Source organism: Pongo abelii, chromosome 20 (genome assembly GCF_028885655.2).
Source record: "Pongo abelii isolate AG06213 chromosome 20, NHGRI_mPonAbe1-v2.0_pri, whole genome shotgun sequence".
NCBI classification, from domain to species: Eukaryota; Metazoa; Chordata; class Mammalia; order Primates; family Hominidae; genus Pongo; species Pongo abelii.
Window position 1 is genome coordinate 34,784,976 of NC_072005.2, and position 142,389 is coordinate 34,927,364.

At 51.0% G+C, this 142,389-nt stretch overlaps 2 protein-coding genes and 1 long non-coding RNA gene across 5 annotated transcripts in view; 2 read left to right on the forward strand and 1 right to left on the reverse strand.

The window, feature by feature from the left end:
- The first annotated feature begins 32,470 nt into the window (after positions 1-32,470).
- Positions 32,471-71,035, forward strand: VSTM2B (V-set and transmembrane domain containing 2B). Of its 3 annotated transcripts, XM_024237638.3 has the most exons (6): positions 32,471-32,692; positions 33,098-33,701; positions 34,239-34,423; positions 35,438-35,467; positions 36,822-37,293; positions 70,331-71,035. In XM_024237638.3, the coding sequence occupies exons 2-6, from the start codon at positions 33,620-33,622 to the stop codon at positions 70,417-70,419; spliced, it is 858 nt and encodes a 285-aa protein (XP_024093406.3). In that variant the 5' UTR covers positions 32,471-32,692; positions 33,098-33,619; the 3' UTR covers positions 70,420-71,035. The 3 variants fall into 3 exon arrangements, with proteins under 3 accessions (XP_024093406.3, XP_054394780.2, XP_054394781.2); XM_054538805.2 differs by lacking the exon at positions 35,438-35,467; XM_054538806.2 differs by lacking the exons at positions 32,471-32,692; positions 33,098-33,701; positions 34,239-34,423; positions 35,438-35,467 and adding an exon at positions 35,476-36,103.
- Positions 71,036-111,370: 40,335 nt separating this feature from the next.
- On the forward strand, positions 111,371-122,275 carry POP4 (POP4 homolog, ribonuclease P/MRP subunit). Its single transcript, NM_001132911.1, is given in 7 exon segments — positions 111,371-111,399; positions 113,715-113,767; positions 115,454-115,677; positions 116,893-116,970; positions 117,148-117,209; positions 118,897-118,998; positions 120,280-122,275. Coding segments are annotated over 7 exon segments (663 nt in total). The 5' UTR covers positions 111,371-111,392; the 3' UTR covers positions 120,417-122,275.
- A 12,281-nt stretch (positions 122,276-134,556) lies between these two features.
- LOC129052046 (uncharacterized) overlaps positions 134,557-142,389 on the reverse strand; it is a 10,555-nt gene continuing 2,722 nt past the window's right edge. The window contains exons 3-4 of the long non-coding RNA XR_008516767.2: positions 135,682-135,996; positions 134,557-135,571 (exon numbers count right to left, since the gene is read on the reverse strand). This is a non-coding gene — a long non-coding RNA (uncharacterized LOC129052046). The remainder of the gene's footprint in view (positions 135,572-135,681; positions 135,997-142,389) is intronic.

Sequence of the window (142,389 nt, forward strand, 5' to 3'; positions counted from 1 at the left end):
AGGGAGGGAGGGAAGGAAGGAAGGGGTGGGGAGGGAGGGAAGGAAGGAAGAGGTGGGGAGGGAGGGAGGGAAGGAAGGGGTGGGAAGGGAGGGAGGGAAGGAAGGAAGGGGTGGGAAGGGAGGGAGGGAAGGAAGGAAGGGGTGGGAAGTGAGGGAGGGAAGGAAGGAAGGAAGGATGGAAGGAAGGAAGGAAGAGGTGGGGAGGGAGGGAGGGAAGGAAGGAAGGGGTGGGAAGGGAGGGAGGGAAGGAAGGAAGGGGTGGGAAGGGAGGGAGGGAAGGAAAGAAGGGGTGGAGAGGGAGGGAAGGAAGGAAGGGGTGGAGAGGGAGGGAAGGAAGGGGTGGGGAGGGAGGGAGGGAAGGAAGGGGTGGGGAGGGAGGGAAGGAAGGAAGAGGTGGGGAGGGAGGGAGGGAAGGAACGAAGGGGTGGGGAGGGAGGGAGGGAAGGAAGGAAGGGGTGGGGAGGGAGGAAGGAGGAAAAGTAGGAAGGGGTGGGGAGGGAGAAAGGGAAGGAAGGCAGGGGTAAGGAGGGAAGAAGGGAAGAAGGGAAGGAAAGGGTGGGAAGGGAGGGAGGGAAGGAAGGAAGGGGTGAGGAGGGAGGGAGAAACGGAGGGAAGGAAGGAAGGGGTGGGGAGGGAGGGAGAAACGGAGGGAAGGAAGGAAGGGGTGGGGAGGGAGGGAAGGAAGAAGGAAAGGAAGGAGTGAGGAGGGAGGGAGAGAGGGAAGGAAGGAAGGAAGTGCACCAAAGCTCTTAGGCCTGAGTGTCCGACTCTCTTATCTGCCTTCACAAGGCCCAAGCCCCTCCCATTAGTGGCCGCCTTCCTAGACACCCACATCCCTGCAGCAGTGTGGTGACGCCAGCCAGGGGCTGCTCTGCCTCTGACTCTCTGAGGCTCCTCAGGAGGTGGGGGGATATTTGACAGAACAGACTCCTTATCAGGCTATGATTTTGCCTGAAAAGGTTCAGCTTTTCTCTCCCCTTTTCTTTTCCATAGCCCTGGATTTGCTTCAGAAACCAACACAGGAATTGACAAGAGTCAACGGGCCACCCCTGAGGTTACAGTGGTCAGAGCCCTGGGCTAGGGGTCAGAAAACCAGGCCTTCCCTGGCCTCACTGCACGACCTTGGGCAAGTCTCTCCCGGTCTCTGGGACTCAGTTTTCCCCTATTGAATAAGAGGGCCTGCAGCTCTGAGGTTCCAGCATGCAGTGAACTCTCATCAGCAATGGTAAGTTAAGAATAGGTGTATGGGCCAGGCATGCTGGCTCACATCTATAATCCCAACACTTTGGGAGGCTGAGGCGGGTGGATCACCTGAGGTCAGGAGTTCAAGACCAGCCTGGCCAACATGGTGAAACCCCATCTCTACTAAAAATACAAAAATTATCCGGGCGTGGTGGCACACACCTGTAATCCCAGCTACTTGGGAGTCTGAGGCAGGAGAATCACTTGAACCCAGGAGGTGGAGGTTGTAGTGAGCCGAGATTGTGCTATAGCATTCCAGCCTGGGTGACAGAGCGAGACTCCATCTCAAAAAAAAAAAAAAAAAAAAAATGACACATGGTACTGAGCTGGATGGTAGAGGCGTCCACCCGAGGCCCAGGCATACCCCCCGTGTCAGATCCCATTATTGGCTGCTGGTTGATGATGTGTAGATGAGCTCAGGTGGGTTCAGAAACTTGCCCAAGGGCATCCAGCTAGTAGTCGAGTCAGAGCCAGGATCTGAGCCCCATCCTGTCTTGCCCTAAAGTCTTATTTTCAGTTGCTACTTCCTCAGTCGCCCCTCCCTGCAGCTCCCCTGTCCCTGAGCCGAGTTTGAGCAATGGCATAGGGGTAGGCCTCTGCTGCTGGCCTAGTTCCATGCCCTGGGACAGAGGGGAGAGACGGGCTCAGTGCCTCCCCAGGGCCAAGCAGCTTGCCGCCGCCCAGGAGGTGGCCAATCCAGGGTGCAGGAGGGGAGGGCTGGTGAGGCAAGGCCGGCCTCCTGCTGAAGGCTGGGGCTCTCCTGGAGGGGTGGGCAGGACTGGAGGGCCCAGACGGGGTCAAATGAGAGCAGCGGAGGGACTGGACACAACCTTCTGGGGAAAAGGCAGCTCAGGGCCTCCTCCCCAGAGCTTCTTCAGCACCAGGGTGCCTCTCAGAGCCGAGGAAGGGCTGAAGTGCAAGGTCCGAGCGTGGAACTGGGATGGTGGCAAGTGAGAGGAGCTGCAGCCAGGGCAGTGCCGGGCAGGACCGAGGTGAGGAGAGCCCGGAGAGCTGCCCCGTCACTCACGGGTCCAGGCAGGGCCCGGACACACCCCTGTCCAGGAGGCTGTGGAGGGGATGCCTGCCAGTGGGGAGGGCGGGCTCCATCACTGCTGCAGAGAACACGAGGTCTTTCTACTGCCCAGACCTGCCACCTCCCAAAAGGACACCTTGCTATTCCTTGGGGTCAGCATGCTTCACCACCCTCAAGTCTCTGTGGTTCTGAGAGATGCATGACCCCAATCTGGCCAGTTAGGACACCCCAGTCCCCTGGCCACTGCCAGGGGTTCGGGTATAGAAACATGACTCGACTTGGTTGAGGCCACTCATTCTAAGACTTTTGCCAGAATCACTAGGGAAGGGAGACTCTCTGGATTAAACCCAAACAGCACAATAGACAGACACATAGGGAGAGAGAGAGAGAGACACACACACACACACACACACACAGAGAGAGAGAGAGAGAGAGAGACAGAGAGAGAGAGAGAGAGAGAGAGAGAGAGAGAGAGCCCCTGGATCAAGCCATGCCTGAAGCCTGACCTTTTGTTGACTGAGTCGATAAATTGCCATCTTTGCTTTATCAAGTATATAATATGTTTCTTTTTCAGCTATAACTGCAAGCATCCCAATAAAGCAGGTTCCAGAGGCCCTTCCAGTTGGGATTTGGCAACTCCTCTATCCTATAAATAATTCCCTGCTAGGCGTACTACTGTTTCTGATTGATCTCACCTGCTCAATTCTCAAGGCTAATTGTGAAGTAAAGCAGTCAACCGTGGCAAAAATCCCTGAACCCACACCTGGGGGAACAAAATGCTACCATGTACCGGCTGCACATGACCGAAATACATGCCCCCATCCAGTCACCAGGCTCACCCTTCAGAAAAGTCACCTCTGGCAATGGGACAGAGGCCACCCTGTTTGCCCCTGGGCCTTCTTCTGCTTCAAAAGACCTCGAGGGAAGGGTCTTAACTCTCCCACTAATTGCTAGGAAGGAAAATTCTGGGGTGGAAAGCAGGAGGGGTTGGGCCAAGCAACAGTTTGCAGAGGATGTTGGTCAAGGCCCAGGCTGACTTTCCCAGGGGAGCAGGTGCTGAGGGGCTGCTGTGTGTGGTTGGCACCAAAGCCTGTTGTTTGCAGACAGTGAGTTGGAGGAAGCTTGAGGCTCCCAAAAGCCCAAGCAAATGGGGTGAATGCAAGGGTGAGAGGCACCCACCGGCACCTGCACACATAAGCCTGCTGAGCCCCCACTGGAATTCCCTGCTTCCCGTGCATGTATGTCGTGGGGACCTGGCTCCCCAGCCAATTGCGAGCTCAGGGTGAAGAGCTGAATGTGGCCTATCTCTGAACACCCCCAGCCCAGATCCCCGCCTGGCTGGGTGTTCAAAACCGAATGAACAAATGAATGAGTGAATGAATGAAGCACCTTCCATGTGCCTGGCACCATTCATGGCTCTGGGGCTTACAGGAGCTGAAGGCAGGCAAGGGCTCTGCCTGGGTGCTCACCTTCTCTCAGAGCATACCTCTCAGCGGGAGAAGGTGGCCATCTAGACAGGGGCCGGGCACTGGGTGACAGCAGGCTGCCTGGGGCCACCCCTGCCAGTTAGGACTGGCTGACCTTCTAACTAGCACTAAATGTCTCCTGTCCAAGCTGATTTCTTCAAGTGTCTGCCCCAGGCATGGCATTTCAAACTTCCCTTAGCAGAATGACACAGAAAAGCATGGTGGGGGATGAGAAGCCCGTGGGAGGAGGCAGCCCTTGTGATTCCTGAGTTCATGCAGAGATTGGACCCAATGTGGTCCCCCAGCTGTCCTGTGCTATAATGGGCTTTCCCATAGAGTCCTCATGGGCAGCTCAGTGTCACAAACCATTTTGCTGGAATCTAGAACCTGTTGCTGTGGTCAGGCCTGGGTGTGACCTCAGGGGGCTGAGGACTGGTGGTCCTATGCAAATAAGCTCCCTCTTCCCCAGCTACCAGCCCTGAAGCTCTGTGAGGTCAGAACAGCAGGTCCTGGGGGATCCCTTCTGCAGGGCCATGGCATCCCCTTTGTTTTTATATTTGCATGTAAAGAAGGCCACCCAGGTGCTCAAGGTCAAATAAGTCCAGGTGACTTTCCACGCTAGCCAACTCCTTCCTTACAAAGCAGTTGAGTTCTACATCCAGGCACCAGTGACCCTCCCACCATCTCACTGATCTCAAGATGCAGGGAAGAAATGGATCAAGCTCCCCCTTCACCAATGGAGAAACTGAGGCCCAAAGAGGGGAGATGATCTGCCCAAGGTCATGAAGAGATGGCAGCAGGGCCAGCACCAGAGCTGCCACTCCTGCGGGCTCCTGGCTCAGTGCTTTTCCCACTGTGCCATGATGTGAAGCTTTTCTCTCCTACTGAAGGAACTAAAACACAGCCAAACTGTCAAAAATATCAGGAGCAAGATGACCATACTCCAAAGAAGCAACAGTTTAATGATTCTCCACAACGCCCTAAGTGCTTGAAAGATAGCACATTCTTCAAAACTGCCCCATGCCGAACAGCCTACCAAATAGCTTCCAATGTTGCAGATCAAATCATTGCTGATATTTTGAGGAGCTCCGTGTCAATAGCTGATGTTAATATTTTCTGAGAGACAGGCATTGTGGAACAAATGCAAAATCAATGCCATCTGTCTCCAGGAAACCGCTCGAGATTCCAGACATCGGAGAGGCCTGACACAACCAGGTTCTGGCGCGAGAACTCCCACAGAGGTGGAGCAAGATGGGAAGAAAAGAGATCCATTTCTGGTCCAGAGGAATCCTCCCCTGGTTCTTAGAAGACAAAATCAGTGAGATCTCTGAATGATTCTTCCTCTTTAAAATGCTCAGCCCAAATACATGTTTGTGATATCATCATCACATTTGGCAGCAGGTTGGGGTGTGGTCAGATAGCAGGGGGGACTTCCTCAGTAATAGATACAGAGATCTGCAAGAGACCAGCCACTGAGGCTGGTTACCATGAACACCCATTCTCCCAGGACCAATTGCCTGAATAAGACAGCCTCCAAAGGCGCCTGGGAGGCCGAGGCGAGCATCCTTGGCTACCCAGCACGGAGGCTACTTGTGTACATCTCGTTTCTATGGTAACCCCATTCCCCAAACCCTAAGCAGGACATAAGTTTAGATGAGACAGACACATGTGCATGGGGAGCAAGGAGCAGGTTTTAAGCCTGGAGAACTCAGGTGCCCAGGGTGGCTCTGGCACAGTCTCTCTGCAGTGGACCGTCCCAGTACACCCGGGCAGCTCTGTGCTCCCAGCTGCCCTGAGCATCAGTGTCATGGACTGAACCAACACACAGGGCAGCCCCAGCCCTCCCTGCTCCAACCTCTGCCCAAGTCAGGGCTCTCCAAGACAGTGCTGCTGGGCACCGTGGTGGTGAACGGATGCCAACAGCTCACCGCCACCCTGTTCCCTCAGATGGACCCATGTGCCTCATGCAGTGGAAGGGGCTGGCTCTTGTCCTTTTCATTCTCTCATCAGCCTGGTTCCCTTGAGGACTGCCTCAGTCTCTTGATTGGATTGGGGACTGCCTTAGCATGCTCTGGTGACAAGTGACATTCTTCGAGTGGTGGGACTGGAGTAGATATGCCACAGAACAGGCTGCAGGGCTGCTGCCATCGGTCACCAGGATTACAAGGAGCGGGGGCCTTGGAGGCTGGATGAATCTGTCTTAATGTGGGAATGACAGTCAGGATCCTTGGTGACAAGTGACAGAAACAAAGCCTGAGCCAGATCAGGGAAGAGGGAGGGCTTGTAGGTTTAGAAGCCAAACCTCAGGAAGGGCTGGCATGCTGTGGACAGCTGGGATCACCAGGATAATCTCCATCTCTCATCTGCCTTTCCCAGGGTCAGCACCACGCTTGCAGACCTGTCTCCTCTGAAGAGCTTGGCTGTGGCAGCCACAGGTCCCAGCTCACAAGCTCCCAGCCTCCCTAGGGTGAGGCAAGGCTGGGGCAAGGCCTTTTCTCAGCCCCCAGTTGAAAACTCCTGCTGAGGTGCTAGCTTGGAGCTTGGGGCATGTGCCCTTCCTTGGGTGCCAGCCCCATCCTTGCCCCCAGGACCTAGATGGTGAGTAAGGGAAGATGTCCCCCCAAGAGGAAGGATGCTGCTGGTGCCAACAAGAAGACAGAACTCAGCAAAGTGCATGATGCCCACTTCAAGGCCATGGCCTCAGAGCATCTCCGTGTCGGCTTTTTTTTTTTTTTTTTTTTTTTTGGGACAGAGTCTCGCTCTGTCGCTCGTGCTGGAGTGCAATGGTATGGTCTTGGCTCACTGCAACCTCAGTCTCCTGGGCTCAAGCAATTCTCCTGTCTCAGCCTCCCAAGTAGCTGGGATTACAGGTGCCCACCACCACGCCTGGCTAATTTGTTTATTTTTTAGTAGAGATGGGGTTTCACCATGTTGGCCAGGCTGGTCTCGAACTCCAGGCTTCAGGTGATCCACCTGCCTCGGCCTCCCGAAGTGCTGGGATTACAGGCATAAGCCACCATGCCCAGCCCTGGGCTCTTCTTACTGGCAAGAACAGACCCTGAGTGTGGACCCTGCACAGGCTTTAGCACCTGGACGGGACTGTGAGTCTGTTTTTTGTTGCCAGAGAGGAAGTCTAACGCTGGAGAATTTATGAAGAAAAGAGGTTGATCTGGCTCACGGTTCTGCAGGCTGTCCAGGAAGCATGGCACTGGCATCTGCTTCTGGGGAGGCCTCAAGAAGTTTCCAATCATAGGGAAAGGTGATGGAGGTTCCAGCATGTCATGTGGTGGGAAAGAGGGGGAGGGGCCGGGCTCCTTTAAACAACCAGCTCTCAAGCAAGTTAACAAGGCGAGAACTCCCTCGTTACCTCCAGGATGGCCCAAGCCATTCCTGAGGGATCTGCCCCCGGACCCAACACCTCCCACCAGGCCCCACCTCCAACACTGAGGGTCACATTTCAACATGAGATTTGGCGGGGACGCACACACAAACCATCTCAGGGTGTTTTCCTGGCTTCATCCCAAACTGCAGAGGGACTGATGGGCAGTGGAGATAAAGTGGGGGCAAAGGCGCCCCTCCCCAGAGAGATGTGCCCTGAGCAGGGCCCTCAACACCTCAGCCTCAGAGAAGCATACATTCATCCGCTGAGTGTGCCAGGTGCCCCCATGAGTGGAGTTAGAGGGAGAAGCCGGCAGGTGATGTGCCCTTCAAATCACTGGGCAGTGCCCAGCCCCAGGCACCCTACCATGCCCATAGAGCAGCAGCCAGACCTCCTGACCCCACCAGATGCCCCCCATCCTCTCGGCTTCTCCAACCCCCTACTCAGCTGTAAGCTCAGTCCTTTCATGAATGGAGTAGGAAGTGAGACAGGGGAGAAAGGACATGGGAGGTGGTGGTGAGCAGGTCACTGCTGTGGGCAATGGGGGTTTATGCCTGCAAGACACCCCTGGCAACTGCGCAGGACACATCTCAGAGCTGGCCCACATAAGACGGGAGGAAGCTGCGGCATTTATCCATCCACTCCATTCATCCGTCACTGGCTGGAGCCACCCCTGGGATGCCGATGCTCACAGGTCTCCGTGGCTATAGGGAGCCCACAGGCTGAGTCGCAGGAACCGAGGGTAAGGCGGCTGGTGTGCAGGGTGGCCGTGCGTGTCCAGGAGGTACAGCGGGCATGCCAACAGCATCCACTGTGTCTCCAGGCAGGCACTTCTGCAGGGCTGAGACAAGCCCCAGTGACAGGGAGGGGGCAGGCATCCCAGCAGGGCTCAGTCCCAGGGAGAAACTTGGGCCTCATTCAAAAATGACCAACAGTCAGCAAGGGTATTGGGGTGCTGCATTTCCTGCGGCCACCATGAGCCTGGGAAGCTGCCTGCCCAAGTGGCCTGCCCGGAAGGCGCACTTGCCCCAGAATAGAACTCTCTCCACCCCCACGTCCATAAACACTGCAGGGTGGGGACACAGACACAATCCACCCCGTTAAATCAAGTCAGATAACTCTCTTGTCTGCATCATAATTAACTTTACTTTCTTCAAAGGAACACATTAAGGCAAAATGTTGGGGATCTTTTAAAACAAAGCCATTTTCCTCACTAGGATTATTTTTGATGAGCTAAGTGGTGTTAGTTTTTAAATTGCAATCGAGAGAGAAAGCATGCATGCACAGAGTCATCGACAATTTTCACTTCCAACAATTGCAGTTGTGAATCCTGCTACCAATGCTGCTAATAGCTTCCATGGTGGTTTATACTCATTTGCCTAAGAGCCAAACCCCAGGCTTCTATCTTGAAGAATCAAAGGGTGACTCGGGCCAATTCGTGCACATCTTGAACCACCCCTTCTCTGGAAAGAAAGCATTCTTGGCAATACCCACTTATCAGAATCGTGGGGTGTTCTGGGGCCCCTGATGGGAAATGGAGTGGTTTAGAGGAAGAGGTTAAATTTGACCTGTTGGATCGTGACCTGAGCGGAGCACTGGGGGACCCAGTCATTGACTCTCCACCCTCAAGAATACAAAATGCTCCAACATGGAACGTTCCAGTGGAAGGCAGCAACCGGCATGCTATGGGCTCCTTTGAAAATAAGCCCCATTGTTCCCCAACCGCCTATTAATAGCTTGAAAAGACATCTGTTCCTAATTTGGTCTTCTCAAACCAAGAAATCTTCCCTTCACTTTCCTCCAGGGCCAGGATGAAATCAATCAAGCTACAAAATTTATTAAGCACCAGACACATTCTGTCCCAGACCTCGGAGCCAGCCCTGCAATGTGGCCTAAGCACTCGAAGGCCCTGGTCTGCACGGAGCATGCACCCTTCCTCCAGCTCTGACACACGGAGCATGCACCCTTCCTCCAGCTCTGACAGCCCTCCACACTCAGGCAGCTCAGATGGCACTAAAGAGCCCCCAGGGTCAGCCAGTCCCACCCAGTTCGTGCCCCAACTCCCTCTGCTCCATCCCCTGGGGTCAGCTGTTCCAACAGTTTCTGACTCGAGGCATAGCTCCCTTAGATTCTGCCAGGGACGGGCAGCTCACTGTCTGTCAGATGACCCCTCTCATTCCCAAATATCTGCAGCTGCTGAACACTCCCAAACTCACCTCCCACAATCAGTCCCATCTCTCTGGGGCCACACGCAGCAGGTTGACTCTTCTGATTATGGCAAGCCTTCAGCTACTTGAGTGGAGATGTCTGCCTGTCCCCACGACTCCTCTCCAGCTTTGGTACCCGGGTAGCAGGGGGCTGTTGTGGACCCAATGCCCAGACAGGACAAGCGAGTCCAGGGACGTAAAGCCACATGGACGCCCATTCCTAGCAGCAGCTTCAGCAATCATGTGTCCTCCACGCCCCCCTGCACCCACTCCTGCAGTCCCAGACGCACAGCTCACCATTTTTAGGGTACACGGTGCTCATCGCACCCCGGGGCCTTTGCATGGCTCTCCCCACTTCCCAGTATGCTTTCCTCTGCTTTCTACAAAGCTGTTCCCCAACCTTGTCATCCAGTCCCCAGTAAGTCCCTGACCTTGCTGCTCAAGTGCACCCCCAGTCACACCCAAAGCACACCCTCTTTCAATTGTCTACTGTCTGATTTTTCTCTTTATTCACATTTACCATCTTTCTGCCCCTCTAGAATGTAAGACCATGAATAAGCACAGGGGAAGGACTCAATAATCAGTTGTCATCTGGATAAAGAAAACAACTTTCCAGGCAGAAGAAATGGCAGCTGAAACCAAGACGCCTGGAGCAGCCGTGGAGCAGCGGTGGAGCCCACTGGTCCTGAGCACATGCTTCGGCGTGAAAAGGACCTGTGGCCAGCTGTGGCCCTGGGCAAGCTGCTTGACCTTCCTGAGTCTCGCCTCCGCATCTGCACAGTCAGGACTGGCACAGCACTGGCCTCCTGATGCTGTGTGTGGTGCTGTTTGCAGAGCACTTGATAGAAAGTGGGTTCAAAGCAAACCCTTCCTCTACGGGCGGAGGAGAAAACCTGGTTCAGCGCACAGGCCAGCCCAAGGAGATAGATGAGGCAGGGCTGGCCAGTGGGGATGCAGTGGCCTTGAACAGCATGTCAAGGCTTCTGCCCTGGAGACAGCACAGTGGGAGGAGCTGCCCAGCCTCATGGGCTGAAGTCAAAAGAGCCAGAAATAAACGCTACCCTCAAGGCCCAGATGGGGACCTGCCCCTGACTCTACTGTCTCCCTCTGTTCTTCCCCTGTGCACCTATGGAAAAGCCTCGGGCCCCCTGGGGGACTCAAGCTCAGGGAGGGGGCCTATGTGGGGAGCAAATCTGCAGCTGCTTCTCTCTGTGGCTCACATCCCCTAAGAGTGATGAGGGAGCAGGCCCTGCTCTCCAGCCTCAGCCTCAGCCTCAGTGTCCCTCCCCTCTGACAGTGCCAGCCCCCGGGTGTGAGAGAAAGCAGAGGCCTGAAGAAATGTGCTCCCAGAGGGCCCCGCCTCAACCCCACTGGCCCAAGGCCCCCTGCAGCTCCTGGGCCTGAGCCAAGGCGCTTCTGTCAGTGCCAGGGTCCCCAGGACACAGCCAGGATTGTGCAGCCCGCGGCAGGCTCCCAGCCACAGCTGAGGGGACAAGGCCCAGCTGTTCCTGCAGACAAGTGGGCAGCTTTCTTCCCACATGAAAAGGGAACCTGTGTCTCTGGGGGAGGGACGTGAGGAGGGAAGAGGCCGGGGGAGGCCCAGGGATGACTGCTCAGGGTCCCCTATGCCCTGGGGTAGGCAGGTGGGGCCAGGAAAAGGGAGGCAGCCCTGGTGCTAAGCAAGCCTCCCAGCCACCGGCTCAGCCCATTCTCCACCTCTGACCCCTGTGTGACCCTGGGCCAGCCACTTCCCTAATCTGGCCTCAGGTTTCTCCACCGAAAAAAAGGGGAGGTGAAGAATTTCCCCTTTGTCCTAGCAGAGGGACAGCTTCAAGGAAGATGCTGCCTGTCTCCTTGAATGGCTGGACTCCCAGCCAGGCGCGGTGGTTCACGCCTGTAATCCCAGCACTTTGGGAGGCTAAGGCCGGTGGATCACCTGAGGCCAGGAGTTCGAGACCAGCCTGGCCAACATGGCGAAACCCTGTCTCTATAAAAATACAAAAATTAGCCAGGTGTGGTGGCGGACGCCCGTAATCCCAGCTACCCAGGAGGCTGAAGCAGCAGAATCGCTTGAACCCAGGAGGCGGAGGTCGCACTGAGCTGAGATCACGCCATTGCACTCCAGCCTGGGTGACAGAGTGAGACTCTGTCTCAAAAATAAATAAATAAATAAAGTTTGGACTCCCTAAGTGAGGAGGGTAGCAGGACATGGTGGAACAAGGCCAGACAGAGCCATCAGAACTCTGTCTGATTGGAGGGTAGACCCACGCCCCAGCATGCCCTGCGCAGCCTAGGAAATAGTGTGTGTGGCCACCCACAGTGCAGGTCCCAAGACCCCAGGAAGGCATCCAAGGGGAGGCACTGGAGGTGGAGTTAGGATCAGCTCTGCCCCACTAGAGCCCAGATGCACCATCCCAGGACCCCCGGGGCCGTTCTCTGAAAACTGACAAGACAGAAACTATCTGGAGAGAGTCTCTTTTGAATGATTCCTCTTCCATGGGCTTTATGATTAATCACACACCTTTCTTTGGAGATGAGAAATCCAGGCTGGGCACGGTGGCTCACGCCAGTAATCCCAGCACTTTGGGAGGCCAAGGCAAGAGGATAGCTTGAGCCCAGGAGTTTGAGACCAGCCTGGGCAACACAGTGAGATCCCTGTCTCTGCAAAAAATTAAAAAATTAGCCGGATGTGGTAGGATGCACCTGTAGTCCCAGTTACTCAGGATGCTGAGGCAGGAGGATCACTTGAGCCCAGCAAATCGAGGCTGTAGTGAGCCGTGATCATGCCACTGCACCTCCAGCCTGGGCGACAGAGCAAGACCCCCAACTCTTAAAAATAGAAATTAAATTAAAATTAAAAATCCACCTATGTCTGCGCCAATCTCTACCACACACCCCAGGTCAGCCCAAGGCAGGCCCTCTTCCCACTGACTTCACCCCAGGTTCCAGCAGAAGCTCCCTGCACACCAGGCCCTCCAGGGCTCAGCTGCAGAACACATGGTACCCACCATCCCAGGAAGGTGAAGTCTGGGCCCTCCAAGAAGGGGCAGATGACATGCCAATAGGGTTGGTAGGTGAGGCTGTTTGCAGATCAGTGAGCCCTTCTAGGAGAGATAGGGGATCGTGTAAACTGGGTCTTATTAAATGTAGCAGCAGCTGCTATTTAATGAGTGATTTTTAATTGGAGATAAAGACCTGGACAGAGACTGCCAGGACTCTTTCTGTTTCAGAAAACTGAGCTCCAGTTAGAGTGTGAAATGCAAAAGGAAGGTAGTAAGCTTCACGGAATTGAGGAATGCAGGGTGCACCTCTCTCCCAGCACGGCTGCATGGTGGGAGTCAGCTCTCGGGATCTCTGCTCCAGCTTGTCCCCAAATGGTGCAGAGCCGGCTCTGGCCGTCCTCACAGCCCACCTTGCTGGGGACAAAGGAGTGCCACTTTCCTGGTGACTCTGGCCAAGCTCACCATCATGATGCCCACAGGTCCAGCCGGGACACCGTGCACCCTTGACCCTATTACTGCAGTCAGGGGCCAGAGTGTCCTGATTGGGGAGGCCTGACTCATGGTTCCTTGTCTGAGGCTGTGGGATGGGCCCAGTGAGATAGGCGAGCAGGGGCTTACCTCCACACAGAAAGCCCACGACCCCCCGGCACACAGGTGAGGGGGCAGACTGGCCCCCATTCCACTCTAGGCAAGAATGAGAGCTCAGAAAATTGTCACTGTGCCTTACTTCCTGGGAGACTGCCTTTTGTCGTGTTGATGAAGAGGTGTTTGCGAAGCCTGTTCACGTTGCTAGAGAGCCACCTTTAGGACAGGTGGTGTCCATGCCGCCTCGGGGGACGTCCCTGCTCCAGGGTCACCCCACAGAGCGGTTGATGCCCCCAGCGCCCTCTGATGTGATGGAGAGCCTCCAAAAGCAGAGCAGGCCAAGCCTCAGACATGTTGTAACAGTACATGGAAGTCGTCAGCTTCCATTTTAATTTAACAAGCCCAATTTTATAAATAAGAGCAAATTTTCCCAGGCTATTATTTCTAATTACGCATTTACATCAATTCACATTATGCAGTTGATGAAATGTTAATACCAAAGGCAATTTTCTGCTGATGGGTGGCATGGAGAGGAGTTTCTTCACATTACAAGTCAATATTTTTGGGAATAATTATCCAGTTGCTCACCAGAGTCTGCACTGACTAACCTAATGGCTGTGTCTACACAGTTCCTAACTTGATGCACTAAGAGGGGAAATGCTCCAATGGGGAGAGAAGGTGGAGGAGACCAAGATCACGCTGAGGGGGGGACGCTGGACAGCTCTGATGCGGCCTCTCCTGGCTGGTGGGAGAGGCTCAGAACCAACTGCACTGTGGACCAGCATCACTTCTTTTGATTATTTTACAAAATGGCTCTAGAACTTAGACTTTCATGTAAAAGGTGAGAATGGTAATAATAACTTTCTCATAGGGTAAGTTAATATATGCATGCCTTCATTCACTTGTTAATCTAAGAAACACTTAATTGCACACCTCCTCTCTGTCAGGTACACAGTAGGTACTCAGTAAGTGATAGTGCATGGAATACTATGCAGCCATAAAAAAGAATGAAATTGTGTCCTTTGCAGCAATGTGGATGCAGCTGGACGCTATATCCTAAAGGAATTAACACCAAAACAGAAAGCCAAATACCACATGTTCTCACTTACAAGTGGGAGGTAAACACCAGGTACACGTGGACATGGAGATGGGATCAACAGACACTGGGGTCTACAAGAGGGTGGGCAGTGTGTGTTGAAAAACCACCTATCAGGTACTATGTTCACTGTTTGGGTTAAGGGGTCATTAGAAGCCCAAACCTCAGTATCACTCAATATACCCATGTGACAAACCCGCATGTGTCCCCGGAATCTGAAATAAATTTTAAAAGAATAAAACAAATGGAAGTGATGACTCTGAGGAGGAGGAGGCACAGACACCCTGGCAGAGTGAGGCTGTGGGTACCTCCTGGGTCTGGGTGGCATCTCAGAGTTGAATGGCACCATGGCAACAGAGGCAGAGAAATCAGAGACATCTGTCTGCAGATACAGCCCAAGCCCTGAAGGACACAGCCAGAAGGATGTGTCCTTCAGTGCAGGAGGGCCCCTCCAACTGTTCACAGAGCCTTTTCTATGAGGAAGCGCAGTACTAGGTGTCAGGGCATGGGAGAGGCAACGGGGGCTGGGACAAGGCTGGAGGCTGAGGCGGTGAAGAGAAATAGACAGATCTGAAAGCTGTCCCAAAGGTAACAGCCCAGGTCTCAGCAATGGGCCACAGAGGGTAGGGAGGGAAAGGCATCAGGGATCCCTCATGTTGGGCTATGTGGATGTCAGGCCAATTACCAAGACAAAAAACAAAAGCAACTACCAGGCTCATAGTAGACCAGCCTCAAGCCGCTGCTGAGAGCCTGGCTTGCGAAGGAAAATCACCAGCTTCATATGAACACTGTGAAGTTCCCTTGTGACATCTCCATGGAAGCCCACGAAGATAAAGGACCACCTCTATCTGGAGCTAGAGAAGAGGGCACGGCACCGAGCTGTGGGGAACCCCTACACTCTGAGGTTTGACAAAGGTGGCCACCAGCGAACTTACAGGGAGACGGAGATGTGTGGCCAGAGTCACTAGAGGAAAGCCAAGAGATCTGGTCACAGAAACTCAGTGCTTCAGAAAGCAGAGCTCAGCCTAATGAGCTAGAAAGTCAAGATGAGGACTAACACGTGCACCTCGAATTTGAGAACACACCAGCACTGAGGCATCTCAGCAGGAGCCAATTCTGGGACAGGGTGGCCTGGAAGTCCACGCACAGAAGACATACTTGTCCAGGAGGCAGGGAGGCCTTGCTGTGCAGGGAAGGGAGATGGGTGGTGGCCCCTGTCGGCCTCTGCAGGAAGACCTGGGAATGGGGCAAGCACTCTGTCCTCCCCAGCCTGGGACCCTCAAGCCCAGGAGTGAGGAGCTAAGCAGGCAGTGGCAGGGACCTCAGAGCTGGGGCTCAAGCTACTTCTTCTTGCGTTGAGCTCGGTTTCTTGTGTGTAAAAAGGAGAGGAACTCTAGGCACAGCATTGGCAAGAGGGTGAAAGGAGAGCACAGAACCTGACCTGCAGAGGTGGACAGCCCTCCCAGGCAGAGCAATGCACAAACACCTCCCTGCAGCCAGCACCACCTGCCAGATGCTTCCCTGCGACCAGCACCATCTGCAATTATTCCTGGGCTCAAATGCTCCAGTGCCAGGCACAGGTGAGAGGGTAACTTGGATGCAGGACTAAAAAAAGGCCAAATTCAGGGGTAACATCCTCACCCAAACTTGAAATAGATTAAAAACTCAGGTGAGTTTGCGAACCCATGGGGGACATAGCTCACAGGCACCTCAAGTCTCACAAGAATCCCCACAGCTGGCATGAGGGTCCCCAATTCTCCCTAGTCCTCTATCACTGTCCCCACAGGTATTTTTCTGAGACAGGGTCTCACTCTGTCACCTAGCTGGAATGCAGTGGTGCAATCATAGCTCACTACAGCCTCCATCTCCTAGGCTCAAGTGATCCTCTTGTCTCAGCTTCCTAAGTAGCTGGGACCACAGGCATGCACCACCATACCCAGCTAATGTTCTGTATTTTTTGGTAGAGACAGGGTCTTGCCATGTTGCCCAAACTGGTCTCAACCCCCTGGGCTCATGCAATCTGCCCACCTTAACCTCCCAAAGTGTTGGGATTACAGGCCACTGCACTTGGCCTGTCACCACAGGTTTTAATAAGGCTGGGAGGAGAGCGGGCAAGGACCCACCTCAGGCCCTCTGGTACGATGCCATACCAGAGTATCTTGCCCAAGGAGCCACAGCTGGGGCTGGACAGAGGAGGCCTAGAGCCCCATGCAGGCTGAACAGAGGTAGCAAGCTGGGCCCTCACATCAGCCTGCAGACCCAGCAGGGTTTATTTTTGCAGTAGAACCAACATATAACAATTAGATTTTGCATAAAAGTCTGGGTTTCCAGCTTCATCTGAAACACTGGGGCAGCTGGCCACGCAGGGCTTGCTCTCCACAGGGCAGCCACAGGCCAGAGCCCAGCAGCTCCCACCCCAGGAATGCATGAGGGCCATGTGGCTCCAGGCCCTGCCACTCGCCAGCATCTCAGGCCCGCCCCCTCACACCCCATTCCATGTCTGCCTGTCCCCTGCAGGCCCCTCCACCCATTTCCCTGCCTGTCCTCCTGCCCCTTATGGCCTGCAAATCCACATGCTCGGTCCCTGGCCTCTGAGAGCTCTTGGAGGCCACCTTCCAGGCAGCAGGAGAGGGAAAGAAGCCCTGGGGCTGCACGGGCAGGGGGTCCCCTCTTCTGCAGCTAGGGCAAGTCCTGGGGAGCGGGTCCTTCCGGCCACCCCCAGCCTGCCTGGCATGGAGGGGAAGGGTCACCATCCACTCTGCCCCCAAGAGCAGCCCAGCAGGGGAAAGAGGACTGTTCTGAGAAATGAGGAAGAAAGGGAAGTCGGGCCCCGAATTGTGGTCCCAGGAGGGAAAGTGTGCCCTTAGAAGAAAGCAGGATGGGGCAGGGTGTGGTGGCTAACACCTGTAATCCCAGCACTTTGGGAGGCAGAGGCAGGTGGATCACCTGAGGTCAGGAGTTCGAGACCAGCCTGGCCAACATGGTGAAACCCTGTCGCTACTAAAAATATAAAAATTAGCTGGATATGGTGGTGCATGCCTGTAATCCCAGCTACTCAGGAGGTTGAGTAAGGCAGGAGAATCGCTTGAACTCAGGAGGTGGAGGTTGCAATGAGCCAAGATCATGCCACTGCACGCCTGGGCGACAAAGCAAGACTCCATCTCAAAAAAAAAAAAAAAAGAAAAAGAAAAAAGAAAAGAAAAGAAAGCAGGAAGAGGAGGTGAGAGGAAGGATGGGAGGTGGAGGGAGGAAAAGAGGAGACTGGGAATGAGGAAGAAAGAGAGTGGAGATGAGGAGGAAGGAGAACGGGGATGAGGAGAAAGGAGAGGGGGAATGAGGAGGGAGGAGAGTGGGGATGAGGAGAAAGGAGAGGGAGGATAAGGAGAAAGAAGAGGGGAAATAGGAGGAAGAACAGCGGGGATGAAGAGAAAGGAGGGGGATGAGGAGGAAGAAGAGCGAGGATGAGTTGGAAGGAGAGGGAGGATGAGGAGGAAGGAGAGGAGGATGAGGACCAAGGAGAGGGGGAATTAGGAGGAAAGAGAGGGAGGATGAGGAGGAAGGAGAGGGAGGATGAGGAGGAAGGAGAGGGGTATAAGGAGGAAGGAGAGGAGGATGAGGAGGAAGGAGGGAGTGATGAGGAGCAAAGAGAGTGAGGATGAGGAGGAAGGAGAGGGAGGATGAGGAGGAAGAAAATAGGGAATGAAGAGGAAGGAGAGCAAGGATGAGGAGGAAGGAGGGGAGAAGAGGAGGAAGGAAAGGGGGATGAAGAGGAAGAAGTGGGGATGAGGAGGAAGGAGAGGGAGAGGAAGAGGAAGGAGAGGGAGGGTGAGGAGGAAGGAGAAGGAGGATGAGGAGGAAGGACAGGGAGTATGAGGGTGAAGGAGGGGGGATGAGGAGGACAGAAGAGGGATGAGGAGGAAGGAGACGGGGATGAGGGGGAAGGAGGGGGGATGAGGAGGAAGGGGGGATGAAAAGGAAGGAGAAGGGGGATGAGGAGCAAGGAGAGGGGGGATGAGGAGGAAGGAAAGGAAGGATGAGGAGGAAGGAGAGGGAGTATAAGGAGGAAGGAGAGGGAAGATGAGGAGGAAGGAGAGGGGGATGAGGAGGAAGGAGGGGTGATGAGGAGGAAGGAGAGGGGGATGAGGAGGAAGAAGAGCGGGAATGAGGAGGGAGGAGAACAAGCATGAGGAGGAAGGAGGGGGAATAAGGAGGAAGGAAAGAAGGGATGAGGAGGAAGAAGAGGTGTATAAGGAGAAAGGAGAGAGTGGATGAGGAGGAAGGAGGGGGAATAAGGAGGAAGGAAAGAAGGGATGAGGAGGAAGAAGAGGTGTATAAGGAGAAAGGAGAGAGTGGATGAGGAGGAAGAAGGGGGGATGAGGAGGAGGGAGGAGAGGGGGGATGAGGAGGCAGGAGACAGGAGATGAGGATGAAGAAGACAGGGGATGAGGAGGAAGGAGAGGGGGATGAGGAGGAAGGAAAGGGGGATAAGGAGAAAGGAGGCAGTGGAGGAGGAGGAAGGAGAGGGGGATGATGAGGAAGGAGAGGGAGAGGAAGAGGAAGGAGAGGGAGGATGAGGAGGAAGGAGAGAGGGATGAGGAGAAAGGAGAGGGGGATGAGGAGGAAGTCGAGGAGGGATGAGGAGGAAGGAGAGGGAAGATGAGGAGGAAGGAGGGGGGGATGAGGAGGAGGGAGATGGGGGATGAGGAGGAAAGAGATAGGGATGAGGAGGAAGAACACCAGGGATGAGGGGGAAGGAGAGGGGGATGAGGAGGAAGGATACGGGGGATGAGAAGAAAGGAGACAGGGGATGAGGAAGGAAAGGGGGAATAGGAGGAAGACGAGCAGGGATGAGGAGGAAGAAGAGGGGAGATGAGGAGGAAGGAGAGGGGAGATGAGGAGGAAGGAGAGCGGAGATGAAGAGGAAGAAGAAAGGGTATGAGGAGGAAGAAGAGGGGGGATGAGGAGGAAGGAGAGAGGGATGAGGAGGAAAGAGGGGGGAATGAGGAGGAATAAGAGGGGGGATGAGGAGGAAGAAGAGGTGGTATAAGGAGAAAGGAAAGGGGGGATGAGGAGGAAGAAGACGGGGGATGCGAAGGAAGGAGGGGGGATGAGGAGGAAGGAGAGGGGTATGACGACGAAGGAGAGGGGATGAGGAGGAAGGAGTCAGGAGATGAGGAGGAAGGAGAGGGAGATGAGGAGGAAGGAGGGGGGATGAGGAGGAAGAAGAGGGGGATGAGGAGGAAGGAGAGGGGGAATGAGGAGGACAGAGAGTGACGATGAGAAGGAAGGAGGGGGAATGAGGAGGAAGGAGGGGGAATGAGGAGGAAAGAGGGGGAATGAGGAGGAAGGAGAGGGGGATGAGGAGGAAGGAGAGGGGGGATGAAGAGGAAGGAGAAGGGGATGAGAAGGAAGGAGACAGGCGATGAGGAGGAAGGAGAGGGGGATGAGGAGGAAGGAGAGGGGGATGAGGAGGAAGGAGAGGGGGATGAGGAGGAAGGAGACAGAGAATGAGAAGAAAGGAGAGGAGGGATGAGAAGAAAGGAGGGGAGAATAGGAGGAAGAGCGAGGATGAAAAGAAAGGAGATGGGGGATGAGGAGGAAGGAGAGGGGGAATAGGAGGAAGAAGAGCGGGGATGAGAAGGAAGAAGATGGGAGATGAGGAAGGAGAGAAAAGATGAGGAAGAAGAGGAGGAAGGAGTGGGGATGAGGAGGAAGGAGGAGGGATGAGGAGGAAGGAGGGGGATAAGGAGGAAGGAGAGGGGGAATGAGGAGGAAGAAGAGGGTAGATGAGGAGGAAAAACGAGAGATGAGGAGGAAGAAGAGAGGTATAAGGAGAAAGGAGAGGGGCATGAGGAGGAAGAAGAGGGGGATGAGGAGGAAAGAGGGGGGATGAGGAGGAAGGATAGAGGGAATGAGGAGGAATGAGGGGGGATGAGGAGGAAGGAGAAGGGGATGAGGAGGAAGGAGAGCGCAGATAAGGAGGAAGGAGACCAGGGATGAGAAGGAAGGAGAGGGGAATGAGGAGGAATGAGAGGGGGAATGAGGAGGAAGGAGAGGTGGAATAGGAGGAAGAAGAGCGGGATGAGGAGGACGAAGAGGGGAGATGAGGAAAAGGAAGAGTGGAAATGAGGAGGAAGGGGACAAGGGATGAGGAAGAAGAACAGCGGGGATGAGGAGGAAGGAGGAGGGATGAGGAGGAAGAACAGGGGGATGAGGAGGAAGAAGAGTGGGGATGAGGAGGAAGAAGAATGGGGATGAGGAGGAAGGAGAGGGGGATGAGGAGGACGGAGAGGGGGATGAGGAAGAAGGAGAGGGGGATGAGGAGGAAGGAGAGGGGCATGAGGAGGAAGGAGAGGAGGATGAGGAGGAAGGAGAGGGATGATGAGGAGGAAGGAAAGGGAGGATGAGGAGGAAGGAGAGGGAGATGAAGAGGAAGGAGAGGGGGATGATGGGGAAGGAAATGTGGGATGTAGAGGAAGGAGAGAGGGGATAAGGAGGAAGGAGAGGGGGGATGTGGAGGAAGGACATGGGGATATGGAGGAAGGACATGGGGATGAGGAGGAAGGAGAGGGGGATGAGGAGGAAGGGGGGATGAGGAGGAAGAAGAGGCATATGAATACGAAGGAGAGGGGGGATGAGGAGGAAGGAGAAGGGGATCAGGAGGAAGGATAGGGGGGATTAGGAGGAAGGAGCCCCCTGATTAGGCGATCAGGAGGAAGGATAGGGGGAATCAGAAGGAAGGAGACAGGGGATGAAGAAGAAGGAGAGGAGGGATGCAGAAGAAGGAGAGAGGGATGAGGAGAAAGGAGAGGGGGATGAGGAGGAAGGAGAGGAAAGATGAGGAGGAAGGAGAGGGGGATTAGGAGGAAGGAGGGGGTGATGAGGAGGAAGGAGGGGGGAAGAGGAAGAAGAAGAGGGGGATGAGGATGAAGGAGGGGGGATGACAAGAGGAGGATGAGGAGGAAGGAGAGGGGGATGAGGAGGAAGGAGCTGGAGGATGAGGAGGAAGGAGGAGTGATCAGGAGGAAGGGGGGATCAGGAGGAAGGAGAGAGTGATGAGGAAGGAGGGGGATGAGGAAGAAGGAGAGGGTAGATGAGGAGGAAGGAGGGGGGATGAGGAGGAAGGAGAGGTGAAATTAGGAGAAAGGAGAGGGGGAATGAGGAGGAAGGAGAGGGGGATGAGGAGGAAGGAGGGGGGATGAGGAAGAAGGAGAGGAGTGATTCGGAGGAAGGAGAGAGAGGATGAGGAGGAAGGAGGGGGATGAGGAGGAAGGAGAGTGGTGATGAGGAGGAAGGAGAGGGGGATGAGGAGGAAAAAAAGGGAGGATGCAGAGGAAGGAGATAGGGGATGCGGAGGAAGGAGAGAGGAGATGAGGAGGAAGGAGAGTGGGATGTGGTGGAAGGAGAGGGGATGAGGAGGAAGGAGAGGGGGGATTATAGGAAGGAGAGGAGGGATCAGGAGGAAGAAGACAGGGGATGAGGAAGAAGGAGGGGGATGAGGCGGAAGGAGAGGGGGATGAGGCGGAAGGAGAGGGGTGATGAGGAGGAAGGACAGGGAGGATGAGGAGGAAGGAGAGATGGATGAGGAGGAAGGAGAGGTGTGATGAGGAGGAAGGAGAGGGAAAATGAGGAGGAAGGAGAGGGGGATGAGTAGGAAGGAGATGGGGGGATGAGGAGGAAGGAGGGGGGAATGAGGAGGAAGGAGAGGGGAATTAGGAGGAAGGAGAGGGGGAATCAGAAGGAAGGAGACAGGGTATGAGGAAGAAGGAGAGGGGGACATGAGGAAGACAGAGAGCGAGGATGAGGAGGAAGGAGAGGGTCACTTCCAAGAGCAAGGTCTCCACTTTCCTGTTGCCCCACACGGACTGCCAGCCTCTTGGCTGGAACACGCCTTGCTGCCCTTTCCCCACACACACACATTCTGTATACACACATACCGCCTGCACACACTCTGGGCATGTCATTATACACACCTGTGTCGTCTGCTCACATCAGCTGTCACTCGTCTAGCCAGCAGACATTATTTGTGTGTGTGCACGCACACACACACACACACAGGGGACACCCCATCTGCACACACACTCTCTGTCTGCACACAATAGGCATGCCATCCACACACGGGTATACTGTCCGTATACAAGTGTGTGCACACACATACACATCCTCTCTGCATACCTGCTGTCTGTGTCCTGAGGTCACACGGCTGGGACCCCAGCACCTAGAAGAAAGAGTTAGGGGACATATAGTCATGGGAAAGGGTGGTGCTTGAGGCTGAGACCCAGGGGTGGCCAACCTCTGGGTCCCTCCCCAGGCCCAGAGACAGGGAGGCAGGTGAGGGGGAACTATGCCCCTACCGACCCTCCAGGCGCACTCCAGGTGTGGGGGAACTCTAGCCTCTACCAACCCTCCAGGCGCACTCCAGGTGCGGGGGAACTCTAGCCCCTACCGATCCCCCAGGTGCACTCCAGGTGTGGGGGAACTCTAGCCCCTGCCAACTCTCCAGTTGCACTTGCCGTTCCCTTTCTCACCAGGCCTCCCCCAGCTCTGTCACTCATCCCCTGCTCCTCTGTCCCCTCAGCCTGGTCACCCTAGTATCTGTCTGCCCATCCCCCAGCCAAACAGGCTCTGGAAGCCACGGTGTAGACCGATGGCACCACTGCAATCACACGGGACCAACCCTTCCACAGCAAAGAAGAGAGAGTTCTGAGACCAGCAAGGCCTGGTCCTCCGTCCAGGTGTGCCCCCCACCACCCACCTCCAAACCAGCACTAGGCCGTTCACACAACAAGCACTCCCTAGAGACTCGCCAAGCTGGGTAAAACCTCTAGATACCACTTGTCTAAAGTGGCATGGGACCAGCTCAAAACTTAAAGAATCTTGCACCCATTATCCCCCCTCACCAGCCTCCGGTCCTGGAAGGAGCCGGACAGTGAGTGGCACTTGCTGGTGAGTACAGAGAGCCCAGCCAGAGAGAGAAGGACGGGGGCACAAGCCAGTATGGCCCAGCGCCGGGGCTCTCCCCAGACAGAGAATCTCAATCAATATGGCTTTTTATTTTTATTTTGAAATGGAAAAATGACATTTTGCAACATTACTGTGAAAAATTAAGCTAGATCTGAAGCATCACAGATGTTTTGCAAATAAAACCAGAGCTTTCTGTGGCTGGTAATTGCTGAGTTTAAACCCGGAGGTACCCTGGCCTGGCCAGCAGGCCCCAGGGGGAGCAGTCTGTGTCCACCTGACCCTGTGCTTCTGGGGAAGCGTGGCCTGCCTCCAGAGCCTGGGGGGACAGTAGCCACATGTACACGAGGCCAGGCAGCCTCAGCTCCCCAGGCACGGTGACCTTTTGTCAACTTCGGACAGGAACACAAATCTACCGTCACTCTATACTGGCTTTGATTGGATCAAAATCCCATCGGAAAACAGGGGGAAAGGCAATAAAACCACCAGAATTGATATTAAACCACTGACATTTCACAAACCGCGTAGTGCTGGCAGCTGCCAGTCTATCAGCAGGAGGGACTCGAAGGGGACAAGTCAGGCATGAAGGTCATGGCAGTACCAGAGAGCTCCACTCAGGCCCCACATCAGCACCAAGGGGAGAAGGGGCCTAGACGGCCACAGCCCCCGCAGGACCACCCCATCCCTCTGGACCTGGTCGGTCCATTTGCCACATGTGCTCTCTGCAGTGGGGGAATGAACTGACCTCAAGCCAAAGATGATGTCAAATCCGGAGCTTGTGACTGTCCTCAAACCCCAGTACTGTGCCTAACACAGTCCCACAGTGCAGAGAGGCCACCACCTAGGATGAGACCAGGACAGACCAAGGTTCCTCTGAGAGAACAGCCTGGGCCTGAGGACCCACGAGAAGATGTGAAATGGCCTCAGCTTCCTGCAGCCCAGCACCCACTGACCCCTGCTGTGTGCCAGGCAAGGTGACTAGGCAGGTACAAGGATGACCAGAGCACAGCTCCTGCCCTAGAAGGGCTCAGAGCAGGCATCCTTTTTTCCAGGTAACCCCACCTGGGCAGAAGTTGGGAGTGGGCTGAAAAGAGACCCTGCCAGGGCCCAGCCCCCTCCCCGAGCACACCGCCTCTCACACGGACATCGGGCCTCCCAGAGCCTATCAACTCTGGCACAGACCTGCATGCACATAGAGCCAGCCCTGTGCTGGCCTTCGAGGGGCAGTGCAAGAAAGCGTTAGCTCCCTCCAGTACTCAGGGAGACCCAGAAAGCCACTCTAGAGGTGGTGAATCCTGCCACCTCCCCCAGCCCCCAAGCCCTCAGCAGACATCGCAACACGGTACGCTCTCCTGCTAAGCCCAGGTACAGCCTCAGACTCCAGGAGCTGGCCTGAGATGAAAGCAGGTCTGGGGCCTTCCTGAAATAGGAGCTTAAAGCCAGACACGAAGGCAGTTCTTGGTGTAGAGACAAAAACAAGGGCAGTCCAACATGTTAGGAGGAAGCAAGCAGGAGGAAGGCTTCCTGGAGGAGGAGAGACTGCAGCTGGCCAGAGTGCCAGGAGAGCTGTGTGAACAGGCAGGCGAGCAGGTGCAGGCCCGAGCCAGGCTGGCAATCGGGGGGGTGTGAAGTGGGACGGAGTCCACATCCTGTGCCCTACCATGGAGCCCCAGGTGAGGCCCTAGACCTTCAGGGGCCACTCAGCCCAGGAGAGTGTCAGTGGGATGGAGGATCCTCTGCTTCCCCCACCCTTCAGAGCCACCCCTAGGGCACAAAGGTGAGCCACCAAGAGCCAGGAAACTCCGGTGGCCACAGTGTCACCAGCTGGCCCCAGGACCCATTCTCAGGGATGCTCTGGTCAGAAGCCTCTAGATGGTGGCCCAGGAAGATGGAGAAGGGATGCAGAACCTTGGGGTTTTGGATCAGAAGCCACCCTTTAGTGTGACTGGCATTTCCCGAGCCACTCGGGATCCGGAAATTCAGGGGACACAGAAACATGAACATTGACCTGAGTGAACCCCATGACAATTTGCAAAGCTACTTCCTGGGCATCTGCTGGTGGACCTCACACCAGCCCTGGGAGCAGGGAAGGAACCCAGTGCCCTCTGAGCAGAGGGTCCAAGGCTTGGTGTGGTGGAGAGACTCAGCACAGATCCGACAGTGGCAGTGTCTGCATCCAGGCTTTGACTACCCCTTCACTGCCTCCATTGCACCGTGCTCCCTGCCGTGTGCTCCAGCTTCCCTGACGACATCAGACCAACCCTGCAGGAGGCTAGTCAGTCACAGGGGACCAAGGCTGGCAGGACCCAGCACTGGGAGGCCGCCACAAATGCCCCAGGCCCCCATAGCATCTCCACTGGAACCATTAAACGGCATCCTGCCAGCAGGGATCCTTCTCCATGGGTCTGGAGAGCACAAGAGAGCCAGAGCCCTGACCCTCCGGCCGACCCTTGGTCATGATGAGCCGGCTCCATGATTTCTAATCACCAGCCTTGCCATTAAGGTGAAGGAAGCGCACGGGGAAATAGCAGAGTTTATCTCCAACAGATCGATCTGCTGAGATCCGTCTGGCCCCAGCCTCTTAATTCTCCACAATGTCAAAGCAATTTTTGGTTAAGTATACAGTCTGTCCTCTACCAAATTAAACCAATAGATCTAGTGGGAGATAAAACCCCAAGTGTATTGAGAATATTAAAAATAAAAAAATAAACTCTCCATGGGTCTTGGCAAATGATTAAATAATACACACACACACACACACACACACACACAGAGGCTGTAATAAAATCAATTTGGGGGTGCTCAGCTCTACCAGTCACCTCCAAGTTTTGGCCATTCCTCTCCTCTTAGTAACACCACCCCTCCTAAGCACCTGGGTTCAAGAGTGGCTGGGCAATGCCCTCAAATACCCCATGCTGCATCCTCACAACACCAAAGCTAGCAATGCTTATGCATCAACATGTGGACTGTTGTTGTTAGGGCCACACCCCAGGTGCTCAGTGACTGGCTCTCAAAACCAATCCTCCCATTCACCCACTGCAGGCAGCAATGCCAGTACACCCATTTTACAGATGACAAAAAAGAGGCTCTGCAAGGCCAAGGCAAGGCCAGGATCTGAGCCAACGTCCATCAGACTCCATAGCCCTGGACCCCACTCTGCTTCGTTCTGCTTTGCTTTGTTTTGCTTTTTACTTAATTGTCCATTTGGCCATACATGGCCCAGGCCGTGAGGCAGGATCTTGCTTTGATGACACTCATCAGAGACAGCGTCTGGGCTTTCCCTGTAGAATACAGAGGCTGGCACCCCAGGGAGGGCAGAGGAACCAGGAAGGGTGGGGCAAGGCAGGCTGGCCCCAGGACTTGGGCACGGGGGCCCGCTCTGAAACCCTCCCACCTTCACTGCACCAGATGCACTGCTATTTGCTGGGGCCAGCTGTGCAGGCAAAGGGGGTGGCCAGCAGAGGAAGGTGGGAGGTAAGGACACATTGAGTGATCTCTCCTCAGAGCCAGGACCCAATAAGGAGGGGTCTGTGGCAACCACCTGGCTTCTGCCCTCATCTCCCAGCCACCGCACCTCTAGGGGATGGCAGTTTCCCAGCTCCCATCGCCCCCTATGCTGCCATCAGGGTCAGAACTCCTCCTTGTCACCAAGCCCAAAGCCTTACCCTGTCCTGTCCCCCAACACCACTGCTGCTGATCCTGTTATCTTGGAATTTTCTCTTTGTCCCAGCGAAGTCCCCAGATCTCCTGCCTCCACCCCCTTGCATAGGCAGCTACTTGTCTGGGATGCCGATGTACCCTAACCCCTTCCCACCTATCTCGGCCAGATTCTACTCTGCACTTAGGCGGAGCTCAGGAAGCCTCCCCAGGCAGGACCCACTGCTCACCTCTTCAGGTGGCCCCTGCTAGGGCTGAGATCACTATGTGCTTAGCTTGATTCCCCATGAGGCTCTGAGCCTCATAGCCAGGGCCACGTCTTGTTTAGCTCTGAGACCCGCTCTTCTAGGTACAGGAATCCTTGATGTGGCTGCAAAGCCCCAGCGTCCCTTGCCCTGCCTCCTATCCCACCGAGCCCCCCTCGCTCACACGCCATGCTCTACCCCCACGTCTCCTCCCATGGGCTTGGCGCTCATGTGTCCTCTGCCAAAAGCACTCTTCCTTCCCCAGGTCTGCTTGGCTGACGGCCCCAGACCTTCCCCCACCACCAAAATTCCCACTACGTGCAGGTGTGCACCGAGCACTGGGTGAAATATCATACTTAGTTTTTGTTTCTTCTCTGGGGGTCTGTCCCCACCCACTCCTGGGTGCAAATATGAATTCCCTGCGGGCAGGAAGCCCGTCTGTCTTGCTTATGGCAGCATCCCCTGCACCAGCATATCGTGGGACACGTGCTAGATAAATGATCAGTCTTCAGGACATGTTGGCTAGAAAAATGTCTGGGGTGAAACAGGCCCTGCCTGGAGTTTCTCCCATTGGGTTCCCCTTCTCTAGACCATCCCCAAACCCAACTGATCCTGCCTGTGACAAGGAAGCAAACAGCCCAAGGCTCTGAAGATGCAGTGTGATGGCACTGATGCAGCGATGTCAGGCCAGACGCTGGGGCCTGGCAGCTGTGAGTCCTCTTGCTGCTGCTGGCCAACCCCTGGCTGACCACGAGCAGGCCTGCTTTGCCGAGTGTGAGTGCACATGGGAAAGGGCAGGCTGCCTCCCTGATGGCCGTGGTGACAGCAGGGGGCCCTCTCTTGTCTCTGTGCAATGCAAGGGCTGGCACCTGCTACCCTCCTCCTGGAACTCAGCACTCCAAGTTGCTGAGGACGTGGGGCAGGCAAGGGCCACAGGAACCCAAAATGTGAGCCATTTTACTTGCTCCTCCTTCCGTCTTAGGGGCATCAATCACTGCTTCCCTCTCCAGCAGTACCCAGCAGTCCCCGTCAGGGTCCAGGCAGGGCCAGGCCTCCACCCCTCGATGACCTGATGTGTGCCCTTGGAGGGGCGTCTTCCTGGGACCGGACTTCAGGCCATTATCCCTGACACTGGTGGCGTGTGAATGACTAAACTGGCCAAAAATAAAAGCCCCCATAAATCTCCTATTTTCCTATAAGCTGTCGGGTACACAGAGTATGCTAGGATTATTGATTGAAAAGTTTATGGATGGGCTGCATCTTAAAATACATTACCCAAAATCAATGTTGCCGTACATGGTACAGGGAGGACAAGAAAGGTCAGCCGAGACAAGAATACTGAAACCCCAACTCCAAGAGGACCTGAGCATTAAAATTAATAAATTTGGAAAGTGAGTTCCAGGAAAAACACTCACTTAGGGCTGTAATTTAAGGGTGCTTTCACAAGAGGCTGGGCTGTCTTTTTAAATAGCGCTTTTTAAAGTGCCTCTGAGAGTCCAGTGAATCCATCCACAAAATGGTATTGACAAGCACCCCAGCTCACAGCCCTATAATAACAGCTCATAATAGGTAATGAGTGAGAGCCCCGAGGCTGGGCACACAGTAGCCAGGCCCTGGCAGACACAAGCCCCCCGGGCACAGCCAACTGGGCAGGGCAGCCAACCCATGGCCCCATCAACCACATTACAAAAGGATCTGCCTCCAGGTCCCTGTGCACAGCAACCCCACAGGCATTTTATAGCTGTGGATGGAGGGAGGGGAAAACCGTGTTAATTCCCATTGATGACTAATCAGGACTAGAAACAAAGTGATCATGAAATACTCTCAAGTCCATCGCTTCACATAACCACAATTCACTGCAAACAGGTCATCTTTGTAGGAGCCGGAGAGATACCACAGTAGGTAGAGCTGAATGGCTGTGTCCGCAGAGCTTAGTGTCCCTTTGGGAGAAGTGACACGCATGTTCCATCCCAGCCACCTTCTTTAGAGTCTCCAACTGAGAGACCACATCCCACCAGGACATAGTGAGAAGGAACTGGCTCCCCTGCAGGGAGCGGGAAGCCAGGCTTGGCAGAGACTGGCAGAGAAGGAACCCAGTGCCCTCTGACTGGCAGGAGCCGCAGTCTGTTCTTAGCTCACTAATCCTCCAACTAGCCAAAGGGCTAGTCGAAGAGACAAAATCCCTGCCCTGCCCACAGAAAACCCACAGCAAAAGGGAGGCAAAGTGCCCCTTCCCCAATGCTCCTAGCAGGGTTCCCAGTCCGAACATTTACTAGGCTCTAACTATGGGCAGGCCCAGCTGGGAGTTAAAGACACAGAGAAAGCCAGTGTAGTGGCTCACTCCTATAATCCCTGTGCTTTGGGAGGCAGAGGCAGGAGGACTGTTTGAGGCCAGGAGTTTCAGACCAGCCTGCACAACAGAGCAAGACCCCATCTCTACAAAAAATATTAAAAATAAAACATTAGCTGGGTATGGTGGTGCATGCCTGTAGTCCTAGCTACTTAGAAGGCTGAGACAGGAAGATGGCTTGAGCCCAGGGGTTCAAGACCAACCTGGGAAACACAGCAAGACCTCACTTCTACAAAAAAATTTAAACAAAATTAGCCAGGTGTAGTGGGGCATGGCTATAGTCCTAGCCACTTGGAAGGCTGAGGCAGAAGGATCGCTTGAGCCCAGGCATTCAAGACCAGCCTGGGCAACAGCAAGACCCCATCTCTACAAAAAAACATTTAAAAAATTAGCTGGGTATGGTTGTGCATGCCTGTAGTCTCAGCTACTTAGAAGGCTGAAACAGGAAGATGGCTTGAGCCCAGGGGTTCAAGACCAACCTGGGCAACAGAGCAAGACCTCACCTCTACAAAAATTTTAAACACAAAATTAGCCAAGTGTGGTGGTGCATGCCTGTAGTCCTAGCTACTTGGAAGGCTGAGACAGAAGGATCGCTTGAGCCCAGGGGTTCAAGACCAGCCTAGGCAACATAGCAACACCCCATCTCTACAAAAAAAATATATATTAGCAACGCATGGTGGGCTAATCCTCCTGGTGTCAGCATGATAACTCTGGAGGCTGAGGTGCTTGAGCTCAGGATGTTGAGGTGCAGTGAGCTAAGATCATGCCACTGCACTCCAGCCTGGACAACAGAACAAGACCCTGTCAAAAAAAAAAAGCCACAGTGAAGATGGGTCAGCTGCTGTCATCACAGTCTACAAGGCAGGGCAGAAAACAGATAGACCAAGCTGAACAGACAGGAAAGAGACTACAAGTCTAGCTCAGGCTGCTCCTTTCTACCATCAGTCAGGGGCAGGGCCTTGCTTGCTCTCCACACCAACTCGAGGCATCAGGACCAGAGGCTCACCTGGAGTAGGGAAGAGCTTAGTGTTTTGGTTAAGATCCAGGACCCCAGAGTAAGACAGGCTTTGGGTTGATGCGTCACTCGGCTACTTACTAACTATGTGACCTTGGGCAAGTTCCATAAGCTTCTGAGCTTCATCCATAAAATGGGGTGAAATCACAATGTCTACCCCTGGAGTTGTGATTGAGATAAAATGAGCTCATTCATTCATTCCACAAGTATTTACTGAGCTCCTACTCTGTGCCCGACCCTGTTCTAGGCGCTAGAGATACATCAGTGAACAAGGCAGGCAGAGTCTTAGACACCTGCAACAAGACACTCAATAAATAAGGATGTGGTCCCATGTGTTGGAAGATGGCTGGTGAAATGGAAAAAATAAAGGAAGCAGAGTGAGGGCCTGGGAGTGCTGGGTGGTGGGAGGAGAGGCAGTGTAGACTGCAGTGTTAAATATGGTGGTCCAGGTGAGCCTCATGGAGAAGGTGACTGCTTGACAAAAACCAGAGCACACGGAGTTAGCCAAGCAGGTATCTGTGGGAGAAGCGTGTCAACCAGATGGCACGACTGGTGCAAGGGCCCTGGGGTAGAAGCATGCCCAGTGTCCTGCATTGTAGGAAGGAGAACAGTGCGGCTAGGGGAGTGTGAGCTATGCAGAAGACAGAAAAGATGAGGAGATGAAGGAAAAGGGTGAGCAGGAAGCAGAAAGGCAGATGGCTTGACCTTGGCAGCCACTGCAAGGCCACTGGTGTTTATGCCCAGTGAAATGGAAGCCACTGCGGGGTTTTTCAGCAGTGGAAGAGGGATCTGATTTCCCTGAGAAGGATCTCTTTGTCATGTTGAGAACTGATGCCTGGAAAGTGTCTAGTACATGGAAAGCATGTGAAAACATGTATCTGTCACTCTTAGAGCAATACCAACTCATGCAGTGGGCAAGAAACACCCAACCCCACAAGGCGGTACAGGGATAAATTACTTCCAGATAATTCCCTCTAGCTACAGGGATTCTCCCACGGGCATCGCTGGTCTCTAGCATTAGCCTCTGCTTGTATCTGGCATCAGGAAAGAAGACTGCTGCCTCTCCAGGTGGGCCACTCTGCAGTGGGCTAGCTCTTTCTTCAGAACCCTGCTTGGAATCAGTCCCCAAATGAGCCTGCTTTCCTGGAACGCCACCGTGGTCCTGAATCTGCATAGAGCGGTGCAAGTCTGCCCTCTCCCTTCAGAAGCTGAGGACAGCAATGGGGCCTGGCAGGGTCTTACATTCGGGGGTCCAAAGTGATTTCTAAGGGCACATGGGATTTCCTAGGAAAAGCTCCTGCCATGACAGAAGGAGCTGGCAACTGCCTCTGTGGAGCCCCTAGGGAGGAACTTGAGGGAAAGGAGGGAAGTCCTACAGGACCCCCTTCTTCCCTCTGCCCCCAGCAGGAGACCTTAGAAAGCAACGGCTTGATAGATGAGCCACAGTGAGCCAGGGGGTGGGAGTGACTCCTGGGCCATAGACGAGGAAACTGAAAGGCAGGCACTGGAGGCACGAAGGGCTGGCCCGGGGCACCCGCTGGCGAGGACAGCCTTGGAGAGGGCCTGCAGCTCCTCCCCTCTGAGCTGTGCTGCGCTGGCCGCCTGGACCAGGGTGGCTGCTGGAAAGTGTTTTCCCTCTGGGTTTCCTTCTCCTTGGCTCCCAGGGAATCCTCTGGTGGTGCCTCCGGGAGGCTGGTAGCCGGGGACGCAGGCACGTGAATCCACCGGGCTGCCCCACCCCAACCTGAGGTCAGAGCTGAGGCGTAGGGGCCGGGGTAAGGGCAGAGGTGCCGAAATGCACTAGTTGGGGACTCCCGGGGGAAGGAGAGAGGAGAGACCCAAGGCGAGCCTTAGGACTCGCCCCTATGACTATGACTACGCGCTGCGTCCGAACCACATGTCCACCCCGCATTTGCCTTCGGGGACCAGACCGCGCTCCCTCAGATGGCTGGGGAGGGGGCAGGCTCCGGGTGAAGGCTGGGGGAGGTACCGGGATGCCGAGTACGCCAGAGCAGGCGGGGGATGGGTTCCGGCCTCCTGCCGCCTCGGCATCTCGCTTTGCACCGGGAAAAGAAGGGGCCACGACCCGCGAAGAGCGCGTGGAGACGCAGGGACCCGCGATCCAGGGGCAGGAACCCCGCCCCCTCCCGGAAACCTCCCGGGCCCTGAGTCGTGCCCGGCGCTCCCCACCCCACCCCCGCCGCCCCTGCCGTCACTCACGGCCGCTGCCGGCTGGCAAGCGTGTGCGCTCTCCGCGCCACAGGCACTTGCTCGCTGGGCGCTGTGCGCTCACTTCTCCCTCGCGCACTGCAGACTCCCGGCGCTGCCGACGCCACCCAGCCTAGTCTCCGGCTGGGCACAGCGTTCTGCCCTTCTCGCGGCCCCGGGCGCCCACCCACACGTCATGGCCCAGGCCTGGGCCAAACAGCGGGGCAGCTGGTTGCCCAAACTGGGGTAAGGAATTGAGGGCTGGGAGCTGCAGAGAGGACCGCGGGACACACGGGGAGCAGGGATGAGCGGCCGTCTCGAGCAGTGGAGACTGGGAAGAAGCCAGGGAGAGTTTGGGTGGGAGGACTCCCAACCCAAGCGGGTGCGGGGCGGGGCTGTACTCCAACCAGAAAGACAGTGGTCCCTCCGAGCGACCCCCGAGGAGAGAGGGGGCGCGCTCTGGGGAGGGGGCGGGGCGGGCTGTGGCAGGAGAGGGGAGGGCGGGGGCGATGCAGCAGTGGAGGCGGCTTGGCGCCCAGCCACTGACCGCCCCCTCCCTTCCCCTCCCCTCCCCCTCTCCCCGCCTCTCTCCGGCTCCGGGTCCGCCACGCCGGACCCGCTCTCCCCGCGCTGCGCTGGGTCGGACGCCAGGTCTGCGCGCCGCGGCTGAGCGCCCACTCGCCCTGAGGAAAGAGCCGCGGAGGAACCGGCGGGGGCGGCGGCGGGAGCCGAAGGAGGTGGCAGTCGGGAGCAGAACCAGAAGGAGACAGGGAGGCAGAAGCTCGCGGCTCCGTGGCGCGCACTCCCTCGGCCAGGGATGGGTCCCGGCGCGGCCCAGCCCCTGCCCGGCTCGCCGGGCAGAGACTGAACCGCGGATCCCCACCGTCCTGTGGACGACCGGACAGAGAGAGGCACTGGACCGATCGCCAGCAGCCTCCCGGTGGGACCGCGTCTCCCGCACACCCCGCGCAGCGCCCCCCGCCGGAGCCGCACCGGGCAAGCCGGCGAGGGAGCGGGGCTGATTGGCGGCCGCCGGCGGCCAGGGGAGGGGGCGCCGCGCGGGGCCATGGCAGGCTCGGAGGCGTCCTAGCCCAAGCCGGAGCCGATCCGAGCCCACGCGGCCGCCGCCTCTCAGCTCCCGGGCCCCCGCCGCCACCGCGCCCCCCGCGGGAGATGGAACAGCGGAACCGGCTCGGTGCCCTCGGATACCTGCCGCCTCTGCTGCTGCATGCCCTGCTGCTCTTCGTGGCCGACGGTGAGCGCGGGAACTTTGCTGCCGCGGTGGGCTCGGGGGGGTCTTTGCTGGGGCCGCCACCGAGAAGAAGAAAGAGAACGAACCGGGAAGCTTCGCGGTCTCCTGCAATCCCGCTGTGCAGCCCGGGCCCGGAGGGGTAGGGGGAAACGAACGGCGAAGGGTCGCCGCAGCAGCAGCGCCGCGCCCGAGTCGTTCCCAGTCCCGCCGGGGCCCCGGCTGCGGAAAGGATGCCTGCGGGGAGCGGGAGTTGGCGCGCCCCAGCCAGGCTCTGGCGGTGCGGCCAGGCGCCGGGGAGAAGCACGAGTCGCCCCTGCCGCCCTGCCCCATCCGGAGGGAAGCAGCAGGCAGCCGATGGCCGGTCCCTGCCTCGGCCCTGCAGCCGTTTCCCCTAACTTTGCTAGCCCCTCCGGCCGTGCGCCACGGAGCAGCTGCGGGGTGGGGGGCACAAGGCCAGCGAGCCAGAGACTGACTCGCTTTTGGGTTGCCCCAGGCCCCCGCCCTACAGCTGGTCACGCCTCTCTCTCTCCCCACCCCCAGCTACATTCACAGAAGTCCCCAAAGATGTGACAGTACGGGAGGGAGACGACATCGAAATGCCCTGCGCGTTCCGGGCCAGCGGAGCCACCTCGTATTCGCTGGAGATTCAGTGGTGGTACCTCAAGGAGCCACCCCGGGAGCTGCTGCACGAGCTGGCGCTCAGCGTGCCGGGCGCCCGGAGCAAGGTAACCCGCCGCCCACGCGGTCCCGGCGCGCGCCCGGCTCGCGCCCGGGGCGGCGAGGGCTAACCCGGGGAGGGAAGCAGCCGGCTTCACTCGCGCAGGGCGCCGCCCTGTGGCGCAGCCCATCTTCCGCCTTCGCATCCCAAAGCATCTTCAAAGTCAGCAGTGGTTACCCCCAAACCTGTCAATTATTTTGACAGCATCGCTGTTCCCGCCACCTCCCAGAACTCCATTCACGCCCAGCCCCTAAAGAGCCACACCTCAGCCAGGTCGCTTGCTTGTGCTTGCTGGCTGCGGCCCTCTGATGGGTGCTGGGTAGTGAAGGAAGCCCCCTTGGTCCCATCAGGCTCTCCCCGCCCTCTGCCACTTTGAGGACCCCAGGGCTCCCACGGCTGCGTTCCAGAGGCCAGCAGAAAACCGAGTACCAGAAGCCGGCAGGACCTCCAGCCCTCAGGGGCACAGAGGGGCCACTTCTCTGTAGCCGAAAACAGGCCCACGCTGCCTGTCTGCCTCAAAACCCACACTCTCTTACACACTCTAGTGTGCATGCGTGCACACACACACCTACATTCTCCCAGGGTCCCACCCAGAGTTACTGCCACTGAGCTTCCCGCTGGGTCCTGTCCAGACACAGCGCCCCTCCCTCCAGTTCTTCACGGTTCCCAGTGAGCTGGGGGAGGATTTTGAGCCACGCGGCAGGGCCTAAGGATGCCCAGAGGGAAGGAGAGGGGCTTTCCTTCCCACCCTGGTGTCCATCCAGTCTCCCCAGTTCAGCCGGCAGGTGTGCACCAGGGCAGCCACCCGTTGGTCAGGCACCATGCTAGCTTCAAAGCCCGCTTCCTCCTGGGAAACTCCTGGAAAGCCGGACGTCCTTCGTGCCCTCAACCCCCACCCCCCGGGCGGTTTCGGTCCTAGCCTGCCGGAAGAGGGTGCCCTTGCCTAAAGGCGGATCCGAGTTCCCCCAGCCAGCAGGCCGCGAGCCTCATGTCTCTCTCTCTCTCCCTCTTTGCGTTTTAGGTAACAAATAAGGATGCAACGAAAATCAGCGTAAGTGTGGAGCCCAGCGAGGGCCGCGGGAGACCCCTTCTGGCCGCCTCGCGTTCCGCAGCTCCCTCCCCTTAGCAAGCTGCGGCGGCCGCGCATGTGGGGCCGCGCAAGTAGGGCCGCGATCGCAGCCTTGCATTGGTGGCTGCTCGGCGTGTCCGGGCGCCATCTGTCGCCAGTTGCAGGGTCTGGTTCTCTTTTGTGTAAATCAAGGGTCCAAGGCTTGAGTCCCCTTATTCGGCTCGGCGCTGACCTGTAAAACTCCCCTTGGTCCGGTCTGCGCACTTAGGCCCTCTCGCGCCTGCCAGCCTCAGCTCTGCGGGCATTCCTCCCAACACCGGGAGCGCGCGGCTGCTCGCCCTCGCCGCGACCGTGGCGCCAGCTTCCCGCCCCCTCTGCCCCGCCCTGAACATCCGCTCTGCGCCCTCCGCTGCAACCGTTTATCCTCCGCCTGGATTGCGGGTCTGGGTGCGGGGTGTTGCAGGCTTGCAGGGGACGGGGTAGGGGGTGGTTGTGCCGGGCTGCGAGGGGCCCGGGTCATGGGGTTGGTAACTCTGGGAGGAGATGCGCCCAAGCTTCCCAGCTGGAGCGTAGAAAGGCCTGGAGATGACGAAGCCTCCTCGTGGGCTGGGTTCAGAGGTGAGGGCTCCCTGGGTGTTTGTTGAGAGCCATAGAGCAGTACTTCCCCAAGTCCCCACTGGGGCGCAGGGGAAGAGCACTTCGGTGGGGGGCTTCTGGAGATCCCGCGGAAAGGCGGTTTGGTAGCAGGTGGCCAGGGAGCCGGGCAGCAGCCTCAGCGTTGCTTGCCTTCTTGGGAAAGCGGAGTGTTAGCTGTAAAGGGCGGGGTCCGGTGACAGGGTAGCTTTCCTTAGGACGCGATTCAGGCAGGCCCTCCGTGCTCCGGGAGGTGTGGAGGGCCTGCTGGGGCGGGACTGTCGGTTGGAGCGCGTCGGGGCGGGAAAGACGTGGGGCAGTTAGGGAACAAGGTATCCAGCCTGGGGTTTCCTGAAGGTGCGGGAGGAAGGAGAGGTGGGCTCTGCCCTTCTAAAGCGCCAGCTACGGGAAGACAAACAGTGTTCGTTTGTATGGGCGGGGCAGATGCAAGGCGGGCGTTTGGTTAACATGATGGGGACGTGGGGACACAGTCCAAAGAGCTGGCTGCCCGGCGTCCACGCAGAGTTGGAAGCCCTATGCCACGGGGTAGACGCGGGTGAAAGGGAAGCCGGATCGTGGTGGTGGGCAAACCAGGATCCGGGAAGTGTTGGGGTGCGCGGACGAGGGGGCGCGACGGCCAGGGCGGCCAGAAGAGCAAGTTTGGGAGCTGCCCAGCCCGGCCTCTAACCCTGCTCTCTTGCAGACCGTGCGCGTCCAGGGCAATGACATCTCACACCGGCTTCGGCTGTCTGCCGTGCGGCTGCAGGACGAGGGCGTGTACGAGTGCCGCGTGTCGGACTACAGCGACGACGACACGCAGGAGCACAAGGCCCAGGCACTGCTGCGTGTGCTCTCGCGCTTCGCGCCGCCCAACATGCAGGCCGCCGAGGCAGTGTCCCACATCCAGAGCAGCGGCCCGCGTCGCCACGGCCCAGCCAGCTCCGCCAACGCCAACAACGCGGGCGCCGCTAGCCGCACCACCTCCGAGCCCGGCCGCGGCGACAAGAGCCCGCCGCCCGGGAATCCTCCCGCCGCCATCGATCCCGCAGTCCCCGAGGCCGCGGCAACCTCCGCGGCCCACACGCCCACCACCACAATCGCGGCAGCTGCTGCTGCCTCGTCAGCGTCGCCGCCATCGGGACAGGCGGTCCTGCTGCGCCAGAGGCACGGCTCGGGTAAGGGCGCGCGGAGAGGGGGCGCACGCGCGGGGATGGCGCAGGGCTAGGGCTGCGCAGGGACGACCCGGGGGTCTCCGGACCCGGGACCCGCGCCCTCGGCGCATTTGCATATGCATACTCCTTCCTACTAAGGTCGGGAGCGCACTCCCCTAGGGCTCTCTTCCCGCGGTTTCTGTCTTTACTCCTGGCCTCTGGAAGCGTTTATGATGTCCATTTATGAATGGGGGAGGGGGCTGCCCTGCCAGCGACCTCAGGGTACGCTGGAGGCTGTAGTGTGGGGAGGCGACCTCTTTTGGGTTTGGAGAACTGGACCCTGAGGGCTGAGCTCCGATGGCGGCAAGGGGCCAGTACTCTGCCAGCACCGGTGGTGGAAATGAGCTATCGCCAGATGGGGGCACTGGCACCTGGTGGAGAGCGGGAGGCGGTTAAAACTTGAGTTGCGTTGGTTTCTATTTTGTGTGCTCGATTGAACAGACTTTGTCCAAGGGCGTGGAGGGGCCTGGCTGTGTAACCTACGCTCTCTTTGGCTAAATGCAAGATGGCCCTAGGCACCAGCTCTGCACTCTGCTGTAAATCACAGATCCCCTCTCTTTGGCTTTGGGTGGGGGCAGTAAGGACTGAGCCCTAAGCCACTGTTAGGAAGGCACCCAGAGGGGAAGGCTTGCTTTCTTAGGGAGCTGAGAGGCTGGGAGAAGGGATTGGGGGTGGGGGCAGGATGTGGGAAGGCAGAAGGAGGAGAAAATGATGGCTTGACTACCCCCTGGTAGGCAGCTCTGGGGCGGTAGGAGCCATTGGCAGAGGCAGGGGTGGGGGCGGTGGGGGGCGGTTATGGAGGGTAGAAAGGCTTGCCCAGTGTGCCCCTCCTCCCAAGGCATCCCCCACTCTCTCCCCCTGCTCCAAGCTGGGCCTCAGAGCCCACAGGGAGCATCTCTCCTGGCCACATGGCCCTGCGAGCCTGGCTTTGGGTACAGGTGCATGTGAAACCTCCCAGATGTGACAGAGCACATTGTCACACTCCTACGGTGGTAGTTCTCAAAGAGTGGTCTGCCTGCAGGCTCCTGGACTACCTGCAGAATCCGCGGGGGCAGGTCTTCATGTCCTTAGTGTCACCATCTCATCCTGCCTCCCTGGCTAACTCTCCAGCCCTCCGACAGTTGAGCCTGCAGTCTGCCTGCCACATCAGTTCGGTTCTGCTTCTCATTCAGCTCTATCCACTGTAGCAGCCTCCTCAGTGCGCCTCAGGCTATTGGCTTGATCCGAAGGCCTCATCCCTCTTGGATGCCACACAGGGCCTCACAAGACTGTCCCTCAGGCTATTGGGGAAGGTAGGGACCTGCAGAGGGCCTCCACAGCCCAGCTGGGAACTTTCCACCCTCTGCACTAAGATATCACTAGGTGCTGTGACAAATAAACCCCAAAAGGCCAGTGGCTTGACACAATTCAAATTTAATATTCCTCGTTCATATCTAGTCCTGCCCTGGAGTGCCCCGGGGCATGTGGTGGCTCTGTTCCATGCAGTCATCCAGGGACCCAGGCTGAGAGTACCAGCCTCAGCAGGAGGCTTCCAAAGTCACTCTGGGCATGACATAGAGCCAGAAGACCAGGGAGGAGAGACAGAAGCAGTCCTTGTCAGCTCACTGCCCTAAGAGAATGAAGCCCTAATGCTCTCAGGCGTGCATTGTGTGTAATGAATCAACTTGTTTCATATGCATTTAGGACGGCCCTGAGTATGTATCATTCTTGGGAGACTGAGAAAATAGCCACTCAGATCATTCTGGCAGCGCTTAACTCTCTCAGAGAAAAGCTGGTTTAGAAAAATGGCAAGGTGTTTTTTAAGGGCTAGGTCTAGAAGTGGTAAATATTACTTCTACTCTCTTCCATAGGCCAGAACTCAGTCACATGGTCCAACATGGACGTAGGGCCCACTGGGAAATGTAGTCCTTGGCATGGCGGCTGCTTTCGGGCCTCATCTCTTCACAGTGCAAGGGGAGCGTGACTCTTCGAGGAGTTAGCCATCTCTGTTCAGCATACAGGCAGTGCTCAGGGAGAGTTCCTATTGACTTACAGAGCCATTGGCTTAACTGATGCTTGTTGGTGAAGAGAACATCCTTCTTCCCCCTCCCCTTGGGCCCCAGCAAGGAAAGGTGTGCATTACAGGCTGGGACGTACCTCTAGGATATTCCTGGAGAATTTGAAAGGCAGAAGTCCAGAAGTAGGTTGTGCCTCCACCACTTACTGGCTGTGTGATTTTAGGCAAGTGACTTACCATCTCTGAGTCATCTGTAAAATGAACAGGATAATCTCTCTGACCTCAGAGGGAGCTTGGTATGGAAATTGCTGCACATATATGTTCATTATTATCACCCTGGTCATTAGTTGCACTAGCTGGAGAGGAGGGGATGGGCAGATAAAGCTAAAAGGTTGGCAGTTGGAAGCCAGGTTATGGAGGGCCTTGAATGCCAAGTAGAACCAGTAGTTGGTTAAAGACTTTGGTCAAGACCGTGTGAAAGAGAACTTTGAGAGTGAACTTGGTTGTGCTCACAAAATGATAATGAGACCAAGGTCATGAGCGCACACCTGCTTGAATCTCCCTCTTCCCTTGGCCTTCAGCCTGAGTCCCAGGCCCAGCCACAGATGACCTGACTGTCTGCCATAGCCAGTCCGATCTCCAGTCTCTGTGCTGGCCATGGAGGCTGAATGAGAGAGTGAAGATGCTCCAGGACATCTCATCCAGGGAAGGTGAGCCAGACAGTGCCCTTCTTCCCAGAAGATATGGAGGTCCTCAGGTCAGCTCAATGCTGATGGAACAGTGCCCAGTGCCATCCCAGCAGATAGGACCTTGGGCACCCACCAGCCATGGGGCCATATGTTAATGCCCATGTGGGTCACTCTGCCTTCCCTGGAGGGGTTGATGTCCACTTCCATCTAGAAAGCACAGCTTGCCTGGATCCCAGCAGGGCTGACAGCAGCACCCCTGGGATAGAAGTACAGTGGCCTCTGAGGTCTCTGTCACCCCCTAACCCTTGCCAGCTCCTGAACAGGCCAGGAACTGTGTAGACACATCTCAGAAAGAACCTCCAGTCTCTCTCCAAGTCTCCTTTGGGGTGCCCAGAAGGTGGGCCTTCAGCTGGGAGGTCAGAAAACCTGTGTCCCTCACTCTCCAGGTGAAGCTCTTATGAGAGTGGTTCTGCTCCAGGCACTCTATGTCCCACTCTGGGCACGGAAAATGGATGGCAGACCTGTCATTCACAAACACATCCAAACAGCCTTGATGCCAAGGAGGGAGCCATGCTCAGTCTTGTGTCCCACCTCACCCCGGTCACCCAAGGCCACCCAGGCTGTGTGCTGTCAATGTGAAGCCTGTAGATGGTGTTTTGGAGGATAGGCATTAGTAAACTTTCTGTAGGTCTGCATCACCAGCCAGTGCCCCGAGCTCGGCTGCTGGCACCAGGTCCTGCTGAGCGCCCTGAGAGGCAGCAAGCCAGCCGCTTTGCTCAGAACCACAACAGCCTGAGCTGCAGAGGGAGCTCGGGACAGACGACCTTGGGCCTGGCCTCCCAGCCATGCAATTCTAGGCAGCTTGATGGGGAGGGGTCCAGAAAGGACCGCTGCCTCTTGGTTAATAGTCAAGAGTGTTTGCAGAGGATATCAACCAGGGTGCTGGCAGAGGCACATGGAACATTCAAACAGGGTCACCGGGGGGATGGAAAGAGCATATGTATCAAGGTGTGGACAGGGTTAGGGCAGCCAACAAAGGATGGGTGCAGGTCCCCGGGGCTGGCATCAGTGGGAGCCATCAGCAGACCTAGCCTAAAGGAGCCAAGACGGGGGCAGCTGGTAGCACCCAGATAGTAGGAGGGGAGGCACACTGCCAACCCACAGTCACCCAGCAAGGATCTCACTCTCCTCCCACCCTCCATTCCCTGTCCGGGCCTCCCATTGGCCAAACCCTCCTGGAACCTGAAGGCAGGGGCACCCAGGTGGTGCAGGCTATAGAAGTCAGCCCTCAGGGGCTCACAGCAGAGTGGAGAAGGGTGGGCTGAGGACCTGGGGGCACTGAAGAGGCTCAGTGCCAGGCACAGTGGCTCACGTGCTGGGCGCAGTGGCTCACACCTGTAATCCCAGCACTTTGGAAGGCCGAGGTGGGTGGATCACCTGAGGACAGAAGTTTGAGACCAGCCTGGCCAACATGACGAGATCCTGTCTCTACTAAAAACACAAAAAATTAGCTGGATGTGATGGCAGGCACCTGTAATCCCAGATACTTGGGAGGCTGAGGCAGGATAATGACTTGAACCTGGGAGGCGGAGTTTGAAGTGAGCCGAGATCACGCCATTGCACTCCAGCCTGGGCAACAAGAGTGAAACTCTGTCTCAAAAAAAAAAAAAAAGAAAGAAAGAAAAGAAAAGAAAGAGGCTCAGGACACTGGCCATTTCAGATTGGCGACTGCAAGGGCAGTCCCAGCACATCTCCCCAAATAGTCCCCCATTAAGTGATCTTTCCTGGAAGGAAGTCAGAAAAAAAGTCCCTATTTTTTAAGTGAGCCACTTTGGTAATGCCACGAAGGAGAGAGAAGGGACTTCCTCTAGCCCTCATCCGTTAGCTACTGCACAGCCGGGCAAGAAAGCCCTTCCCGTGCCGCATGTGTACCTAATACAGCCAAATACATATTTGCATTAAAAGTTGATGTGCGAAAACTCATTCATTTCACGTCTCATTTGTCAAGAGACATTTTGGTATTTGTGCTTAAAAATAAACATGGACTGGATTAGCAGAGCAGAGCAGGCACAGGAGGCCGGGCCCCGTCTTAGCTGTGTTCATAAATCTGGCTCCTAATTAATCTGAATGCTGACCCATTTTTCGTGAACACTTTGTTGCTGGTTGCCATTTCTAGAAAAAAGAGAGAGAGACCAAACAGAGTATCTTCCAGACAAACACTTCTAAATGGAAAAGGCACCGCAGTGAAGTCTAGTGCAGCCTCAAAAGAATCCAGTTTGCAACTGAATGGCTGGTGTGTTGGCCAGAGGTTCCCCTCTGCAGGGACCTTGGGATCAGAGCAGTGGCATGTGAACCTGTAATTAGCCTCAGGGCTCTGGCTCCAAGGGAAGGCACCATGGCCCCCACAGAGAGCCGGCTGGATGTGGCAAGCTGCTGCTGGGTGCCCACACGGAGAACTGGCTCTCAATATTTCAATTAATAATGAGAGAAAGATAGCCAAGGCCATGGGTATGACGGCTGTAGAGAGGCTGTGGCTGCTGGGAGCCGTCAAGGGGGAGCATCCTTGGATGTCGCCATGGCAACCGTAAACCGTGACCAAAGGGGGCCGTGGGCAAGGTGGAGACAGTCACTACATCTCGACCCATGCCCCGGTGATGATAGAGCGAAGGAATGGCACACACGTGGCCCAGGAGAATCGCAATGCAGCAGAGTCACCAGCAGTACCAGCAGGCCCAGGACCTATGGGCCCTGAGCAAGCCATGGAGGCAGCCACCTGGTTTTCCCATCTCCCCGGACCCAAGAGGACCCAAAGGCCCTCACCTTAAATGAACAGTCCACTCTTCCCCCAAGGTCTGATGTGACATGAGAATTATAATTAAGAAGAAAACAAATCTGGCAAGGGATGTCCCAGAGAAGAGAGGGCGAGGCTCTCTGAGCATCCTGAAAGAGAAAATTAAAGGATTTCATAAAGGAAATGGCTGAGCCTTACAGCTGGCAAGCAATGCCTGTTTCATCCCTAACAGCAGCAATCTTACACCATTATCAGCGACATGGCATCCTCTCCCCCAGCAGCCAGTCACTGGGAGCCTGCTGGGCCCAGCCCCACGCTTACCATGAGGGAGAACCAGAGATGGCAGCATGGTCCCAAACTTAGAGGAGCCAGGGCACCCAAGTAATTCCAGGACAAAGCAGTCTGTGCTGTGCCAGCATTAATCCAGCTGAGGCAATCAGGAGAGGCTTCCTGTAGGTGGTATGTGACTTACAGCTTGAAAGAAGCACCTGGGGCTGAAGTCCTCCCAATTAGGTCAGACCTTGGAAAGCTTTCAGTTGCGCCCTCTCTCCTTCCCAAGGTTGGAGAAGTCCACACCAAATGGAATGGCCTTTGTGTATCAGTCAGCTCACTGGGCAACCATCCTCTCAGCATCAGCAAGACCCTAAATTCAGGATAAAACAGCTGCTCTTGGATTATAATAATGATAAATAATAACATTTGCCTTTTACTGAGCACTTACTATATGCCACGCTCTCCTCTCACCGGCTTTCCTCCTTCCCTCAGTTCTCTCTAATGCCTCCTGCTTCAGGCCATTCCCAAGAAGACACAGCGCTCTCTCTGTGCTCATAGCCAGAGCCCAGACTCTCTCCCCAGCTGGAGTGGCAGCCCCCAAGAAAAGAGCTGGGAGCCAGCCTTGTTAAATGTCGCCGGGAACTAACCCCCACAACAAGGAACTGCTCATTAAACACGCCAGGTGCATATCCTTAAGGCTCTGAATATTAAGGATTCCCCAAGCATCCGTGGGGATAAATGAGGTCAAGTGCTTTTGTAATATGATATTGATTAGTTCTGCTGTGTGGACAGAGCAAGGCCCTGGCTGTGGTCTAAACCCCTGAGCTTTCTGGGAGACGCCAGCATGGTTTTAAGATATTTTTGCAGCACAGGAGAAAAATAAAAGCATTATCTTTTTTATTCCCCCATGCTTTGCTGACTATCACCAGGCATCTCTTGGAAACTTGTATCCAGAGTGGTGAGAAGGTTTCGCTTTGCCTTACGTAAGGGCTGCAGGGAAGTTTGAGATGAGAAGTCAACAGGCTCAGCCCCTGTAACTCTTGATTCCTGACTATTCCTGATGAAGAATGACACACCCCCTTCCCCGGGGTGGTTCTTCTAGGGAAATTAGCCTGCTTGTCAGTGGCTTTGGTGCTCTCAGAGAAGATGTGCTATAAATACCAAGATGGAGGATCCAATCTGGCCTCCTATGGGTTAGGGTGTAGCTGCTGTTAAGCAGCCAGCGGTGGAGGTGGCTGGGGGGGGCTGCTTGCAGACAGCAGCGCCCTCAGTGACCGCAAAGTGTGAGCATAGCCCAGGCCCCTTCTCCTGCCTTCATCCTCCACAGGACGGCCCTTGAGAGATAGACCTTGTGCGAAGCCTGTCCCTGCCAGCAATCCTGTTTCTGGAAGTTATTGGTTGTTCTGTTCTGTCGTTACTGCTCTCCGGGCTAAAATATCAAAGCTACTTTGGACAGGCTTTAGTTGGCTCTGGTTCTTGCAGTTCAAGAGGAACGTTGAGGGGTCCTGGTGTTGGCATGAAATAAGGAGCCAAAGTGGACATTTCGGAAGCTTTTCCCCGCACCCACCCGCCCCCCCACACCCACCTACTCTCCCGCACCCATGGGCCCTACTCCATCCAGCTCAGAAGTAACCAGCTTGCCAGAAGGGCCACTGAGAGGGACAGGGCACCCCCTAAAAGTCCCAGCTGAGCACCCGATGACTGTTAGAGACCGAGGCCAGGAAAATTACCTAGGCAGATCAGTCCTCCACGCAGCTGCCCAGGCTGGTGGGAGAAACAAAGCATCACCCGAGGGAGACCGAATATGGTTCCAGAGGAAGTTACACTCACCACCGCTTCCAACCATTGCATTCTCTCCTGACATTTCAAATGTTCCTCACTGTTCAGCCTGCTGGCTCACAGGTAAGCCAGGATTTCAATGCCAACAAATTTGCCCCATTTCTGGGACTTTACAGGGCTCTGGCCCTGCAAAAGTCACAGCATGTGCTTCTCACTCCTGCCCTTCATACCCTAAGTATTATAGTTGTTTTCCAGATACATCCAACCATTTGATTGGAATCTTGAGTCCGTCACTTCCCACTCTCTGTGTGCGAGTTCCGTCATCTGTTATCATCAGCACGACACCAATTCCTATGCCAGAGAGTGGTTGGCAGGATCGGGGGGGATAATCCATGGAAAGATGTTAGCTTAGCACAGGGCCTGGCACCTAGAATACACTCAGTGGATGTTGGCTTTGGTAACCAGCGTTATTCATGGGAATGGTGTTAACCATCCAGGATCACTTACTAAGCTGGACAGGGTGCTCCGATCTGAGACTTCCTTCATGAGACCGCCCTCCCTCCTGCACATGCTGTGAGCATGATGGAGATAATGGTGATTGTATTCGTCCATTTTGCATTGCTATCAGGGAATACCTGAGTCTGGTCATTTATAGAGAAAAGAGGTTTATTTGGCTCACAGTTCCGCAGGCTGTGCGAGCAAGGCACCAGCATCTACTTGGCTTCTGGTGAGGCTTCAAGGAGCTTTAACTCAAGGTGGGGGAGTAGACGTGTCACATGGTGAGAGAGGAAGCAGGGGAGAGAGAGGGAGGATGTGCCAGGCTCTTTAAACAACCAGCTCTCATGTGAAGTAACAGAGTAGGAACTCACCCATTACCTCATTACCATGAGGAGGACACCAGGCCATTTGTGGGGGATCCACCCCATGACCCAGTTGCCTCCCACCGGGACCCACCTCCAACACTGGGGATCACATTTCAACATAAAGTTGGAGGGGACGAACATCCAAACCATCTCAATGATGGGGCTGATGGAGCTCAGAAACAGAAAGGGCCATCAGATTGCAAATGGCTCGGAGAGTTGCTGTTTTTGTATGTTCTCTGGCTGCGCCATTTCAAGGGGGGAAGGTAGAAAGATGGGGATGGTGCCACATCCTCATCCTAGTCTGGTTGGGGCTGTTTGTCGTGAGTCAGGAGCTCCTTGGTGAACAAGGACAGCTTCATCATGGTTTCGTGTGGTCCATCAGCAAATTAAACCCCCAGGTTTGCCCACATGCTGAGTCCTGGCTGTGCTAACAGGGCTCCTGGGGAAAGCTGCTCCATGTCATGCCTGGTCTTGCTTCTTTGTCATATAGGCTGCTGCCAGTGGCGCGGGCACTGTGATGGGAGGGGGTAGGGCCTTTCAGGTGGCAAGGAGAAGCTCAGAGGAGAGGCTGGTGTTTGCAGCACCGGACAGCTGTGTCTCCATGGGAGAAGTGGGGAGAAGGTAGAAAGCTCTCTCACCATGTCATATAGCCAGAGAGCCTCCTGGGGTAGGTCTAGACTGAGAGGAGGTGCCCGGAGTCCCCGTCACTGGGGCCTTTACAGAGATAGAGTGAGAGAGAGAGTGAGAGCCATCTGTGTCAGGGAGTGCCCCACAGGGATGGGCCTTCTGGGGACTCAGGCCACCGTTACAGGCTCAGGACGTGTGCTGGTTCTTCTGCTTGTGTTCCTGCATTTTGCTTTTCATGTTCACATCCACCCCAGCTTCCCTTTCTGTGGCTCACTGTGCCCAGAGATTGCTAATGAAGGTGCCACTTGGCACCAAGGCTAGTGAGAAGAATGCAGGACAGAGATACCGCCTCTGGGATGTGCTGGGAGTATGAGCAGGCTGCAGGCTGGGCCAGGAAGCCAGGACCCCTCCTGCCTGTCTCCACCCCTCATGCCCATGTGAGCCTGCCTCCCTCCCAGCAGAGACAGCCCACTGCAGACTCCTGCTGGAGGCCCACCCACCTGTAATCAGATAGCTCTAGAGACAGAGAGCCCTCCCTCTGCTGACCCTGGCCTGCTGCCCATCAGCTGCCCTCAGGGAGGAAGGCACAGTTTTCTTTAAGCCAGGAAAGCCCAGCTGCAATGTCAGTCCCCTTAGAGTGACTTTTATTACAACTGATTCTCATACAACTGCCGCTTGGCCCAGAGGAAGGATCTTTAATAAACCCATGGAAGGGGGAGCTGACATCACATCAGGCTCAGTCTGAGTGGGGGGGTGGGGATTCCTGGTCTGCTGTATCTGGTCTGGCCAAGGGGCAGGGAGCTACCCAGAGCATCAGGCAGACCCAGCCCCTGCCCCAGGAAGGAGCTCATGGTCTAGTTATGGTGGCCATGCAGGAGGATGAACCCAGGGCTCAGCTCAGGCACAAGAGGGGCTCAGAAATGGTGGGCTACCAGGATGGACTAGTAGTTGGGAAGAACTAAGAAAGGCCAGGGTGGGCTGGTAGTTGGGAGAAGACTTCCTGACCCTGAAGCCAAAGGAGTTTCTTTCATTCTGAGCACCTAGATGTGCCTTGCTGCTGCCTCGGGGCTCCCGGCAGTTCTTTCCCTGTCCCGCAGTCAACACCTGGCTGAGTGCCCCATCCAGACTGATGCCCATGGACAACAGGCCTGGTTCATTTTCACTGCTGTTTCCCCACTGTCCTATATTCATCGGACTTAGTACATTCAATCATTCATCCAGCAAATATCCATGGAGCATTTTTTTATGTGCAGGAACTTTTCTAGTCACTGAGGGCACAATGTGATTAAGACTAATGAGGTCCTGAGAAAGTGACAGAGGAAGAGACAGACATTGATCTAATAGTCACATAGCAAGTGGAAATTAGCAGCCATGGCTGGTACTGTAAAGGAGAGGCCCATGGGCTATGGGAGCTAAAATAAGGAGATTTGAACCAGTCAAGGAAGAGCCACCAAGAAAGTGACATTTGAGCCATAATCAGGAAAACAATTAAGAGTTGGCCAGGTAAAGACAGAAGGTAGAGCTTTCCAGGAAGAGGGACTCACATGTGCAAAAGTCCTGTGGCAAAAGGGATCTGGGGAAATGCAAAAGCCTCACAGAAGCTTACTGTGGTGGGTGCAGAGAAAGCAAGGTGGGGAAGCAAAGGAGAAATTAAGTCAAGAGTCAGAGTTTACTGGTCAAACAGGGTCAAACTGTAAGGCCTTTTGAAGAGATCAGGAAGCTTTGGCTTTATCCTAAGGGCAGTGGGATGGGGTTTGAGTGGCTAGGGCATGATGCTTTCAGAAATGGTCACTCTAGTTGCAATGTGGAGATTGGAGAGGTGGGATGAATTTGATAGATGGGGGAGACCACTTTGGAGGCAGTGATCCAGTCAAGAGATGATGGAGTTTGGACTCATTGGATGGATGGGTGATGGATGTCTGAATGGGGTGATAAAAACAAGTAGCTGGTGGGTGAGTGAAAGGAAGGATGTGTGAATGGATGGGGGATGAATGGGAGGAAGGATGAATAGATGGGTGGATGATGGAAGAATGAATGGATGGGTAGAAGGAAGAATGAGTGGATGAGTGGATGAATTGGAGAATTAATAGATGGGCGGAAGGAAGGATGAATGGATGGGATAATAAATGGATGGGTAGATGGAAAATGAGTGGATGGGTAGATGGGTAGATAGAAGGGAAAATAAATGGGTGGGTAGATGGGTGGATGGGTAGAAGGGTGGATGGGTAGATGGGTGGATGGGTAGAAGGAAGGATGAGTGAATAGGTAGATAGGTGGATGGAGGGAGAATTATTGGATGGGTGGAAGGAAGGATAAGGGAATGGGTGAATGAGTGGGAGAATGAATGGATGGGTAGAAGGAGAATGAGTGGATGGGTAGATGGGTGGGCAGATGGGAGAATGAATGGATGGATTCAAGAATGACGAGTGGATGGGTAGATGGGTGGGTGGATGGGAGAATGAATGGATAGATACAAGGATGATGAGTGGATGGGTAGATGGGTTGATGGATGGGAGAATGAATGGGTAGGTAGAAGGATGGTGAGTAGATGGTAGATGGGTGAATGGATGGGAGAATCAATGGGTGAGCAGAAGGATGATGAGTAGATGGGTAGATGGGTGGATGGATTGAAGAATGAGTGGATGGGTAGAAGAATGATAAGTAGATGGGTAGATGGGTGAATGGATGGGAGAATGAATGCATAGATACAAGGATGATGAGTGGATGGGTAGATGGGTGGATGGATGAGAGAATGAATAGGTGGGTAAGAAGAAGGATGAATTAATGTGTGAATGGGTGGATGGATGGGAGAACAAATGGATGGGTAAGAAGAAGGGTGAATCAATGTGTGAATGGGTGGATGGATGGGAGAATGAATGGATGGATAGAAGAATGATGCGTAGATGGGTAGATGGGTTGATGGCTGGGAGAATGAATGGGTGGGTAGAAGGAAGATGAGTGGATGGGTAGATAGGTAGATGGATGGGAGAATGAATGGGTGGGTGGAGGGATGATGAGTGGATGGATAGATGGGTGAATGGATGGGAGAATAAATGGATGGATGGATGGATTGATGGATGAGTAGATTGGGAATGAGTGGAAAAATAAATAGCTGATGGATAGGTGGAAAGAAGATATGAGTGGGTGGATGGGTGAATGGAGAGTAGAAAGTAGGAGAAATGGGTAAGTAGGTAAAACGTGGATGGAGAGATGGGTAGATTTGGGATACAAGTTGAGGCTTGCAGGATGGGTGGGACTGGGATTGCAGGCATGCCTAAGGTTGGAGTTTCCAGCAACTGAACACTGCACACTCATGTCTTCCAGGAAGGAGGCCATAGGAAAAAAGTCTCCAGGTGGTCGTAGGGCCCAGAATTCCATGCCATTCCATGCTTCCGCCTGCAGTCCCTAGGCCACTGAACATAGACAGAAGGGAAGGGCGGAGTGAGTGGACACAGCCAATCCCAGCCTGCTTCCGGCTCCCCTAACCCCTCAGCCTTCAGGGACAGGAGCAGCGGACCTCCTCCCTCTGCTGGGTACTGGGTACTCTGGTGGATGCAGCCTGGCCCAGATTTGCTGATTCTTGTCCATGTACAAATTAATGTAGATATGTTTTTTCAGGCATTTAAGAAATCCCATCTCCAGGTGGGCAGATAAATAACTGTATTCACATTAAAGACTAATGTAACAAAAAAACACCAGGCAATAATTCATAATGCCTTCTATTCTACAGAGTCATATTTTAATGTGTGACATATCCCAGGCAGCTCCTCTGTGCTAATTTCATTTAATGAGCACATGTAATAGAATTTTCAGAGCACTATCCCTGGGCAATTAAAGTATGTAAACCTTTTTGGTTAAATTGTTTCTAAAGAAAAGTCCTCACTGTGAAACAGAAAGAAATATCCAGGTGTCACTGAGGTGGAACCCAAAGGTGAGTTGTAATGGGAAAGGACTGCTGTTAGGTCCTGCATGTGCTGGCTGGAGGGACCTACAGCCTCCTCCCGGACCTCAGGCCATGCTGCACCATCCCTGCCCTTGCATGGCCAGGCCCAGTTCCACTGTGCAGGACAAGGAGCTGAAGCCTAGACCCATACAGTGAGCAGCCTTCCTTGAGCAGGCATTAATTGACTACCCACTATTTGCCTGACCCAGGAGATCCAAGGTACACCCTGGCTCCAAGGTTGGGAAGATTGTAGTGGGGAGGTTAGGTACCCCTAGACAATTGGGGTTTAAATGAAGCTAGTATAGGAGACTTCAAGGAGGGGCAGGCTCCACTCATTCAAAATACGGACAAGTCCCAGAGTTTCAGATCTGGAAGGGGCTCTTAGAGAGCCTAGGGTGAATGATTCCCAAACTGTGCTCCTTGGAACCCCAGGAGCCCCACCAACTTCAACCAGAGCCATTCTGCTTCTAATGGTTTTACATATTGGGGTCCCATGCAGCCATTAGTTGAAAATAGGGTTCTACTGCTTTAAAAGATTTAAAAGCAGCTTATATAGTTCTTATGTGTGTATATATATATACATATATATGCACATTATATTAAATATATATGCACTTTATATTAAATATACAAATAATTTTCATATATATGCTACCTTCTAAGGGAAGAATTTGAAATGGCTTATAAAACTGAATGCGGCATAATTGAAGGAAAAGTTTTTAATGAACAAATTGGAATAAAAGGAAAATGAAGGTGAATTTGTGAAATTATCTTGAGAAAAAGTTAGACAAAGACGTGTGCTGGCAGTGCTGGGAAGCTGGAAGGTGAGGTCAAGGTCACTGTTGCAGCCCTGGGCTCCCCAGAGGGAACTCGAGACAGGCCTCTCAGCCCCAGCTTTTATCTGAAGGTTAAAAATGCGAGGCCACCTTTGAAGGACCTGGCCCATGTCTGGTGCATTATGGATGGTTAGACCAGCTGGGATGTCTAAGAAAGACTTTCATTCATTCATTCAACAAACATTTTGTGAGCCTCTCAGGGTTTGGGCAGTGTGCTGGGTGATGAGGACATATGCAGCTGAGACAGCCGTGGTCTCCACTCTCTCAGGCACACCCTCTAGCAGAGAAGACAGGGGTCAGACGGTAACACACTACGGCCATCCACATACAGCCCCGAAGAAACGGAACTTGCCTTGGAGCCTGTAGGACAAAGGGAGCCTCCAGACTGGGTCAGGGAGGGCCCAATGTCTGAAGGAGACCCATGGTCTGAGGAGGACGGAAATGAGTGAATGGGAGGTCTCTGGGGGTTAGCAAGGTGGATTCATGATGGCACTGGGAGGCAGGCAGGGGTGCGGGGAGAGGGGTAGCCAGGCGAGAGGAGTTAGGTCTTCAACCTGAGACAGAGACTCCTGGGAACTTGGGGAGCAGGAGGAAATTGTGCTTTGCATGTGAAAAGAGTACTCTGGGTTGGGCACAGTGGCTCACACCTGCAATCCCAGCACTTTGGGAGGCCGAGGCGGTTAGATCACCTGAGGTCAGGAGTTTGAGACCAGCCTGGCCAACATGGTGAAACCCCGTCTCTACTAAAAATACAAAAAGTAGCTGGGCATGTTGGCGCATGCCTGTAACCCCAGCTACTCAGGAGGCTGAGGCAGGAGAATGACTTGAACCCAGGAGGTGGAGGTTGCAGTGAGCCCAAATCATGCCATTGCATGCCAGCCTGGGCGACAAGAGTGAAACTCTATCTCAAAAAAAGAAAACAGCACTCTGTTTCTGCAAAGGACATGGTTTGGTTCTTTTTTATGGCTGCATAGTATTCCAGGGTATGTATGCACCACATTTTCTTTATCCAACCCACCGTTGATGGGCATCTGGGTTGGTTCCATGTGTTTGCTATTGTGAATAGTGAGTGCTGTGATGAACATACAGTTGCAGGTGTCTTTTTGGTAGAACCAACCTGCACATGTACCCCCTGATTCTAAAATAAAAGTTGAAAAAAGAAAGAAAAGAAAAGAAAAACGGCACTCCGGGCAGCCATGTTAGAGTGCTGGGCTATCGGTGACTGGCTTGCGGGGGCTCGGTGGATGCAGGGAAGCCAGTCAGGAGCTGCTGCCCCCGCCCAGGTGAGAGCTGATGCAGTGAAGGCGAGGGTTGGAGGGCCAGGACAGGGTGGGTGTGGGGTAATGGCAGGGGCAGGAAGTAGATGGATTCAGAGCTGTGTTAGAGTCAATTTGTGAGGGCCTCTGGGATGGGCCAGAGAGGATGATGGGTGAGCTCGACAGAGCCAGAGAGGAACAGGAAGGGAATCTAGCAAAGGGAACAGACTGAGCAAAGGCCTGAAGGCAGGAGAGCCTGGGTGCATGCAGCCCCCAGTGCAGGAGCCCCATTTACCTGGAGCTCAAGGCACTCAAAGGAGTGTGGAGACAGGCAAGGCGGCACTGTCCACTGGGTGAAAGGGCTTCCAGCTGGCTAAGGAACTTGGACTCATTCACAGGTACCAGGGAGTCACTGGAGATAACCTTCTACCACCTACCCACTGTGTGACTTTAGTCAGGTCACTCAACCTCTCTGGACCTCACCTATGAAAGTGGAAAGTGGTTTCTACCTCCTAAGGCTGCTGAGAGGGATAAAGGGGAAAATTCTCTTGCAGGGGCCGAGTGCAGCTGCTGGCACTGAGAATTGTGTGCCTTTTAGCAGCCCACAGCCTCGAAGGTTAGCAATCCAGATGGGGCAGGGGCCCCCCAGGTGAGGAATGGGCCCCACGCTGAGGGAGGCAGCCTTGCCATCCCCGCTGGGGAGCCCTCCCCCCCACCCCGGTGCTCACTGCAGTCGGGCCACCAGTGGCCCCCCCGACAGCAGCTGCCCGACCACAGAGAAAAGGCCTGTTTGCCATTCACATTAAGTGACATCATTAAAGGGCCATTGGGGGCAAGATGTTATCTCAAAAGAGATGGAAAACTGGAAAGGAGGTGGCGGCAAAGTTGGCCACATTAAAAAGCCACCATGAATGTTAACATTCAGGGAAAAATCTCATCCCCCATTCTCCTTCCCTTGCAAGTAGCCAGGGGCCGGGGTCAGGCTGAGGCATTCGTGGGGAAGGAGAGTTCCAACTCTTTGGGCCCGAGAGGTGGTGTGTGTGGCGGTGGTTAGGTGTGCACAGGGGCCAGACTGCCTGGGTGCAAGTCCCAGCCCTGCTGTTTATCTCAGTGTGGCCTTGGTTGGGCTGCCAGATTTAGCAAATAAAAATATAGGACACCCCGTTAAATTTGAATTTCAGACAAACCACCAGTAACATCTTACGAATGTAAGTATGTTCCATGCAATATTTGGGACATACTTGTACTAAAAAGTATCTATTGTTTTTCTGAAATTCAAATTCAATGGAGTGTCCTGTTTTTTATCTGGCAACCCCAGGCCTGGGGCAAATCACTTCATCTCCCTGGACCTCAGTTTCCCCAACTATAAAATAGGGGTAAAAGTAACTCCTGCCGTTACAAGGATTGAATTTAACGTAGGTCACGTACTTGCTGCAGTACCTGGCCCTAATAAGTGCTGGCAACCTTTGCCTCATTATCCTAAAGGTGCTGGGTTCTGTCTGCTTGACTGGTCTGGTCCCTGCCATCTGCTCTTGGCTAGAGGTCGTCAGTTGCAACACCAGGCAATTGCCATGTCCTGGCTGTGGGTGGGACTGCTTGCTGAGGGCTGAGGAGAGAGGGAGGCCGTAGGCCAGCCCTCTGACGCATGGGCTTCCTCCATGACCAGAGAGGTAGGACATGTGAGGAAGACACTTAGGGGGTAGCAAAAGACAAGAAGTCGGAGGCAAGGGGCACCTAAACAAACAGCATAGACATTTGTACCAAGCCCTCTGTGTCTGGGTGCTCAGGGAGGGCTGCCTGGAGGAGGCAGTATCTAGACAAAGGAAAAGTAGGGGACTAGTCATTCTTCGGGGTCAGCCTGGAGATGCTTGCAGGGAACCAGAGCACATGGCTGCAGCAGGGGACTGGCCAGAGTGAAGTGGGGGGATAGGGGATTATGGAGAAACCCCAACTGTGGCACTCAGGCAGTGGCTCTTTCTCCTGTGGGCAGAGGGCAGTCATCAAAGGTTCTGCATCTCAGGGAGAGTGTCCAGATGCGTCTGAAGGATGGAGTGGATATGAAGGCAGGAGAATGCTTTAGGGGCCACTGCTGTCATTGGGCATGGTGGAGGTCTGAACTGGGGCCGCGGCAGGGGAGAGAGGGCACAGCAGGGAATGGCCAAAACAGGCGGGGAACAGGCAGCCCAGCCACATTCACCCAGGAGTGCTCAGGCTCCTTCCACTTCCTGGACACGGAGGCAGCCATCTGGGCATCATCCCCAAGGGATATGACGTCACCCCCAGGAGGACAGCTTGTCTGCAAACACAGGAGCTGACTACCCAGGGCCTGGAAGCGAGGGACGGGGCAGGAGGACCTGTGCACACCTCGTCTGCTCTCACAGGTCCGCAGCCCACACTGGACTTTTCTTTAAAATATCTCGATTTCCTTTAAAGCCCAACTGCATCAGTGGCCCCTCGCTTCTGCCCCAGTTACAGTACACATTAATTTTATGGCAGAAACTAATTCTACCCGAACTCTGTTAGTGTTCAATTATTCCTCGCTGACTGCCTTTGAATAAATATCCATGAAGAGGCTTTCAATAAAACATCAACAAGGGAGGCAACCTCCTTGCAAGGTGGCAGAGGTTCTCACCCTGCAGCGGGCTGGACCAGTGCTGCGTCCAGAGGAGAGCTGGGAGCCAGGTTCTCAGCATGGCCTGGGAGATCACGCCAGATGCTCCCAGGGTGGGGCAGGCTCAGGAGCCCCATCAGGAAGCCAGGAATGTGGGAGCTAGGAGAGCCAGCCCCCCGCATGAAGGAAGGGGCGTGTCTGGCCACACAACTGCATAGGGACAAAGATAGGATGCATGCCAGGCCTCCTGGGTCCTGCGCCAGGCCTGGCACATAGAGTGCAAATTCAGGCAGCCACAAAGGGCCAGGTTGACTGAGCAAAAGGGACCAAACTGTGCAGGAGGCGGGGGCGGGACTGGCAGCTCACCCTGGGCCCAGGCTGGGGGCTAGCAGGGAGGGATGAGGAGAAGGATTTCTGCTGGGAAGAGCAGCCAGCCCCCACCCACCCCAGCGTCCTGCAGCTTGGTGGAAAAGCAGGCCTGGGGTTGCTGATTCTGGGGCCTTTCTAGGAAATACCTGAATCTCTGCTTTTATGTAGAAGTCTCCCAATTTTTACATGCCGGATTATAATTTACAATTTGTAAGACTCTGTGTGCACCAAACTAGACCCTTCTGCAAACCAGACAGCCCTCAGGTGGCCACTTTGTGCCTTTACCTTGTCCCTGGGCTCTGTAGAAGACAGCAGTTTGTAACCAGGAAATCAGGGAGTGGGGCAGGCAGGGAAATAAGAAGAGTGAAAGGCCAGTCTCCAGGGGAGCCCTGACGCTGTCCCCAGTGCTGCGCCCATGCTGCCCCAGGGGAGCTCTGGCACTGGCCCCAGTGCTGCCCGAGGACAGCCTGATACTTCCCCCAGTGCTGCCCCAACACTGCCCCAGGAGAGCCCCAATGCTGCCCCCAATGCTGCCCCAGGAGACCCCCGACTCTGGCCCCAGTGCTGCCCCAGGAGGCCCCTGACACTTGCCCCAGTGCTGTCCCAGGAGACCCCTGATGCTGGCTCCAGTGCTGTCCCAGGAGAACCCTGATGCTGGCCCCAAGGCTGCCCTAGGAGACCCCAGACGCTGGCCCCAGTGCTGCCCCAGGAGACCTCTGATGCTGGCCTCAGTGCTGGCCCTGACCCTGGCCTTGGCATCTGGACCATATATGTCTCCCCACAGGGAAAATGATGGGGTTTGACTGTAGCCAGGATGGCTACTAGATGCCCTCTCCTACTGTCACTCCACAAGCCCCTGCAAACCCAGAGAAACTCGTTGTACACTGGCCCCAGGAAGCTCGGAGACGGATTGGAGACAGAGCATCCTCCTTCAGCTGGGGCATGGCCTTCTGCTGCACTCCGGAGCAGGCCCCAGGGAAGATGATGGGGAATCGGGAAGAGCAGGTCTTCTCCCAGCTGCCCCAGGCAGACAGCCATCCCCATGGCTAAATGGATGTTCAAGTCCAGCCCATCAAGGCCATGGTTGCCCCTTGGGGGCAGCCCTCTTGTTTCATTCTCAGATGACAGCAAAAGAGACTAGAAATAGGCTTGAACATCAGAGCTGAGGGGCCCCTATCCAGGACCCTCAGCTTGGTTCTCTAACCTTTCTAGCCAAGAAGCCCTTGTTCTGACTAAAGATCTGTTATAAGCCAGGGGTGGTGGTTCTCACCTATAATCCCAACAGTTTGGGAGGCCAAGGCAGGAGGATCACTTGAGGCCAGGAGTTGAAGAGCAGCCTGGGCAACATAGCAAGACTCTATTATTACCAAAAAATTTTTAAATTATCTGGGCATGGTGGCAGCCTCCTACTCAGGAGGCTGAGGCAGGAGAATCACTTGAGCCTGGGAGTTGGAGGCTGAAGTGAGCTATGATTGCACCACTGTACTCCAGCCTGGGTGACAGAATGAGACCCTGTCAGTCAATCAGTCAATCAATCAATGTGCTATGACAGCACAAAATGCAGAACGGACGCAAGAGGGCTTGATCTGCTTGACACAGAAGAGGGACCTGTCTGTGAGACCTCCATGGTTGTCCTCATGGTAGAATATCCAAGCTTGCTGTTGGAATGGCTTTGTCTGAAGATGACAATGTCTTCCCTTGAACTAGCTCTTCTCTAGTGGCTGCCTGTACTCAGTGTGTGAATATTCTGTGCAATACTGGACAAAGCAAGTGAAAGACAGGAGAAGTATTACAGCGTCGGCCTACGAAATGAGTCTCCACTTAGCCAGGCTGCAAGAGCCAGACCAGCCTGTTGTCCATTTTTGTGTGTAGAGCCAGGCCTCAAATGTGTCTTCATTTTACTTACTCTTCTCAAACCTGAAAAAAAAAAAAAACAAACAAAAGGAAAAAAACAGCACTGTTTGCAAACCCCTGACCCCAGGTGCAGCTCCCAGGCCACCAGCAGGTTTGCAGGGGCAAGGGACCTGGCCAGGCCCAGAGGCTCTCAGCCCCAGTGGAGAGGGCTGCAGCTCTCTTCTAAGCCACAGCCAGAGGACAAGGGCCACAGACTACAGCCGGGGCCCAGAGTACCCCAAAGGCAGAGGGAAGACATCCATACTTCTAGAAACATGGGCAGCAGTGGCTGACCTGGCTAGCTGTGCAGGCTGGTAAGCTGGGAGCCCCCTACTGTGATCCCAATGCCCACAGGGTAGGAGTGGCCCATCTGCACTCCGTTCCACAGCATAGAAACAGATACTCCATGCCTATGGAAGTCCCAGCCCATATGGGGCTTCCCAGCCCTTCTCCCCACTCTCCAGGAAGCTAACTCACAGGCTTGGGCAGAGCTTGGGTCAGACGATGGCCTGGAGGAACCTTCACCTTTACTTTTAGCACAAGGCGTCAAATGGCTTGAGAGCTGCCATATTGCTTTCTGGCAGGGATGTGGAATTCCGCTTTTGCTTGATAAATTGAAATGAGGAATTTCCCAGACAAGCTGCTGGGCTGGCACCTTTAGTGCTTATGGTGGGGTGGGAGGCAGGGGGAAGTAGAGATGCCCATTGTGTTCTTTGAGGGTCTCTTTCAAATGGCTCCAGCGTCTCTCTTATTCTGCTCACTATCTGAATGATAAAAATTAATATCTTAATTGATATCTTAATCTTGAGCCAAAGAAGCTTTGATTCCTTTAAGAAGAGTGATTAGCAAAATGATGATACTTGCTTAATATAAGGAATGAATCAGCTACTGTTCCATCAGAGGGCTTCCCTCACCTCTCAAGCAGCCTGATTTTGCAGCTTAATCATGACAAATAAACTTCCGCGTGCTCCAGCGCTATTCCTGGTACTCCTTAGGACAGGAGGGAATAGATAAAGAAACCATTAGCATCCAATCAACGCATCAGCCTGCGTGCCAGCCAGCCCCCTCAGCACACAGCCCCCAGGAACACAGATGTCTCCACACCATGTAAAAAAAGAGGCTACAGGGATGGGAATGAGATCCTACCTCAGCTGAGCAGAATGCACCCTCTGGGCCTTGCCTTGTAGGGTCAATTTGGGCCTAGGACCTGTCATTCTGGAGAGCAATGGACAGCAGAGGCCAGGTGCTAGACAGTGGAACAGACAATGTGATCCTGAGCAACATCCTTCACCTCTGTGGGTCTTGTGTCACATTTGGAAAAGGAGGCAATGCCTGGGGAGCAGGTGGACACACGGCTGCAAGCCTCCTGAGCTCTGAACCATTGCTGATGAACAGACCCCACTTACTCAGGGCCAGCCTGGAAGCCAGTCTTCCTTGGTCTGCCCAGATTCATTTGGGAAACCTAGATTGTTTATATGTCTGATGAATCAGGTAGTAAAAGGTTGCAAATCCTAAGTCCTTCTTTTGCCGAAGATCCAGGGATGTCTCAAAATAAGTGGTTGAGGAATCCTGCACCGGCAACTGGGGTATCCAGGTTCTCTTACTGGGATTGACTGGGTCATTGGCAAGACCCATGGAGAGCGAGGAAAAGCAGGGTGGTGCGGTGGCCCACCTGAGAGCCGCATGGGGCAAGGGGAGCACCTACCACCAGCCAAGGGAGGCAGTGAGTGATCATGCTACCTTACCCAGGAAACCATGCTATTTCCACAGATCTGTGCAACCCGTGGGTCAGGGGATCTCCCTCATGAGCCCATGCCACCAGGGCCTTGGGTCCCAAGCACGCCACTCGGCTAGAGACTGCCTAAGACTACTGAGTTCCGGGGAGAGGGGCAGCTGTCATCACTGAGGCTGCCTGCTGCCTAAGATGGCTGAGCTCCCAGGGGGAAGGGCGGCAGCCATCACTGCAGTTCCAGTCTGCTGCTTTTCCCCTGCCAGTACTGGGGAGACTAGGTGGTTTGGACCCAGGAGGAATTCCCCACAATGCAGCACAGCAGCTGTGGCAGATCATGGTCAGACTGCCCCTTTAGGCCCGACCCTGACCCATCCCTCCTCACCTGGTGGGGCCTCCCTGCAGGAATTTCAGCAACTACAGCCAGAGGTATAGGGACAGAGCTCTGATCTCCCTGGGACTGAGCCCCTAGGGGGAGGGGCGGCCGCGGTCTTCACAGATCAGCAGACTTAGTCTTTTCCCCTGCTGGCTCTGAGGAATCTGGGCAGTCTGGACAAGTGGGATCCCCCCCAGCATAGTACACCCCCTCTGCCAAGGGGTAGCCAAAGTGTTTCATTAAGCAGTACCAGATCCCATGCCAGCCAACCAAGACCCCCCCCACAACAGGGGTCACCATACACTTCATACAGGAGTATTCATGCTGGCATCAGGTTGGTGCCTCTCCAGGATGGAGATCCCAGAGGAAGGAGCAGGCAGCCATCTTTGCTATTTTGCAGCCTCCACTGATGACACCTCCAGGTGTGGGAGAAACCCAGGTGAATAGGGTCTGGAGTGGACCCCCAGCAAACCACGGAAGCCCTACAGAAGTGGGGCCTGACTGTTAAAACAAAAACAAACAAACAGAAAGCAACAACAACAGCATCAACAAAAAAAGTCCCTGCAAGAAAACCCCATCCAAAGGCCAGCAGCCTCAAAGGTTGAAGCTACATAAACTCACAAAGATGAGAATCAATGAAAAAACACTGAAAACTCAGAATGCCAGAGTGACTTTTCTCCTCCAAATGATTGCAACACCTCTCCAACAAGAGCACAGAATGGGGCAGAGGCTGAGATGGATGAATTGACAGAAGTAGGCTTCAGAAAGTGGATAATAACAAACTTTGCTGCACTAAAAAACATGAGAAAACATTACAGGAGCTGTTAACCAGAATAACCAGTTTAGAGAGGAACCAAACTGACCTGATGGAGCTGAGAAACACAAGAACTTGACAATACAATCACAATAGCTGAATTGACCAAGCGGGGGAAAGAATTTCAGAGCTTGAAGACTATCTCACTGAAATAAGACAGGCAGACCAGATTAGAGGAAAAAAGAATGAAAAGGAATGAACAAAACCTCCAAGAACTAGGGGATTATGTAGAAAGACCAAACGTACAACTGATTGAAGTGCCTGAAAGAGGTGGGGAGAACAGAACCAAGTTGGAAAACACACTTCACGATATCATCCAGGAGAACTTCCCCAACCTAGAAAAACAGGCCAACATTCAAATTCAGTAAACCCAGAGAACCCCAGAAAGATACTCCATGAGAAGATCAACCCCAAGACACATAATCATCAGATTCTCCAAGGTTGAAATGAAGGAAAAAAATGTTAAGGGCAGCCAGAGAGATAGGCCAGATCACCTACAAAGGGAAGCCCATTATACTAATGGTGGACCTCTCAGCAGAAACCCTACAAGCCAGAAGAAATTGGGGGCCAATATTCAACATTCTTAAAAGAATTTCCAACACAGAATATCATATCCAGCCAAACTAAAATTTATAAGCGAAGAAGAAATAAAATCCTTTTCAGACAAGCAAATGCTAAGGGAATTTGTCACCACCAGGCCTGCCTTGCAAGAGCTCCTGAAGGAAGCACTAAATATGGAAAGGAAAAACTGTTGCCAACCACTGCAAAAACACACTGAAGTACAAAGACCAATGACACTATGAAGCAACTATGTCAACAAGTCTGCAAAATAACCAACTAGCATCATGATGACAGGATCAAATGCACACATAACAAAATTAACCTTAAATGTAAAAGCTCTAAATGCCCCCAATTAAAAGACACAGAATGGCAAACTGATAAAGAGTCAGGACCCATTAGTGTGCTGTACTCAAGAGACCCATCTCACATGCGAAGACACACAGAAGCTCAAAATAAAGGGATGGAGGAAAATTTACCAAGAAAATGGAAAGCAGAAAAAAGCAAGGGTTGCAATTCTAGTTTCTGACAAAACAGACTTTAAGCCAACAAAGATCAAAAAAGACAAAGAAGGGCATTACATAACGATGAAAAGGATCGATTCCACAAGAAGAGCTAAATATCCTAAATATACATGCACCCAATACAGGAGTACCCAGATTCATAAAACAAGTTCTTAGAGACCTACAAGGAGACTTAGACTCCCACACAATAATAGTGGGAGACTTTAACACCCCATTGTCAATATTAGATCATTGAGACTGAAAATTAACAAGGATATTTAGGACTTGAACTCAGCTCTGGATTAAGTGGACCTGATATATAGCTACAGAAGTCTCCACCCAAAAACAATGGAATATACATTCTTCTTGGTGACACATGGCACTTACTCTAAAATCGATCACAAAATTGGAAGTAAAACACTCCTCAGCAAATGCAAAAGAACTGAGATCATAACATTCTCTCAGACCACAGAGCAATCAAATTAGAACTCAAAATTAAGAAACTCACTCAAAACCACACAACTATATGGAAATTGAACAACTAGCTCCTGAATGACTCCTGAGTAGATAATGAAATTAAGGCAGAAATCAAGCAGTTATTTGAAATCGATGAGAACAGGGACAATGTACCAAAATTTCTGGAACACAACTGAAGCAGTGTCAAGAGGGAAAATTATAGTACTAAATGCCCACATCAAAAAGCTAGAAAGATCTCAAATTGACACCCTAGCATCACAACTAAAAGAACTAGAGAACCAAGAGAAAACAAACTCCAAAACTAGTAAAAGAAAAGAAATAGTTAACCAAGATCAGAGTAGAACTAAAGGAAATAGAGACATGAAAAATCCTTCAAAAAATTAATGAATCCAGGAGCTAGTTTTTTGAAAAAATTAATAAAATAGATAGACTGCTAGCTAGACTAATAAAGATGAAGAGAAAGAAGAATCAAATAGAAAATAAAAAATGATAAAGGGGATATCACTACTGACCCCACAGAAATACAAACAACCATCAGAGAATACTATAAACTCCTCTATGCAAATAAACTAAAAACTCTAGAAGAAACGAAAAAATTCCTGGATACATATAACCTCCCAAGACTGAACCAGGGAAGAAGTTGAATCCCTGAATAGACCAGTAATAAGTTTTGAAATTGAGGCAGTAATAAATAGCCTACCAACCAACAAAAGTCTGGGACCAGATGGATTTACAGCTGAATTCTACCAGAGGTACAAAGAGGAGCTGTTACCATTTCTTCCTAAACTATTCGAAACAATTGAAAAGGAAGGACTTCTCCCTAACTCATTTTATGAGGCCAGCATCATCCTGATACCAAAATCAGGCAGAGATACAAAAAAAAAAAAAAGAAAACTTTAAGCCAATATCCCTGATGAACATCGATGCAAAAATACTCAATAAAATACTGGCACACCAAATCTAGAGGCACATCAAAAAGCTTATTCACCACAATCAAGTCAGCTTCATCCCTGGGATGCACAAAACATAATTCTAAACAGAACAAAAGACCAAAACCACATGATTATCTCAATAGATATAGAAAAGGCCTTTGATAAAATTCAACATCCCTTCATGTTAAAAACTCTCAATTAACTAGGTATTGATGGAACAGACCTCAAAATAATGAAAGCCATTTATGACAAACCTACAGCCAATATCTACAGAATGGGCAAAAGCTGAAAGTATTCCCCTTGAAAACCAGCACAGGAAAAGAATGCCCTCTCTCACCACTCCTATTCACCATAGTATTGGAAGTTCTGGCCAGGACAATCAGGCAAGAGAAAGAAATAAAGGGTATTCAAATAGGAAGACAGGAAGTTGAACTGTCTCTGTTTGCAGATGACATGATCCTATATCTAGAAAACCCCATTGTCTCAGCCAAACAGCGACTTAAGCTGATAAGCAACTTCAACAGTCTCAGGATACAAAATCATTGTGCAAAAATCACGAGTATTCCTGTGATAGACAAGCAACAACAGACAAAAAGAGAGCCAAATCTCAAATGAACTCCCATTCACAATTGCTTCAAAAGGAATCAAATATCTAGGAATACAGCTGACAAGGGAAGTGAAGGATCTCTTCAAAGAGAACTACAAACCACTGCTCAAGGAAATCAGAGAGGACACAAACAAATGGAAAAACATTCCATGCTCTTGGATAGGAAGAATCAATGTTGTGAAAATGGCCATACTACCCAAAGCTATTTATAGATTCAATGTCATTCCCATTAAACTACCATTGACATGCTTCACAGAATTATAAAAAAAACTATTTTAAAATTCATATGGAGCCCAAAAAGAGTCCATATAGCCAAGAAAATCCTAAGCAAAAAGAACAAAGCTGGAGGCATCATGCTACCTGACTTCAAACTATACTACAGGGCTACAGTAACCAAACAGCATGGTACAAAAACTGCTACAAAAACAGCCACATAGACCAATGGGACAGAATGGAGAACTCAGAAATAAATAAGATGCACATCTGCAACCATCTGATCTTTGACAAACCTGACAAAAACAAGCAATGGGAAAAGGATTCCCTATTTAATAAATGGTGCTGGGGAAACTGTCTAGCCATATGCAGAAAATTGAAACTGGACCTCTTCCTTACACCTTATACAATAATTAACTCAAGATGGATTAAAGACTTAAATGTAAGCTGGGCGCGGTGGCTTATGCCTGTAATCCAGCACTTTAGGAGACTGAGGTGGGTGGATCACCTGAGGTCAGGAGTTCAAGACCAGCCTGACCAACATGGTGAAACCCCATCTCCACTGAAAATACAAAAAATCAGCTGGGTGTGGTGGTGGATGCCTGTAATTCCAGCTACTCAGGGCACTGAGGCAGGAGAATTGCTTGAACCCAGGAGGTAGAGGTTGTAGTGAACAGAGATGGTGCCATTGCACTCCAGCCTGGGCAACAAGAGCAAAACACTATCTCAAAAAAACAAAAAAGACTTAAATGCAAAACCCAAAACTATAAAAACCCTAGAAGAAAATCTAGGCAATACCATTTGGGACAGAGGCACAGGCAAAGATTTCATGATGAAAACATCAAAAGCAATTGCAACAAAAGCAAAAATTGACAAATGGGATCTAATTAAACTAAAGAGCTTCTGTGCAGCAAAAGAAACTATCATCAGAGTGAACAGACAACCTATAGAATGGGAGAAAATTTTTGCAATCTATCCATCTGACAAAGGTCTGATATCCAGAAACTACAAGGAACTTAAACAAATTTACAAGAAAAAAACAACCTCATTAAAGACTGGGCAAAGGACATGAACAGACACTTCTCAAAAGAAAACATTTATGCAGCCAACAAACGTATATGTATATATATATATAAAGCTCAACATCACTGGTCATTAGAGAATGCAAATCAAAACCTCAATGAGATACTATCTCATGCCAGTCAGAATGGTGATTATTAAAAAGTCAAGAAACAACAGATGCTGGAAAGGCTGTGGGGAAATAGGAGTGTTTTTACAGTATTGGTGGGAATGTAAATTAGTTCAACCATTTTGGAAAACAGTGTGGTGATTCCTCAAAGACCTAGAACAAGAAATATCATTTGACCCAGCAATCCCATTACTGGGTATTTACCCAAAGGAATATAAATCATTCTATTATAAAGATACATGCACACATGTGTTCACTGCAGCACTATTCACAATAGCAAAGACATGGAATCAACCCAAACACCCCTCAATCATAGACTGGATAAAGAAAACGTGGTGTGTATACACCATAGAATACTAGGCACCCATAAAAAGGAATGAGATCATGTCCTTTACAGGGACATGGATGGAGCTGGAAGCCATTATCCTCAGGAAACTAATGCAAGAACAGAAAACCAAACACCACATGTTCTCATTAATAAGTAGCAGCTGAACAATGAGAACACATGGACACAGGGAGAGGAATGACACACACTGGGGCCTGTCAGTGGGGAGGTTAGGAGGGAGAGCATCAGGATAAATAGCTAATGCATGTGGGGCTTAATACCTAGGTGATGAGTTGATAGGTGCAGCAAACCACCATGGCACATGTTTACCTATGTAACAAACCTGCACGTCATGCACAAGTGTCCCAGTACTTGAAATAAAATAAAAAAAATTTTTTAAAGAAACATAAAAATAAAACTACAATGAGATACCATCTCACACCAGTTAGAATGGCAATCATTAAAAAGTCAGGAAACAACAGATGCTGGAGAGGATGTGGAGAAATAGGAATGCTTTTACACTGTTGGTGGGAGTGTAAATTAGCTCAACCATTGTGGAAGACAATGTGGCTATTCCTCAAGGATCTAGAACCAGAAATACGATTTGACCCAGCAATCTTATTACTGGGTATACACCCAAAGGATTATAAATCATTCTACTATAAAGACACATGCACACATATGTTTATTGCAGCACTGTTCACAATAGCAAAGACTTGGAACCAACCCAAATCCCCATCAATGATGGACTGGATAAAGAAAATGTGGCACATATACACCATGGAATACTATGCAGGCGTAAAAAAGATGAGTTCATGTCCTTTGCAGGGACATGGATGAAGCTGGAAATCACCATTCTCAGCAAACTAACACAGGAACAGAAAACCAAACACCACATGTTCTCATTCATAAGTGGGAGTTGAACAATGAGAACACATGGACACAGGAAGGGGAACATCACACACTAGGGCCTGTTGGAGGTTGAGAGGCTAGGGGAGGGATAGCATTAGGAGAAATACTTAATGTAGGTGACCGGTTGATGGGTGCAGCAAACCACCATGGTACGTGTATACCTATGTAACAAAGCTGCACATTCTGCACATGTATCCCAGAACCTAAAGTATAATAATATTTTAAATAAATAAGTAGGTGGTTGAAGAGATAGTTTGCCCTGCTGGTTCTAGCTTGGAAAATTTTCCTCTTGAGAGAAGGAAATCCACAACCTGAGAAAGATTATTCTCCAGCCCTTTTAGAGAAGAAGCTGTGTCACCCTTTTCTGTAACATCTATTTGCATGGCACTTGATTCTGTTTGAGGCGCTGTTGTTTACATGTTTGTATTGTTAGCTTTTGATACATAATGAAGGACCCCAAAACTCAATGGCTTTGGCAGAACACCACAGCCGTTTTTGACTCAGGATTCTGTGGCTCAGCAATTTGGGCTGGGCTTAGTTGGGCGATTCTTCTGCTGGTCTGTTGGGCTCATTCATGTGTCTATGATCGGCTGCTAATTCAATTGAGGCCAGGTTGGTCTAGAGGGATGTCCACTAGGACATCTCATGGCTCTTATCCTGCAGCAGGCTGGCCCAGGCTTGTTCATGTGACAATGGGTTCTAGGAGGCACGAGAGAGGGCAAACCTCAGTGCACAAGCACCTTTCAGGCCTTTGCTCACTTCACACTCAATAATGTTCCATCAGCAAAAGCAAGTCATGTGGCCAAGCCCAGAGTCAGTGTGGGAGGGCACTATGATAGGGATGCTGGGATGGGGAAGGGGGACTTGTAGCCATTTTTGCAATCAACCACTATGATATTGCTTAATCTGGACCCCTGCCCAGTGAGACATGCCATGCACATATTAATTTTATGGAGCCATGCACATCCCATTTTATGAGGTGAAGAATGTTGCCCCGGGTCACATAGCAAGCTGGAAACAGGACTAGGCTTGGAAGCCCATCTCTCTAGTGCCAGCCCACTGCACCATCCCACTTCTCTTGGTTCCCTCCCACCCCAACATCAGTGCCAGGCCAGGGAGAGAATGAAGTGTCATCCAGGAGCCAAACCCTGGCCACCCATATAGACATCCACCAGCAGAGACACAGCAGACCCTGGGTGAACCCTCCCCAGGCATCAGCCTCCAGGAGCCAATGCTGCAGCCCCACTGCCACCGTAGCCCCCACCCTGGCCCAGCACAGAGTGGCAGGCTGGTTATTTCAATCAACGGTGTTTTGAAAATCTTGCAATTTAAAACCTTTTAAACATGAGTAGGTGAGGCTGTGATAGTGCCAATGACTAGTTGGGAGTACTTAGAGGCAATTTTAAATGTCTCCTGAAATCTCCATGCCAATGGTCCCATGGGGCACCAGGCAAGGTTCATGTTGCCAGGCTCACCCTCCTGTTAGCCATTTCCCCTGCTGCTGCATACCCTGAGGGCCTGGAGTTCCATGCACAAGTGCATCCACCTTTAAACACCTCATGCAGATTATTTCTGTCTCACCTGCACCTGCCTTCGTGTCAGGATTTGCAGAAGCCTAAAGATCAGAGCCAGGGGCCAGGCACGATGGCTCATACCTGTAATCCCAGCACTTTGGGAGGTCGAGGTGGGCAGATCACTTGAGGTCAGAAGTTTGAGACCAGCCTGGGCAACATGATGAAATTCCATCTCTACTAAAAATACAAAAATTAGCCAAGCATGGTGGCCAGCACCTGTAATCCCAGCTGCTCGAGAGGCTGAGGCAGGAGAATCACTTGAACCTGGGAGGCGGAGGTTGCAGTGAGCTGAGGTCACGCCACTGCACTCCAACTTGGGTGACAGAGTGAGACTCCATCTCAAAAAAATAAAAATTAAAAAACAAATTAAAAAGGCCAGGCGTGGTGGCTCACGCCTGTAATCCCAGCACTTTGGGAGGCCGAGGCAGGTGGATCACCTGAGGTCAGGAGTTCGAGACAAGCCTGGCCAACATGGTGAAACCCCATAAAATACAAAAAATTAGCTGGGTGTGGTGTGGGGCACCTGTAATCCCAGCTACCTGGGAGGCTGAGGCAGGAGAATCGCTTGAACCCAGGAGATGGAGGTTGCAGTGAGCTGAGATTGCACCATTGCACTCCAGCCTGGGCAACAAGGGCGAAACTCCATCTCAATTAATTAATTAAATAAATCAGAGCCAGGAGATCTTTGAGGCCCATGGGACCAGTCTGGCTGTGGGTGAAGTACCCAGGAGGCAGTACCCTGCTCTCCTGGCTGGATCCCCACTTTTCACACACCCGAGCCTCAGTGAACTCCACCCAGGCACCTGGGCATCCATCAGCTTGTCCATCACATCCGCCCACCGTCCTTCCCAGTAATGCCCGACAGCAAGCAATGAGAGCAGATTGGAGTCTTCGCAGTGACAACCGCAGGACGATTCTTCCCACAAAAGGGGCCCAGAGGCAGAGCACCAGCCTGAGCTGTACTGCAGGAGGGCCAGGAGGGACGACTGCCTGAAGCATAAAGATCTGGAGAGGAAGGTCTGCACACCTGGAGTTTTGCTGTCCTAACGCTTCTCAGCCGGGGCCCAGAACTGTGTGCAGAAGCGATGGTCTATGGACAATTCACCTGCCCCTCGGATAGCACCACCCACTTTGCATTCGGATGTTTGAACACAGCCTGTGTTTCCCACAGTGGTCAGGGGGAATCCTGGACTTTCAGGCCAGAAGATTTGTACAACCTCCTCCTTCTACAAAAAGAGGATGATGGGGACCAGGACATGAACTCCATGACACAGACAGCTATGGCCAGAGCAGGGAGAATTAAGGAGCAGGAGACGCCTTGGATAGGAAGGATTAAGTGTGCTGCTACCTGGAGAGAGGAGAGCTGTGCATTCAGGCCCAGCTTTGTCAGGGAAGCCTCAAGTGTCTGTTTATTAAGGCTGGAGGGAACCAGCCGTCCTGGCTGCAGTGGCGGAGTGAAAGCAGTCGAGCCCTCTGCACTACTGAAAATTGACACAGCGTGGGGTCTCCCACACCCCTCCTCACAGGCATGGGGCTGCAGCCCAGCTGGTGGGGTCAAGAGAAGGGAAGAGAGAGGCCTCCGGATGGTGCAGGTGAGCAGGGCGGGGCTGGAAACAGCATCCACTCATGCTGCTGACTAAGCAAGTAGCAGTGATGTCCCCCAGGGGTTTTGGCAGCACCAAGGATTGTGCAGGGCGCTTCCACACTTGCTCCTCTCATAACCCTGGAGGGAGCATCCCACTTTCCAGGTGAGAAGCCCAGGGTTTATGGATGGGCTTTCCCCAGTTGCATGGGAGGCCTTAAAACAGATGAAGACCCTAAGGACCAACGGGGAGCCAGGCAGGGGACCAAGGTGAAGCAGGGTGAGGCACAGGTGTTACGGCATCCATGGCAGGCCAGGGGCCAGGTTATGATCACATTGGAGAGACAGGTGGGAGTGACCCAGACGTTGCTGGGGTCATTCCTCAAAGACCCCAGCCCACTCATCTCCACCAACGTGCAATTTCTCAGCTCCACACTGCAACCCAAAGGGTGGACAGACAAGGTTGCTGTGGAAAAAAGACTTACACACAGCAACATCAGGATGCCTGAGACAGGGTGTGTGGGAGTGCGAAGCTGTGCAGTTTAGGCAGGGTCATGGAGGGGATGCCGGGAGGCACAAGGGACAGAATTGTGTGCGATCATGTAGCCTTCATGGAAGAAGAGGACAAGCAGGGCCAGAAATGATGAGGACATTTTGCAGCATGTATCTGGGGAGAAGGAAGCATATTATCTTTTTTTTTTCTTTTTTTGAGACAGAGTGTTACTCTGTCTCCCAGGCTGGAGTGCAGTGGTGCGATCACAGCTCTCTGTAGTCTCCAACTCTCGGTCTCAAGCGATCCAGCCTTCTGAGCAGCTGGGAATACAGGTGCATGCCACCACACACAGCTAATTTTTTATTTTTTGTTGTGATGGGGTCTCACTATGTTGCCCAGGCTGGTCTCAAGCTCCTGGGCTCAAATGATCCTCCAGCCTCAGCCTCCCAAAGTGTTGGGATTACAGGCATAATCCACCACGCCCAGCTTATATCATCTTTTTATTAAAATAAGGTAATGACTTGGACATTAGAGCTGTCACTCCCCACTTCAGGCCAGGCGCTTGTGTCTGATCTCACTAGGATCCTAAAGTGTATGGTCTGTAAATTACAAACTGCAGCAACAAAATGCTTTATCATTAAACCAAGGCAGCCACCATGCACCAGCCTCCAGCTGGGTGCTAAGCGTGAGTGGCCCCAGCCTGGGGAAGACTCACTATTCCTGGTCTGCTGTGAGCTCCTAGGTTCTAGTGACTCAGGTGTTAACCTTGCCTGTTTTCTCATCCCCTGCAGGCACCGGCCGTAGCTACACCACAGACCCGCTCTTGTCCCTGCTTCTGTTAGCTCTGCATAAGTTCCTGCGTCTGCTCGTGGGACATTGACAGACAAGGCCAACCCGAGCATATCAGAGGCCGCACATGACCTGCCCAGGGCCCTTGGTGAGGACCACATCGCTGGATGGACACAGAGAGACTGAGAGACGCATGAAAAAGTCCACATGGAAAATAAATAAATCATATTTTTGGGGAAGTTACACAAATGTAGAACACCTAAAATAATGCATCTAGTTTCCAAATAATTTGGAGTTTGGCCCATGCAGTCTGCATGGGAATCAATGATTTCTCTACTTCAATGTAGTTTTCTTTTCTACACTTTCCCTCCAAGTCTTCATTTTGCACGAACTGTTGAGCAGTTATCTTTAGGATAATATGTACAAATGTTGGGGTCAAAGCCTTTTGACAAAGCAAAATATTTTTAGTAGATTATTGTGTTTAGGATTTTTTTTTAATTTACTTTTTTTCTTTGGGGGCTTTTCTTTTTATTAAATTATTTCTTTTAAGGCATTTTGATTAAAAAAGACACATCTTATCATAATTAAAATTCACTGTCAATAATATTTATTTTTAAATAAAGATTGGAAACAAGGTCAGACACTTGTTTATAAACTGTATTGTATATTGCTGAAGAACAGTTGAATAAAAAACAACTTTGAAATAACCTTTCTACAGCCATGTATGAATGTCAAGCGTTGGTACCCACTGCAGCCTGGCTGCCTGCCGTCCCCTCCTGTGCTCTGACGCCAGCTGCACTTTTGGCTGGGTGTCACCCGGCGTGGAGGACAGCCCAGGGCACCTGGCTGAGACCACGCTGAACAGATGGGAGCACCTGCCCAGCCTCCCCTAGGGACAGGGCACCTCATGGAGGTGGCAGTGAGACGAGCCCCCAGCCTGGGTCCTGAAGGAAAGGAGATCGCTAGGAGGAGTTGTGAAATAAGTCAAGAACCACTCCTCCCCCACTTCGTTTCAATGAATCATGCAATTCATTCGCCCACTTGGAGATTGTATGTCAAGGTGTATTTACTGTGGTTAGCTTTGCTGCTAGTTTGAAGGGGAAATTTGGAGAGAAAGTAGGGCTTGCCACACTCCTTCCCGTGCATCCGAAGATTGCTTTGAGCCTCTGAAACTCATAGGTTTGGGGCAGGTTACACATGTCCTAAGGAAACGGTCATGCCCTGGGTGGGGGCTACTATTTATACTTCATTCTAAGACAGCATCTCATTAGATAGCTGGAGCCCATGGATTTGTTTAAAACCCAGCCAGATTTTAACACCTGCAGTTTCAATAAGTGTGGTTGTCATTGATGTTGCTCACCAAATACTTCCGTTCTCCGCTGGCCAGGCCCGCGGCAGGATAGCGCTTCCTGGCCTCCTGTGGCGGGTGGGGCCACAGCTCTGGCGCATGAGCTGGGAACAGAAGGGATCCGCATTGCTTCTAGTCCAAGGCACAGGATTGCTAGTGCGACGCCCTCCGAAGCACTTGTCCTCTAACGTGACGACTCGCAGCGTTCACATTAGCAAGTGTTCTTCCAGCCTAGGTCCCTGAGTGACTGCGATGAACACAGCCTTCCCTGTGGCCAGCGCTGGATCCTGCGGCCCCATGACGAGTCCGCCATTGCCGCTTCACCCACTCATCTTCGGGCGTTATCGCAGCATAACCCAGCCTGTCCTGATTGGCTCAGTGTGTAGTTGATCGACTGTATTTAGCTCAGGGGAGGAGTAGTTGTGCATTTGGACAGTCCCACGTGTACAGAGACCCCCAGGATGGAGCTGATGTCGGGGACCCCCAGGATGGAGCTGATGTCGGGGGAGGCCTGTGTGGAGAGAACGTCGGGACAGCTGTTTTTGATGGGTACATTAACTTGTTTCACATTTCCTTTATATTGATCAGCACCAATCGAGCTGTAAGTTTAATCACTCTGTCTGGTGGATAGTGATTCTGTCCAGAAGGATCATCTCCTTTTATAGTTAACTCAATACTGCAGCAGCTAATGTCACGTTAAATACTGGCCCAGTGTGCTGGAGAGCAAACCGTACTTCCCGGATACCAGTGGAACGGGGACAGTGTGTCAGTAAGGGTGACGTTGTACCAGATCGTTCCAGGGGATGGAGGGCTGGGGAGTCATTCCCCATCACCAAAACCAGATGCCTCTGTACAAACACAGGTGGTCAGGTCCCAGCCTGGAAGCTCCTAACCTTTAGCATGATATGCACAGGGGAGGGGCTGGTGTGATGGGCACAGGGGAGGGGCTGGTGTGATGGGCACAGGGGAGAATCTGGTGTGATGGGCACAGGGGAGGGGCTGGTGTGATGGGCACAGGGGAGGGGCTGGTGTGATGGGCACAGGGGAGGGGCTGGTGTGATGGGCACAGGGGAGAATCTGGTGTGATGAGCACAGAGGAGAATCTGGTGTGATGGGCACAGGGGAGGGGCAGGTGTGATGGGCACAGGGGAGGGGCTGGTGTGATGGGCACAGGGGAGGGGCTGGTGTGATGGGCACAGGGGAGGGGCAGGTGTGATGGGCCTTGGTGAGAGGAACAGGTATGCTTTGGAGAAACCAGCTTTTTCAGCACTAAGAGGATTCACCTCAAACACAGAAAATTATTCCTCATATCTGCCTCCTGGGCACAGAGCACTTCCAGGTGGGAAGCCGAGCATGAGGCTGAGCAAGTTCCCTGAAGGGGAGGCTGAACCCGGCCTCCAGCAGAAGTTAATGGAACTGAGATGGGCTGTCGCGGGGCTGGAAGCCAAGGCAAATCTCTGGACCCAGGCTCCCATGGAGAGGCTGCCAGCATTCCCGCTGGTCCAGGGCCCCGGACACAAAGAAAGGAGAAGTTAAGTGCACCCCTAAGTGTCCGCAGTGCCGATCCATGGGGTCTGGGCTCGTGCTTTCTGGGGTCTCGTGCACTCCAAGAATGAGGACAAAGAACGCTCAGCCTGCACTGTGTTTTATGGAATGCATACAAACCAGAAGAGAGAAGCGCTCTCCAGAAACGAAAACTGTGGCGTGGTGCTCACTCCCAAAACTGCCTTTCCCTTTGGAGTCTGCTTTCAGCCTTGGCAGACATGGGCTGGGGTTGGAGAACAAGACAATTGATTTCGGTTTGGGAAGAATGCACTGTGGGCGGCCTCGGGAGCTCGGGTGCAGGCTGAGAGGACCCCCGCCTGCTTGAAGGGACTGTGGAGCTGTGGGTCTGTGTAGCAACTATCTCCAAAGCGAGGGACAGGAGTGCAGAGGGAGTGCAAACTCCACCCCAGCCCGGGGCTAAGTGACAGCAGGGAAGAGAAGGAGGGCAGCCAGGGTGGGGGCAGGGGGAGACCGAGCCAAGCCCAGACCCCCGTGGAGGAGCCCTGCTCTGCCTGGTGATGAGGATTGTCCCTGATTCTAGCACCTCATGTGGTGCTGACCCACCTGCACCCTCCAGGCAGCGGCCAACATTTAGGGGCATAGCCTGGAAGGAAGGACAGGAATTCCCAGAATTTGATGGGAGGTGGTATGAGCAGAGCTGCAGCATCCTGAGTTTCAGTTCTGTTTCAACCCCACATTCCTGGTTACAGCTCTGGCTCAGAAAACAACAGCTCTGTCAGATCCAAGCCTGCCGTTGGTTGGAATACAGCAAACAGCCATTTGTGAGCTGCTGAGCTCATGGCTAAAGGGACTTCTGCCCCTGCCAGCCAAGGCAACAGTTCTTGCTTTTTTTTTTTTTTTCTATTTGAGATGGAGTCTCACTCTGTCGCCCAGGTTGGAGTACAGTGGCGTGATCTCGGCTCACTGCAACCTCTGCGTCTGGGTTCAAGCAATTCTCTTGCCTGGGCCTCCCAAGTAACTGGGACTACAGGCACCCGCCAACACACCCAGCTAAATTTTTTTGTATTTTTAGTAGAGACAGTGTTTCACCATGTTGGCCAGGCTGGTCTCAAACTCCTGACCTCAGGTCATCCACCCACGTCGGCCTCCCAGAGTTGGGATTACAGGTGTGAGGCACTGCACCCGGCGAGTTCTTGCCTATTTTTGCACTGCTTCTTCCAGTGGGCGCATCCCCACTTTGGGTGACACTGGGCATTCATTTTGCCTGCATTTCAGAGGATGCAACTCCTGCTTTTCCTGGGGGACAGGTGGCCAGAGGCTTTGGTGCATTTGCCCCTACATGCATGCACACACCTGTATGTAGCAGCCTGCTGCTTTAGAACACCATTTCTTTCCTTCTCACTAAGGCTGCGGCAGCAGGAATAGTGCAGCACTGGTGAAACCTCAGCCAACTGGGGCGCCCGGTCTCCCAAGAATGGAGCTGCTGCCCCTCGGGGCTCGCTGCCTTCATCAGCCAAGAAGAGCCTGCACACCCTACCACAGCATAAATGCACCTTTTACCTCATGCCAGGGGCCCTAGAAACACGTGGAAAACCCACGACTTTATGAGGGACCTGCCCCACTTTGTGGCTTCAGACACAACATGAGGCAGAGACTGGAAACACCACCAGGGGTGACCCCTTCTAAATGACAAAGACCCAAGGAGCACCAAAAATATATTTCAAGTCATAGAAAACATGTCTTCACACCAAGCCTAACTTGCCACCAACTAGCAAAGACCCAACAAAGATCACATGTGTTCCCTGCACCTGATTGTTTAAAAGGGAGAAATGGTAAGTGGACTTTTAGTAGAAAGCATATGTGGTCTCGTTTAGATTTTGAAGTTAGAAATGACTTTTTAAATGAGACCGAAAAAGCGGTAATTATAAAAGAAAATATGGACTGGGCACGGTGGCTCATGCCTGTAATCCTAGCACTTTGGGAGGCCGAGGTGGGTGGATCATGAGGTCAGGAGTTCAAGACCAGCCTGGCCAACATGGTAAAACCCCATCTCTACTGAAAATACAAAAATTAGCCCAGTGTGGTGGTGTGCACCTGTAGTCCTAGCTACTCCAGAGGCTGAGGCAGGAGAATTGCTTGAACCCGGGAGCCAGAGGTTGCAGTGAGCTGAGACTGTGCCACTGCACTCCAGCCTGGGTGACAGAGCAAGACTCTGTCTCAAAAAAAAAAAAAAAAGAAAGAAAGAAAGAAAATATGGACAATTTTGACTACATTATAACAAAGAGCATTTGTTTATCAAAAACCATCACAAAGAAAGTGAAAAGAGACTTACAAAATACACCCAAGAAAGGATTACTATCAAACATGTACAAAGAATTCCTAGAAATCAATAAGAAAAGCAAAAACAGGCTGGGCATGGTGGTTCACACAGGCGAGGCAGGCGGATCACCTGAGGTCAGGAGTTCGAGACCATCCTGGCAAAGATGGTGAAACCCCATCTCTACTAAAAATACAAAAATTAGCCAGGCTTGGTGGCACATGCCTGTAATCCCAGCTACTCGGGAGGTGGAGGCAGGAGAATCACTTGAACCCAGGAGACAGAGGTTGCAGTGAGCTGAGATCGTGCCACTGCACTCCAGCCTGGGCTACAGAGCAAGCTGACTCCATCTCAAAAAAAAAAAAAAAAAAAGAAATGCACAAAAAGTACAATAGGAAGATGGACAAAGGATGTGAACCACCATATCATGGGAGAGAAAATATGGCCAGAAAAAAATATAAAAGGTTTTCAGCCTCAATAGTTATGAGAGAAATGCAAATCAAGGCCACAATGATTATGCCCACTTAATTATCAAAAATTTAAGTCTGACAAAAGCTGGGTGCCGTGGTTCATGCCTGTGATCTCAGCACTGTGGGAGACCAAGGCAGGAGGATCACGTGAAGCCAGGAGTTCCAGGCCCTGTCTTGGCATGATAGCAAGACCTCATCTGTGTTAGTCCATTGTTACTGCATTGCTGTAAAGAAATACCTGAGACTGGGTAAATTATAAAGCAAAGAGGTTTATTTGGCTCATGGTTCTGCAAGCTTTACAGGAAGCATGATTCTGGCATCTGCTTGGCTTCTGGTGAGGTCTCAGGAAGATTTCACTTGTGGTGGAAGGTGAAGTGACAGCCAAGGAGGGGAGAGCCGTGAGGAGAGAGACAAGGAGGGGATGGGTGCCACACTCTTAAAACAACCAGATCTCAAGCGAAGTAACTGAAAGAGAGCTCACTCATCACCAAAGGGATGGCACAAAACCATTCATGAGGGATCCGCCCCATGACCCAAACACCTCCCACCGGGCCCCAACTCTAACACTGGGGATCACATTTCAACATGAGATTTGGAGATTCGGAGGGGACCAACATCCAAACCATATTACTGTCTTTGCAAAAAAAAAATTAAAGATAGCCATGCATGATGGCAAGCCTGTAGTCCCAGCTACTCAGGAAGGTGAGACAGGAGGATCGCTTGAGCCCAGGAGTTCAAGTTAGCAGTGAGCTATGGTCACGCCACTGCACTCCAGCCTGAGTGACAGAGTTAGACCGTATCTCTAAAAAAGTGAAAATAAATAATAGTCTGACATACCAAATGTTAGAGAAGTTGTCCATCTCCAAGATCACCTAAGCATTGACTGTGGTTGACTGTGGGAGTGTAAATTGATACAACCTCACTGGAAAACACTTTGGCACTAACTGTTAAAAGTGAACATTCACGTACTGTGACCCAGAGATTCCAATCCTTAGTGGCAAAATCTCTTTCTCTTGTGCTCTGGGGAACATTAAAAAAAAAAAAAAAAAAAAAAAAAAACCTTCAAGGCAGCCCCATTCAATACCCTGGAAACAGATGAGTTCCCATCTACAGGAGAGAGGCTGCAGATGCTGTAGAAAGTTCTCACGATGATATGAACACAACACCAGCTACTCCATCAAGGGTCAATGTGAATGAACTGCAAGGAACATGCAACGAAACACTGAGTCTTAGCATCTATTAGTGGGGAAAACCCCCAAAAAGGGCAGGGTTCTCACATCTGTAATCCCAGCACTTTGGGAGGCTGAGGTGGGAGGATCGCTTGAGCCCAGGAGTTCAAGACCAGCCTGGGCAACATAGCGAGACTCTGTCTCTATTAAAAATTTTTAAAATGTAGCCAGATGTGGTAGCACATGGGAGGCTGAAGTGGGAGGATCACTTAAGCCAGGGAAGTCAAGGCTGCCGTGAGCTTTGACTTGATAGCACCACTGCACTCCAGCCTGAGTGACCTAGTGAGACCATGTCTCAAAAAAAAAAAGAAAAGAAAAAAGAAAAAAGCCTTGAAGATTACATACAGTATAATACCTTTGTCATAAAGTTAAATCCAAACTAAAACCAACAGATACAGGGAGGATGGATGGATGGATGGATGGATGGATGGATGGATGGATGGATGGACAGATAGACTTCTTAAGAAAACACGTAGCTAAGATAAAACTGTCTTCAAAGGAAAGCAATGGAAAGGTGAAGATGGATACAGGACTGTGGTTACCTTGGTGTGGGGAAGCAGAGGTGTAAGGAGCCCACAAGTGGATGAAGGTCGTCATCAAACTCTTAGTTTTCAAACTGAGTGATGGGTTAGGGTACATCTCGTGTTATCAAAAATGAATGAATGGCCAGGTGCGGTGGCTCATTCCTGTAATCCCAGCACTTTGAGAGGCCAAGGTGGGTGGATCACTTGAGGCCAGGAGTTCAAGACCAGCTTAGCCAACATGTTGAAACCCTGTCTCTACCAAAAATACAAAAATTAGCTGGATGTGGTGGTGGGTGCCTGTAATCCCAGCTACTCGGAAGGCTGAGGCAGGAGAATCACTTGAACCCAGGAGGCGGAGGTTACAGTGAGCCAAGATCACATCATTGCACTCCAGCCAGGGGTCTAAGAGCGAAACTCGGTCTCAAAAAAAAAAAGGGGGGGGGAGAGGAAAAAATGATACAGTCCTATCCAGGACTTATATTGAAACAAAAACAAAGTACCAACTTTTCCTTTCCACAGTCCCCAAGACAAATTCACATCTAACTCCATCTCCCACCCAGAGGTTGCAAACTGGCACTTCTCAAGCTGCATCTGGCTGCAGACATGCTATGTTTGACGTTCACAGGGATGTTTCTTGTTATTTTACAACATCAGAAAGTCTCATGTAAACATCCAAATTTCTCCTGTCCTTTGCAGCAACATGGATGGAGCTAGGGACCATTACTCTAACTGAACTAATTCAGAAACAGAAAATACTGATTAGAGAGCTAAACAGTGGGTACATACATATGGACATGATGAGAATGACAGACACTGGGGACTCCAAAAGTTAGGAGAGTGGGAGGCAAGTGAGGGTTGAAAAATTACCTATCAGGTAGAGTGTTCACTGTTTGGGAGGTGGGTTTGCTAGAAGCTCAATCCCAATCATTACGCTATGTGCCTATGTAACAAACACACATATATACTTAAAATTCGTTTTAAAAACCCAAATTTCTGGCTTCTCCTGAAAAAAATATAATATGCAGCCACACGGGGCCCATATTCCTATGTGGTGACAATTGGTGGGTGCCAAGTAACAGCTGCCCCCATGATACTCCAGGAGGTCCTTCCCCTGGCTCTACCCTGCCTTCACCCTCTGCAGCCTCGGCCAGCTGTGGTCACTGTACTGGCCTCACAGGGCCAGAGAACATTGTCGCCATTCAGAGTGTTTCTCAAAGAGCGCTGAAGCAAAAGAAGTTTTAGGGTTAACCAGAATCCCATTCCTGAAGCAGGTAATTGATGTTTTCGAATAACATGTATCCAGTTTTTTATTTAAGAACACAGCAAAGAAGTTAAATTAGATTGCAGATAACCTGCGCTTTCTTTTTCTGTGCAATACTTTTCTGTGCTTTTTTATTTTGGTAAATTATAGTATACAAAACGTTCTGGTTTTGCTTTGAAAGAAGGTCTGCTGTGTGTCTAAAACACAGTCTACTAACATACTCTTATCTGCATAACCGATTAACTCCCTGTTTGCGACCAGACATCTTTCTGCTCCCTAAATACCAAAAGACGCGGCCATTATTGTTTAAGCCTTCTTCACGGACTCATTTCTAAGACTTTGATGGTAAAATTTTGCTCCCTGCCCCCCCACCTCCACCTGCCATGGATTCTCCAAACTGTGCCCTAATGAATTAGTGCTTTTAACTAAGACAGACAATGGTCACTTTTCAAAACGTTAATTCCCATAAAATGGGATGTCAGTTTTACAAGGAAGGCTCTCCTTTATCAGCAAAAACTGATTCCATTTGACTGATTAATTGTCCTTAGAACTGTCAAAGGCTTCCAGACTAGGGATGACGGCTTGGGAGGAGGCAGCCATGCAGCCTTGCGATGTGGGGCACTCCTGGGCTGGGGAAACCAGGAGATTACAAATGCACAAATAATTCAAATCAATACAGTGAGGGGTTCAGGCTGAGAGACATTCAATTACGTTGCTCAAAGAGAAGATGCTGATCTTCAGCTAGTCCACTCCATGCTGCAAATAATAGAGCATTTTTAATTTGTGCAGCAGGGATGTTAATCTTTTGCCGTGTAATCCAGTCTTTGGGGAATGCCATAAATATGTGGCGCTGCACATGTGAGGCTCCCTGTGGAGGGCACTCAATCAACCCAGCCCTGGCTTTCCTGCCTGTCTGTATGTCAATCTCTCAACACTCAATTAGGAAATATATGATAGGCTAATAGAGGATGGATGAATGGATGGATGGATGGATGGATGGATGGATGAATGGATGGACGGATAAATGGATATAGAGGCAGAGACAGACAAATGTTCAAAGATTATCAGACATCCCTTACCTCCCCACCCATAAACACTTTATGACTTCTGGATTTTGCCTGAACCAACAGCACAAATAAATCCCAAAGAATTATTCACATTTCAAAAGCATTCACTTCAGAATGCCTTTAAATAGCAAGCTCCTGTAGCATGTTTAAAATAGGATCTGAATCCCAATTTTATTATACAGAGAAAGAGAAGCACACACATACATACGAATAACGATTTAGAAGGTTAGACATCAAGGTGTTAAAAGTTTATGTTTCTATGTAAGTGGGATTGTAGATACTTTAATGCCTGACTGAGGTCTGGCTTCTCTGTAATGAACATTTATTACTTCCATAATAAGATAAAAGCAGTAAAATATTTTTAATTTAACAAAAGACAATTCCACCCCCCAAAAATGTAAGATTCAATTTATAAAGATGTAACTCTCCACCTGTTTTCAGAAGAACATTTGCTGTGTAAAAAGAGGCTCTCCAGGAACATGCTATTTAGTCCTCATTCTTTGATAACTGAGCACGGACACTCTGAGCACATTACTTGGGTGGGGAGCTTGAGGCACCTCTGGGTGGGTGGTCCCCTACCACACCCACTACACCAAGAGATGGCTCACCAAGAGTTGTCCTGGTGGCAACCAGGACTCAGGGGAAGGAGAGGCTGGAAATGTGGGGTGCCTCTGGGACCATGGACCCCCAAAGCTCTGCAGCACCTGGACATTAACTACGTTTATTCATTCAGCAAACACACATTGATCACTACTCCATAAACAGCCCTGTACAGGAGAAACAGATAAAGTATGCAAGGATCACCCCCTAACCCCCCGGTAAGGGAGCTGGTGGTCTGGTAAGAAGAATCAACACCTCCACAGCTATGTGGAATTCAAGCTGGACTGTGAGACCCACAGTAGGGAGCTTAGCAAGGGACTCAGGAAGGGAAACAATTCATTGTGCTGGGTGGCGGTGGGGGAGATAGCAGGGACTTATCAAATGTTTGTGGAAATGAGCTCAAGTAGCATTTGAGCTGGGTCTTAAGAGGCCTCCTCGTCTCTCCCTGAGGCTTGGAGAGTCTTATTGGACACAGACAGCTGGATCTCCCCTACAACCAGAGCCACTGTCATTTGGGCAAAAGTCAATCCTTTCTCACCAGCGGCTGTCACCAGAAGTGGCAGCCTCATTGCATCTCTTTCTGAGGCGTGTTGAGATGTGGAAACAAGAGTCAGTGAGTCTTGGGGTATCTGAGCCACAGGCAGCCCGTGTGGGAGTCTCAGAACCCACTCAAGAGCGTGGATAAATCTCGGGACAGGATTGTGACAGGCAGCATATGCAGAAGGTTGAGTCAGCCCTGGAGAGTGGTGCATCCTGAGCAGCTCCAGCAGGCGGTGCCTGGGAGAGATGGGCTGCACCCCGTGAATCAGAGGGCACCTGTCTTGATGGAGACAGATGTGTGGGGTAAGCCAGCCACACCACAAATCAAAAATAACAAGGAAAACTCTGGGCAAATGAAACTAGAGAAACGTCAGCTCTTAGCCTTGCCAAAGCCGGGCTGCTCTGTGCACAGAGACTCACCGGAGACAACAGAAACAGGGCTGGGTGGACGTTTTGCAAATGAATAGTCAGAGACAGCCATGGGATGTATTTGTTGACGGTGTCGGAAAACTAAAATCAGTCAAATAAATGAGAAATTTGCCATTTCTCCCCTAAATTTTATGAGGTGGGGACTAAGAAAATGATCCATCAAGCAGGAAATATTTTAGCTATTGGTTTTTATGTATTAGAGAGGTGTACAGAGTCTGGCATGCTATAGTGTACATTTTCTGCAAAATAGAAATCCATAAAAACCAGAGAGAAAGTTGAGATTTTGTCCCTGCTTGTTGCTATGAAGTTCTTCGTTTCCCAATGTATGTCACTGGTAAAGATGAAAAGGGGAATTTTCGCTGTAAGATCATATGCAAATGACCCTCGAGATGATTCAGCCATTCCAATGTGGGGGCGCCTACTATCTTCCCACAGCCTGGCTTACTCAGGCACTCAGGGCTAGAGATGTGACCTTTAGCTGTATCCTGACTATAGCAGAATCTTTTTGTGCCATGCATGACATTCTCTCAGCCCTCTCCGACTTCAGCCCCAGCTGGGGTGGAAGCTTCCAGGACAGACCCAGGCTCCTGTAGAGGAGAAAGAGGTTACTCAGGGGGGAACCCCGAGCCTCTCTGATTTTCTCTCCTGGGCTTCCTCTAAGCCATATAGCCTGTTTGGCTCAAGATCAGGCTCTGCAGAAGCACACTGCAGTTGGATGGCTCCTGGAGGGTCCCACAGGTGAATGTCTGCATCTCCCTGTCCGCAGGCAGGTCCTTCCGAAAGGCATTGTGCCTGCTCCTCAGTGTACAGCCACACCCCTGTTGCCCAAGCAGCGAGCTCCATAGCACATCTTTTCTTGGCTTTTTCTTCTTCCAGACTCACACTCTCTGCTTCTTCTCTCCCACTTGCTAGACTGACCCCCAAATAAATGACTTCCCCCTCTGTCCTTGCCCCAGGCTCTAATGAGAACACAGACTGTGCAGCTGTGTGATACCAGCATCCATTTCCCTCACTGGGGCATAGACTGGGTGTTTCCTTGGGGAATTACCATGCTCTTGGTGTGCACAGATTTGAGGGAGGCAGATCCAGGAGGGAACCAAAGTGGCCAGATGCTCGCTTCCCCATCCCCGAGGCCACCTTTGGGACAAGCACTGACTCATGCCTGAGCCACCAGATTCCCCTGGAGGGGAGCAAGGATGAGGGGAGCAGCTCGCCGCCGGTCCCCAGGGGCAGGGGCTTAGTTTGCTGAACTGTCTCTGCTCTATGGCCCTGGCTGTGGCTTCTCCTGCCTGGCCCACCCAGCTCCCTTGGTACCACCCAGCTCCCTTGGTACCACCCAGCTCCCTTGGTGCCACCTACCTCCCCTGAGCTCCTGACACCCCTTTCCACTACCACCACCAAGAGATTCTCCCCAGTGGAAGGGAACGGGGTAGGTTCTGTGGGTGCCACCCAGATCCCCAGCTTACATGGTTAGCTGCAGTGACAGAGCCAGCCCAAGCCAGCCTAGGCTAGCCAGGGTAGTATATCAGGATATGAGGGAGCTTCATGGAACCCAAGTATGGAATTTCACCTGCGCGTCAGGGTGGGGTTATGATCTGAATGTTTATGTCCTCCCAATATTCATATGTTGAAATCCTAACCCTCAAAATGATGGTACAAGAAGGTGAGGGCCTTTGGGAGGTCATTACGTCATGAAGTCTCTATGGGATTAGTGTCCTTATAAAAGAGACCCCAGAGGGACCCTCACTCTTTCCACCAAGGACACGAAATGCACTGTCCATGAACCAGGAAGCCCTCACCAGACATCAAATCTGCTGGTGCCTCCATCTTGGACTTCCCAGCCTCCAGAATGGTGAGAAATAAATTTCTGTTGTTTTTAAGCCATCCAGCCTATGGGATTTTGTTATAGCAGCCTGGATGGACTAAGACACCATCACTACCCAGTGTCCAACACATCTGCTTCATGCCCCTCTCTCTGCCTACTGGCTTCCTTCACTCAGGGCCTTGCAGCTGGTGAAAAATGACCCACTCCCAAATATTCGTGATACATGCAGCTACCCAAAGAAAGGGTGTTCACCACTTTCTCCCACTTTTTCTCTCTCTCTCTCTCGTCCTCCCTCCCTCTCTCCCTCCCTTCCTTTCCTCCCTCCATTTCTCTCTCTCTCTCTCTCTCTCTCTCTCTCTCATGCATACACACACACACACAGAGAGAGAGAGAGAGAGTCCTAATTCAAATTCCCAGAGAAGCACTCAGATTGGCACAGCTTGGGTCAGACAACCAACCCTAATTCATTCAGCCAACGATGACAAGGCATGAGGAGTTATCCAGTAGGACTGCCAGCTCCACACCCCTAGGACTGTCAGCCCCAACCCCTAGGATGACCAACCTCACCCCTGCTGCTGGAGGGAACAGAGAGCCACCGGGATCTGAGAAGATGCTCTAAAGGATGTTCACCACAGCAACACTTTTCAACAGTCTCCATGCATACGAATCATAGGAAGACCTTATTAAAAAGCAGGTCTTGCTTCACTGGGCCTAGGGTAAGGCCTGAGGGTCTGCATTTCTAGCAAACTGTCGGAGGCTGCTGATGTGGCTGTACAGGACCCATACGTTGAGTAGCAGAGCATTCCAGATTGGGTAAGGAGGACATACTCACCCCTCTTCATCTCACCAAGGAAGCCACCCACCCCTCCTTCCTTCCAATGAGAGAAATCTGTTTGCTTAACTGCAAAGATTAAAAGGAAGCATTCTTGCTTGTTGAGATATGATAAGGGGTGAGCTGTCACTGACATTTTGATGAGGCTTTTTTTACACAGGGACATTTAACAAAGCCTACAAACCAAACCATTAAATGTTCAGCCAAGCAATTACTTTCACCAAGTAGTGAGCAAATCAGATCAAATCAGACCCCAGCCCTAAGCCTCACCCCATCATCTGCCAGGGATGGTGATGGGAATATCACTGATAAATTATAAATGGCAATTCTACATCTGGACACAGCACTTTTGTCTGGACCACATCAACTGGCCACGTCAAAGTGGTCTGTCATCTGTCCCACTTGCCCAGTCCCCAGAGTCCTCAGCTGTTTACCTGGGCCCCCAGCCTCCTGTAAATCTCACCCCCTGCGGTCGTGGTGTCTCCTGCCTTCTTTCAAGATGGATCCTGATCTGCAGAGACCCTGATCTGCACCCATCATAATGTGCCTTCCCCTCCCTGGTCTTCATCTGCTCTTGTCCTGTCGTGTTTGTGATCTCGATTGCCACAGGTACTAGCCTTCCCTATTCCAACTGCTTTTTGTGGCTGTAGCCAGTGTGGCCCTTCAGAGACCTTCCCTTCTTGCTATCAGTCTGCAGGTGACCAAGGTCTCTGCACAAGGCAACCCAGGTATGGGTCAGGGACCATTTAGGGCAGCAGCACCATCTTACCAGTGACCCTACAAACTGAATGCTACAGTGCCTGCCATGAGGCTGCCAGATGGTGGAGGTCCATATGTCCCTTTACTCAGAGCCTCAGAAACAGGCATATGGGGGCTCTGGGGGGCCACATGGCACTGTGTTCCAGGGACTGCCTTCCAAGGGGAATCCCACCGATGCGGAAGCAACACAGCCATGCATCAGGTACTCAGCACTTCACACAGCCACCGTACCCTATGTTTTGGCCCACCCTCTGCACAGCTGCCTTCTGGAAAAGCAAGTTTCCCAACACTATCCAGAGCCAGAATTGGGACCCAGAATGTGCCTGTGGTCTTCATGGAGGTTAATCTTGGATGTAGGCCTGGCCCCAGAGCCAAGAGTCTTTTTCCGGGCATCCATGCTCGCAAAGTAGCTTGCAACCCTCATTAGGGAAGCAACTTCTGAGAAGAGAATTCTGCATCCCTGACCCCCACCCAGAGAACCCCCCTCCTCAGTTCAGCAGCATGGTCAGGACTGGTTCAATCGCGAGTAACAGAAAAACAACTCACGTGACTGCAAAGTGCAGGCATGGCTGGATCCAGGGTGCAAGCATTATCAGGACCAATTCTCCCTCCGTCTCTTGGTTCTGCCTTCCTTGGGCTGACCTGGCTGCAAGGCAGGCTCCTCTCCATGTCTTGACTCCAAGGGCTCCTGCCTCACATCTTCCTAATTTAGCAGCTAGTGGAATGGGCCCATTGGTCTGGCTTGGGTTGTGTCCCACACAGAGCCATTCACGGTGGTCAGGGAGACATGGTGCTCTTCTTGGCCAGGCATGAGTCATAAGCCTAACACTAGAGCTAAGGACTGAGGGTGGGAGGTGGGGCTCCCCAGAGAGAAGTTGAGGAGCTGCTAGCAAAAGAAGGCAAGCAAATCACAATTTGGCTAAAATAACTAAATCTTTGGAAACAACACATAGCACTTTGACTTGCAATTACTACAAATAATATTACATTAAGCAGTTAACCAACAGACTCAAGAAATAGCATGTCCTGGATAATTCCATATTTCCACACACACCATACTCTTAGATTGCTGAAATTCTTAATTTGGGTTGGCCCAGATGCAGATCCTGAGATTAGGATTTGAGCAAAAGTAGTCTCTTTGGGAAGTCATGAAATACCTGCAGGGTAGAGGGAAAGTGAGACAGGGAAGGGAAGACACCCTAAACAGGGTGTGCTATCAGGCTAGTTACCACTATGGGAGATTAGAACTAATCCAACAGGGGAACTAATACCATTGGGGAACTGTATTCACCTGTTCCCATGCTGCTAATGAAGACATACCAGAGACTGGGTAATTTATAAAGGAAAGAGGTTTAATGGACTCATGGTTCCACATGGCTCAGGAGGCCTCACAATCATGGGGGAAGACAAGGAGAAGAAAAGTTATCTCTTACATGGTGGCAGTCAAGAGAGTGTGTGCAGGGGAACTCCTATTTATGTAACCATCAGATATTGTGAGACTTATTCACTACCACAAGAACAGTATGGGGGATCGCCCCCATGATTCAATTATCTCCACCTGGCCTGCCCTTGACATGTGGGGATTATTACAATTCAAGGGGATATTTGAGGGGGGACACAGCCAAACCATATCAGGAACACTGGGGAGACTGGAACTAATCCTACTGGGGAATCCCGCTGGGGAACTCCAATCCTGGGGGAGATTGAAAAACACACCTCAGAGCTATCCCACCCAAGGGATGAGGGAGGTGGGGTATTGATACTCCCACTGCTGTCTGTCATTACTGAAAGCTGTTCTTGGGGCTGCTGACTTCCTGGCACTTCTGGCTTGCTGCTCCCATTGATGAAGGAGCCCTAGGCAAAGAGATGCAGGTTCTGGCCATTGGAAGTGGGATTGACATGCACAAAAGTGGGAAGGGTGAGAGGATACAGACAGGGAGCCAACCACATCTGCTACACCAATTTCCAAAGAATAACTATGCTGAATTACATTGCCATGGAGGCCCAACAGTCACTGGAGAATCATGTAACTCCTCTAGGGCTATCACAGGAATATCATTGTCTGCTGTGTCAAGCCCTTTACAAAAATATAGTTAATAGAGATTTTTGATAGACCATTGAGTGAAGTCTCTTTATGGTGTTTAAATGTTAGAAATGTCTGCTTGGAGAGTGATACTTTATTTCACTTTGGTATTATTCTCACTAAGAATTTCAAAACATTTTATAAATAACATGGTCTCTAAGTCATCCTGAGAAAAGAAAACTGAATTTCAAGTGGGTTTTTTTTTTTTTAGAGTCAATTTCTTTTTTAAAAAGATCCAAACCAGTTGCATAACCTTCTGGAGACAAAGTCACTGACAGATTGATTTTTGCACATTTCACTCAATTCTTCTGACTTTTGACTAGAAACCGCCACAGCAAATGCAAACACCAGCCTCTGGTGGGTTACTGTGGCCAGTCCACAGAGCTTGTCCCCACTTGTTTTCATCCCAAAGAAATAAAAACAGAGGTTAAAGAAGGAACACTTTGCTCTGGGAGAGCCCAAGCTGAAGATTTGATCATTACACATAAGAGTCATCCCAACTGCAGGCCATAAACCTGACGTTCACAGGGCACTTTACCATTTAAGAGGCAATTTAATGTCCATCATTTCATGTGACCCTGTAAGATGGGAAGGACGTGGGTTATGAGTTCCACTCCACAGATGAGGGAACCAGGCCTCACCAGGCGGGGAGTTCCTGAGGTTGTTGGAAGAGGTAGAAGCCAAACAAATCTCTAAACTCACCACGTTCTATGGTAAAGGTCTTTCTGCTACACTGTTGGTCCCAGATGTTAGGTTTCTCATGAATTAGTAAAAGTATTAGATTGAACCATCTGACATTGCCATTTTTATGGGTCACAATGATCAAATACAGCAAATTTGCCATTTTATGGGTCAAAAACAGTCAAATGTTAGCAATTTCACATGGTCTGACCTAATATGAAACAATTGGAAAGCTGGTTTTGGTGAGCAAGAACACTGAGAAAAACTTCATTATTAATGCCATTTCAGACGGGAAGGACATTTTAACCAAAAAGATAGGAAGTTTGCATCTTGGCACACAGGACCTTGTGCTTTTGTGCTTGCTGTGCTGTCCACGTTGTGCTCATTGGACCAGGTTTGGGAGCCAGAGAGCCACGTCACTCTGGAGTCTTCCGGGCTTTCTGCCTCACGAAAAGAAAATGCCAGAGGAGCCCCTCTTGGGGCGACTGTCTTGGAAACTCTGCGCTCCAGGGATAGGGCTCTGATTCCGGCCCCCTCCTTCATCCCATTGACCTGCCAGCCAGCCCCACTGGCCCCAAGAAAGGAAAGAGGGTGGCAGGTAGGAGGCAGCTGTCATCTGATCCTCAGGTAAGGCATGGCAAAGCATAGGAGGGCTGCAAAAGTGGCAAGCAATGTCATCTGCCTGCGGAACCACCCCCACCAAATAGTAAAGATTAGATACACAAGGGAGCAACTCCTCCGATGGCATCTCACAGCAGAAAGCTGCAGGCTGAGTAAGCATGATGACTCATAATGCACAACTGTTTTAAAACAATACCTGTTTATGTTTTTTAAAAAAAAAATTGTGTGTTTAGTCTTCCCCTGCACCAAGCTGAATATTCAAGTCAAGCATTTTCAAGAATGGGCCCCACAGATCATCATCTTCACTGCATTATTTCTAATTGTATTATTGCTTAATTGCAGAGCAATAGAGTGTGTAATTTGAGAGTTGTGATGCCTGGGGGGGCCAGGGATGATTTAACTTTCCATGCAAAGCCCAGAGCTGGGGAAAACTGGCCTGAAGACAGCAGCAGGGGTACAGCTTCCTTTTCCAGCTGACTTATTGAATATCTCACCTCTGCCACCTCAGAGAGGCAGCAGAGAGCAAAGACCCCTTGCTTGGATCACACCTCATGCTACCCTTGCAGCAGAACAGCCTCATGAAGAGACTTGAAGTTCAGAAATGATGCATCCAACAGTCATTCTTTGCCTGCCACTGGGCTGCATGAGCACCAGGAATGCAAAGAAAAATAGAGCTTGGTTCCTGGCAACTGGAGAGCCAGAGTCTAGCAAAGGGGCAACAGAGCTGACAACAGAGCCACTCGATGATGGAGACAAGCTGAGGAGGCTTCCTTGAGAAGGGGAGCCTAGACCTAGTCTCTATTTAAAAAAAAAAAAAGAAAGAAAGAAAGAAAGAAAAAAGTTAGGTAAATAAGGGACTGTGAGACTAGGTGCCAACCAGACCTGCTTCTCTTGGATGCCATCGATTGGTTGAGTGCTGCCAGAAGGAGCCAGTAAGTGGGGCGGGGTCGGTGGGGGGGGTGCAGATATAGAGAAGGGGAGAAGGAAAACAAGGGTGTGATTTTGGATGAAGTCCCAGACCCAGCCTAACCCCGTGGGAATCTCTGGAGTATAATTGCACCTCAGAGTTTGACCTGCACCAAGGCAATGATGCTGGGCTTTTTTTTTTTTTTTTTTTTTGGAGACGGAGTTTCACTCTTGTCACCCAGTCTGGAGTGCAATGGCGCTATCTCGGCTCATTGCAACCACCGCCTCCCAGGTTCAAGCGATTCTCTTGCCTCAGCCCCCCGAGTAGCTGGGATTACAGGCACCCACCACCACTCTCGGCTAATTTTTGTATCATTAGTAGAGACAGGGTTTCATCATGTTGGCCAGGCTGGTCTCAAACGATGCTGGGCTCTTCTTCTCCCAACCAGTCATTGACTATGGGCTGCTCTGAGATACACAGGTACTTCTCTGCATGCGTGGGAGGAGGCTCTAGTGCCCAAGAGCAGCCTACAGGAGGTTGCAGGTTGCAGGTGCAGTCTATTAGCAGAAAGCACACAGATGCTTGGGGTTAGCTGCATGGAGTTGATAAAAGTGATCCAAGAGGATCAAGGTGGATACAGCCTCCAATCTGTAAATGCCATGTGACTTGACCCTGACCATAAGATGTGGATGGAACGAGATTTGCCAAATTCAGGTCTGCACATATAAACCCCAGCACAATTAGCCACTTGACCTGCTCTCTTTCCAGTTAGTGTAAGTCCTCTTAGTTCTTCCTTTTCAAAATCATTTTAGCTATTCTAGATTATTTTACTGCACATAAAATTTTTAATTAGCTATTTTCAATTCTTTTAGTTCCACATAAATTTTTAAACTAGCAGATCAGTTTCTACAGAAAAAAAACTTTTTGAATTTTGATTGGGATCATGTTGAATCTGTAGATCAAGTTGGAGACAATTGACATCTTAATAAAACTGAGTCTTCTGATCCATGAACATGGTATATTTCTCCCCATTTTTTTAGATCTGTTTAATTTCTCTCAACAATGTTTTGTAGGTTTTAGTCCACAAGTCAGGTATATCTTTTGCCAAATTTATCTCTAGGTATTTCAAATATCTGATGCTATTTCATTATTCTAAATTTAAATTTCTTATTGTTGATCATATATAGAAAGATAATGTACTTGTTCATATTAATCTTTTTCTTACAACATTACTGAAATTATTTATAAGTTCCATAGGTTTTTTTAGATTAATTCCTTAGGATTTTTTCCATAGGTGAAGATGCTATCAGCACTATCAGCAAACAAAAATGGTTTTTCTTCTTCCTTTTTTAACTGTATGCTTGTTTTTTTTTTTTTCTTTTCATGCCTTATTCCACTAACTAGAGACTCTGGAATAATGTTGAACAGATGTGCTAAGAGTGAACATCTTGTCTTGTTACTGGTCTTATGGGAAAAGCATTTTGTTTTTACTGTTAAGTATGATGTTAGCAGACTTTTCATAGAAACGTTTTATCAGCCTAAGAAAATTTCTCTCTATTGCTAGTTTGCTTAGGATTTTTTTCATGATTGGATATTGGATTTTGTCAAGTGATTTTTCTGTATCTGTTGAGATAAGCATATGATTTTCCTTTTTAGCCTGGTAAAAGTGAATCACACTGATTTATCATCAAGTCTCTCCTTGGTCATGATTTTTTAAGTTCTGTTGGAACCAACTTGCTAAAATTTTGCTAAGAATTTTTTCATCTGTGTTTATGAGGAATCTCTGTAGTTTTCTTTTCTTATAGTGCCTTTTTCTGGTTTTGAGATTAGTGGTAATGCTGACCTCATAGAATGAATTAGGAAGTATTGCCTCATCTTCAATATTCTGGAAGAGTTTGGGTAGAATTGGCATTATTTCTTTCTCAAATGACTCAAGCCACCTGGGCCTGGAATTTTCTTTGGAGGAAGATTTCTAACTCTAAATTTAATGTCATTAATAGATACAGGGCTATTTGGGTTATCTATCTTTTTTTTAATAAGCTTTAGTCATTTGTGTCTTTCAACAACTTTGCCCACTTCATCTAAATCGTGGGGTGCTGAGTGTTTTTCCTGATTACCTGTGTATTACAAGGTCTCTCCATTCCTACTATGGGGAATATGACCCAGCCCAGCCCTTGTGATTTCCAGAAATTGTTCTACCTTTTTCTTTCCAGCGTTTTTTCACTGGCCTCAAGCAGCTTCCTCATATGCGGGCATTGATGGGTACTCAGCAGAAGACCTGAGTGGGACCAGCAGATCTCTGAGCACTCTCCACACCACACTGTGTCTGCAACTCAAAGAAACCACTAGACTCTGTCTGGACACCCAGGCACACTCCCATCCCTGTCTTGGAATCTCGCTCCAGACAGTGAGCTCAGGCAATCCAGGCCTCATCCCATTTGTTTCGTTTCTCTCATGAGTCACTGCCTTATGCTGCCTTTTGATCAATGTCTAAAAACAGTTGTTTCAAATACTGTATCTGCTTTTTTAGTTGTTTATGATGGGCAGGTAAATCCAATGCCTGTTACCTTATCACAGCCAGAAGCAGAAGGCTACTCTGGACATTTTGAATTTGAGGTTCCTGCAGAATACCAAACTGCAGATATCTAGCAAACAGTTGTAAGTAATGAGAGAGGTTGTGACCAGAGATAAATTTTGGAAGCAAATGCATAAAGCTGTTAGCTAAAACACAGCTGGAGGGAGCTTCTAGTAGAGGAATGATGGTGTCTTAAAGACAAAACCCACTGGAGCAGGGTAGACACGAAGGAGACCGTGATGTGGAAAAGCAGAAGAAAGCAAGAAATACATGAGAACTCACTGAAGAAGGAGGTCATGGAAACCAGGGCTTGGAGAGTTTCAAGAAGCTGAAAGTATCCACAGTGCCTAATGCCCCAGAGACTATGGGCATGATGTTGGGAGGGCAGGCTCCAGGCACGACGCCATCATGCTGTGAGTGCACCTGTGCTGTTGCTTCATGTGTGCTGGCCCCACTGGTTTTGCTAATGTGGCAAAATGGTCCCCTCTGCCAGAGAAGATTGAGGTGGGGTGAGCTAATTAGATGGGAAGAATGGCACAGACCATACTTTCACAAAGCTTGGCTGAGAAGGGAGGGAGAGTAGTAGCTAGCAGTAGTACCAGAAGACCAGGGCAGGCAGCAGCACAATTTCTTAGTTTCAAAGTCTTAAGCCTGTGAACAGTCTAAGGAAGAAAAGGGAATCGGCAGATAGAGCCTGGGATAGGGAAGGAAGAGAGTTGATGGGGCAAGATACCATGAGATGGGAAGGGGGAAGAGTTTTGCCCTGGGCAGGAGAAAAGAAAATGAGTGCCGAAGTAGAAAAGGTTTCAGATGAGATAACAAGTCTGTGATCCAACTACCACTCTCCCTATTTACCAAGACAGGTTGACAACACACAGGCAGGTCACATGCTAGCCTGAGGGCAGCCTAGCCACAGCCTCAGATTGGTTCCCACTAGCTCAAGCCTGCAATGCTGAGAACTGTTTTCATAGCTGGTGGCAGGAAGTTCCATAAATGCACTGAGGTCACAGGCATCTGTGCACAGTGCTCAAGACCACAATTTAGGGCTGCCTTGAGTCACCCAAGTGTTGTGACTCATACAAGACACTAAAGAAATCCATCTTCCATAGCATCTGTACCTGAAGCATTAGGTTTCACATAGCAGAGGGGGAAACATCTCGTTTCTTTTTCTTTTTTTTTTTTAACTTTTATTTTAGATTCAGGGCGTACACGTGCAGGTTTGGTACATGGGCATATTGTATGATGCTGAGGTTTGGGATGTGATTGATCCCATCACCCAGGTAATGAGCATAATACTCAATAGGTGGTTTTTCAGCCCTTGCCCCCCTCCCTCCCTGCTCTAGGAGTCCCCAGTGTCTATGTTTACCATCGTTACGTCCATGAGTGCCCAATATTTAGCTCCCACTCATCAGTGAAAACTTGCAGTATTTTGTTTCCTGTTTCTGAGATAATTCACTTAGGATAATGGCCTCCAGCTGCATCCAGCTGGAGAGGACCTAATTTTGTTCTTTTTCATGGCTGCATAGTATTCCATGGTGTATATGTATCATATTTTTCTTTATCCAATACACTTTTGGTGGGCACCTGGGTTGATTCCGTGTCTTTGCTATTGTGAATAGTGCTGCAGTGAACACACGAGTGTATGTGTCTTTTTGGTAGAATGATTTATATTCCTTTGGGTAGATACCCAGTAATGGGATTGCTGGTTTGAATGGTAGTTCTGTTTTAAGTTCTTTGAGAAATCTCCAAACTGCTTTACACAGTGCCTGAACTAATTTACATTCCCACCAACAGTGTATACGCATTCAGTTTTCTCTACAGCATCATCAACATCTGTTGTTTTTTGACTTTTTAGTAGTGGCCATTCTGACTGGTGTGAAATGGTATCTCATTGTGAGAACCACATGATTTCTACAAAGTGTATCTACTAGATCTCTCACTGTTGACAGAATTTGGCAATCTGAACTGCCTTAAGCCAAAGGGGGATTTATAGGGCTGGATTCAGCTGCAGCTGTATCTGGAACTCAGAAGTGTCAAGTCCTGGCCTCTCCCTCCATCTCTCAGGTCTGCCTGATGCACAGGTGGCTACATATAGTGGCACATCCCCCAGCTTTACAACAGTTTCAGAGTTGGCTAGGCATGGTGGCTCACATCTGTAATCGTAGCACTTTGGGAGGCTGAGGTGGAAGGATTGCTTGAGGCCAGGAGTTCAAGACCAGCCTGGACAACATAGCAAGTCCCCATCTCTACTAAAAATAAAGAGGTTAGCCAGGTGTGGTGGCGCCTACCTGTGGTCCTAGCTACTTGAGAGTCTGAGGTGGGAGGATCACTTTAGCCCAGGAGATTAAGGCTGTAGTGAGCCATTGATTGTACCACCACACTCCAACGTGGGTGATAGAGTGAGACCCATCTCTAGAAAAGAAAAGTTCCAGAGTTGATCCATCCTGGTTCTGTGTACCAGGGGATACAAGGTACAGGTACAGATGCCCTGCATGGATCATCCTGAACCAATCACCAGAGTGAGAGAGACTTAGTGTGCTGACTTGGTGAGCCCAGGATGGAATAAGCCTCACCGGATGCATCCGGGCTGAGAGTGGAACGGGCAGATCCTCCCGCAAAAATCAGACAAGCTATTATTGGAGAGGAAGCAGATGCCAGGAGGCTAAACTGATGTCCCCTGCAAGAAATCTGCAGGGGCCCACCCCAAGGCAACAGCTGTGGGAGGACTGCCCCAGGATTGGAACACACAGACCCAAGGAAACTTGGCCCAAATGTGCTTTTGTCTTGGAATTTCATCTTCACAGGGTATGTGTGTGAAGGAGAGACATGGCAAGGCTCAAGCTTGGAAGACGTACATGTCATTCTGGAAACACTGGTGCATCATTATATTAGTCTGTTCTAACGCTGCTGTAAAGAACTGCCTGAGACTGGGTAATTTATAAAGGAAAGAGGTTTAATTGACTCACAGTTCCACATGGCTTGGGAGGCCTCAGGAAACTTACAATCATGGTGGAAGAGGAAGCAAACATGTCCTTCTTCGCATGGCAGCAGGAGAGAGAAAAATGAGAGCTGAGCGAAGGGGGAAGCCCCTTATAAAACCATCAGACCTTGTGAGAACTCACTCAGTATCACAAGAATAGCATGGGGGAAACCGGCCCCTTGATTAAATTACCTCCCACCGGGTCCCTCCCACGACATGTGGGGATTATGGGAACTACAACTCAAGATGAGATTTGGGTGGGGACACAGCCAAACCATATCAATCATGTATGCTGAGAAAAACCATTTTCATTAGCTTCCCCTAGACCTTCCATGTTGCTGCAAATGAACCCACAGTTCCATCTCGAAAATTCAACTGGAACTATTCCCTTTGTTAAATAAATTTCATTTAAGGGCTGACTGCCTTGGGCCCTGGGAGAAAATGCATCTTCGCTTTTGCTGAGACCAATCTAGGTCAGCAAAGCAAAAGCTTTGTATTTTTTTAGAGACATGAACTGCAGCTTAGATGAAGGCCAGGGGAAGCATCCACTCTGAAGGTGCAAAGTGGAGAACCGCAAGTAGTCACAGCGGGAGCAGGCTCCAGAGGCCTCCTACCGCCTCCCTTGCCCCTCGGCCGGGAAAGCCCTTTGAAACAGAGCATCCTGCATTTGCAAGCCGCACCAGCAGTGTCTTCAGGGCAGTCTCAGAGCGCTCCCTGCTGCCTGGGGCCTGAAGCAGCGCTTTCCAAAGTAGTTTTGGCAGAGGCTGCTAGTTTGTTCAGGAGGGAGAACAGACGTGGGGGAATTGAGGTCTCTGTTCTCCACCCCTGTATCCTTTTGCTAGCAGGAGACAGCCATGCAGTAGCCACCTCCAAAATGGTCCCCAGTGACCCCTGCCTCTTGGTATTGTGGTCCTCTCCCACAACAAGTAGGACTGGCTCATGCAACAATAGAACATTGCAGAAATGGTGGTGTCTTTGGAGAGTCGTTCATGAAAAACACTGCAGCTCCTGCCTTGCTAGCTCTTGGATCATCCACTCTGGAGAGGCCAGCTGAAGATATACTCAAAACTCTCCTCAAATCATGGCAAGGAACTTAGGACCCCTACCCACATCCCTGTGTAGGGGCCATCCTGGGACCGGATGCTGCACCCACAGCCAAGCCTACAGATGAACAAAGCTCTGGCTGACATGTGGACTGCAAGTTGGAAAACCCTGAGGCAGGACTACTCAGTTAAGCCATTCCCAAGTTCCTGACCTGCAGAAACTGAGATAGGAAGTGTCCTTTTAAGCCACTACATTTTGGGGTAATTTGTTGTGCAGTAATAAATGGTAACACTCCACTTCCAGATGCAGGCAAACAAGTCTTGTCTCCTCGTTATCCCCCGGTACTTGAAAGACTTGCTCTCACTCAGTGCCCTGATCTCACCCTGCTGGGCGGAAGCTTCCTGAAGGCAGGGACCAGGTTGTAATTAATCATTCTTCCTATGTCTATGTCCCTAATATCCCCACACACTGTAAATGCTGCATGAACACTTAACAGATTCACTTGAATTTCTGTCTTTCTGGATGAGAGAAATCCTGGGAGCACAGCTGTGTTTCCTTCTCCCAGAAATTTCCTTCCTCAACTCAAGATGAGAAATACAGCTTTTTAGTTAACAGAAGCCATCTCAACCCAGATCTCAAGTCATTTGATGTCATTCGGGGACTGCTTCTTGCAGAGACAACAGTTACTTGCAAAAAAAAGCTCACAAGTCAATGCAATTGATTTCAGGAAATTGGGTCCAGCAAGCAGCCTCCACATCCAGGAGGGACCTCACTGCAGCACGGATGGGCGGCACGTGTCTGCTCAGCCAGCTCACTGTCCCTGCTGAGCCACAGGCTTCCAGCCACCTGCTGATCAGTGAGGACTTCACATGTGTCTTCTACCTGCCTGCCACTCTGCCGAGGTGTTCAACACAGAGCCCCGGTCCCCAAGAGGCTTTCATTCAGCTAAGCGAGATGTTCATGCAGAAAGATCAGCTACACTCAAATCTGAATTCACCCAGGATTGGTTAGTGTCTCATTGACTCTAAATGGTCTTGGAGAACTAAGAAAGGGATCTTTGTTCAGGGAAAATATACCACAACCTCCCCTCAGGGCACAGGAACCTCAAGGAGCTTATGGTCTAATGGGGAAAGCTTTCCACAGAGGGAATTTCAAAGGGTGTGCAGGGAGTGGCTGGAAAGGAGAAAAGGATAACCCAAGTTGTTGAGTCTTCATGAACAAATAGCCCAGAAAGACAGGGGTGACAAGGAGTCTGTCATGAACCAGCATGAAGTGTAAGATGGAGTGACGAGACATAAGGTTGGGGCACAAGCCATGGGGATATTGGTAGATAATTCATAAGTGTCTCACATTTCTGCACATCTCGTGAGCAGAGACACTGTTGGTCCTTGTGGTAGACTATCTTTTCAAGGCTATTTATACAGTGAACAGCTTTGGAAGATAGAGACAGATTTGCAAAGAGCAGGCACGCTGACAGCCCACTATTTAAAAAGTAAGGGACACTAAGAGTTCCTTGCCTGGAACAAAACCCACTGCATGGGCGGTTTCTCTCAGCCCTCTGCATTGCCCTGGGGAACTGGAACTCAGAGAATTGGTACACAAAAATGCTGGTACTCTACTGCTTTTGCTGTGAGAATAAAGCCCTTTGTTTCTGACCCAGGAATCTTGTGTCTTCCGTCAGCATCCATGAAACTGTGGCAGATTCACCTGTCAGCTAGCAAGAAGGGTATAATCACAGACCTGTCTCAGTTCCTGATAGGAGAACCCTGAATTCCAGGTTTTATCCCGCTGGTCCTTGAGTGGAGAAATTACATTTGCCTTTAGCTGTAGAAGGGTGTCATTGGCGCCTGTGATCCCAGCACTTTGGGAGGCTGAGGCAGGAGGCTTACTTGAGGGCAGGAGTTCAGGTGAAACCCCATATCTACCAAAAATACAAAAATTAGCCAGGCGTGGTGGCAGGTGCCTGTAATCCCAGCTACTCACGAGGCTGAGGCAGGAGAATTGCTTCAACCCAGCAGGAGGAGGTTACAGTGAGCCGAGATCACACCATTGTACTCCAGCCTGGGCGACAGAGTGAGACTCCATTGGAGGGACATTTGTTGGAATTTTTTTTTTTTTTTCAAAATGTGCAGAAATCTGTTAAGGATAAAGTTAAATTTCTCTGACCTTTTTTTCTGAGCAGGAATTGAGTGAGGAGTCTACAGGGTAGAAAGAGGAGAAACCTGGTGTGCCTAAGGGAAACTAGAGAAGGAGAGCCCGAGACTCAGGGCCCAGGGCCCTGGAGGGCTTGGCCAAACTTGCCTCTCAGCTATAGCTGACAGCCTCCTAGCCTAGATCATCACCTTCCTCTGTGGACATGGGGGTCTGAACCTCCCTGGAAAATGTCTTAGGAAGCTCAGGAGGCCACAATAAAATACCACAGACAGGGGGCTTAAGCAACAGAAGTTTATTTTCTCACAGTCCTGGAGGCTGGAAGTTCGAGATCAGGGAGCTGGTGTCCATTGTGTCCTCCACGGCAGAGAGAGCAAGCACACACTTTGCTGTCTCTTTTGTTGTTGTTGTTGTTGTTGAGATGGAGCCTCACTCTGTCGCCCAGGCTAGAGTGCAGTGGCACGATCTTGGCTCACTGCAGCCTCTGCCTCCTGGGTTCAAGTGATTCTCCTGCCTCAGACTCTCACATAGCTGGGACTACAGGTGCCCGCCACCACGCCCAGCTAATTTTTGCATTTTTAGTAGAGACAGGGTTTCACCATGTTGGCCAAGCTGATCTCGAACTCCTGACCTCAAGTGATCCGCCTGCCTCAGCCTCCCAAAGTGCTGGGATTACAGGCATGAGCCATCACACTGGCCCTGCTGTCTCTTCTTAAAAGGACACTACTCTCATCATGAGGGTCCCACCCTCATGGCCTCATCTCAACCTAATCATCTCCCGAAGACCCCATTTCCAAACACCACCACATTAAGGACTAGGGCTTCAACATAGGAATTTGGGGAAGGGGCACAATTCAGCCCACGGTGGGCTGTCCTAACGCCTAAAAGCTCCCAGGACACTCACACCTACTGACTTATCCCACAGCCCCAAGGGACCCCTTACGTCCTCAAGCCAAGGGGAACCTTCAGCACCGGTTGGCTCAGCCTCCTGCCACTGGGTGGGGAATGGCAGCATTATTGAGAGTGCATGAGAAATCGCAAGGAGGCAGAAACCCGCCTCACCTCTTCCCTCAACCACCCAGTGCACCCTGAGGGTCAAATTGGTGACATCATCTGAACACATTCCCTTTTGAGCTCATCTAAACCTAATGTCTTACATTTTTGGTCCCACTACAAATAACACCTGGTTATTACAACAATAATTTCGGCTGGAAAATCCCCTACCCTGTTGCAGTCAAACAGGCAATTGGAAAATGAAAATATTAGGGTGCCCTAGACCCAGGAGTCATAAGATATTCTTCCAAGACAATCAACATCAGACAAATGTGGTAAAGAGGTGAGTTGTCACGGGTACGGGATCTCCCCAACTTAGTGTCTGATAATCTAGAAGTTTCAGCAAAAACCTGCACCTAGAAAAGCTGCCAGAGCAATGGCCAGGCTGGACTAGAGTCCGTGATTCCAGCTGGACCCACTGTCTGTGGCGGCCACTCCTAGTCTGAAGGGCATTGTCTCGGGTCCATGCGGCAAACTCCACAGCAGAGGCGCTGACACCTGAGAATCCTACAGCCCAGCGAGCGAGGCTGTTCTGATCCACTCTTCCTGGCCAGCTGTCAAAACACTCTGCACCTGCTCTCAGACCATAACAAGTATTACTCATGAAGGTGACAGTTCCTCAGGCCCACAGTAATAAAGACACAAACACACACACACACACACACACAGGCATTTTTTAAAAAATGCAATAGGTCAACAACACTCAACCTAAAACCCTAGGGGCTGGGCGCGGTAGCTCACGCCTCTAATCCCAACACTTTGGGAGGCTGAGGTGAGTGGATCACTTGAGGTCATGAGTTCAAGATTAGCCTGGCCAACATGGCTAAACCCCGCCTCTACTAAAAATACAAAATTAGCCACACATGGTGGTTCATGCCTGTAGTCGCAGCTACCCAGGAGGCTAAGGCATGAGAATTGCTTGAACCCAGGAGGGGGAGGTTGCAGTGAGCCGAGATCACACCACTGCACACCAGACTGGATAACAAAGCAAGACTCCATCTCAAAAGTAAATAAATAAATACAAATAAAAAATAAAACCCTGGAAGCCTTTGCCGTTGGATTATTTCTGACTCTCTCTATATTTGATATAGTCAATTTCCATCTTTCAATTTAAAGTTTACTCACAGTGGTGATAAAATATTGGGTTTGGGAAAGAAAATGCCTGCTGCAGGGGAAGAAGGAGGAGGCTGTTCTCTGGAGCACAAGGAGCCAAGGCTGCTCAAAGTTCTGCTGTGTCATTTTTCCTCCTCATTGCCGCCCAGTAAGCATCAAGCATCACTGGTATTAGGGGATAGGAACGGCTTTTAAACCTCTGTCTTCAGGGCCCCTCTGCCAGGTGCAGTTTCCGGCTTCATCTGTTGAGTAGGTTGGTCAAATCAAATCTCCTGGACCCCCTCTGAGGATGTGGTTGCCCTGGGCCCTACGCAGTGATACATCACACAGCTTCATCCCTTCCAATTAGTGCCCGGTACGCGAATTGATGTACTGAGAATTAACATCATTGATCTTCATCCAAGAATATGGCCAACAAGGCATAATTTTTTTCTGATCAATGTTGCTGATCAATGACCTAATATAAAAAAAGGAAAAGAGGAAGGGCCTCCCTGGGCATCAGGGTGGATTGATGTGCCTCTATGCATGCAGTTCCCATAGACCTCAGGGCCTGTTCTCTGCTGGGGATTCACATTAATAACAGACAGTCTTTCGAGCACAATGAGAAACTTGTGCTCCATGCTTCCAAGGAAATCCCATGTGTCTCCAAGAGAGAGGGGAAATCAGGCACCTCCTATAGCAACCAGCCTCGGGGCAGACAGAACTCAGTGCCTGCCATGGCTAGGTAAGGCCCAGTGGCCCACTTTATAGAAGTGGCAGGAACCAGTGGGCTCCCCACGTCCATCCCCTCTAGGCCACTGTCTTTGTGCCACAGTTTATTGGGATCCTCTGTGGGAGGTGGACCAGGGAATAATAAGGAAAGAAAACAATTTACTTCTCCCCAATTATATCCAACCAAGGTAAGTCAAGCTCTCTGGGAGTCTGTCCCCGGCAGAGGAAATTCTATTTCCAGGTTTCCAGTGTGAAGGCAAAAGGGTGAAATCGTCCACGTGTTACCAATCCCAAGTCTCCCTGCTTTTTATCTCCTCCCAGGGCTCCTACTGCCCCCACCCCCAGCCCCCAGCCCGACTCCATTAGTCATGCCTCAGCTGTCCAGCAAGAGGCTCACCTTGTCACACTGCAGGGTTTATTTATTACCCACGCTGGGGGTATTTGCATTTCAAAATAAAACCCTGCAGAAAGCAATGCTCCATCTAAAAGAATGACTCTCCATTGTTTGAATGTCAAGCACTGTGGTTCACTGGAGCAGGGGCTCCCAGCTTGGTACACTGTTGGGGTTGGGGGACCAGCATTTATGATACCCTGGAAAGACACTGCTTAGGAAGCCACCTTTTTGGTGCCTTTCAGTTGATTTCAGGCAGTCATTCATGCACTCTTTCTCGAACACTGTCTGTGCATCTGCCCGGCACCCACACTACGGACGCATGATGGTGACAGGCAGCACTGTGACAACAGCGTGGCAGAGTTTACCATTCCTGCCGTCCCCTCTGCTTTTGGCCTCTCCTCCACAATTACTTGCTTTTCCTTGATAAGGAGGAGGGAAAATTGTAATCTAGTCTTCTAACCCAGATGTCACCAACAAATATCACCAGATAGTCACTAACCTCAAAAAATAAGGCTTAACTGGTGGCAATTTTGCAAAGTAACTTCAGTTCCTTTTGTCTCAGTTTCTACCTTTATATGGAAAAGGACACTTGTCACATGAAATTCATGAGCTCATGTCTATACCTCACTGCCCAGTGTTGTATTATTTACTCTGCGGTATGAGTGTCTCTTTCCATTGTAATAACAAGGTCACTGGGCAGAAAACCACTTCATAGAAAAAGGGGTAAAGGACACCTCCAAAAGAAAAAAAAACAGACAGGAGTGGAAATCAATCCCTCACCTTCCTCAAAGCAGCCCTGTCTCGTAACAGCCACAATCTAGCCGTGAATCCTGCCATCTGGAAGCACCCCCTCCTCTCCTTCCGCCTCACTGATGCACCATCAATTTCCAGATGTCATCGACAATCCCGCCTCTTCCCCAGGGTCTCGTAATTTCTCTCTCCTTTTGCCCTCTATCTTACTTAAACCACTTGACTCTGTCCTGTCTATTCTGGAGGTGTTGATCAAAAACCAGTTACATTGTTTATAGAGAAATGCCCTCAGCTTCTGGATGTCTGCAGTTTCTAGTCACAACGGCTGTGATTCTTTGAAGTGGCCAGTAAACCGGATTTTTGACAGGTGTGGAGGGAAATAATTCCCAGACTGAGGAAAGAAGCTGCAAGCCATCGTCTCATTCCTTGTGTTAGAATGCCATCAAGTGACAGACCAGAGAACACCGCTGCAAACCTTGGGCACCTTTTATGTCTAATATTCCAAGACCTCCCCGGGGGAGAAAATATGTAAATCAATAAATATAAATGCCGAAATAACGTGTCATGGTCCAAATGGCCAAATTAATATTAAAGGCAGTTCTTATCCAGGTGTCAAGAAGCCTTATTTATTTATTTATTTATTTATTTATTTATATCAAGTCTCACTCTGTTGCCCAGGCTGGAGTGCAGTGGCACAATCTCAGCTCAATGCAACTTCTGCCTCCCAGGGTCAAGCAATTCTCATGCCTCAGTCTCCCGAGTAGCTGGAATTACAGGCAAGCCACTACCACACCCGGCTAATTTTTGTATTTCTAATAGAAACGGGGTTTTGCCATATTGGCCAGGCTGGTCTCAAACTCCTGGTCTCAAGTGATCTGCCCGCCTCGGCCTCCAAAGTGCTGAGATTACAGGCATGAGCCACTACACCCGGTCAGAGTTCCCTACATTCTTGAATAAAATATAAGATGGTAGAAACCTAACAATCTGAAAATTATAACCCAATTTTCAGCATTGCAATGCTGGGTCATGTTTTACTATTTGGCTCCCGATGGAAAGAAGCCAGGGGCAACCCTCAAAGCCACCAGTGCTCCAAAAGGAAAGGCCAACAGGGGCCGCCAGGTGTGGTGCTAAAGCTGTATCCTCCATCCAGAGGCTCATGGCTTCTGGGGATCCTCAAGAAGCCTAAAGACCCAAGAGAAACAGGGGAACTTCCTCAAGCTCACAAAGAGAGCAACTGCACCCCAGCCCCGGCCCCTGCTGCTCTGTAGATAAGCGCCAGGTATGAAATGAGGGCCGGTCCTCGGAATTGTGCATTGACAGGCAGGGTTGAAGCCTCAGGAATGAGGTGATGGTAAACGCCTGCACATACAGATTTAACATTTTTCATTTTTTTCCCCTCTTAGAGACAAGGCTCACTCTGTCATCCAGGCTAGAGTGCAGTGGCTTAATCATAGCTCAATGCAGCCTCGAACTCCTGGGCTCAAGCGATCCTCCCATCTCAGCCTTCTGAGTGGCTGAGACCACAGGACTAGTGATAGCATGGAGAAGATGGAAATGACACTGAGTCCAGACCAGAAGGGGGACATTCTACAAGCTGACAATCTCCACGTCCCAGCACTTCAGACAGCTGAAGCCCCTGAAGCCTCAGACAGCTGAGGGCTCCTGGCAGTGAAGCAGCCTTCAGGCCCCAGAGCACCCAGAGAGCTTCTCCTAGGGTCCCTCTCTCTCTAGCACCGGTGGTACCTGGGCTGCAGGGAGGTTGGTAGGGGTCCCCAGGGATTCCTTCATGTGATAAGCTAGACATGAGGCCCCAAAGAGGCTTCAGGGCTTGAGGAAGATAAATATTTATCAGATGATTACAAAGGAAGAGTGTGGCTGGGCAAGGTGGCTCACGCCTGTAATCCCAACACTTTGGGAGGCCCAGGCAGGCAGGTCACTTGAGGTCAAGAGTTTGAGACCAGCCGGGACAACATAGTGAAGCCCCATCTCTACTAAAAGTACAAAAATTAGCAGAGTGTGATGGCGCATGCCTGTAGTCCCAGCTACTCGGGAGGCTGAGGCAGAAGAATTGCTAGAACACGGGAGGCAGAGGTTGCAGTGAGCTGAGATGGCACCACTGCACTCCAAGCTGGGTGATGGAGCGAGACTCTGTCTCAAAAAAAAAAAAAAAAAAGCCAAAAAAAAAAAAAAAAAGGAAGAGGGTGTATGGTCTGGGGAAGTATTCTCAGTAGTTATAAAAGTGTTAAGTCTGCCTGGGTGCAGTGGCTCATGCCTATAATCCCAGCACTTTGGGAAGCCAAGGTGGGAGGACTGCTTGAGGCCAGGAGTTCAAGACCAGCCTGGGCAACATAGTGAGACCCCCATTTTTACAAAAATGTTTTTAATTACCCAGGCATGATGACATGCGCTTATGGTCCCAGCCACTCAGGAGGCTGAGGCGGGAGGATTGCTTGAGCCCAGGAGTTCAAGGCTGTTGTGAGCTATGATCAAGCCACTGCACTCTAGCCTAGGAAACAGAGCAAGACCCTGTCTCTAAGGGGAAAAAAAAATTGTTAAATTGGAACATGAAGATATTTACCATCACAGGGAACACTGAAAGTATTTTTTAGCTTTGAATTTCCATGCCTCTGCTGAAAATTCCTCATCTGCTCACCTATTTGACCCATCTTTCCCTCTAAGTTTATTAATCTATTTATAATAGTATTTTAAAGGCCTCGTCTTCCAGTTCAGCATCTGGGTCACCTACGCTTCTGCTCTAGTGACTTTCTTTCCACGATTGTGGGTCACAGTGTCCTATTTCTGTGGGTGTCGTATACACTATTTTTTACATTTCAAGCTGGGTGTTGTATATTAAAGAACAGCAGAGACTGGAGAAGACCAAAGGGTCTTTCCACCTCCCAGAAAGGGCACCCCTTTTCCTTTCAGGAAGCTTTGCTGAGGGGTTGACCTCTGCACTGAATCAGGTTTAAATAGCTTCAGATCCCCTCTGGCTTCAAATCATTTTCGTTTTTTGAGACAGGGTCACACTCTGTTGCCCAGGCTGGAGTGCAGTTGCAATCATAGCTCACTGTAGCCTTGACCTTGACCTCCTGGGCTCAAGCAGTACTCCCACCTCAGCCTCCAGAGCAACTGGGACTACAAGTGTGTGCAACTACGCCTGGCTAATTTTTAATTTTGTTAATTTTTTTGTAGAGATGGAGTCTCACATGTTGCCCAGGCTGGTCTCAAACTCCTGGCCTCAAGTGACCCTCCCACCTCAGCCTCCAGAAGTGCTGGGATTACAATCGTGAGCCACTGCTCCCAGCCTGGCTTCAAGTATCTTGAAGGGGAGGTGTGTCCCCTGCCTGCAGCATGGCTTTGGGATTCAGGCACCACAAAGCCAGATCTCTGTGCTTCCCAGCTGTGCCCCAATTCCAGTTTGGGTGATTTTATATAAGGTCCTTTCTCTCTCTTACTTTCCCATATTTTGACCTAAACAGACTCATACAAATATAAACACATAGCCCCGAGGTCTGGAGCCAATGGGTGCTTTCCCAGAGTTGAGCACAGGTCAAAATAGGTGGCGGGAGGTGCGAGCTACATGCACACAGTCCCATGCAGCCTACAGTGACTTTCCTGCAAACCCTTCAAGTGTCTCAGCAAACCTGAGAAATGCAGTGAAGAAGCTCTCTTAGGACCCAGAGAGCCCTATGTTTATCCAGACACTCCATTAGCCGAAACTACGCTTTCCTCAGTGCAACCAGCTCACAGAGTAACACTGGGCCAGGGAGCTGGAAGAAATCTATAGTTGCATTTTATACATTTGGGATCAAGCTAGCCTTAAAGAGTGACTTTTGGAGGTTGAAAGACTGGAAAACTTGGATTTCAGAAACTGATATGTGACCAGACACACGAAGTGTTAAGAGTTCCCGCTGTCAGAATTCCAAATGGTTAGTCTTAAACTGACTTAGGGCGCGGCGCTGCCTCTTTACAAACAGCTGATACGCTGTCCTCCGGCAAGCACCAGTTCTTTGATTCTTGTAGACAAACTGCCTGTTACCCAGCAGGAGAGGGTTTGACCAGCAGAAGTGTCCAGTGTTAGCACTGGCACCTTACTGCCTAGTCTCTGTGGCACTATTAGGCCTGAGGAATTATTGAGGGCTGATGTCGCTGTGCCCAGGCTCTCCACCACCACCCTCACCAGCCCTCCTCGTCAATACACGACGCCTGGATCAAGGGCATAGCAGGGCCAGGGGAACATGTAATCTTGAGCCTCAGGGACTGTTCTGTCCTTGTGAGGACACAGATAATGATGGCTACCATCTCTCAAGCTGTATTACCTGTGCCAGGCCCTGTTTAAACATGCATCATCTTGCTGAGTGCTCCAGGCCACCCTGGGAAGAAGGTGCTGTTATAGCAACCCACGTTATAGACAAGGCCTTCCTGTAGAAAAAGCATACAGGCCTCATCCCTCTCAAATGTACCTGATATAGACACTCAAAAAGCAAGAAAAAAACTGTGTATATTTATATACACACACAAATACACACAAACAGATGTACATATATGAATATATGCATATACGTACATATATATACTGACTTCATTGACTTGGTGGATTACAATTTTCACTGACAATAAAGGCTTCCATGTTCTTATTGCAGGTTTGCTGGTATTCAGGATCATGACCTTTGAGCAGTAAAAAATACTACTAGAGGCCAGGTACGGTGGCTCAGGCCTGTAATCCCAGCACTTTGGGAGGCCGAGACGGGTGGATCACTTGAGGTCAGGAGTTCGAGACCAGCCTAGCCAACACGGTGAAACCCTGTCTCTACTAATAGCAAAATTACAGCCGGGCGTGGTGGCAAGCGCCTGTAATCCCAGCTACTCAGGAGGCTGAAGCAGAAGAATCCCTTGAACCCGGGAGGCAGAGGTTGCAATGAGCCAAGATTGCACCACTGCACTCCAGCCTCGGCGACAGAGCAAGACTCCATCTCAAAAAAAAAAAAAAAAAAAAAAGATACTTGAATTGTTTTTCTTTAATCCAAAAGTGGAGGAGAGGGGATACAGGAAAAAATACTTCTCCACTATATTGTCAGAGGCTATTAGATAAATGGTTTCTGTAAATTTAGTTGTGTTTATTTACAAAAGTCCTAATTTTCGTGGATACCCACTTATTTAATAGTTGAAGCTTAATCTTTTTGAGCTTACATATGAGATTTTTCTTGAATACTCAGAATAGCAGCCTGAATGTCTCAGAGCAACAATCAAAAGAAACCTGTACAAATACAACAAAGTGTGAATTGCAGAATCAAAGAGCATATGGGCGTTCACTGTTGAAGTGTTTCCATTTTTCTGTATATTTGAAGTTTTTCATAATAAATTGCTGGAGGTGGGAGGGGAGTCACCTGCAATGATTCCATCAAACCTTGACTTCTTGTGGAACTTTCACAAAGCCACTATTGGGAAAACACATGTGTATCCATGTTTGAAAGTTTATCATTTATAGCTATAAAAAAGAAAAAAATTAAAAGTCTTTTCACCAAATGCAATTTAGAAAAGAGAAACAAAAGGAAAAATCTCCCATAACTTCACTTACCCGGTTATACAATCTTTTAGTATATTCATGTAACTATTGTGTATATATTTGGCTTTATTAGTTTGTAACCTTTTTAAAAATTGTAGGTAATTTGTTTAATGGCTGCATGGTATTCCATCATGTTATAGAAATGTGTTAGCAGTGGCAAAGAACCGAGTTACCCCAAGTAACTGGAGACAAATCCGTACGCGTTCGCAGCAACTTCAATTTTTGCCTTGTCAAAAGAAAGAATTCGACTGAGGGGCATAAAGCAGAAAAAGAGACCAAGGCAAGTTTCAGAGCAGGAGAGGAAGTTTATTAAAAAGCTTTAGGCCAGGCATGGTGGCTCGCACCTGTAATCCCAGCACTTTGGGAGGCCGAGGTGGGCGGATCACAAGGTCAGGAATTCGAGACCAGCCTGACCAACATGGTGAAACCCCATCTCTACTAAAAATACAAAAATTAGCTGGGTATGGTGGCGCGTGTCTGTAATCCCAGCTACTTGGGAGGCTGAGGCAGGAGAATCGCTTGAACCTGGCAGGTGGATGTCGCAGTGAGCCAAGATCGTGCCACTGCACTCCAGCCTGGGAGATAGAGCAAGACTCTGTCTCAAAAAAAAAAAGAAAGAAAAAAAGCTTTAGAACAGTAAGGAAAGGAAAGAAAAGGAAAGTATTATACAACTTGGAAGGACAAGCAGGCAACTTGAGAAACCAAGAGCGCAGCCTGACCCCTTGACTTGGGGTTTTACACGTTGGCCTACTTCCGGGATCTACTTCCAGGATCTTACATTACTTCTCCCCACTCCTGAGATCTTACAGGGAAGCTGCTGATCAATTTCAGGTGCTTTCTACCTGTTAGGAGCCCGCCTGTTCCCTAGCGCCAGCTGTGGCCAATTACTTGAAAGAAACAGTTAACAACCACCTGACCAACACCTGATGGTGGCCCAACACTCCTGGTGTGTGTAGCGGGGAGCCTTCTCCTGCCCTGCTCATACCTGACTACCTACCTACTGTAACAAATGTACCATACCTAGGAACACTTTATAAAAACAGATTATTGGGACCCACCTTATAAAAACAGATTATTGAGACCCACCTGATAAAAATGAATCTCCAGGTATGATACCAAGAAATTTGAAATGAAAGCTTACCCTGTGATTGTGATCCTGTATTTGATCTGTGGATCAAGCAAATTAAGTGTGTGCTAACTAATCAGGTAAATTAATGCATTTAATAATGCATTAATTAGCATACCTAATTACCCAATTAGCACACAGTTAATTTGCTTGATCCACTATGATCAAATATAGCATTGTTCTTAAGTTTTTGCTATTATAAACAACAATCACAAACATCCTCACAGGTATCTCTATGCATACAGAAACAATTATCTTCTGAGAATAATCAAGTGGTTTGTTTGCTTTTTATTTATTTTGTTTGTTTGTTTGCTTTTCAAAAAATATTTTAGGCTGGGTGCAGTGGCTCACCCCTGTAATCCCAGCACTTTGGGAGGCCGAGGCGGGTGGATCATGAGATCAGGAGTTCGAGACCAACGTGACCAACAAGGTAAAACCCTGTCTCTACTAAAAATACAAAAATTAGCTGGGCATGGTGGTGTGTGCCTGTAATCCCAGCTACTCAGGAGGCTGAGGCAGGAGAATCACTTCAACCCGGGAGGCGGAGGTTGCAGTGAGCCGAGATCACACCATTGCACTCCAGCCTGGACAACAGAGCAAGACTCCGTCTCAAAAAAAAAAAAAATATTTTAGTGAAGGAACTATGGAGTAATTGCAACTCAAGGACGACCCACCCCACCACCATCAGGGAATTCGAGGGGAGACTGGCAGTTACCCAGGGATCCCAGAAGGAGTCAACTGAGAGTTAAGAGTCCTAACAACCCTAGAAAAAAACTTTCAAAGACAGAGGTCTTCTCATTAATCTCCATAATCACAGAGGTCTTGCCTAAAAGGGCCCCCCTTGAGTATACAGTTCTGAAATTGGCTAACATCTTCTGCTGTCTCATTCGATTTTAAAGTTCACATTTGTGAAGGGCTCTATTGTACAATATGGTGACTATAGTTAATAACAGTGAATTTCAGTTAATAACCTGAATTTCACTGAGAATAGGTTTGAAGTGTTCTCATCACAAAATGTGTATTAGTATCACTCATAGCTCATTTAGCCGTTACACAATGTATACACATTTCAAAACATATTGTATACCATAAATACATACAATTCTTATTTGTTAATTTTAAAAATAATAAAAGTTCTCTATCAGTCCCATAAATTACAATTTTCAGGCATCTGCAAAGGTAGCATGTTTTGGTTTAAATGTTGTCTTTCCAAAGTTTATACGTATAAAATAAATGCATAAGTGTATTACATATGCAAAAACTAATACATACATTTCATATATATAAAGTCAACGCACTCGGGGTCACTGGGATGAACCAATTTCAGTGCCTGCAATCTAATGTTTAAAATCAAAATGGTACAAGGTCACCACCAAAGAAATTGTAAGCCAATGTTTCTCAAACTAAACCCTTGGACATACTCCCAGAATCCCCTGTAAAGAAATGTACACCGTACCCAAAGTTGAGAACCACTGACTTAGCATACAGAGATTGTATTTCTTTTCTCTCCCACCCAGCACAGGCCCAGTCCTCAGCAGAAATTGGGGCTTCACAGTTCTGCCCAACACTGGGTCATTCCTGAGAAGTCTGCACCAGGCCTTCCTGCACCTTTCCACTAAGCAATAGAGTATCTTATTTATTTACTTATTTATTTATTTATTTATTTATTTTGGAGACAGGGTCTCACTCTGTCACCCAGGCTGGAGTGCAGTAGTGCAACCCAGGTTCACTGCAGCCCTAGACTCCTTGGGCTCAAGTGATCCTCCCACCTCAGATACCCGAGTAGTTGGGACTACAGGCACGCATCACCACGACTGGATAATTTTTTTTTAATGTTTTGTAGAAATGGGGTCTCCCGATGTTGCCCAGGCCGGTCTCGAACCCCTGGGCTCAAGAGATCCTCCCGCCTGCGCCTCCCACGGTGTGAGCCACCTTTGATCTTATTGCTATGATTTTTTTTATTGATAAAAACTAATATTCTGAGTCTCAAGAAAGCTTTCTGAAACTATCAAAGGGACCCAGGCGGCGCATCACTACCTGTGAGGCCGACCCCACTCACAGCACAGACTGCAAGTGAGGTTTAGAGATGGGAAGTGCCCTAAGCGAGGTTAAACAGCTAGTTAGCAGCAGACACGGAACTAGAACCTAAGCCTGCTGTCCCAGCTTTGGTGCCCGTGCTCACAGCGGAAGCTGCCTCGGCTCATCCGTAAGGGCGCTGATTAGGGACGACAAAGACCTCATCCCACCGTCCCCGTCCCATTTCCGCCCTCCCAGATCCCCAACCTCCTTCGAGTCCTCTCTAAGTCGCCTCGCCTCGCTCCACTCCAGGCCTTAGCAAGCATTCCACATGCCTTTACGCCAACCCTACTGCCTGTCCCCCAAAAGATGCAGGCGGAAAAGGCCCCAGGAAGCGAGCCCACTCCTCCCCACTGCTCAGTAACACCCCCAACGACGCTCTCAGTAGCCGAATCCTTTTCCAGGCGCATGCGCCCCCGAGGTGGGCGAGCGTCCGTGATGTCAGCATAGCGTCATCTCCGAGCTCCGAGAGTCTGCAACAGCAGCTGCCAGTGCGTCATCAGCGAGCGCCGGAAGCGGTCCGAGAATGAAGAGTAAGCGGGGCCACGAAGCTGGAGAGGGTTGGGGACGTTAAGGGTCGGGGTCTTGGTACTGGTGGGTGAAATGGGTCTGGGCTACCTGTTGCTGCGGAGTCCTAACAGAACCGCTACAGGAATGGGCCCACCCTACCTAAGAAAAACTGAGGGCTGGAGCGCGGGTTAGCCTGGCTCGACCTCTGAGCTAGGGAGGGATGTCAGGGCTGGAGGCAGGTTCTCCCGGAGGCTGCTCAGTGGTGTGCGATGCTAGAGGAGGGTTCCAGGCCTTGGCCCAACTTGGCCACTACCTCCCGGGGTTACCGCGGTCAAGACCCTGCTCCTTTCTGCGAGCTGGTTTCACACTCTTACCTGATGCAAAGCGCCGAGAGCTGCTGGGGAATGATATCACTAACCCAAAGCTTTGGTCCTTAGGGGTGGAAGACGTGTGCCAAGGAGGGGCGTGTAGACACCGTTAAGACTGGGCCTTCAATCAGAATTTTTATTTTTCACCTCTGCCACTTTCTACCTATATGATCAAGTAGATTGTCTCAGCATGTCTGAACTTCAGTTTGCTCATGCACATAAGTGTAATGAGAAAAAAATATGTGTACCTTGTAATGAGGTTTCTGGCAAGTAATGAGTGTTCAGTAATTGTTAGATGTGTATTGTTGCAGAAAGACTTCCAAGTCTGTTACTAAGCACCTGTAACAGATGAAGCAAAGTTATCAGGCCCCGCAAGTTGCTCTCTACAGTTTATAATCCCCATCTTCCATTTGAGGGAGAACTAGATGCTATATATAAAACTTGCAACTACATTGGTTTGCTTGATCAAACAAACATACCTGGCTGGGTGTGGTGGGACACGCCTATGGTCCCAGCACTTTGGGAGGCTGAGGCAGGGGGATCACTTGAGGCCAAGAGTTGAAGACCAGCTTGGGCAACAACATAGCGAGACCCTGTCTCTACAAAAACTAGAAAAAAAAAAAAAAAAAGAATTAGCCAGGTGTGGTGGCACACACCTGTAGTCCCAGCTACTCAGGAGACTGAGGTGGGAGGATCACTTGAAACCAGGAGGTTGAAGTTGCAGTGGGCTATGATTGTGCCACTGCACTCCAGCCTGGGCAACAGAGCAAAACCCAGTATCAAAAAAACAAACAACAACAACAAAAAAAAACTTGTAACCACCTTGCATCAAACATTCTCAGGGAAGTACAAGAAAGCTGGAATTAAATTTACAGAGTATAGTGTAAATTACATTTTCTAGCTATTTAGCTCATAAACCAGGCCTTAGTAGTCCCATTCTTATTCCATTCACACCTGTACTGTGTCCCCAGTGCCATGGTTTTCTTCTTTCAAAAAATTAAGAAACAGAAGTGTGGAATTTATTTTAGAGGTTGAAACTTTATTGACCAATGTATATTTTGAGTTTAAAGGAAGAACTGTTGTATTTTATCAGTTCAGGACACCATTGATTATATGATACATTATAATTTCATATTAAAATGTGAAGAATCTTTTTAAACATCTTACAGTTAACAAAACCTATTTCTAACCATCTACATCCTAGACAGCTATATCATATAACTTTCAATGAGTTACCTTGTTAGCAAGTGCTCAAGCTTCTAACTTGGGGTATTTTAAACCAGTGCAACTCAAAATGTGAACCACTGACCTGCAGTAGTATCTGGGAATATGTTAAACACTCAGAATCTAGGGTAGGAGACCAATAATCTGCATTTTAATAAGATCTCAGAGATTTTTACACACGTTAAATTTTGAGAAGCATTCTTTTTAAACCACATGCTTGGAACTTCTAGCATAGATGTGGCCAGAGTGTGGGATAAGAGGCATCCAAGAAAGCTTTGCTCTTCATACCAACCTCATCTTCTCCTATCTCTGAATAAGCAGTTGTTCTGCTATAAGTGTAGTTCTGTTCTTTTCTTTTTTTTTTTTTTTTTTTTTTGAGACAGAGTCTCACTCTGTCACCCAGGCTGGAGTGCAATGGCACGATCTTGGCGCATTGCAGCCTCTGCCTCCCAGGTTCCAGTGATTCTCCTGCCTCAATCTCCCATGTAGCTGGGAATACAAGTGCAAGCCACCATCCCCGGCTAATTTTTGTATTTTTAGTAGAGACAGGGTTTCATCATGTTGGCCAGGCTGGTCTCGAACTCCTGACCTTGGGTGATCCGCCCACCTTGGCCTCCCAAAGTGCTAGGACTACAGGTGTGAGCCACCGCGCCTAGTGCCGTAGTTATTTTCATAGTTAGAAAAGTCTTGGGTCTTACAGCCATACCCAATAAGAATTGATCATTTCTTTTTTTTTAATCCCCCAGGTGTGATCTACCATGCATTGTCTCAGAAAGAGGCGAACGACTCCGATGTCCAGGTCAGTTCTTGGCAGGAGGTCCAGGAGCAACAGAGGTGATGGCAAAGATGGCTCGTAGCTTCTGAGCCCCCAGCACTGATTGAAATGTCCTTTCCCACATCATACTCCTCATTTTTCTGGCAGACATCTAAGGCTGGATCAAAGTCTGTAGTTCTCATGACCTGTTCCCACATGCCAGCCTCCTTTTCTGTTGTGCCAAAGTCAAGTTTTGTAAAATGAGTCTTTTCTTAACCTTTTATCATCTCCCACTGTGTTGGGGACACCAGGCTGTGCCCATGTGGTGGGCAGCATCATTCAACCTTGTCACTGTGCCCTCTGCACTTCTGCAGAAGGTGTGCAATCACATATCATAAGTGAAATTTACAGATTATATCTGGATGCCTCGGCCTGCTTTGTCAGTTTCGCAAAAGTTCCTCTTGTGGCTCATAATGAGAGCATTACCTTGAAAGCAAGATTTTGAAAGACCAGTATACCTTTATTTTGCTTCTCCATGAAAGACGAGCCACTCAGGTATTTAAGAGAATCAGATCATTGTCCTATTATAGTCACAATGACAAGAGTGAATTAATTTTTAGTTAGCATCTACAGGTGCAAAGCTGAAGCAGAGTTCCCACCATCATACTGTGAGCTCCCTCGAAGGCTATGTGTACCCTATCTTCCCATCCCCATTGCTCTCCCACAGAGGGAGAGCTGCGTTACTAATGACAGATCAGCATCAGTCTGTCAGCCTCAGTCTTAGCCTTTAGCACCTGGCTAGTGCAAAAAGAGCTCAGGAAACAGCCCAGCCAGGAGACAGGCCCTCAGGAGAGAGAACTGCCCAAGGCTGTGGCAGGTGCGAGGGCAGTGGCATTGCCACCAAATGAGGGAATCCATTATTGGAACTCCAACTTGAGAGGTAGTGAGCTTGGAGGGTTTTTTGTTTGTTTGTTTGTTTGTTTGAGAACTGCACACAATTATGACAGTCATTTTTCCCAGAAGTCCCCTCTAAGAGCCTGTGCTCATTCATGGTAAGTTGACGCCCTGCTCTCAGTGACGCCCTTCGGAGAGAGAGAGCCTGGGGCCTGAGATGCTCTTGACCGTACTTTCCTCCAAGTGATGGTACTGCCTCCAAGTGATGGTGGGAGCAGACCTCTTGGAGAGTGGCCACACCGTGTCCACAGAGCTGGAAACCCAGTTAAGGAGTATTGTCCTAAGGGCACAGTGTCAGGGTCCCTGCGCCCTGAGGCTTGGCCGACCCTGGAGCCCTAGTAGTGTTAGGATCACTTCCTCCATAGCTTAGTGCTACTCTGAGCTCACTTTCATCTGGTCATGCCTGGTTGAATATCTTTGTTATACATTTCTCAAGCTTTCTCTTCTGCCAAGGATGAGAGAAGTCTTCTTCAAGATAGAAAGGTTTTGGTCTTCATCAGAATAACCTCAGAAAAGCAGGGCCAGAGCAGGAAGTGAGCATTTGACATGCTGTTGTGTGGGACAAACGGTCATGAATTGGTGTGTGAGTGTGACTTACACCTCGGCAGCTGTGGGTAGCAGACACATGGCAGATGAGCAGGTTGTGAGCCTCAGTGGGTAAAGGGATGGGCCCCATTTGCTCTTACAGTAGCTGCCGGGAATGGCGGGCGGGATGCCTGGGATCCTGGGCTGCCCAGACCGGAGCAGTGAGCGCCGCACCCCCTTGTCCGCCTGCAGCCTTCAGGAGCACAGCGGGCCGAGGCCTTCGTGAGGGTCTTCCTGAAGCGCAGCACGCCCCGCATGAGCCCACAGGCCCGCGAGGACCAGCTGCAGCGCAAGGCGGTGGTCCTGGAGTACTTCACCCGCCACAAGCGCAAGGAGAAGAAGAAGAAAGCCAAAGGCCTCTCTGCCAGGCAAAGGAGGGAGCTGCGACTCTTTGACATTAAACCAGAGCAGCAGAGGTAACCCGAGCTCCCCACGTCTTTCTGCCCGCGGTGCTTACCCTTCTTGGTGTGCGAACTTGGCTGAGTGTCTGGGGAGGCAGCCGGGCTCCACCTAAGCTAAGGGCGCCTCTCTGTTGTCTGCCACAAGAGGGCTGCCTTCCTTTACCAATCTGGGCTGTGTTCAGCCAGGCGGGTGAGACAGGACTCATTGTCTGGCCTCTCTCCTCACCTTCACGAGTAACACCCGTGCAAGTACATCTGTTGCCTGTGGCAACAGGCTGTTTGTCCTTCGGCTTTGTTAGACAGAGGAACTGATATGTTTTTAGTGTGTATCACTTTATAGCTTTTAATAGAGCCAGACAGTCACCCACTCGGGTTTCATTGCCAAAGCAAGATGTTGCCCACACGTTTCAGAAGTTTCCAAAAGGAATGCATCACTGTCCTGTCCTGTGGGAGGATGTCTTCCTCCAGCCGACCCTCCATCCCTCCTTGGTGACAGGTTGGAGTGTGGGTGTCTTGGGGCTGTCTGTAGGCTTTTGCTTGGAGATCAACGGCCAAATAGCTTCCCACACTCCAGAAGACGCTTAAAGTATGCCAAGCTGTTCCTGGCCCCACTCAGGAGATCAGCTGGTTCTCAGGTGGAGAAGGGGCTGCTGCCTCCCAGGGTTTGCCTCCCGGGTGGAGCCCAGGTTGGGTTTGAGCTTAAGGTCCTCATTTCTCTAACCTAAGTCTTCGTGGTAACGGATTCCCCACAAGGTATCAAGACTGGAGATAATGGCCCAGAGGAAAGCTGTTGGGGTCCTTGCCCCTGCTCCCCCCTTCTTCTCCCCACCACTTGCTTGCCCACCTTCCAGACCAGCCTGCTGCCTCACATGAGGACCTGTGTGACAACCAGCAACCCCTGCTTTATTGGGGGCTTACTAGGTTCAATTTCACGTAACAGAAAACCTCAAAATAACAGTAGCTTCAACAAGACTCACGTTTATTTCTCTCTCATGAAAAGAAGCCCAGGTGGACACCGCCCTGGGCTGGTGTGGTCCTACCAATGAGGAAACTGAGGTTAGAGAGGTGAAGGTTCTTGGTCTCAGTTACCAGCTCAATTGCTCATCGTAGGATTTGCACGTAGTTCCTAATGATCCCAGGTTGCAGTTGTTGGCATCAAGTCAAGCTCTGTGCTATTGGACATTGTCATCCCAAGCTCATGTTGTCTAACTTTTTCCCTGTTTGCTGCAGATACAGCCTTTTCCTCCCTCTCCATGAACTCTGGAAACAGTACATCAGGGACCTGTGCAATGGGCTCAAGCCAGACACGTAAGTTGCATTCCTGAAGCTTCACTCTTTGGGGTGGATCTCAAGTCTCTGATCATTGTAAATGCAGCTTCAGGAAGCAGCGTTGGTATTGCCTGGCTGCAGATGGTTAAAGACTTAGTTGCTTCTTTTGGAACTTTTTATCATGATGTACACCCAGGGCTTCTGTTTACCTTGCAGGCAGCCACAGATGATTCAGGCCAAGCTGTTAAAGGCAGATCTTCACGGGGCTATTATTTCAGGTAACTTACCTAAGAGCATGTAGCACGTGGCCATCCACAGGTTCACACTGTCACTCTGTGGAGACCCGGGGCGTGTGTTCTGTTGGACACACTCCTTACCGCGTGGATTCCCTGAGATGGCCCCCGGTCACCATCATCCCCGCGCTAAGGGTGGGAGATGCTTCTCACTGGCTGTCTTAGCCAGTCCAGCCATTTGCTGGACACACCCTAAGTGGTCTCTGTGTACCTTCTCCACACAGGGACCCCTGTTGGTACCCTAAAGGGCACAGTGGCTGTGAGCACTCACCCACGGCCTGGAATCTTGAACACAGAATCCCTTTCGTCCAATGCTGTGGTTTCAATTGTCAGCTACACCTGACAGCCCCCAAGGTGACATCTCCAGCATAGGCCTGTCCCCTGAACTCCAGGCTCAGGCATCCAGCTGCCCACTTGACACAGCCACCTGGATGTTCAGGGGGCATCTCAGACTTTACACAGCCAAAGCTGCCCTCGATTCTCCTCACAGCAACCCCTCCTGGTCTTTTCCATTTCAGTTAATTACTCAGTTATTTACACTGGTTGTTCAGGCCAAAAACCTAAACAGTGTCTATGTTTCTTCTTTCCTAATCTCCTCTAATCCTTTGGAACATCCTACTACCTAAATTCAGCCACTGTCATTCCCCAGATTACCTCAGACACAGCTCCTCACCGCACCAGGCAGCCAGAGTGCCAGTTATATAGAAATCAGAGCGCGTTCCTTCCCTGCTTCAAGTCTGACAGCATCCCATCGTATGGGAGTAAACCTGCCTCCTTGCTGTGGTCAAAGGCCTCCCCGCTCCCTGGGGCAGTAGGCCTCCCACACTGCCTTCCTCCTGCCCTGCCTCAGGGCTTCGCCTCTGCTCCTTACCTCTACCCGGGAGTTCTCCTGTGTGTGCACGGACCGGCTTCTCATTGTTCAGCCCTGCTCCAATGCCACTCCCCTGAGGGTCTACCATTGCAAACCGTGACCCTCCACACATTGCCCTGTCCTTACTCTTCGTAGCACTCATTGCTGTCAGAAAGTAGAATGGTGTGGTTCACCATGCATCACCCTGCCTTGCTAGAACCTAGGCTCCGTGAGAGTAAGGTCCAGGACTGCCTCTTTCCGTGCTGTATCCCTGGCATCTCCCGAGGATGGTGCAGGCATTCCGCAGCTGCTTGGTGACTCTGTCAGCTACGCTGAGGCTCGGGTCAGGACGAGGGAGGGGCTGCTGCTTGTGATGATGGCTCATCTCGCAGTGCTGGCTGCTGGGCAGCTCTGCAGCCAGACTCATGTTCCAGCCAGCATCTTGGGCAGTGCATGGTGGTGTTTGTGCAGATCCTGCAAGGGAGACCTGGCTCCATCAGAGCAGCCAGCCCGTGGGCCCCGATGGTGCCGGGCACGTATGTGACCTTTGATTCCAGAATCCTGCCCAAGACCCCTGTGGCCACAGACCCTCCGAAGGACACCTCATGGGAACAGTCCAGAGGCTACAAAGCCCCGGGGAAGCCTGGGTTTTCGTCGGTTACGTCAATGCCCAGCTGTTGAGCCCCCACCCCCTGGGTGCTCTCTTCTTTCGTCTGCTAGCTCAGAGGGTGGGACCAGCACCCCCAACCCCTGAGGCCTGCTTGTCTGTGGTTCCCCCAGCACCACAGAGGCCTGAGCCTGGAACTATTCTTTTTTTTGCAGTGACAAAATCCAAATGCCCCTCTTATGTGGGTATTACAGGAATCCTTCTACAGGAAACAAAGCACATTTTCAAAATTATCACCAAAGAAGACCGCCTGAAAGGTATGTAGGTGTTTCTGAGGGCATTGCTTGTGGGCTGTGGCTCCCAGCTACTGCGTTAGCCTTTTCCTGGAGGCTCCAAGAGTTTGGTTTGACCCCTCAAGTCAGCGCAGATTGCAGATACTTGCTGAACCTGCATTAAAGCCTGCAGAGACCATCCCTTGTGCCCGTGGCTCCCCCAAGAGGTGTGTGTCAGTGCAGCCAGCAACCCCGGCCAGAAATGGCCAAGGGGAAGGAAGACCTGCTTGGCCGTGCCTCAGGGGACCTGGGTCTGTTTGGGCCCCAGGAGAGGGCCTCCACCTACCCCAAGCGTGCTGCTCCCAGAGGAATGTAGCCAAACAGGCAGCAGGGTAAAAACAGGAGCGGCGCCTGTCGCTGGAGTTCTGAGCTGTGTCCTTGGCAATAACACTTGGGTTCCATCGGTGGCCAGCATTGCTCTAGCAGATACTTTGGGTCTGCCAGGATTTCTATACCCCGCCTTGCCCACAAATCCAGAGATATCAAACCATAGTTAGAGGGTTTTGTTCCTTTAATTTTTTGTTTTTGTTTTTGTTTTGGAGACTGTCTCGCTCTTTCACCCAAGCTGGAGTGCAGTGGCACAATCTTGACTCACTGCAGCCTCCACTCCCGGATTCAAGGGATTCTCCTGCCTCAGCCTCCCTAGTAGCTGGGATTACAGGCACGCACCACCACGCCCGGCTAATTTTTGTATTTCTAGTAGAGGCGGGGTTTCACCATGTTGGACAGGCTGGTCTCAAACTTCTGAACTCAGGTGATCCACCTGCCTCAGCCTCCTAAAGTGCTGGGATTATAGGCGTGAGCCACTGCGCCCAGCCTTCTTCCTTTAATTTTTGAGCTTGGTTTTTCTTGTTGCTTCCTTTATTTTCCTACATATCCCTCTACCTCATATTGTAAACCTCGGAAAGTAGTGTAAGAGTTTCCCCACAGGGCATAAGGCCAGGAGCCCATCTGAAAGTTAATGTGGGAAAACCAGTTTCTGGCAGATGTTCTGGGACTTTCTGGTTCTGGGAGTTTGGTGTATAGCCTTTGACCCTGAAGATTAGGTGCCAAGTTACATTTAGCATGTGACTAGATTGACTTGTGGCAGAATAACCACATGCAAGCCTAATGCCCCTCCCCTTGTGGGTTTCCTGTTTCCTATTAGCTTATTTTTTTCATTCAATGTGTTCTGAATAATATTCTACCTAAAAGTAAAATATTAATAAGTAAATAAATATTTTTCCTCATCTTTTTTTCTCCTGCCTTTTTTTTTTTTTTTTTCAGTTATCCCCAAGCTAAACTGCGTGTTCACTGTGGAAATCGATGGCTTTATTTCCTACATTTATGGGAGCAAATTCCAGCTTCGGTCAAGTGAACGGTCTGCGAAGAAGTTCAAAGCGAAGGGAACGATTGACCTGTGAATTCTTTGCCATCTAAGGCAGTTGTTTATGACAGCTGGAAACTGGACACTCCCTAAATGTCCACCTTTCAGTGAAGAGATGGTTAAGCCAATTCCATTTATAGACCACCTCCAGCCAGTGACGTTCCAAGTTGAGGATGTTGAACAACATGGGAAGGTCACAGTGTACTAAGTAAAGAAGTCAGAGGACAGAGGAATTTCTCTTTCTAGGAGAGCTTCATTTTGTGTGACTCCCATGGAGAGGAACAGACTGGCAGGAAGCACACCGGGTTTAACACCGGTTGACTTGAATAGGATTATTCGATTTTTAAAAATACTTTTCCATGTTTTCTGAGTGCTCTATGATAAATCAGTTGCATCTGTGATAATACAGTACACATGTGGACATAAACAGGGATCAAATAAAGGAGGTATTGCTGCAGTCCAGCCAGGTTGAAAGGGAAGGGGGGGTCCCCAAAGGTCCATTGGATGGCAGGTGTCTACAGAGGCGCACCTTTGGGTGGAACTCTGACCCACCTAAGGTTTACTTTGCTATTTCAGGAAGGTTGAAGAGGATTGAAGGGTGAGTTGCTAAGTGACTTAGGGCTTATTCAGTTCAGGAATCGTAGCTGGGGTGGACCCCAGGAGCAGAGCACTGCTTGCAGCTGTGCCCATGCATGGTTGCTCCTGTGTAGTGAGATGGGACCTGCCGCAGCATGCCCACTCCTGAGCTGCCAGGCTGAGCCAGGGAGGACTGAAAGGAGGTACCCGGCATCACCTCCCAAGGTGAGACCTGCTGCAAAAGCCAAGCCAGCAGCTTTGACACCCTTTGATATCTTTGCCACTTTTGCTGCTGAAAGACTTGGCTTTTCAGTCTGACCCTGGCCCTCTGTGACGATGTGTCTGTAAAGCCAGTGGATCAGGCCCTTCCATGCAGGGCCAGAGGAAAAGCGGGCCCAGGGCTGCAGTGAGAGCGGGGCAGGGGACCAGCCTACCAGATGGGTTGGAAACATGGCTCAGAAGGACCAACTACCCATTCCCTTTGAGGAGCAAGTCTCTGCCGATCAGCAAGGCAAGGCCAGGAGCCCTCCTGGCAAAAGGCAGGCCACAAATCTGTTCTACACCAGGAGAAGCAGTAGTGCCGGGGCTTTGCGTTTCTGGTAACTTCCACCCAAACCACACCAGAGAGAAACACCGTGGTGGAGAAGGGAAGTGGGAACGCTGACTGCTGTGTGCCAGGAGAGTAGAAAGGCCCAGGTCTGTGCCACCGCCCCTCCCCAAGGCTCATTAGTGCACCCAGAGTCTCACAGGGACCAACCCGGTGCCTCGGTCCTGCTTCCATCTGTGCAAGTGTCCTCTGCTCACCAGGGTGTTCTGAGGCAGCTCAAGTGCTCTCCCCCAAGCAGCATGCAGTCACCGCTGCCAGTGATGCACACACGCACGGGCTAGGCACATGGAGCCCAAGCGCACTGCCACCTCGGACACGGGGCCCGGCCCAGCGACTGCCTTGTGGTGTGGCCATCCTCGTCTGCCACAGAAGACAGACTTCGAGGGACCCCTTGCCTAAGGCCTCCCTGACTCAAGGGTAGAATTGAGATTTGGACCTAATAGTCAGGCTCCAGAACTGTGCTTTGAGCTACAGGGTGGCTGCAGGATGAGACGGATACAGTTCAAAGCGCAGGATGTGCTGCCTTTATTACCTGCTTTCCCGCTGAGCAAATCCCTGTCTTGAGTGGGAAGTGGCATCTATTCCCCCAGCCATCTGAAAGTGCTGTGTTCGTAACCGAATAGGTGCTGTAGCTTCCTAGCCATCCCGCTCTTACCCACCCCTCTGCAATGTAAAAGGCGTCCACTGTTGTGTAAATACACAGTTGCTTTCCAGAAAAGTTGTTGGTACCACTTGCCATGTGAAAGCTGTTTTTCATTTGGCGCAGACTCAAGTTTCTGTCTGAGTGGCGGTTTAATTTGTAGATACCTCTCCCTCTCCCCCAAGAAGACATGGTGAGGGTGCTCGCCGGCCACGAAGCTGCCGCCATGCCTACCTGTTTCTAGGATACGCTGTTGCCCCCATGGCCCACCCAGGGGTCATGTCATCTCCCAGGTAGAGGAGGGAAAGGGGAGGGCCCAGCTGGGCAGGACGTGGTTCCTGATGAGGAACAGCTGCAGAAAGCATGACCTGAGGCCCAGGGGCAGGGGCCAGGGCTGCCACGTGTCCACAGGCTGCGGCACAGCTTGTCATGGAGGGTAATGTGGTGCTTTTTGGCCCGATCTCTCCCATGTCCACTGTCCAAGGAGCAGGACCCTGGCAGAGCTGAGGCCTTAGCCATGTGGTCCCATGGGAGACAGAGCCACATTTGCCTTGTGTAAGCCTCCGTGCACCAGAGAAAGTGCCAAAGAGGAGAGAGAGTGGTTAGCAACTCAGGACAGGACCCAGAGGCTGCAGGACTGGGAGATATCAGCCCAGCGACCCACTGTTCAAAGTGTGGGGCCCAGGGTCCCTTTACATCTTCCCAGTGCCCAGCTGCCACACACGGTCTGCAGAGGATAGGCCAGGGCCTCGGGGGGAAGGATGAGGTTCTTGGAGGAGAAAGGACAGCGTGGGCCATGGCTGATGTATCCGTCTGCTCTAATCTTCATAACAAAATGCCACACACTGGGGCTGCAGCATTTTCTCACAGCTCTTGAGGCTGGAAGCCAAAGATCAAGGTGCTGGCGGGGCTGGTTTCTGGAGAAGCCTCTCCCTTCTTGTCCTCACACGGCCTTTCCTCCCTGTGTGCAAGGAGAGTAATCCCTGGGGTCTTTTCCTTGTAGAAGGACGCCGGTCCTATTGGATCAGGCCCTATTCTTATGACCTTCTGAAAGTCTCTCTCCAGACAGTCACAATGGGGGCAAGGGCTTTATCATATGAATTTGGAGACAAGTCAGTCCACAGCCACCCCGAAGCCTTCCCAGCCAGGACAGACTGGTTGTGCCTCCCAGAAAGGCTCCAACAGCCACCTGGCTCCCACCCTCAGACACTGGCCTGGCCTTCTCGTCCCCCCATATGGGCTGCTTGGACCACTAGCCAGTCCAGCCAGCCCCACTGCTGGCCCCTGAGCTGCCATCACCACTGGATTCTGTGACATGCTCATACAGGAACTTGGGTCCAGGGCTGCTCCCTCCAGTACCCGGGGGCCCTGAGCTGCCCAGTTCCCCTTCACTTTTGCAAACAGCCAAACTCCTCCTCCCGCTGGGGCCAGGCACAGTCTGGATGGGGGAGGAAATGCGTGCACAAGTGGGCAGGATGGGCAGAGAAGTCTCCCTGGAGCAGGGGCTCCGGCTCTAGGCAGCTGTGGGTGTGAAGAGTGTATTCACACCAAGGCTCAGGGTGGGAGCCCGCAGAAGCATCGTGAAGGACCCAGGAAGGCAGGGGAAGCCTGCGAGTGTCTGCCTCCTGGGCTCAGGCAGGCAGGAGGAGAGGCTGGAAGGGGTATATGGCTGCCAGGAGTGGAGAGATGGCAGAGATGCTGGAAAAGCCCTAATCCATGGGGTAGGAGGTGGAGTTCTGCTGATCCATTCACGCAATTCTGAAGTCTTGGGGACCTTGGTGACGCCATCTGTCAAGTGGGGCCATTAGACTAGACCCAGCGTTCCTGGAATGGCATCCTGGAACTTCCCACACCAGAGTTAGTGGGTGCACATTCAGAGCAGCCAGATCCTGGGCTGCACCTCAGACCTACTGAATCAGCCTCTGGAGGCGGGACCCAGATAGCTGTGTGTTTACCTAAGACCCCAGTTGATCGCTGATGTTTGAGGACGCTGGGCTCCAGATGGTGTCTAAAGTCTCTTCCAGCTCTGAGGTCTAGACTGTGATTTCAGACTTGGGACTCTCAGGCCGACGTTTTCTGGAGGCTGGGAAAGATCATCAAATGACTGATCTCCCAGGTTCCAAAGAGTAAACAGGAACATCCCTCCACAAAGCCGTAAATTCTGTTAAAAAACTTGCTTTCTGGACAATGGCTTTAGCTTTAACTTAGTTTGCATTTCTTAGCTATAATGTCTAATTAAGACATCTGTTAAATGTCTATAATATTAATTTAATAGAAGGGGTTCTAATAGAACTGTATTGGAATTGTCCATTTAATTAACCTCGTGGGCCTTTAATGGATGTCTTAAATAGACATCATTAACAAGAGTGCTAGACAAATTAAAATTAGAGTCAATAACATTCTTGGTAATTTTTCCTGAGCTGTGAAGGACAAGCCTTGCTAACTAGACAGGCGCAGAGATAGGCTGTGTTCACAGGAGGGCGGGCGCTGCTGTCCTAGAGGGCATCTGAAATGGACAGGCCCCAAGTGGGATTCAGCTATTCTGTGTCTTGGTCCACTTTGCCCATAAAAGATAACCTCCAGCCATAGGAGGCAGGTCTCAGGAGCAAAGATCTGCCCTTACCTATGCCTTTTACAGAAAACGTTTGCTGGGCCAGGTGTGGTGGCTCACGCCTATAATCCCAGCACTTTGGGAGGCTGAGGCAAGAGGATTGCTTGAGCCTGGGAGTTTGAGACCAGCCTGGGCAACATAGCAAGACCCCATGTCTACAAAAAACATTTAAAAATTGAGCTACGCATGGTGGCATATGCCTATAATCCCAGCTACTCAGGAGGCTGAGGTGGGAAGATCACTTGAGCCCAAGAGGTTGAGGTTGCAGTAAGCCATGATTGTGCCACTGCACTCCAGCCTGGGGTGACAGATGAGACCCTATCTCTAAAAAAAAAACAAGAAAGAAAGAAAGAAAAAGAAAAAGTGGCCTATCCATCAGAGCTCCTGGAGGAGGGACTGGCTTAGGAGGGAGATGGAGGAGGATATAAGACTTCACCCAGAGACTCACGCAACGCCGGATAGATGCACGGACTGGGTGAGATGCAACAGACTGGGATAGGGAAGGATTGGCTGGGACAGGCCGGGGAGCAGGATGAAATGGAAAACATTCCATTCTTTTGCCTCCACCACCCCACGAAGCCACTCTTACTCAAGTGACTGTGTCTCTCCAGAGCCAGTGGTCAGTTCTCCGCCTCTGCCTTGCCTGGCCTCTCATTGGCATTTAACAGGTCACCCCTTCCTTCCTCCTGAAACACCTCTTATCCCCACACTCCTGACTTCCTCCTGCCTGCCTGGCTACTCCCTCTCAGTGTCCTTTGGGAGCTCCTCTGCAGAACTTCTCAGTGTTAGAATGCCCTGAGCTCTGCCTTTGGACTTCTTTCCCCATTCCCTCCATAGCTGTCTCGTCCACCACTTCAGATCCACCAGACCCACATGTGTAACTTGGTTTACCGTCTGCCTCCTGCCAGCTAGAACAGAAGTTCCTAAGGACAGTACTCCGTTTTCCTCACTGCCATACCCTCACTCATCCAGAGCGTATCTGACTGTATTCAGTGTTCTGTGACTGTTGAGGAAATGAGAAAGCTGCCCACCAGGCTCCACCTGGAGGTCTGGCAGGCAGCCCAGCACGGTGGGCTGCACAGAGCATGATGGACTTCCCTTCTCTTCCCTTCCCTCCACCCTCGCCTCTGCGGAGGCCCCTTGCATCTGGGATGCTCAGGTGGGAAACCAAGGAGCCATCCTGATTCCTCCCTTGCTTTCACGCCCCCGCCAACCTTTCCTCATGACCTGGTGGCCCTCCTTGCAACTCTCCCACCACCTGCTGCTCCAGCCCCTTTCCACCCACCTGCCAGCACCCAGCCACAGCCACAGCCCCCCGCTGGCATCCCCGCATCCACGCCTGGCCCCACTGTAGCCCGGGTGACCTTTGTGAAACATGACTCAGGGGGTGCCTCTCCCGCTGAAAACCCACAAGCGACTTCCTGCTGCACGCACGAGGAGAACCAGCCCCTGACCGGCATCATCAAGGCCCTTCCAGATCAGACCCCAGCCCACCCCTGCTATCGTGGTCCACCTCCCCGCTGCACCCTGTGCCTCTCTACACCCTCAAGCATGCGATTGTTCCCGTGCACATCTGTGCCTGCCATTCCTTCCTCTCGGGCTTTCTCCTGACCCCTCAATCTGCAGGCAGCCTCCCTGCGTTCAGCTCTGCACACAGGGAAGGCCCCATCACCCTAGCTCTGCAGCCCCCACCCCAACCAGTCACTCTATCACATTACTCTGATATTTTCTTTTCCTTGTTTTGAGACAGGGTCTCACTCCGTCACCCAGGCTGGAGTGCAGTGGTGTGATCATAGCTCACTTCAGCCTCAACCTCCCTGGCTTAAGCGATCCTCGCACCTCAGCCCCTCAAGTAGATGGGACCACAGGCGCATGCCACCATGCCTGGCTAATTTTTGTTTGCTTGTTTTTTTGAAGAGCTGGGGGTCTTGCTATGTTGCCCAGGCTGGTCTCAAACCCCTGGCCTTAAACAATCCTCTCCTGCCTCAGCCTCCCGAAGCGCTGGAATTACAAGCGCGAGCCACTGCATCCAGCAGTCTTATGTTTTCTGTACCACCTCTCAGTCCCCAGTGCAACCATATCTGCCTGTTTCATATCGTTTTCTTCCACTGGAATGTGAGCTGCTCGGACACCGGGACACTGCCCATGGTGTTCGCCGCCATAACCATTGTAAGCCCCCTGCAGGGGAGAACACTGCCTTGCATATAATAAGTGCTCAGTAAATATTTGTTTTCTGACCCAAAAAGAAAAAATGAGCCCAGGATGTGCCTCTAATAATGTTGAATAAGGGTTGGCACACAGCAACTGCAAGTGATGCTGGTCAGTGACCCCCGTCTGGGCCAGATGAGCCCGTGTGGCTTGCCCGGGGCAGGGCAGCAGCACATCCTGAGTCCAACGTGCCACCCACCTTCCATGTCGGTGGGCACCCCTGGCAGCAGGAGCCCCGGTTGAGAAGGCAGCCCTGTGCCACTGGGCCCTGGCACCCCAGCTATGCAGACCGAGGAGGTTATGCTCCATCAACAGCTGCGACGTGCAGCGCATGTGGCCCGGGCTTCTCTGCCCCTTTCAGTTTCCCCCATGAAGCCCCAGTGGCGGGAGCACCTATGGCTGGCGCTGCGTAGCCGGGCCTGGAGAGGCTGAGTGCAGCAGGAAACCCGAGTCAGGAAACCCAAGTTCAAGGCCCAAGTTCCCCGAGACCTTCGGTTCCAACCACAGAGAACGTGAAGAAAGGGAGTGTGGTGTTTATTGCAGGCACATTTAATCTACACAAATTAAACTGTATCCTCTACCAAAAGAGAGGGAGGGAGGGGAGGAGAGAGAAAGGATGCTGTAGAGAGTGCTGCCAGTGGCTCCGTCCTCCTGTAGAGTGCTGCCAGTGGAGGCTCGCCTTGCAGAGAATGTGAGATGGAAAGCATCCTCAGTTGCCCTGCTCTCCCAAAAAACTGTGCGATTATAATGCTTTTTATAAAAAACACAGGCCCCAAACAGGTGCTGTGCTAGAGGGTCTTGCGCTGGCTCATGAGAGCTGATGTGTGCACCTCCTGCAGACGGCACATTCATGCCGGCACCCTGCAACCCTCACGGTGGGAACGTTTACACAGCAATTTACAATATGCTACAAACAAGGGCTTGTTACACGTGTACCAGCATCCCATCACTGCCCTAAACGCAAGCCAGCTGCTCTGTGTGCAGAACAGGCTGTGTTAAGTCATCTTTAGGGGGCTACCTAGCCCCATGGAAGATGGGGCTCCGTGGCCTGGGAGCTGGAGACAGAGCGCTTGCTGGCTAAGGCAGGGGAGACTGCAAACGGAGGATGTGTATTTTCTCAGGGCATATGTTATACTTCAGTTTAAAATGTTTGTAGAAGAACCATTTGGACTATTATGTGGGTGCTTAATAAATATCTGAAATCATTTGAGCATCTCTCCAGCGGTCTCGTTTCTTAATGGTAATGCCAAGCCAGGCATGATGGCTCATGTCTGTAATCTCAGCACTTTGGGAGGCCGAGGCAGGCGGATCACTTGAGGTTAGGGGTTCAAGGCTAGCCTGGCCAACATGGTGAAACCCGGTCTCTACTAAAAATACAAAAACAAGCTGGGCGTGGTGGCAGGCGCCTGTAATCACAGCTACTCAGGAGGCTGAGGCAGGAGAATCACTTGAACCCAAGAGGCAGAAGTTGCAGTGAGCTGAGATAGCACCATTGTATTCCAGCATGGGGGACAGATCGAGACTCTGTCTCAAAAAAAATAAAAATGGTAATGCCCAGGTTACCCTAAGTGGCTCTTGCTTGAAAATCACAGATTTAAAGCAAGGAAACCCACATTCCTAAGAAATGCAGTATGTCACCAAATTCACAATTTTAACAGCTCCCTCCACCTTTCAAAATACGGGCTCTTCCTCTACCCCAGAACTCCAGGGACCAAGTACTCTGCAGCCCTGTCACTAGGGCGTGGTTGCCACAGCCCTCCTGGTCCCGCCCTGTGAGGTCTCCAATTGAGTAGTGAGAGAGTGAGTGGTGATAACAGGACCCTGGGGCCACAGGGTGCGGTGGGAGGGGAACAGGGCCTGTGTCAGAGGCCCCTGGCAGATCTGGAAGTAGGCTGGCCTCCCTCAGGACCTGACCTTAAGACAAGCCAGAGAGCTAAGCTGGAGTCAGGCAGGCTGAGGCCTCCTGCAGGGGAGCTGGGGTAGGGAGTGGGGCCTGCAGGGGCATGGCGCTGAGAGGCAGCTGGAGGCTTCAGGCACCAGGCAGGGCAGCAGGAAGTGAGGAAGACTGGCAGTGAACTGGAGAGGCCAAGGGCCGGAAGACCAGCTAAGAGGTTGTGGCTGGTGCTAGACGTCTGCGGCTTAACCAGGGTGTCGGCTTTGGGGATGCACGGAAACAGGTTTGAGAGGTGCACACAGCACCCACGAATAGGGCCTCAGGGACACAGCCCCTCCAGCCTCTGTCTGGGTGTCTACTCACAGCCCAGTGCCCTGAAGGGTGGCAGCCCCACTAGGCGAGTGGAGATGGGTCCAGCCATCCAAGCTGCTGAACAAGGGGCTGTGGACAAGGCCAGTGTGGCCAAGGAGGCAGGGGCTGCAGCTGAGGTCTTCTCAGGGAAAAGGGGAGCAGGCGGGTGGGGAGACACCCTTGGGCAGACAGAAATGAGGAGGAAGATGGCAGAGCTGGGTCGCAGGGGTGGGGAGCCGTGTGGGCATACCTCCAGGTGTTGGGAAGGCTGCAGCCTTGCCTGGCTTAGCTTTGTGAGTTCAGTCAAGGGTGAGCCTCCGCCCGTGCCTTAGCGTCCTCATGTGTAAAATGAGCAGCAGGAATAAAGCACAGCAAATAAAGTTGGTGTGTGTGGTATCACCCAAAAACTTGGAGGGTTCTGACAGAATACAGTATCATCTTCCAAACATAGGGGCCTGGCATTCTCCCAAGCTGTCCCCTTGGGCCGGGTGTGGTGCCTCGTGCCTATAATCCCAGCACTTTGGAAGGCTGAGGCAGGAGGATCACTTAAGCCTGGGAGGTTGAGGCTGTAGTGAGCTGTGATTGCACCACTGCACTCCAGCCTGGGTGACAGAGAAAGACCCTGTCTCTAAAAAAAAAAAAAAAAAAAAAGCCCAAAAAAACCCACCTGTCCCCCCCATGGCTGCATTCTCAGTAGGACCCCAGAATACCCCCAGGTAGTCAGCACTGGTGGCTGGCTGAGGACACTGAGATGAATTCTCCCAGGATCACACGGCCAGTGGGTGAGTCACATGGCAAGGCCCCTCTCTCCAAATCAGCTGTTCTTCCGGAACTTGAGGAAGGCTTCCTTTCACCATAAATTTAAAGCCCCGTCGCCTGCCAGGGTGAGAACAGGACTATTTTTTGCATGGCATGAACCCCTGCCAGCTCCTGGCTCCTGGCGGTGCTTGCTGCAGAATTTACAGAATGCAATAACTATTGAACACCCTATTATCCGGCTGCCTAATTAATGTAAATGATAGTTATGATCCCCACACCGAGGCGTATGTTTCTCGGAGGAGGCCCTGCCAGCCGCCTGGGCCCCATTCCAGGGGTTTTTATGGTAGCAGCCCCATTCTGGCTTTGTTGAGTAAAAGGTAAGTTGTGGCCCTAAATAATGAAGGCAGAAGGGCTAATGCGCTCGGTGAAGAAGGGCAGCTCAGGCGCTGGTCTCCGAATCAGGTGACAGACCTTGCACTAATGTGGCAGGCCAGGTCTCACTAACGCAGGCCTCTGTAACACCTGTTTCAGCATTGACTGAGAGGTGAAGTTAAACATTAAAAGCTGATAGAGCCAGTGCCCTATACAAAGGCTGGAATGTAACGAGCCCACCAAGAGTTTTGCCCAGGCCTTTCCTGGGCCTTGAAGCGTGACAAGATAACAAAGGAATTAACAGGACCCATTTTAAGATTAAACAAGTTGTACTGGAGGCCTGAAGAAACTCCCCAGACCTCCACAAACAAGTTTACTGGGGATCTGAAGGAACTCCCCAAACCTCCATAATTTAGCAGAAGACAAAATAAGGGTAATCGCCCCAGCACCTGGACCCATTTAGATTAAGTAAATTTACTGAGGCTTCAGAGGAATGTCTTCAGGACTCAGATCTTAGTTCTAGATTAAAAGTTGGGCTGGGTGCGGTGGCTCACGCCTGTAATCCCAGCACTTTGGGAGGCCGAGGTGGGTGGATCACGAGGTCAAGAGTTCGAAACCAGCCTGGCCAACATGGTAAAACTCCATCTCTACTAAGAATACAAAAATTAGCTGGTGTGGTGGCATACGCCTGTAATCCCAGCTACTCGGGAGGCTGAGGCAGGAGAATCACTTGAACCTGGGAGGCGGAGGTTGCAGTGAGCTGAGATCGCGCCACTGCACTCCAGCCTGGGTAACAGAGCAAGACTCTGTCTCGAAAAATAAATAAATAAATAAAAGAAGTTAATCACTTATGTCTTTAGATGAATGTACACTTAAACATATAGCTTAGAAGGTATATAAACTCTGAAACCCTAATTTTGAGTTGGTCTGGTGATATTTCCTAGGCCTTCTTCCCCATAACTGGTTACAGAAATAAAAATTCCCTTCCTCCCCAGTTCATCTGCATCTCGTTATCGGGCTGTGAGAAATAGCAGCCCAACCCTCAATTTGGCCTGGAAACTCTAATAGACAGGGTCTTTCCTTGCAGACCCAAGTGCTCCACGGACCCCCGTTGCAACAGTCCCTAGGACTCTCTGGAAGAGACACAGAGGAGGTGTTTCTCCCAGAGCACTGTACGCAGAATAAAATCCTATGAGGCCTGTGTGGCCTGGCCCCTGCCCTCCTCCAGCCTCACCTCATGCCAGGCAGCTGCCTCCTCTCCTGTCGCTCCCAGCGAGTGGCCCATCCTGGCCAGTCTTGCCCTGGCCTTCCCTAGTTTTAGTGCAAACCAGAGCAGCTGGTCACCCTACTCCAGCCCCACCAGCTAGGCTTGGTCTCAGGGCACGGGCCCAGGATGGTCTTCCCCATTCTATGTGTCTTAGTGCACTGGGGCTGTTATAACAAAAATACCAAAGACTAGATGATGGATAAAGAATAGAAATTTATTATTCACAGTCCTGGAAGCTGGGAAGTCCAAGATGAAGGTTCTGGCAGATTTGGTGTCTATCAAGGGCTCCTTCCTCACAGACACGTCTCTTCTCACTGTGTCCCCACTGGGTGTGGCACACTGGGTGTGGCAGAAGGGATAAGAGAGCTCTCAGCCGAGCATGGTGGCTCACGTCTATAATTCCAACACTTTGGAAGGCTGAGGCGGGCGGATCACCTGAGGTCAGGAGTTCGAGACCAGCCAGGCCAACATGATGAAACCCCATCTCTACTAAAAATACAAAAATTAGCCGGGAGTGGTGGGTGTGCCTGCAGTCTCAGCTACTTAGGAAGCTGAGGCAGGAGAATTGCTTAAACCTGGGAGGCAGAGGTTTCAGTGAGCCAAGATTGCCCCATTTCACTCCAGCCTAGGCGACAAGAGCAAAACTCCGTCTAAAAATAAATAAATAAAATAAAGAGAGCTCTCTGTGGCCACTTTTTTTTTTTTTTTTTTTTTTTTTTGAGACAGAGTCTCGCTCTGTTGCCCAGGCTAGAGTACAGAGATGCAATCTTGGCTCACTGCAACCTCTGCTTCCTGGGTTCCTGGGTTCAAGTGATTCTTGTGCCTCAGCCTCCTGAATAGCTGGGATTATGGGCATGCACCACCACACCTAGCTAATTTCGGTATTTTTTGTAGTGATGGGGTTTCGCCATGTTGCCCAGGCTGCTCTCAAACTCCTGACCTCAAGTGATCCGCCCGCCTCGGCCTCCCAAAGTGTTGAGATTACAGGTGTGAGCCACTGCTCCTGGCCTGGCCTCTTTTATAGGGCGTTAATCCCTGTAAACACTCCATCCTCAAGACCTGATCTCCTCCCACGGCCCCCACCTCTTAACAGCCTCACATTGGGCATTTGGTTCAATATATGAATTGGTGATGGACACAAAATATTAACTCGATAGCAGACTGTTAGCTCCTCGGGGGGCAGACTGATGTTTTAGGCCTTCCCAGACCACCCTAAGTCCACCAGTCACCATCTCCACAGTGCTGGAGACAGAAGCTGACTCTCCATGGCTGGTCTGCTTCCGTCCTGTGGGAGGAGGCTGGGCCCTGCGTTGGCCGCCCACCCCAGCCCTCCCTCTGTCACCGTGGCACTTGCAGGAAGAGGTGGGGCTGGCCTTTCTTAGAAAGAGCCTGTGTCCAAGGCCAGGCACAGTGGCTCACACCTGTAATCCCAGCAATTTGGGAGGTTGAGATGGGTGGATCACCTGAGGTCAGGAGTTCAAGACCAGCCTGGCCAACATGGCAAAACACCATCTCTACTAAAAATACAAAAAGAAGCCGGGCCTGGTGGCAGGCACCTGTAATCCCAGCTACTCAGGAGGTTAAGGCAGGAGAATCACTTGAACCCAGGAGGTGGAGGTCACAGTGAGCTGAGACTGTGCCACTGCATTCCAGCCTGGATGACAGAGTGAGACTCCGTCTCAAAAAAAAAAAAAAATGAAAATAAAGCCAATCAAAAAGAAATAACCTATGTTCAACTCGGTGCTGCTCAATCCTGGCCACCTGTTAGAATCACCTAGGGAGTTTTTAGAACACCAAAGCCCAGACTTCACCCCCCAAAGTTAATCCAGAATCCCTGGGGTGGGGCCTTGGCATCAGTATATGTATATATATACATATATAGACAGAGAGAGAGACAGGGTCTCACTCTGTCACCCAGGCTGGAGTGCAGTGGCGTGATCTCGGCTCACTGCAACCTCCTCTTCCCAGGTTCAAGCGATTCTCGTGCCTCAGCCTCCAAAATAGCTGGGATTACAGGCGTGCGCCACGACACCCGGCTGGTTTTTGTATTTTTAGTAGAGACAGGGTTTCGTCATGTTGCCCAGGCTGGTCTCAAACTCCTGACCTCAGGTGACCTGCCTGCCTCAGCCTCCCAAAGTGCTGGGATTACAGGTGTGAGCCACTGTGGCTGGCCAGCATCATATATTATCGGTATATTTTTAATCTACGTGGCCTAGGGCAAGTCACCTCTGGGAGCCAGAGCTTCCTTGCTGTAGAATGAGGAGTATCCACCCTGTGCTGTGGGAGTAATGGGGGCCGGGCACAGGGTAGACATGTGCCATTTGCTGTCCTGGTGCTTTCTGTTGTTGAATGGATAGTTCAGAACCTCCAGAAACCACCCTGAGAATCTCGGGCTTTGTAACAGCAGTGCCTCACCCAGGTCTCTGGATGAGGATTGAGGGGACCACGGCCACTCACAGGGCTGCAGGCTAGGCCAGGTGCCCCTCCACCAAGGATCCAGACACCAGGAGCCTGGATTTGCCACCGCTTTCTATGCTGTGTTATAAACACAAACATGTGTCTGCCTCCTTGACTTTAAGCTCTGATGAATTCGCCCGAGTCCCAGGCTCAGTGCAAAGGCCAGCTCGATGCAGGGGCTCAGAGAATGAGTAAGTGAATCAGTGGATGTGCCCACAGCTGGTGTGATCAGGTACTTTTGGGTCATTTCAGGGCCGTCTCTGGGGCAGGATGGTGCTTCTGAGAAGGGTCCCTGGACCACCCCACCCAGGAGCCATCACAGGCCGGGTTTCTGTCCCAGCATGCCTTGCAGGGTGTGCCTCGGACTCACATTTCCATAGAAATGAAAAGTATAATACCAAAGTGCATCGCACATGTGTCAGGTCGCTTCTATTTCCTCATATTTTATTTTAATTATATGTGAAAAATGGAGGTCTCGGCCAGGCGCGGTGGATCATGCCTGTAATCCCAGCACTTTGGGAGGCCAAACTGGATGGATTAGCTGAGGCCAGGAGTTCAAGACCAGCCTGGCCAACATGGTGAAATCCCATCACTTCTAAAAGTACAAAAATTAGCCAGGCTAATTTTACAGGAACCTGTAATCCCAGCTACTCAGGAGGCCGAGGCAGAAGAATTGCTTGAACCTGGGAAGTGGAGGTTGCAGTGAGCTGAGATCATGCCATTGCACTCCAGCCTGGGTGACAAGAGCAAGACTCCATTTCAAAAAAAAAAAGAAAAAGAAAAAAGAAAAATGAAGGTCTCTAGACAGCAAGGGGCACTGCACTGGTCTATTCCAGGAAGCTCTGCAACAGCACCAGGCCTGAGGGACAGTGACAGGTAGATAAATAGAAAAATGCTGCTTAGGAGCAGGGTTGCAAGCCCACAGGATCAGATTGTCAAGTTTGGAGCTGAACTCCAGCCTAGGGGTATTTTTTGGTTTTTTGTTTTCTTTTGAGACAGTGTCTGGCTCTGTTGCTCAAACTGGAGTGCAGTGACCCGATCATGGCTCACTGCAGCCTCAAACTCCTGGGCTCAAGCAATCCTCCCTCCTCAGTCTCCCAAGTAGCTGGGACTACAGGCACACCTAGAAAATTATTTTATTTTTGTTACAGAGGAGGTCTCTGTTGTGCAGGCTGTTCTCGAACCCCTGGGCTCAAGCGATCCTTCCACCTTTGTTTCCCAAAGCACTGGGTTTACAAGTGTGAGTCACTGTGGCTGGCCCCAGCCCAGGTTTTCCTACTCCACTGCCTTGCACCTGGCTCACCCACCCCCCTCTACAGAAGCCCATGATCTCTTCCGGTTCAGGAGCACCATGGTGGTGTGGCTTCTCTACACTGTGCTCCCATGTGGACACGTCTCAGAGCTGCCACTCCAGGAGACACTGACTTTGGCCTGCGGTCATCGAGTGCATCTGTTGGAAGGATTTTGTTTGCAAGTGACATAGAACCGAATGTAAACTGGCTAAACAAAAAGGGAATTGAGTGAACCCCATAATTGAAGGGTCAGAATAGAAAGCGCTACCTTCAGGAATGGTTTGATCCAGAGGATGAAATGGCATTTTAAGACTGCTTATTTCTCTCCATATCTGGCTCTGTGTTGCCTCCTTGCTCAGCAGGTTCTCTCTTCATAGTGGCAAGATGGTAGCTCCAGCCTCACATTCTCTCAGGCTAGCTGAAGGCTGGCTGGGGAAAAGAGGAATGTTTTCTCCTGTAGCCCTTCCTCCAGTGTCAGAATTCCTTCATGCTGGTTGGATCGTTATGATCAGTTCCACATTCCTGCACTGCTGCTGGAGCCCCAGGGCACTGATTGGCCACATCTGCAACATAGGCTTCTGTCCTGGAAACAGAGTTCTGGAAAGTGAGTGTCAGGAAGGAGGCTGTTCCTCTAAAGGAAATCAAGGTACTTTTTTTTTTTTTTTTTGAGGTGGGGTCTCACTCTGTTGCCCAGGCTGGAGTGCAATGGCGTCATCTTGGCTCACTGCAACCTCTGCCTCCCAGGTTCAGCCAATCCTCATGCCTCAGCCTCCCAAGTAGCTGGAACTACAGGTGTGCACCACCATGCCTGGCTAATTTTTTTGTATTTTTAGTAGAGATGGGGTTTCACCATGTTGGCCAGGCTGGTCTCGAACTCCTGGCCTCAAGTGATCCATCCACCTCAGCCTCCCAAAGTGCTGGGATTACAGGTGTGAGCCACTGCACCCAGCCAAGGTGCTATGTTTTAAAAGGAGGGAGCTGGATGCTGGGTGGCAATAATAATAATAATAATGTATCCATTCCTCTGAGCGCCTGAAGTAACAGGTGCAGCCTAATGAGGGGTCCTTGGGGAGGATTGGTATGGTGTGGACCCACGTAAGCTGCAGCTGCATTTCCCAGCATGTCCTTCCCTGTGCAGTTCCCAGTTCGCATGGGTTGGGCCACAAGAGACATTCCCTGAGATTTGGGAGGTGGAAGTGACACAGCAGCCATCTTCTCAGCGTTCTGGAGGTCCAAAGCCTCCCTAGTACTCTGGGAGACTGCATAAAACACCCACTCCATGATCCCATCTGAGGTGATGGAGTTGGGGTATTGATCCACCAATGCCACTTGGTAGGGGCCGTCCCAGAAGGTCTTGATCCCCTGGCACTTCCTGATGACCATGAGGTGGGCACAGTTGCACACTGGAGCTTTGCAGAATGCCCTCAGGTAAAAAGATGCAGAGACTTTAACTTGCAGGCTATGGGCAGGGCACCAGCAGTGCCTCCTACAGAGCACTGATTAAGTCACTACTGAGTGCTCTACAGGTAAACCCCTTCAAATCTTAGCAACAGCTTCAAGAGGCAATTAGCAACATCCAAATTCACCCATGAGCCTCAGGAGCTTGTCCTCCCCTGGGAAGATGGAACAGCAGGGATTTGAACCCAGGATGTCTGAGCCACTGCTTTCCCCAACAAAACTCTACAAATTCAGTGGGGTCATTCCAGGCCACCGCCAGGCACTGCTAACTCATCAAAGAAGAAAAGCCAGGCTGGGTGCGCAGTGGCTCACGCCTGTAATCCCAGCACTTTGGGAGGCCAAGGTGGGCGGATCGCCCGAGGTCAGGAGTTCGAGACCAGCCTGGCCAACATGGTAAAACCCTGTCTCTACTAAAAATACAAAAATTACCTTGGTGTGGTGGCAGGTGCCTGTAATCCCAGCTACTCAGGAGGCTGAGGCAGAAGAATTGCTTGAACCTGGGAGGTGGAGGTTGCAGTGAGCCGAGATCATGCCACTGCACTCCAGCCTGGGCAACAGAGCAAGACTCTGTCTCAAAAAAAAAAAAAGAAGAAGAAGAAGAAAAAGAAAAGCCAAGAGACCCCCAGACCACCTGCCTTTCCATGGTCACCCCCCTGGGAGTCCCTGCTCCGGTACCCTTTGGGTGCCCACCGGGATCAAGTCAAGTCCTCCCCTTCTGCAACAGTGGCTTTTTGCAGTCTCTTCTCAGGAATGTTTTTCTGCAGATACTAATGAATGACCCTTCAATTTCCCAGGAAAGGCTGCCTTTTTTTGAAGTGGTTTAAGATCTCTGCTCTTGATTGCAATCTTCCAAGAACTGATTTTGGCCACTTGGCTCTCATTTCTGAAGTGATGATGGGGAGGAGAGGGGAGGAAAGCAAGTGGAAGAAAAGTGTGTGGGCTCAGCTAGTCTATAGGAATTGCAATCCCAGGAGACAATTGAGAACGCTAAAAGTAGAGAAAAGAACTGTTTTCTTTTCAGCTCTGTGAACATTATCCCTGGTTTGTACCCCAATATCAGCCACACTCATCTTGCACAAATCATGACTTCTCATGTAAAGGTTTGCTACTTTTTCCCAGTGGTTTTTCATAATTTCAAATAAAATTATTTCTAGAAGACTCATCACTTATTTTTAATATTAAAGTCTGTAGGATGGCCGAGCGTGGTGGTTCACACCTGTAATCCCAGCACTTTGGGAGGCCAAGGCAGGTAGATCATTTGAAGGCCGGAGTTCAAGACCAGCATGGCCAACATGACGAAACTCCATCTCTACTAAAAATAAAAACTAAAAAAATTAGCCGAGTGTGGTGGCACGCACCTATAATCCCAGGTACTTGGGAGGCTGAGGCATGAAAATTGCTTGAACCTGGGAGGTGGAGGTTGCAGTGAGCTGAGATTGTGCCACTATACTCCAGCCTGGGCAACAGAGTGAGACTTTGTCTCAAAAAAAAGAAAAAAGAAAAGAAAAAGAAAAAGGCCATGGGAAGCTGGCTATGGTGTGCACCTGTGGTCCCCACTACTCAGGAGGCTGAGGTGGGAGGACTGCTTGAGCCCAGGAGTTCCAGGCTGAAGTTAGCCATGACTGTGCCACTGCACTCCAGTCTGGGTGATAGAATGAGAACTTATCTCTAAAAAAAAAAATTTAAGTCTATTAGAAAATGTGACTTTAGTTGGACAATTTCATAGCACATGTAATTTTTAAGAAGTCCTTGCTTCTAAATAGCATACACCTAGATAAAGGCATAATTGAAAAGTGGAAAATAAAACAATATATCAGCCAAAAATCTCACTGTGTATTTCTAGTTTGACTTCAAAAATGTATTATCCAACATAAAATTTAAGAACTTAAAAATTAAAAACTTTTTTTCATCAAAACACTGCCTTAAGTGAGAGAAAAGTCAAGCCATAGAGTGGGACAAGATATTTACAATATACATATCCAACCATCAATTCACAACCAGAACCTGTTTGTTAAAGTCTTACAAATCAATAAGGAAAAGGCAGATAAGTCAATGGAAAAATGAGCAAAAAGATGCAAATGGCCAATAAATGTAGGAAGAGAAGCTCAACCTCATTTGTCATTAAAGAAATTCTATTTAATCCCCGTCAAGTCAACTCAAAAAAGAAAAAAGAAAAAGAAATTATAACCAAAACCACATTACATTATTATAAACCCACAAAAATAGCTAAAACGAAAAGGAAAAACAATGCAAGGGCTAGCAAGAATTTGGAGCAACTGAAAGCCTCACACCCTGTGGGTGGACTAGCAAATTGGTACAACCACTTTGGAAAACTATAGCAGTATCTATGAGAGCAAAGACATGCATTTCCTCTAGCCCAGCAATTCTGCTCTCAGATATTTACCCATCAGAAACAGGTCCCTATGTTCACCCAAAGACATGGGCCAGAATGTTCCTAGAGCATTATTAGTCGTATCCCATGTAAAGTGCCTGGATGTTCAGCCTGGACATCTAGACAAATGGAGTGTAGTTCATTTATGAATGGAAATTGATAATGGAATATTCACAAACAGAAATTCATACAGCCATGTGAATGAACAAGCTATTGCGTCACCAACAATGTGGACAGTTCTCACAAACACAGCATGGAGAGAAAGAAGACAGACACACAAAAATACACACTCGATGGTCCCATACACATAAAGTTCAAAAATGGGTGTCGTGGTAAAGGGAGGCAGAGAGTGGTAATCCCCAGGGAGGTGATGCTGGGGAGGGTGCCTGAGGGAGGCCTCCTGGGAGGGTCAGAAGGCTCTGCTTCTTCCTCTGTGCATGGATCTATGCACATTTTAAAGATAAATAAGTACAAAACCACACTGCCTTTAAGGCCTCTTCTGCTAACCTGGAAAGCCCAGCTTGGTTAGCCCGGGGGGTTGCAAGAAAAGGAGCCCTAACTTGCCATTCAGAGCCAGGAATCACACTTACAGCCACCCTGTGTCTGACCTTAATGAGAGAGGCTGTGGCTTTAGGTCCTTAGCAGCTCATCTCGGGAAAGAGACCTTGTTGTCCTGTGTCCCAGCTGTCTTGTCACACCCGGGCTCTCACACAGCTCCTGCTACAGCTCAGTTTGTTCCCTAGGTCAGAGCTTTGGTGACTGTCACCCAGGCCCCTGTCCAAGTTCTGGCCTCATGGCACTAATCCCCCACGTAGCCAGTAGCTAGCTGTGCAACCTAGAGCCAGTTAGAAATGTGGCTTAAGGTGATCTGAATCCTTCCAGAACATTAGCCCTGCCCCCTGTAGAGTCCCTGAGAAAGAGAAATGCCCCACAAGTGAAAAGGAAGGCAAAGTATCTCCTCACTGTGTGCTGGAGTCACGCCCCAGGCCCCGGCGCAGAAAGCTCTGATCCACCAAGCTAGAAGACCTAGGGCTCAGTGGAGGCCAAGGCAAGTGCCTGCCTGGGGTGTGAGTGTCTTCCGCACCATGCAGGATTCCCTTCAGGTCCTGGGGGAACTGTCAACAGAGCGGAGGAGCTCCTATTCACCCACAGACACACGCACACCCCATCACGCACACACAAGTGCACACCCATACACATCTGCAGGCATAGATACACGTCTGCTCATACATGCACACACGTACACGAATATCCTTTACACTAGACACACACGTGCTCACAGACACCCATGCAGCGGTGTGCATGCACACACACATGCACTTAGAGACACACACACACTCATGTAGCACTTGCCAGACACTATTCTGAGCACTTTCCATATATTAACTAATTTAATCCTTATAACCACTTCATGAGGTCCAGATATCAATCCCACTTTGCAGATAAGAAAATTGAGGCCCAGAGAGGTTAAGTCACGTGCTCAGAGTAATGCATTTGAAGCCTGGCAGCTTGGCCTTAGAGTATGTACCTTTTTTTTTTTTTTTTTTTTTTGAGTCTCGCTCTGTCGCCCAGGCTAGAGTGCAGTGGCGCCATCTCAGCTCATTGCAAGCTCCAAATCCCAGGTTCAGATTCGCCCGCCTCAGACTCCCGAGTAGCTGGAACTACGGGAGCCCACCAACACGCCCTGCTAATTTTTGTATTTTTAGTAGAGGCAAGGTTTCACCATGCTTGCCAGGTGAAACTCCTGACCTCAAGTGATCCACCTGCCTCGGCCTCCCAAACTGCTAGGATTACAGGCAGGAGCCACTCACGCCTGGCTGAGTATGTGGTTTTCTATGCGAATCTCCATTCACAGACAAATGCACAAAGATGCTTGGGCCTCTGGACACACACACTGCCACATGCATGCACACACATGCACAGACACACGTGCACACTTGCAATCAACCCTCCCACACATACAAGCACACACACTTCTTCCTGCTGCCTCTGCCCTCACTTCCTGGCCTCTCTGCCTCCTGGTAGAAGGAGTGAGAGCCCCTCTCCCCCCGGCCTTGCCAGGCAGCTGGGACTCCTGGCTCCTTGTCTGAAACAAACCCAGCGCCGGCACTGTTTTCCTCGTGCCCTGTAAGTGGGAGGGAAGCCCCAGCTCATCCAGCTCTGTTGGCTACTCTGGTTCCCTCATCACCTTGTGAGATAAACAAGACCTGTTCTCCGTGTTCAATGGGGAAACTGAGGCCCGGAAGGAAAAACGAGTGGCCCAAAGTCACCCTGAGTCATGGCAGGGCTGGGCTGTGGGTATGCAGGCCCCTGGTCCCAGGCCAGGCTCTCCTAGGGCTCGGACAATACCTTTGAAGAGCCAAGCAGGGGTGGGTGCAGCCCAGAGAAGTGGGCCTCCCTCTGACCCTCTGGCCTTAGGCACTAAAGCCTTCCCCAGGAGCCCAGAAAGATAAGTGCCTTTCTACCTGGCAAGGCCCCAGTGGGAGTGGTGGCATTCTGAAGGGGCTGTCACAACTCGCAGCAGTCATGCTAAAGCCCCAGGTCAGGGGCTGAGGGATGACTTCCTTCCTGACGTGCCCCTCTGCCACATCCCTCCCTCTCTAAGAGTTCCCCAGGGTCTGGCCCCACGGGAAGACTTTCTATTTCACACCAGCCTAACCCCAAGTGGCACGGCGGCCGGCACAGCGGCTGGGGCCATACATCTCAGCTTCTGTTCCTGAGTCCTGGACTTCTCCTGCACCCTTTGTGTGGCTGGAGGTTTTATGAGAAGGCCAAAAAATAAAAATGAAAAAATGAAAAACAAAAAAAAATAAATTACTTGGGAATTTGTTTTTAATTAAGCAATAAGGCTCAATGGGGCTTGGCTGCTGCCTCATAAAACTGCTCCCGGGGTGTGGGGAGGCATTTGGTCCAGATGAGTGCCTCAAATCAGCCCAGAATGTGATGAGATGATTACTCCCCGGAGTTTGTACAAGATGAGCTTCCCCAGTGCTGTCTTATTGCTATTATAAAAAGTCTGCAGGCAGTGGGGGAGAAAAGCCGTGGTGCTGCTTGGAGAAGATGAAAACGCCAATGCTGGCTGTCAGGGCCAGAGCTCAGCCCCCACCCTTCCTTCACCACATCTGC

Excerpts from the sequence above, each read along its gene's own strand:
- VSTM2B (XM_024237638.3), top strand. The coding sequence starts at position 33,620 with ATGGAACAGCGGAACCGGCTCGGTGCCCTCGGATACCTGCCGCCTCTG. Across the intron at positions 33,702-34,238 it reads GCTGCTCTTCGTGGCCGACG|CTACATTCACAGAAGTCCCC; the intron begins GTGAGCGCGGGA and ends CCCCACCCCCAG. Across the intron at positions 35,468-36,821 it reads AGGATGCAACGAAAATCAGC|ACCGTGCGCGTCCAGGGCAA; the intron begins GTAAGTGTGGAG and ends GCTCTCTTGCAG.